The 144,179-nt window shown below is 37.3% G+C and overlaps 3 protein-coding genes and 1 pseudogene across 13 annotated transcripts in view; 2 read left to right on the forward strand and 2 right to left on the reverse strand.

Moving 5' to 3' along the window:
- The window catches only part of ZNF510 (zinc finger protein 510), a 22,528-nt gene extending 21,604 nt beyond the window's left edge, over positions 1–924 (reverse strand). Inside the window, exon 1 of the mRNA XM_067744861.1 lies at positions 676–924. The gene's annotated coding sequence lies outside the window, so the exon portion shown is untranslated. The remainder of the gene's footprint in view (positions 1–675) is intronic.
- Positions 925–31,183: 30,259 nt separating this feature from the next.
- ZNF782 (zinc finger protein 782) lies at positions 31,184–86,144 on the reverse strand. Of its 11 annotated transcripts, none has more exons than XM_067744867.1 (7): positions 86,030–86,114; positions 84,707–84,930; positions 84,334–84,425; positions 83,755–83,805; positions 77,359–77,485; positions 38,798–38,893; positions 31,184–34,752 (listed from the first exon to the last, which is right to left on the reverse strand). In XM_067744867.1, the coding sequence occupies exons 4-7, from the start codon at positions 83,767–83,769 to the stop codon at positions 32,873–32,875; spliced, it is 2,118 nt and encodes a 705-aa protein (XP_067600968.1). In that variant the 5' UTR covers positions 83,770–83,805; positions 84,334–84,425; positions 84,707–84,930; positions 86,030–86,114; the 3' UTR covers positions 31,184–32,872. The 11 variants fall into 11 exon arrangements, with proteins under 11 accessions (XP_067600968.1, XP_067600967.1, XP_067600969.1 ...); XM_067744866.1 differs by having other exon boundaries at positions 86,017–86,114; XM_067744868.1 differs by having other exon boundaries at positions 84,707–84,881; positions 86,017–86,098.
- LOC137228279 (NTF2-related export protein 2-like) lies at positions 40,992–41,443 on the forward strand (annotated as a pseudogene).
- A 50,477-nt stretch (positions 86,145–136,621) lies between the features above and the next one.
- The window catches only part of LOC137228370 (uncharacterized), a 12,502-nt gene continuing 4,944 nt past the window's right edge, over positions 136,622–144,179 (forward strand). The window contains exons 1-3 of the mRNA XM_067745482.1: positions 136,622–136,696; positions 137,657–138,085; positions 138,779–138,888. Coding sequence (XP_067601583.1) covers positions 136,622–136,696; positions 137,657–138,085; positions 138,779–138,888 — 614 coding nt within the window. The remainder of the gene's footprint in view (positions 136,697–137,656; positions 138,086–138,778; positions 138,889–144,179) is intronic.

Raw genomic sequence — 144,179 nt, forward strand, 5'->3', positions numbered from 1 at the left:
AAAGAACAAAGTGTCTGGGCTTCCCTGGTGGCGCAGTGGTTGAGAGTCCGCCTGCCGATGCAGGGGACACGGGTTCGTGCCCCGGTCCGGGATGATCCCACATGCTGCGGAGCGGCTGGGCCCGTGAGCCATGGCCGCTGAGCCTGCGTGTCCGGAGCCTGTGGTCCGCAACGGGAGAGGCCACAGCAGTGAGAGGCCCGCATACCGCCAAAAAAAAAAAAAAAAAAAGAACAAAGTGTCTCCTAACTATGATGCGAGCCAACATTATATGTTGACTTATTAACTACTACTTATTAGTGCTTATTGCCTAGCACTTGGCTGAATGCTTTACCGGTGAAGACTTATCTCTCTGAACAACGCCACGAAACAGTTATTAATAACCTTATTTTTAGGTGAGAAACCTGACTTATGCCCAAGTAACAGAGAAGGAATTGACTCGATCTGTTTGGCTCCTTAGCTCGGGAGCTCAACTCAGACCCTCCGCCCGCGCGCGCTTCGTAGCAGGTTCACGGTCAATATTATAAACGTGCATTGCCCTTCCACTGCTGGCAAGGGACTTTCCCAGGTCCGGCTGCGGTCAGCTCCCACACCCGTGCCGCACCGAGCATTTCTGCCCAGCACTCAGCCCCACCTACGGCCCCGGAGCCCGCCCCCATTCACCTTTCCCAGGTTTACCCACTGGCCGGGCACGGAGACAGGCGGTGGGAGTCCCACGTTGGGGCAGGAGGGGTTTCCGGGACTTGCCGTTCCTTGACCCGGGACACAAGCCTACCCTTCCAAGCTGGATGTCCGGACCTAAAACGTTCTCACCTCAGGCGCAAAGCCTCCGCGCCCACCAGTCGGGAGAGGGCGGAAGTAGAAGAGTTGGGTTACCTCACCAGCGCGGAGAAAAGCCCAGGACATCCGTTCCCAGAATGCTGCGCGATAACCGGAAACGTTCAAGACTACGTTTCCCATAAACGCTGCAATCACTCGCAAATTTGCGGGGTGTGTGTGTGTGTGTGTGTTGGTAGAGGGGGTGGGAGTTAGGGAGCAATAAGATATTGTTAGCAGTCTGTACTGATGAATGACGCTCAAATTCTACCAAAGCCCCAGAGGTTATGTGTTAAACTCTGATAGTACAGCAAATCCAGTGTGTGGTCCTCCATCAGTGATCCTCTTTGGAGAAAACAGGCCGTTTGGGAACAACTGTGGAAATTTTTATATGGACAGGATATTGGAAACATTAAGGGAAGTTATCATTACCTTTGTTAATTGTTATAATATTGGGATCATGTAAGTTTACCTTTTTTTTAGAAATGCATGTTAAAGTACTTAGCATTGTATTATATATTTGTAATAAAAATAACTAGAAAAGGCAAATATAGTAAAATGTTGAGAATGTCTACCTCTCGAAACAAGCAGTGGAACACTGTTCTGAGGGGTTTTGGGCAGGAGGCAGCATAGAAACAGGACATCACTGGCTAGGAGGTCGGAGATTTTCGTATAAGGCAGGTCCTATTTTCTAGGTTAAAGTTAAGCTAGTTAAAGCTGAGTTGGAGGATTGTGATTGATGTATGTTAAATTTCCTCGACTGTGATATGTGTTCCATAAGTGCAGGCCAACTTAGGTTTAGATTTGCAATGTGGGCCCCCATTTTGTGGGTCCTGATAGACAATTAACTTTATCATATATAAACAGCTTTTGTAAATAAACTGTAAAATGTAACAAATGCTGGGAAATGGAGACTATGATTAACATAAAAGAATAGGATCTGTAATCCTCAGAGTTTATTTCTGAGGAAAAAAGAAAAAGCAATAACTGAAAGTACACATAACTCAAATAAGGAAATGATTATCATGCAAATTATGCATCTCCTAGGGATGAACTTGCTTAAAATTTGTGTGCACACTCCTGAAATTAGAACCAAATTAGAAACCTCTGCTTATACTTGTATATAAATACACACACGCACACTTTTCTTGGTTGATATTTTGTAACACTGATTATTTTATATGGCAATGATAAAATGTGGTTAAGTTTTGATTAGCAAGAAGAAAGGATTAATGTTATCAGTAAGTGCAATTTTGTGAATCAAGTTATAAAACTTTAATCTGTTGACACTTCAGAAGCTTTAATAAGTAGTATTTTCCTAGATGAAAATAATAAAATTAAAGTTCCAATCAGAATTGTAAAAAAGTTTTTTATGTGTGTTTTTCTCTTTGACATTTGTATTTTTTGTTTGTTAAACCTAAAGGAAAAATTGTGACTTTCATCACAATAAAAATATTTAGTAATGATTAGAAAATAATTGAAAATGCATAACAATGTGTCCATAGTAACATGTATGCTACTGCTAAAATATTTAACAACTGATCCTTGTGCAATAAAAGTTCAGGTCCAGGAAGAAAAGAAAGTGAGAACATATTGTGTATCAGAGCTGGTTTCAATAGTGGAAAAAAGGGCTTCCCTGGTGGCGCAGTGGTTGAGAGTCCACTTGTCGATGCAGCGGACACGAGTTCGTGCCCTGGTCCAGGAAGATCCCACATGCCGTGGAGCGGCTGGGCCCGTGAGCCATAGCCGCGGAGCCTGTGCTCTGCAACGGGAGAAGCCACAGCAGTGAGAGACCCGCGTACCGCAAAAAAGAAAAAAAGTTAAAAAAAATAAAAAAACATGGACTTAAAAAAAAAAATAGTGGAAAAAGGACATTCAGTAACCTCGTTAGAACAATGAGGTAGGTGCCAGAACAAAGTAAGTCCATATCCATGGCATTCATATTACAATAAATAACTTCCATAGGGATTCAAGCTATAAGCACTTAAAAGACAATTTTAAAGTTGTTTTTTTTTTAAATCAGTTATTTATTTATTTTTATTTGGTTGTGCCAGGTATTATTTGTGGCACGCAGGATCTTTGTTGCGGCATGCAAGATCTATTTCCCTAACCAGGAATCAAACTCGGACCCCCTTCATTGGGAGCGTGGAGTCTTAACCACTGGACCACCAGGGAAGTCCCAGTTTTGAAGTTTTAAAATTTAAATTCTAAATTTCTTAAGTTCTTAAGGAATACAAACATTTTAAAAATATAAGGCCTTTCAGCTCCTTTCCCTGGAAACGCTTGCCCTTCACTCCTATCCCATGCCTAGGACACTGCGCCAGGCTTGGGAACACAGCCTTCATGTCCTGAGAGGGGCCACAGACATGCTCCGTGCTCCACCTCTTCCGAGTCCAGTGCTACCAGTGTAGATGCAGCACCACTACAGTTGCTAATAAATATTTGCAGAAGAATACTTTGAGGCTGTAAAACATTCTGTGTCTCCTTATAGTATCACCCACCCAATTTAGCATTCATCTGTGGATCTTGCCTGCATCAGTGATTACTCTGGTGTTCTAATGGTGGTTTTCAATTTCTGTCTTCCTTTGAGAAAGTATAAAGCAGCCTCTGACATTAGGGAACTGGCCTGACACTTAGAGCCTGGCTGTCCATTAAAGCTGTCTTGGTGCTCAGAGCTAAACAGAGCTGTTTTCCTGTTGGACGTAATCTCACTGAACACCAAGTGGACAAGGTCATTTTGAGACTATGATGATGGAAGACAAGCAAGACCAGTTTATAATTTTGCATAAGTAGGGACAAAAACAAGGTTGTTCTGCTACTCTCAAAATTAGAAATATCCCTCTCTCAGCTGATATGAGTGACTGCTGCCTTTTTTTTAACAACACCCAATCCAGACTAAATTCAGCTGCCTTTGAACCTCTGCAAAATGAAATAACCAAAGCTCAAATCCAATAATTCCTTCCTAATACCCTTTTACTAAAACAGTTTATGGTTCCCATATGGTGTGCACTCTGCCTCATTGCAACGACTATTAAAGTCCAAATTGTTCAACTACCAGTATGTTGCTGGTGATATTTGGCTGAAGTACATTAACGTCTTCTACTGTTATTAATTGGACTTCTGTAAGGAGGAATTGTCCTTTCTCCCAATTTATTTATTCAACCATTTGTTTTTATCTGTATAGACAGGTGAAGATTTATGTCATTGCTTGGGCTATAATCCGTTACTATATTTTTTGCTAAATATGTTCTAGCTCTTGCCATTGGGAGATCCTTCAGCTTGCTCTGTGTCCTTTTTCCTCTTTTTTTAATAGGTTTTTTAAATTATTATTTTTTAAAATTATTTTATTTATTTATTTTTGGCTGCGTTGGGTCTTCGTTGCTGCGTGCAGGCTTTCTCTACTTTCGGCGAGTGCGGGCTACTCTTCGTTGCGGTACGCAGGCTTCTCATTGCGGTGGCTTCTCTTGTTGCGGAGCATGGGCTCTAGGCGCGCAGGCTTCAGTAGTTGTGGCACGCGGGTTCTAGGCGCGTGGGCTTCAGTAGTTGTGGCGCGTGGGCTTCAGTAGTTGTGGCACATGGGCTTAGTTGCTCTGCGGCATGTGGGATCTTCCTGGATCAGGACACGAACCCGCATCCCTTGCATTGGCAGGCGGATTCTAAACAACTGCGCCACCAGGGAAGCCCTAGGCTTTGTTTTTTAGAGCAGTTTTACGTTCACAGCAAAAATGAGAGGAAAGTACAGAGAGTTCCTATATACTTCCTGCCCCTTCAGACATACAGCCTTCTGCACTATGAACATCCTGCACCAGAGCCATGCATTTATTACACTCAATGAACCTGCATTGATATATCATTATTACCCCAATCCATAGTTTGTATTAGAGTATACTCTTGGTGTTATACATTCTGTGGGTTTTAACAATGTAGCCACCATTATAGTATCATACAGAATAGTTTCACCGCCTTAAAAATCCTTTGTGCTTTGCCTGTTCATCCGTCCCTCCCCTCTAACCTCTGGTAACCATTGATGTTTTACTGTTCCCATAGTTTTGACTTTCTCATAATGTCATTATAGTTTGCATCATACAGTATGTAGCTTTTTCAGATTGACATTTTTGATTTAGTAATATGCATTTACTAATTCATGTCTTTTAATGGCTTGATAGCTCATTTATTTTTGATACTTAATAATATTCTATTGTCTAGCTGTACCCCAGTTTATTTACCAATTAACCTACTGAAGGTCATCTTGGTTATTTCCAAGCTCTGGAAATTATAAATAAAGCTGCTATAAACATCCATGTGCAAGTTTTTTTGTGGACATGTTTTCAACTCCTTTGAGTGTTTACCAAGGAGGATGATTGCCAGATCATATGTATGAGTATGTATAGTTGTGTATGAAATTGCCAACCTAACTTCCAAGTGGCTGAACCATTTTGCGTTCTTACCAGCAGTGAATGAGAATTCTCTTCAGCATTTGGTGTTGTCAGTGTCTTTGATTTTGGCCATTTTAATGGGTGTATCTCATTGTTTTTGTTTGCAATTCCCTAATGACATATGATGTTGAGCATCTTTTCATATGCTTCTCTTTGGTGAGGTGTCTATTCAGATCTGCCCATTGTTTAATTGCGTTGTTTGTCTTCTTATTGTTTAGTTTTAAGAGTTCTTTATATATTTTGGATAACAGTCCTTTATCAGATATGTCTCTTGCAAATAATTTTTCCTAGGCTGTGTCTTGTCTCCTCATCCTCTTGTCAATGCCTTTTGTAGAGCAGAAACTTTTAATTTTAATGAAGTGCAGCTTATCAATTATTTCTTGCATGGATCATGTATTTGGTTTTATATCTAAAAAGTCATTACCAAACCCAGGATCATCTAGATTTTTTCCTATGTTATCTTCTATGAGTTTCATAGTTTTGCACTTTACATTTAGGTTTATGATTCATTTAAATTTAATATTTGTAAAGGATGTAATGTCCAGATAAATTTTGTTTTGCATGTGGACATCCCATTATTTCAGCATCATTTATTGAAAAATGTGTCATTTCTCCATTGTGTTACTTTTGCTCCTTTGTCAAAGATTAGTTGACTGTAGTTGTGTTGGTCATTGCTGGGCTCTATATCCTGGTGCATTGATCTTTCAGTCTGTTCTTTCACCAATACCACATTGTCTTGATTACTATAGCTTTATAGTAAGTCTTGAAGTTGGGTAACATCAGCCCTCTGACCTGATTCTTCTCTTCCAATATTGTGTTGGCTAGTCTGGGTCTTTTGCCTCTCTGTAAACTCTAGAATCAGTTTGTTTATATCCACAAAATAACTTGTGATTTTTTAAATTGGGATTGCATTGAATCTATAGATCAAATTGGGAAGAACTGACATCTTGGCAATATCTAGTCTTCCTATCCATAAACATGGAATACCTTTCCATCTATTTAGTTATTCTTTCATTTCTTTCAGTTTTGTAGTTTTCCTTATATAGATATTGTACATATTTTGTTAGATTTGTTGCCAAAATTTCAATTAACAATCAAGTTAAGAAGAAAAAAGGGAATTTTATTTGAGCCAAACAGAATTATAACCTGGGAGACAGAATCTTGGAAAGCTCTGAGTACTTCCTGCCTGTTAGAAGTTGAAGGCACAGTCATATACATTTTTGAGACAAAGGATCATACATGACAATGACATACTGATATTTTATATATAGTTCACCAAATATACATAGTCCAGGTAAGTACATACAAAGCAAGAAGCAAGTCACCATGACCCCTTACAGAGTTGGGAACAAAGGCTATTTTTTTATTTTTTCTGGCCACGCCGTGTGGCTTGTGGGATCTCAGTTCCCCGACCAGGTATTGAACTCAGGCCATGGCAGTGAAAGCCCGGAATTCTAACCACTAGGCCAGACAATTCCCCAAAGTCTATTTTTTAAAAAATTCCATTCTTAGTGTCAGAAGAAAGAAAAAAAAAGTTGATCTTTATGGTTGAGCAAGCTCTCCCATCTTGAGGAGGTTTGGTTAATGCATAATGTAGATACACACTACACATTAGGGAGGGAGGGAGGAGGTCCAAACAGACACAGAGAATTTTGTGTTTAATTTTTTTCTTGTCTGGCCTTAAAATACAAACTTTATTTCACCATTTCCCCCCTTCTGATCATTAATCATTCAATAGAAAGCATTAGGTGGTTAAATATTTGGCCCCCCAATGCCAGGGTGGTTGCTTACCTGCCCTGAATCCATTATGTCCCCCAATGCCAGGTTTTAATAGTCTGGTTCTTTCTTTCCTTTTAGGGGGTTATGCTAATAGAATGCTTAGCAAGGACTGATAGTCAATTCTAAGTTGTCCAATAGGATTTATGTCAATTTTACCCTGTATGTGCACTGTGCATGTCCATTATCTTATCTAGAACTATAGATATGATCAATAGTTTAAAGTCATTTAGCCACCATTATTTTAGTTGGAGTTTTGAATATACATTGAGAAGCACAAGAGATTACTCTATAAATTATGCAGAACACAGTCAATATAGCCAACAGCCATAACAAAGTCTTAAGCAGAGCATTTAAGCCATAAATCCCCAGAGATGAACCATCTACCCAAGATTTCACCTAGATTAGGAAGGGGATCCTTTAATACAAGAATTTTATTTTATATGTGAGTCATTAGATGAGTTATATTAGAAGACTCATTCAGTATGAAAGCAAAACAGTCTGTCTGGATTATAGCACAAGTTTCTCTTTGCAAAGCAGTTTAAAAAACCAAGAGCCATTCAGTTTTGCAAATCACTTTCCTATCATAGAAACTTCAGAATTGAGTAAATTAATCCAAAGTAGTAAAATAACATAGAGGTATATGCTGATGGGGAAACATTTTATAGATTATAGGAACATCTGAAAAATGTCAGTGACAGGAGTTATGAGGCACCTATATTGGCCTTGTATTGACTGAGGAATTTTTTTTTTTTTTTTTTTTTTTTTGCGGTACGCAGGCCTCTCAGTGTTGTGGCTCCTCCCGTTGTGGAGCACAGGCTCTGGACGCGCAGGCTCAGTGGCCATGGCTCACGGGCCCAGCCATTCTGCAGCATGTGGGATCTTCCCGGACTGGGGCACGAACCCGCGTCCCCTGCATCGGCAGGCAGACTCTCAACCACTGCGCCACCTGGGAAGCCCTTGACTAAGGAATTTGATGGCAGATCCAACAATCAGTCAAATTGCCTCCAGTAGCTATATTTTGTGACAAATTTACTAAAGAATTTTTCTTCCATCTTAAACACTGGGGCAAAAGTATAGCTTGAAGTAAAACAATAAGTTTCAATTTTGACTAGGAGACATTTGGTAATCAGTACAATTGAACTAGTAGGATAGGTCTTAAAGTTCTGGTTCAGACTCTTGTGTGAGCTATCTGCTATTGTTGTCATCTTCTGGTCCTAGCTTGGTGATGCTTGTCTTAGTTGAAGGCAGGTGTTACAAACAGAGGCCGAAGTTCATTCAGGTGGAGGGGACTTTTTAAAATGAGAGATATGAATCCAAGAATTTATGTCGTTCAGTTTGGCTGCACATAGATTAGTTAATAATACCTGATAAGGTTCTTCCCATCACGGCTTCAAAGAATCTTTTATTTGTTGTCCTTTCCAATAAACAAAATGTTTAGTTTGCAATTTATAATCCTTAAAGTTTTCGTCTCTCGGGGACTTGCTGTAAATGGAGTTAGTTACCAAATTTTATTTTCAGTGCCTCAATAAGACCCTGACAATAATACAATATATTTCTCTTGAACACCATGAGTGAAAGTTTCCAAAAATAGTGTTTTCCCCATAAAACTATTTTCTCAGGTAAGAAAATGTGTTAAAGAATACATATGCTGGAGTAATGGCCACAGTGCTCCAAGAGACACTATCAGTTTCGTTTTGTTTTTTAAATCAGGTCTAAACCATATTTATGTGAAAGGTTAAAAATTCCCCCTTTTTGCTGCTATATTTGTTTCTCTACTTCGGTGGCAATTTCTTGAGCCTGAAGAAGGAAATCTTTTACTGGGTTAGCAGAGTTAATGGAGAGCAGTGGATGTTCTTGAGGCTGGACAGGATGAGTATTTTAAAGCTACCTGTTTGGCTGCAGCATCAGCAAGCTGATTTCCTGTAGCTTCCATAATATCAGATTTGGAATGCCCTGCTGTTTTAATATTTGCTAACTGTTTAGGCAGTTGTATAACAATTAATAACTCTGTAACCTGTTTTCCATTTTTAAAACAGGTTGTCTGGAAGAGGTTATAAACCTCATTATTTTCATAGCATTCCAAAGTTGTGTGCCACTCCAAAAGCATAGTGACCGCTAGTATAAATATTTGTTACCTGGTCTTTAGCTAGCTGACAAGCTCAGGTTAAGGCAATTAATTTGGCTTGTTGTCATGACTTTTTTTCTGGTAAATGAGAGCTTTCAATTATGTCTACTGTGGGAGTTATTGCATATCCAGCTCAGTAAACCCCTACTCATCCTTTAAGGAGGACCCATCTGTAAATTAAATTTGGTCAGCATTATCAATAGAAGCTTCTTATAAATCATTCCTAGGAGCAAGAACCAAATCAGTTAACAAAATTTGTTTTCTTCCTGTGGTACTGGAAACAAAGTTGTAGGGTAAAGTATTACATGGAACTGAGGTAGTATTAGGTGCAGAAATCAACAATACTTTGTAAGAAGTTAGTCAGCTTGCAGAGTAGTGCTGAGTGTGGGACATAAATAGTTAAAGGAGACTCTATTACTATGTCTTCAGTAGCCTTACATAAGAGAGACATTGCTGAAATAGTCCTCATACAAGGTGGAAGTCCTTTTGCTATGAGTCTAATTTAGTTTTGGAGCATAAAAGCAAGTTATTTACAAGCATTTTTGTAAAAGCATCAGAGTAAGACAATAACTGTCTATAAACATCAAAAGACTTAAAAGCATGGTTAAAGACCTGATTACAATGCAATCATCAAAGAAATTTGGCTATTGCTGTGACATACAACATTTTAAGGTAACTAGAATTATGACTGAAAATATACTAGGACATTTCAAATTTTAGGAACTTCATATAATTTCTAGAACATTTCTATTAATAATATTTACTCATGCAATATAACCTAAGAAAGTTTATCATTACTCATCTGAGCATGTTTTCCATGTAATTTAACAGACCAGGTAAGCCTAATTAGTTAAATATCTGTCTTTGAGATGTTCAGAGGCTCTCTTAAGCATCTCAAAGTTAGCTAGAGGTCAAAAGAACTTCATTTAGAATTTGATTTGAGAAAGTTTGTTAAAGATATCAAAAGGTTTTCAATATTTGGCCAAGTAGGATCATAAATCACTGTGAAACAATATTTACTCACTTAACAAAAGTGACAATAAAAGATTTCAAAGGCAAGTGCAGAAAGTTACCGGTAAAGAAACTTTACAATCTGTTATCAAAAACACATCAATATTTCAAGAAAACTTTGTACTGTGAGAGAAAAAACCCCAAATTCTAGTTTTGTATTATTTCACCTTTAATATTAAAAAGCATTCATTTAATTAAATTCAATCTAATTTTAGTCAGTCTTTTAAAAAATTAATTAATTTTTTGGCTGCATTGGGTCTTGGTTGCTGCACACGGGCTTTCTCTAGTTGCGGCGAGTGGGGGCTACTCTCTTCATTGCAGTGTGTGACTTCTCATTGTGTAGGCTTCTCGTTGTGGAGCATGGGCTTTAGGCACATGGGCTTCAGTAGTTGTAGCACGAGGGCTCAGTAGTTGTGGCTCACAAGCTCTAGAGTGCAGGCTCAGTAGCTGTGGTGCATGGACTTAATTGCTCCACGGCATGTGGGATCTTCCTGGACCATGGATCCAACCCATATCCCCTGCATTGACAGCTGGATTCTTAACCACTGCACTACCAGAGAGGCTCCTAATTTTAGGCAGTCTTGACCATGCATAAAACTCTTGACCATGCATAAAACTCTTTCTCTTTTAAAAGGATCATACACTATGATCAAGTGGGGTTTATCCCAGGAATGCAAGGATTCTTCAATATATGCAAATCAATCAATGTGATACACCATATTAACAAATTGAAGGAGAAAAACCATAGGATCATCTCAATAGATGCAGAGAAAGCTTTTGACAAAATTCAACACTCATTTATGATAAAAACCCTGCAGAAAGTAGGCATAGAGGGAACTTTCCGCAACATAATAAAGGCCATATATGAAAAACTCACAGCCAACATGGTCCTCAATGGTGAAAAACTGAAACCATTTCCACTAAGATCAGGAAAAAGACAAGGTTGTCCACTCTCACCACTATTATTCAACATAGTTTTGGAAGTTTTAGCCACAGCAATCAGAGAAGAAAAAGAAATAAAAGGAATCCAAATCAGAAAAGAAGAAGTAAAATTGTCGCTGTTTGCAGATGACATGATACTATACATAGAGGCTCCTAAAGATGCTACCAAAAATCTACTAGAGCTAATCAACGAATTTGGTAAAGTAGCAGGATACAAAATTAATGCACAGAAATCTCTTGCATTCCTATACACTAATGATGAAAAATCTGAAAGTGAAATTAAGAAAATATTCCCATTTACCATTGCAACAAAAAGAATAAAATATCTAGGAATAAACCTACCTAATGAGACAAAAGGCCTGTACGCAGAAAATTATGACACTGATGAAAGAAATTAAAGATGATACAAATAGATGGAGAGATATACCATGTTCTTGGATTGGAAGAATCAACATTGTGAAAATGACTCTACTACCGAAAACAATCTAGAGATTCAATGCAATCCCTATCCAACTACTACTGGCATTTTTCACACAGCTAGAACAAAAAATTTCACAATTTGTATGGAAACACAAAAGACCCCGAATAGCAAAAGCAATCTTGAGAACGAAAAACGGAGCTGGAGGAATCAGGCACCCTGACTTCACACTATACTACAAAGCTACAGTAATCAAGACAGTATGGTACTGGCACAAAAACAGAAAGATAGATCAATGGAACAGGATAGAAAGCCCAGAGATAAACCCACGCACATATGGTCACCTTATCTTTGATAAAGGAGGCAAGAATATACAATGGAGAAAAGACAGCCTCTTCAATAAGTGGTGCTGAGAAAACTGGACAGGTACATGTAAAAGTATGAAATTAGAACACTCCCTAACACCATACACAAAAATAAACTCAAAATGGATTAAAGACCTAAATGTAAGGCCAGGCACTATCAAACTCTTAGAGAAAAACATAGGCAGAACGCTCTATGACTTAACTCACAACAAGATCCTTTTTGACCCACCTCCTAGAGAAATGGAAATAAAAACAAAAATAAACAAGTGGGACCTAAAGAAACTTAAAATCTTTTTCACAGCAAAGGAAACCATAAACAAGATGAAAAGACAACCCTCAGAATGGGAGAAAATATTTGCAAATGAAGCAACTGACAAAGGATTCATCTCCAAAATTTACAAGCAGCTCATGCAGCTCAATAACAAAAAAACAAAGAACCCAATCCAAAAATGGGCAGAAGACCTAAATAGACATTTCTCCAAAGAAGATATACAGATTGCCAACAAACACATGAAAGAATGCTCAACATCATTAATCATTAGAGAAATGCAAATCAAAACTACAATGAGATATCATCTCACACTGGTCAGAATGGCCATCATCAAAAAATCTAGAAACAGGGGCTTCCCTGGTGGCGCAGTGGTTGAGAGTCTGCCTGCCAATGCAGGGGACACAGGTTCGTGGACCCGGCCCTGGTCCGGGAAGATCCCACGTGCCACGGAGCGGCTGGTCCCGTGAGCCATGGCTGCTGAGCCTGCGCGTCTGGAGCCTGTGCTCCACAACGGGAGAGGCCACAGCAGTGAGAGGCCCACGTACCACAAAAAAAAAAAAAAAAAAAAATCTAGAAACAATAAATGCTGGAGAGGATGTGGAGAAAAGGGAACTCTCTTGCACTCTTGGTGGGAAGGTAAATTGATACAGTCACTATGGAGAACAGTATGGAGGTTCCTTAAAAACTAAAAATAGAATTACCATAAGAACCAGCAATCCCACTACTGGGCATATACCCTGAGAAAACCATAATTCAAAAAGAGTCATGTACCAAAATGTTCATTGCAGCTCTATTTACAGTAGCCAGGACATGGAAGCAACTTAAGTGTCCATCAACAGATTAATGGATAAAGAAGATGTGGCACATATATACAATAGAATATTACTCAGCCATAAAAAGAAACAAAATTGAGTTTTTTGTAGTGAAGTGGATAGACCTAGAGTCTGTCATACAGAGTGAAGTAAGTCAGAAAGAGAAAAACAAATACTGTATGCTAACACATATATATGGAATCTAAGAAAAAAAAAAAAGGTCATGAAGTACTTAGGGGTAAGACAGGAATAAAGACACAGACCTACTAGAGAATGGACTTGAGGATATCGGGAGGGGGAAGGGTAAGCTGTGACAAAGTGAGAGAGTGCCATGGACATATATACACTTCCAAACATAAAATAGATAGCTAGTGAGAAGCAGCCGCATAGCCCAGGGAGATCAGCTCTGTGGTTTTTGACCACCTAGAGGGGTGGGATGGGGTAGGTGGGAGGGAGGGAGATGCAAGAGGGAAGAGATATGGGAACATATGTATATGTATAACTGATTCACTTTGTTATAAAGCAGAAACGAACACACCATTGTAAAGCAATTATAGTCCAATAAAGATGTTAAAAAAATTAATTTCTAGGGGCTTCCCTGGTGGCGCAGTGGTTGAGAGTCTGCCAGCCGATGCAGGGGACACAGGTTCGTGCCCCGGTCCGGGAAGATCCCACATGTCGCGGAGCGGCTGGGCCCGTGAGCCATGGCCGCTGAGCCTGCGCGTCCGGAGCCTGTTCTCCGCAGCGGGAGAGGCCACAACAGTGAGAGGCCCGCGTACCACAAAAAAAAAAAAAAAAAAAAAAAAAAAAAAAAAAAAAAAATTCTAGTAATATATGGCATTTCCATAGTACAATCTTTCAATAAAGCACAAAATATGTTAAAAGTGTCAAACATATTTAGTCTCTCTGTAATAAGAAGTCAAAAGTAGGTAAACATAGACTTCTTTAGTGATTAATGTTTCAGTATTTTATCTTATTAAAATTATCCAGACATTCAATGAATTTCCATCATTTAACTTAATTTAGCAGAACTGTAACGTTTCAAGTTACCCAAAATCTGGAGAAACTGTTTTTAGTTTCTCCATAATGAAACATAAATTATGTTTTATGTCTGCCATAAAGAAGAGTTATTTTTAAAGAGTTCACCCAAAACATTTTATCCCATTTCTCTCTATTTCATTGCTTATGAAAATATCAATGTACCAAGTTAATTTTCTTGTTGACGAATTTTATAACAGAAATAACATGAATGTATTGACTTTCAGGAAACCTAGGTATGATAAAAGTGTTATACTTAGTGTTTAGACTCTAAACACATGTATATATTAATTAAGTGAATTTAACCTTGTTTTTATTCATTAAAGATTAATCCTAGATCACTTGATACTTTAAAAATTTGGGCTAATTTAAATTACATTTAGAGGTGTTTTATTTGTAAGCACTTACTTTTAAGTCAATTAAATAAAGCTCTTTTAAAATTAATTTTGATAGTATCCAGAGGTAGAGACATATATTTATAACATACACACAGACATACATACCTCCAGATAGACACAGATCTCATAGTTTTCTTTCTTGAGTTTAAAAAAAGGCTTCAAACTCCCTGTTTTTTTTCCTTTCATGTTTTAGATTCTTCTAATTGAGCCAATGCTGTAGTCACAGATGACATGGGGTGTGTTTACATTTCAAGAACAAAATACAAGTTATAACTTCAGACTTTCTCCTAGAAATATTTTTGTTCTCTCAGAGTCAGAATTTTGAAAAGATGTTTTATCAAGCTGGCTTTCTCTACAGTTTTGGAATGTCAGAAGATCTCCATCCTGGCCATTTAAGAGTTAAGGTCAGTACTTGCAAACATTGCCTTCTTTCCAATTGTACATGAAGCCTGCTGGGGTTCCAGTGAGTAGCTGTCCATCAGGGAGCTATTTGGTCTTTGAGGTATGGTTTCCCGTTATTAATTTGGTAGCCTAATTCAGATATGATCTGAGTAACTTTCTGAGGGTAGTATGACGGATTGAATGTGTGCTGCTTCTAAGTCTGGCTCCTCAAGGAATTAATCTTGGGTTGATTTGACTTTCTTACATGTCTCAATTTCTCCCTCTGACAGTCTAAAACTGCCTTGGGTTCTCGGAGCACTAGGTGGTCAGCCTTGTTGTCCCCTGGTGAGCAGAATTTACTTAATGGTTGTAGTGGGATCCCCTGCGGGAGCACTGCATATCATGAGAATTGATCCTCAGATACTTACACTAGGTTCTAAGTTGCCTGAGAATTCTTGTGGCCAGAAGGAGCAAATGTCCCTTTTCTTTGGAGCTGAGCAGGCTCAGTCTCTCATTTCACTAGCAAACAGTTTGTTTACACTGTACATCAACTTGTTTTCCAATTTAAGCCAAAATTTTAGAAAAGCCCAACCATCTCCAAAGTTCCCCCTATGTCCCTGCCTAGGAAATGTACCAATACCCCCTTAAGGCTCCAAGTCCCAAGAAAGCTTGACTAAAATTCAGGATGCCATTTATAGCAATTATGTCTGGATACCAGAACTCACATAGCACCTGAGTAATACTGAGAAGTGGGTGGAGCTCAAAAGGCCCATGCTGATACCAACTGCCAGTTTAGGGTAGACTCCAGGTGTCCTCTGGTGGGTGTCTCTGATATCATGCCAGTTATACCAAGGAAATGTCAACAAAAGTTCAATTAAAAATCAAGTTAAGAAAAAAAAAGGGAATTGTATTTGAGCCAAACTGAGGATTATAACCTAGGAGATAGACTCTTGGAAAGCTCTGAGAACTGTTCTACCTGTTAGAAGTTGAAGGTACAGTCATATACATTTTTGAGGCAAAGGATTGTACATCAAAATGACATTCCAATATATTATATAAACTCACCATGACCCCTTACAGAGCTGGGAAAGAATGCTATTCTTTTTTACTTTTTTACATTTATTTTTAGATCAGTTTTATTTTATTTATTTATTTTTAAATTTTTATTGGAGTATAGTTGATTTACAATGTTGTGTTAGCTTCAGGTGTACAGTAAAGTGAATCACGTACACACTCTTTTTTAGTTTCTTTTCCCATATAGGTTATTACAGAGTTTTGAGTAGAGTTCCCTGTGCTATACAACAGGTCCTTATTTGTTATCTATTTTACATACAATAGTGTATATATGTCAATCCCAGTCTCCCAATTTATCTCTCCCTTCCTTCCCCCTAATAACCATAAGTTTGTTTTCCACATCTGTGACTCTGTTTTGTAAATAAGCTCATTTGTACCATTTTTTAAGATTCCATGTGTAAGAGATATCATATGATATTTGTCTTTCTCTGTCTAACTTACTTCACTCAGTATGACAATCTCTAGATGCATCCATGTTGCTGTTAATGACATTATTTCGTTATTTTATTTATTTATTTATTTTTTGCGGTACGCGGGCCTCTCACTGTTGTGGCCTCTCCCGCTGCGGAGCACAGGCTCCGGACGCGCAGGCTCAGCGGCCATGGCTCAGGGGCCTAGCCGCTCCGCGGCATGTGGGATCTTTCCAGACCAGGGCACGAACCCGTGTCCCCTGCATCGGCAGGTGGACTCTCAACCACTGCGCCAGTAGCATTGGCTGAGTAGTATTCCATTGTATATATGTACCACATCTTCTTATCCACTCCTCTGTTGATGGACATTTAGGTTGCTTCCATGTCTTGGCTATTGTAGATAGTGCTGCAGTGAACATTGAGGTGCACGTACCTTTTTGAATTACGGTTTTCTCCAGATATATGGCCAGGAGTGGGATTGCTGGATCATATGGTAGTTTTTTGGGGTTTTTTTTAAACATCTTTATTAGAGTATAACCGCTATACAATGGTGTGTTAGTTTCTGCTTTATAACAAAGTGAATCAGTTATACATATATATATGTCCCAATATCTCTTCCCTCTTGCATCTCCCTCCCTCCCACCCTCCCAATCCCACCCCTCTAGGTGGTCACAAATCAACAAGCTGATCTCCCTGCGCTATGCGGCTGCTTCCCACTAGCTATCTACTTTACGTTTGGTAGTGTATATATGTCCATGCCCCTCTCTCACTTTGATCCAGCTTACCCTTCCCCCTCTCCGTACCCTCAAGTCCACTTTCTACTAGGACTGCATCTTTATTCCCGTCTTGCCCCTAGGTTCTTCTGACCATTTTTTTTCTTTTTTAGATTCCATATATATACGTGTTAGCATACAGTATTTGTTTTTCTCTTTCTGATTTACTTCACTCTGTATGACAGTCTCTAGATCCATCCACCTCACTACAAATAACTCAGTTTCATTGCTTTTTATGGCTGAGTAATATTCCATTGTATATATGTGCCACATCTTCATTATCCATTCAGTTGTTGATGGACACTTAGGTTGCTTCCATGTCCTGGCTATTGTAAATAGACTTGCAATGAACATTTTGGTACATGACTCTTTTTGAATCATGGTTTTCTTAGGGTATATGCCCAGTAGTGGGTTTGCTGGGTCGTATGGTAGTTCTATTTGTAGTTTTTTAAGGAACCTCCATATTGTTCTCCATAGTGGCTGTATCAATTTACATTCCCAACAACAGTGCAAGAGGGTTCCCTTTTCTCCACACCCTCTCCAGAATTTATTGTTTCTAGATTTATTTTTAACATCTTTATTGGGTTATAATTGCTTTACAATGGTGTGTTAGTTGCTGCTTTATAACAAAGTGAATCAGTTATACATATACATGTTCCCATATCTCTTCCCTCTTGCATCTCCCTCCCTCCCACCCTCCCTATCCCACCACTCCAGGCGGTCACAAAGCACGAGCTGATCTCCCTGTGCTATGCGGCTGCTTCCTGCTAGCTATCTACCTTACGTTTAATAGTGTATATATGTCCATGCCTCTCTCTCGCTTTGTCACAGCTGACCCTTCCCCCTCCCCATATCCTCAAGTCCGTTCTCTAGTAGGTCTGTGTCTTTATTCCTGCCTTACACCTAGGTTCTTCATGACATTTTTTTCTTAACTTCCATATATATGTGTTAGCATATGGTATTTGTCTTTCTCTTTCTGATTTACTTCACTCTGTATGACAGACTCTAGGTCTATCCACCTCATTACAAATAGCTCAATTTTGTTTCTTTTTATGGCTGAGTAATATTCCGTTGTACATATGTGCCACATCTTCTTTATCCATTCATCCGAAGATGGGCACTTAGGTTGTTTCCATCTCCGGGCTATTGTTAATAGAGCTGAAATGAACATTTTGGTACATGACTCTTTTTGAATTATGGTTTTCTCAGGGTATATGCCCAGTAGTGGGATTGCAGGGTCATATGATATTTCTATTTGTAGTTTTTTAAGGAACCTCCATACTGTTCTCCATAGTGGCTGTACCAATTCACATTCCCACCAGCAGTGCAAGAGTGTTCCCTTTTCTCCACACCCTCTCCAGCATTTATTGTTTCTAGATTTTTTGATGATGGCCATTCTGACCAGTGTGAGATGATATCTCACTGAAATTTTGATTTGCTTTGATTAATGATCTTGAGCATTCTTTCATGTGTTTGTTGGTAATCTGTATATCTTCTTTGGAGAAATGTCTATTTAGGTCTTCTGCCCATTTTTGGATTGGCTTGATTGTTTTTTTGATATTCAGCTGCATGAGTTGCTTGTATGTTTTGGAGATTAATCCTTTGTCAGTTGCTTCATTTGCAAATATTTTCTCCCATTCTGAGGGTTGTCTTTTCATCTTGTTTATGGTTTCCTTTGCTGTGCAAAAGCTTTGAAGTTTTATTAGGTCCCACTTGTTTATTTCTGTTTTTATTTCCATTTCTCTAGGAGGTGGGTCTAAAAGCATCTTGCTGTGAGTTAAGACATAGAGTGTTCTGCCTATGTTTTCCTCTAAGAATTTGTAGTGTCTGGCCTTACATTTAGGTCTTTAATCCATTTTGAGTTTATTTTTGTGTATGGTGTTAGGGAGTGTTCTAATTTCATACTTTTACATGTACCTGTCCAGTTTTCTCAGCACCACTTGTTGAAGAGGCTGTCTTTCCTCCATTGTATATTCTTGCCTCCCTTATCAAAGATAAGGTGACCATATGTGCGTGGGTTTATCACTGGGCTTTCTATCCTGTTCCACTGATCTATATTTCTGTTTTTGTGCCAGTACCATACTGTCTTGATTACTGTAGCTTTGTAGTATAGTGTGAAGTCAGGGTGCCTGATTCCTCCAGCTCCGTTTTTCATACTCAAGATTGCTTTGGCTATTCGGGGTCTTTTGTGTTTCCATACAAATTGTGAAATTTTTTGTTCTAGTTGTGTGAAAAATGGCAGTGGTAGTTGGATAGGGATTGCATTGAACTTGTAGATTGCTTTGGGTAGTAGAGTCATTTTCACAATGTTGATTCTTCCAATCCAAGAACATGGTATACCTCTCCATCTATTTGTATCATCTTTAATTTCTTTCATCGGTGTCTTATAACTTTCTGCATACAGGTCTTTTGTCTCCTTAGGTAGGTTTATTCCTAGATACTTTATTTTTTTTGTTGTAATGGTAAATGGAAGTGTTTTCTTAATTTCACTTTCAGATTTTTCATCATTAGTGTATAGGAATGCAAGAGATTTCTGCTCATTACTTTTGTACCCTGCTACTTTACCAAATTAATTGATTAGCTATAGTAGTTTTCTGGTAGCATCTTTAGGATTCTCTAAGTGTAGTATCATGTCGTCTGCAAACAGTGACAACTTTACTTCTTCTTTTCTGATTTGGATTCCTTTTATTTCTTTTTCTTCTCTGCTGTGGCTATAATTTCCAAAGCTATGTTGAATAATAGTGGTGAGAGTGGGCAACCTTGTCTTGCTCCTGATCTTAGTGGAAATGTTTTCAGTTTTTCACCACTGAGGACTTTGTTTGCTGTGGGTTTGTCATATATGGCCTTTATTTTGTTGAGGAAATTTCCCTCTATGCCTGTTTTCTGGAGGGTTTTTATCATAAATGGGTGTTGAATTTTGTCGAAAGCTTTCTCTGCATCTATTGAGATGATCATATGGTTTTTCTCCTTCAATTTGTTAATATGGTGTATCACACTGATTGATTTGCGTATATTGAAGAATCCTTGCATTCCTGGGATAAACCCCACTTGATCATAATGTATGATCATTTTAATGTGCTGTTGGATTCCGTTTACTAGTATTTTGTTAAGGATTTTTTCATCTGTGTTCAATAGTGATATTGGCCTGCAGTTTTCTTTTTGTGACATCTTTGTCTTGTTTTGGTATCAGAGTGTTGGTGGCCTTGTAGAATGAGTTTGGGAGTGTTCCTCCCTCTGCTATATTTTGGAAGAGTTTGAGAAGGCTGTTAGCTCTTCTCTAAATGTTTGATAGAATTTGCCTGTGAAGCTATCTGGTCCTGGGTTTTTGCTTGTTGGAATATTTTTAACCACAGTTTCTACTTCAGTGCTTGTGATTGGTCTGTTCATATTTTCTTTTTCTTCCTGGTTCAGTCTCAGAAAGTTGTGCATTTCTAACAATTTGTAGGTTTCTTCCAGGTTGTCCACTTTATTGGCAGATAGTTGCTTGTAGTAATCTTCATGATTCTTTTTATTTCTGCAGTGTCATTTGTTACCTCTCCTTTTTCATTTCTAATTCTATTGATTTGAGTCTTCTCTCTTATTTTCTTGATAAGTCTGGCTAATGGTTTACCAATTTTGTTTATCTTCTCAAAGAACCAGCTTTTAGTTTTATTGACCTTTGCTATCATTTCCTTCAATTTTCAGTTATTTCTGATCTGATCTTTATGATTTCTTTCCTTCTGCTAACTTTGGGATTTTTTTGTTCTTCTTTCTCTAATTGCTTTAGGTGTAAGATTAGGTTGGTCATTTGAGATGTTTCTTGTTTCTTAAGGTAGGATTGTGTTGCTATAAACTTCCATCTTAGAACTGCTTTTGCTGCATTCTATAGGTTTTGGTTCGTTGTGTCTCCATTCTCATTTGTTTCTAGGTATTTTTTGATTTCCCCTTTGATTTCTTCAGTGATCACTTGGTTATTAAGTAGTATATTGTTTAGCCTCCATGTGTTTGCATTTTTTACAGATCTTTTCCTATAATTGATATCTAGTCTCATAGCTTTGTGGTCGGAAAAGATACTTGATACAATTTCAATTTTCTTAAATTTACTAAGGCTTGATTTGTGACCCATGGTATGATCTATCCTAAAGAATGTTCCATGAGCACTTGAGAAGAATGGGTATTCTGTTGTTTTTGGATGGAATGTATTATAAATATCAATTAAGTCCATCTTGTTTAATGTATCAGGTAAAGCTTGTGATTCCTTATTTATTTTCATTTTGAATGATCTGTCCATTGGTGAAAATGGGGTGTTAAAGTCCCCTACTATGATTGTGTTACCATTGATTTCCCCTTTCATGGCTCTTAGTATTTGCCTTATGTATTGAGGTGCTCCTATGTTGAGTGCATAAATATTTACAATTGTTATATCTTCTTCTTGGATTGATCCCTTGATCATTATGTAGTGTCCTTCTTTGTCTCCCTTAATAGTCTTTATTTTAAAGTCTCTTTTGTCTGATATGAGAATTACTACTCCAGCTTTCTTTTGATTTCCATTTGCATGGAATATCTTTTTCCATCCCCTCACTTTCAGTCTGTGCGTGTCCCTTGGCCTGAATTGGGTTTCTTGTAGACAGCATATATATGGGTCTAGTTTTTGTATCCATTCAGCCAGTCTATGTCTTTTGGTTGGAGCATTTAATCCATTTACATTTAAGGGAATTATCGATATGTATGTTCCTATTATGATTTTCTTAATTGTTTTGGGTTTATTATTGTAGGTCTTTTCCTTCTCTTGTGTTTCCTACCTAGAGAAGTTTCTTTAGCATTTGTTGTAAAGCTGGTGTTGGAGGTGCTGAATTCTCTTTGCTTTTGCTTGTCTGTAAAGGTTTTATCTTCTACATCCTATCTGAATGAGATCCTTGCTGGGTAGAGTAATCTTGGTTGTAGGTTTTTCTCCTTCATCACTTTAAATATGTTCTGCCACTCCCCTCTGGCTTGCAGAGATTCTGCTGAAAAATCAGCTGTTAACCTTAAGGAGATTCCCTTGTGTGTTGTTGTTTTTCCCTTGCTGCTTTTAATATGTTTTCTTTGTATTTAATTTTTGATAATTTGACTAATATGTTTCTTGGTGTGTTTCTCCTTGGATTTATCCTGTATGGGACTCTCTGTGCTTTGTGGACTTGACTATTTCCTTTCCAATATTAGGCAAGTTTTCAAATATAATCTCTTCAAATATTTTCTCAGTTCCTTTCTTTTCCTCTTCTTCTTCTGAGACCCCTATAATTCGAATTTTGTTGCATTTAATGTTTTCCCAGAGGTCTGTGAGACTCTCCTCAGTTCTTTTCATTCTTTTTTCTTTATTCTGCTCTGCAGTAATTATTTCCACTATTTTGTCTTGCAGGTCTCTTATCCGTTCTTCTGCCTCAGTTATTCTGCTATTGATCCCTTCTAGAGAATTTTTAATTTCATTAATGTGCTGTTCATCACTGTTTGTTTGCTTTTTAGTTCTTCTAAGTCCTTGTTAAAAGTTTCTTGCACTTTCTCCATTCTTTTTCCGAGATTTTGGATCATCTTTACTATCATTATTTTGTATCCTTTTTCAGTTAGAATGCCTATTTCATCTTCATTTGTTAGGTCTGGTGGGTTTTTGCCTTGCTCCTTCATCTGCTGTATGCTTGTCTGTCTTCCCATTTTGCTTTACTTACTGTTTTGGGGTCTCCTTTTCACAGGCTGCAGATTCATAGTTCCCATTATTTTTGGTGTCTGTTCCCAGTGGCTAAGGTTAGTTCAGTGGGTTGTGTAGGCTTCCTGGTGTAGGGGACTAGTGCCTGTGTTCTGGTGGATGAGGCTGGATCTTGTCTTTCTGGTGGGCAGTTCCACGTCTGGTGGTGTGTTTTGGGGTCCCTGTGGCCTTATTATGATTTGGGGCAGCCTCTGTGCTAATGGATGGGGTTGTGTTCCTGGCTTGATAGTTGTTTGGCATAGGGTGTCCTGCACTGTAGCTTGCTTTTCATTGAGTGGTGCTGGGTCTTGATGTTGAAATCTCTGGGAGGTGTTTGCCATTTGATATTACATGGAGCTGTTTTGTAGTTTCAAATAAGGTGAGGAAAACACAATATAAAAAGATTGATTTATTTGAATATATACACATTTACATATTATATATCCAAAGCATAAATTGTCACTAATTTTTTAAAAAATGATGACCTTGGAATAAGTTTCAAAACATTTGTCTGAAAAGAGTTTAATATATTTGATATATGAAGACCTCATACAACTTTGATTTCCTAGTTTTACTGGTAGTCTGTTGAATTTGTCCTGATGACAATCCCCTCAGTTAGAAAAATTCCTTTCTTGACATCTGTGACACTAACTTTCCTAGTTTTCCATAGATATTTCTGGGAGTTCTGACAACAAATGTCTCCTGTGTGCCTACTCTGTATCAAATACTGTTCTAGGTCCTGAGGAGATAGCAGTGAGCATAGCTAAGTCTGTTTTTGTGGACAGCACAGTTCAGCAGGAAATAGTTCTTATTGCACTTTCTTGTATACCCTTCTCTGCATCTCCCTTTATTCTTAGATTTGTGACTTTCTGACCTTGACTATTTTTCACCTACTCTCTTTGGGCAAGCGCAACCACTCTAAACGTGTTATCCAGTGTCTGTACGAAGCTCACTGCAAAATCGGTCTCCAGCCTCAACCATTCTGGAACTAAAGGCACAGCTTCAATGTTTTGTTCAGTTGATGTCCAAAGAAAGTGAAGGCCAATTAATTGGTGTCAAACGGGATAAAAGAAATGGAGTTCTACAGCTTACAGCAACTGAGAACTTTGGGGAATCACTACTTGGGATGTGGCGGTGAGATACTGGGTGATCTGAGTAGCTGTGTAATTGTGTGCAAGGGACTGACAATGATCATAGTCTCTGCTGAATATTGATCAGTGACCTGTGGGTATAGTGCTCGGACAAATGGGTATTGGAGAATGCCACAAGGTTCAGTGATATGTGAAAAATATGGTCCATTATAAAGGGATATAATGTTGTTTGATGACTCAGACACATAAAATCTGTGATGGTTAGAGATTCAAGTGAGTGGTCAGAAATTAGTATTTGAAGATCAGGGATATGGGGGTTATGGGAAGCATTATTCAGGGGCTCCCTATGTCAGTGACTGAAATAGTAGGGAAATCTGAGAATTGATCATTGTAGCCTGTGATCAAGAGTAACTAATTGGCTTTAAAATTCAGTGATAGTACAGTTAGGGGAAGGTCAGATACTGTCAGGAGACAGTCAGGAGCCATTAAGATAAATGAATAAGTGCCTGAAGAACAATGACGGAAAAACAGAATATGTTGCTTCCAGTTAGTTGGAAATATGGCCAAATAAATTATCACATTAAATGTTACTTGATTAACGTTTGGATTGTAAAGACATAAGCATCCATTTGCCCAGGTAAACCTGACCAAACTTAATGGTTGAGCATAATTCTAGTGTTGCCCACATGTCCACAGGTTGGATGGAGATCATGGCTCATCATGTTTATAAATGTCCAAAAGAAGTAGAATGCCACAAAACAGTGGGTCCATAGCACATCATCATAAAATGAATTAATAGAATAAAATGAACATAGTTAAAGAAGTTTCCATTTGTTATTTATCTAGCTTTGTTTTTCAACATTTTCTTGACAAACAATATCAAAAGATTAGTAAATAATTATACACTCTTACTTGTCTGTATCACCAACATAAATGAACAACAACAAAAGACTTTGGCAAAATAAAAAAGGCATCATTAATGTTTGTTTGTGAAAAATTTACCACTGCGAAAATGTGCTTGATTGATGTGGTGATACTTAGCTATCTCTTCCACCTGACAAGGGCAGGGGAGAGAAAGTGCATAAATAAGCTGAAAGGATAAGTCTTTCATTTCCATTTACACTGAACACACAATGGGTTATTTATTAGGTTTATATATGGGGCAAATTAACTTAATACATATTTGTAGGGTGAAGGTTCTGAATAAGGAAAGCACAGAAAGTGTCAGTATGGTATGGTTTAATACCACTGTGGTCAGAAAAGATACTTGATATGATTTCTATCTTCCTTAATTTGTTGAGACTTGTTTTGTTGCCTTAACATATGATCTATCCTGGAGAATGTTCCATGTGCACTTTAGAAGAATGTATTCTGCTGTTGTTGGATGGAATGTTCTGTTAGGTCCATTTGGTCTATAGAGTTGTTCAATGAACACTAATTCACAAGTGTTGTTGAATGATCTATCCATTGTTGCAAGTGGGGGTATTAAGGCCCCTAATATTATTGTAGTGCTGTTTATCTCTCCTTTTAGTTCTGTTAGTACAAGCTTTACATATTTAGTTGCTCCAATGTAGGGTACATAAATACTAAACAATTGTTATATCTTCTTGAATTGATTCCTTTATCATTATATAATGACCTTCTTTGTCTCTTGTGACCAGTTTCAGCTTAAAGTTTATTTTGTCTGACATAAATATAACTACCCCTGCTCTCTTTTGATTACCATTTGCTTGGAATATCTTTTTTTCTATTTCTCCATTTTCAACCTGTGTTTAAAACATTCAAGTGAGTCTAATGTAGACAGCATATTGTGGGATTTTTTGTTTTTCTTATCCATTCAACCGTTCTGTATATTCATGGAAGACTTTAACCCATTTATGTTTAAAGTAATTATTAATAGGTAAGGACTTACTATTGCCATTTTGTTAATTGTTTTCTGTTTTGTTATTAAATTTGATTGACATTACTTAATAATATTGCTCTTCACATTTCCCTACATTTTTAGTTTAAAATGCAACATGCTTATTTAATGCAGTGGTTTAATTTTGATGGCCACATGCCAATAAGAAACTTGAAGGAACCAACCAATGCTAATTAGCTGTGGTGGTTTTTGAAAAAATAAAAGGTACTAACTTTTTTTGTGATACACGGGCCTCTTACTGTTGTGGCCTCTCCCGTTGCAGAGCACAGGCTACAGACGCACGGGCCCAGCCGCTCCGCGGCATGTGGGGATCTTCCTGGACCGGGGCACGAACCCATACCACCTAGCATCAGCAGGTGGACTCTCAACCACTGCGCCATCAGGGAAGCCCAAGGTACTAGCTTTTCATGATGAATTTGTCTGACCAATGGTCAATAGGCATTCAGGGGGCCTTTGGTTTACTAGCACTAAACAGTCCTTCCACAGAAATAAAGGCCACCTGAAAGCCATGTCTGATTAGGGAAATAAAAGATGCCAGGTCTTCCATAATTAAGTTTCACAAATAGTCTTAATGAGACTCACCAGATGGAGTGAAATTAATGTTAATTGACAGCAAGACTGCCAGATAATTGGGTAGGGAGATTTAACTCTCAGAAAACTGCCCCCCAAATTAAAAATCTTTCCCATGGGCTTAAAGAATAATCCTGTAGATAAAATAAAACATAAATTATACATCAAACACCTGACCAAACCATTTAGCTTCCTAGAAACTATATACTTGGCTTTACAGTGATTGAGGATAGAGACTTTAGCTCTGAGAACTTCCAAGCCACAAACTGGAGAACATTCAGAAATAAGCAATAGAACTTAATATGGCTAAAAATGCTGTTATAGAAATAAAACAAAACACTGTCCCTTACCATTGTAAATTTAAATAATATGAAAAGGAGGTGGAGTTAGAGGGAAGATGGTGGGATTAGGAAGGACCAGGAATCTGTCTGCTACCCAGACAAAAATTATGCTGGCAGAATCTGTAGGTGTAATGTGCCAAGAAGTCCACACTTAGGGACTTCCCTGGTGGTGCAGTGGGTAAGACTCCATGCTCCCAATGCAGGGGGCCTGGGTTCAATCCCTGGTCAGGGATGCATGCATCCCTGGTCATGCATGCCACAACTAAGAAGCTGGCAAGCCACAACTAAGAAGCCTGCAAGTCATAACTAAGGAGCTCACTTGCTGCAACTAAGGAGCCCACCTGACACAACTATAAACCCAGTGCAACCAAATAAATTAAAAAAAATAGTTTTATCTGGAAAAGTCTGGTATCATATAGAGTATTACTGTCTTTAAAACAAAAAGAAGTCCACACTTAGGTATGGTTCAGAGCTAAAGTATTGCTATGTGGCAACAGCTGCCTTGCACTCTTTCAAGCACAGAGGCTACTCTTGCTCTTGACCGCACAGAAAAGGCAGATGGATGTGAAACGTTGCTTGACAGCCTCAAGTGGTGTACCAAGACCAGCAAAAACACCTGTAATGATCCCCAGGATCCTGAAAGTCCCTGGCACCACAGTGGCAAGACAGTAACCCCCATCAGCATCACTGTTACTACAATGGATTGTTGCTCTATGTGAAACCAGGCAGAATCAGAAATCTCAGGGGCTCTGATCCTCAACAGCCATTACAGATACTGCTCTGGGAAGCTGCTCAAAGCTTGCAGCCTGGCTGTGTTTCCAGTGTGGGACTAGCAGGGCTTTACAGGAGGTCCTGAAGTCTACCAGGTTTGCCTATTTGGGGATATCTATCTCTGTGCTATCTGTGCCAGGAGGGTCACCTTCCTGTCCAGGACCTGCCAGCTGCAAAGGGGCTTCCATGGGACAGACACTTGGCTTGTGGGCTCAGGATAAGACATTGCTCATCCTTTTATGGAGATCAGACATTGGATTTTGCTTTTTCCAAGGATAAGTCACCAAAACATGGATGCAAATTGAAAAATAAAGGCCTGAAACCCTCAGTTCCATTTTAAATATGTGGATATAAAGCATTAATGCAGGGAATAAAGTTTCACAATTAAAATCGATGGCAACGTAATGGTTTCTGTTGCATACTTATGTACAATGCATTGCATACTTTCACTATAATCTTCTATACCTATTTTCCTATATCTTGTGACTATTGTCTGCTTCTGCACTGTTCCAATAATTTTGATATGAAAATAAGTTATACCACCAAATAAAAGACTGCTTTTGTCTCATCACTCCATTTGATTTCATCTCACCTTCTGCTGAAGCATTTACAAGTATAGTCATGCCCACACCAATGATGACTGGAAATTTCCCTTAGGAATATGGAGGGGCCTCTGCAAATTGAGCTCAATCTTATCTCAAGGTCCTTGTCAAAATTCTCCACTGACCCAGATGGGTTCTCAAACTCTGGCCCAAGTCATGCCCCCACAAACTCTGTACACTGGCAGGAGACCGCCTACTACTTGACATGGTGTCTTTTTAATGTCCTGACGCACCTGTGGAGAAGAATGCAGAATTCCATGCCTTTTGTCCACGATTAGGGCCAAATCATCTGCTGATCTCTAAGTCGTCTTTTCTCATAGAGGTCACCAAATGAAGTGATTCCATTACACGAGAATTCAGGATGCAGTTCCTGTGTTAAAAGGCATTAATGAAATCACCTCAAGTATAGCAGGAAAACAGAACTCAGGGCAGCAGTGGCCATGAAAGGATGTATATGTGTGTCTGAGTGCGTGCATGCACGAATGTATGTGTGTTGTTAGTACTATCTTATAGTACTTCTTATAGTACTATCTTATAGTACTTATAGTACTATATTATAGTGACTTCTCTCTAGAATATTTATACATCTGGTATGTAACTCCTACCCTGGATGGAAGAATCTGTAACAGAGAACCCAAGTGACAATACTCCAGTTTAGTTCAGGCTTCCATCAGAGAGAAGCTCTGGGGGGAGGAGGGAGTCACAGGGGGTGCTTTTCCTGCCTTTGTGGAAAAGCAATTTCCAGGGGACTGGACACTCAGAAAACGCTTGGGTCTGAGGCACGTAAACAGTGCACAGGCCTGAGGCTTCCAAAATTTCAGGAATGGTGTCATCAGATAAAAAGTAATGCCTTGAGAGTGTAAGGAACTCCCACCTACCCATCACATCAAGGCTGAATCTCCTTTCAGCCTAATTTATTATTTTTCTTTATTATCAGCTATAATATTGCTTTAAGCTTTTTTAAGGAACACAGACTTTTATTTTGATTTTTAATAATAGTACTAAAATAATTGGTTATTACTTATTGCTCATTTACTCTGTGCCAGGCGTCGTTTTAAGCGTCTGACTTATTGATAGATTAACTCAGAAAATGCCTCCAAAAAGGATTGTAGGTAATTACCATCATTATGCACTCCTCACAAATGAGGAAACTAAGAGACATTAAAGGAGAACTGACTTGCCCAAGGTCGTACAGCCATACGGGAGGGACAAGGGAATAAATACACAAGTATTGATAGTAAAGCCAATGAGCTATGTGGCAAATTCAGAATCTGGGTCTCATAATATGCTGGGGATCCAAAATTCACTGCTATATATATATAATTTTTAAAATCACCTATATTGCTGTGTAATTTATATAAGTATATGCATTTCTGATACCTTTTGATGAGTTTTGAAAATTTATACACCTTTGTAAACACCACCACAATCTATATAGAACTTTCCATCATACTAAAACATTCCCTTGTTCCCCTACCCACTTAATTTTCACCCCCACCCACTAAATTAGATGATTTTCCTAGAATTTTGTATAAGTAGAATCATACAGCTCTACTTTCTTGTGCCTGGCTTCTTTTGCCCAGCCCAATTTTATTATTAATGTTGTTATATGCATTAGTAGTTCCTTTTCATTGCTGAGTGATATTCCATTGTCAGGCAACATCACTGTTTATACATTTATCTGCTGAAGGACATTTTGGTTCTTTCTAATTTGGGGCTATTATGAATAAAGATTCTATGAACGTTTTTATACAATTCTTTTTAAAAATTTTATTTTTTGATTTTGTTTTTGTATAATTATTTAAGTTTTCCTGGGGGTAAATACCTAGAATTGAAATTGTTGGTTTTAGGTAAGGTGTCATTACCTTTAAAAGGAACTATCAAATGGATTTTTAATGATATCACATTATAGTTTTAATTTGCACTTCCCTGATGACTAAAGCTTTGTATATCTTTTCTAGTACTTACTGGCTATCTATATATCTTCTATTATGAAATGCTTGTTTTAATCTTACCCTTTTTTTTTCCCATTTAAACTGAGTTGTTTGTATTATTATTGCATTATGAACATTCTTTACATATTGTGGATGCAAGTCCTTTGACAGACATATCTATTAGAGACATTTTCTCCCAATGTGTGATTTTCTTTTTTGTTTTCATAATAAAATCTTGAAAAGCAGACACTTTAAATTTTAATAAACTCCAATTTATCTTTTTTGCTTTTATGTCTCACACAATTCTTTGCATTACATATTAAAAATCTGTGTGCTTCAAATTAGTTTCCATGTTTCCCAACAGAAATTTTGTACTATTAGCTATTTTGTTTAGGTTTATAATTTATTTTGAATAAACTTTAATTATGGTATAAACATCAAGGTGCATTTAAAATATACGATTATCCAATTATTTTATCATCATTTTTGAAAAAAGTCACCTTTTTCACATCAAATTACCCTGGAACATATGTCAAAAATTAACTAACAACTTTCAGTTACATTTCAGATCATTAGAGAGCAGGAAAAAGCACTGCTCCTATTCCTAAACAAGAAGACATATGGGAAGAGTTTAAATTTAACAACTTTTCTTGAATACATCAGATATCTGAGATTGCAGGGCAAAAAACTAGCCCAAAGTCTGGAGAGCTAGGTGGCTGCAGAGAGAAACAAGAACCCAAGCAGTTGCTTAACTGAGAAAGAGAATGCCAAACACCATATAAAATGATTGTAAAAAAGCTAAACAACATGCAAGATCAGATAGGTTATTTCAGCAGAGAGATATATAAGCTATAGTAAAATTTAAATGCTGGATATAAAAAACACATACAATAAATGAAGAATGCCTTCAAAGGGATTATCAGTATACTTGATACCACTGAGGAAGGACTCAGTGACATTGAAAAGAGAGATAGAATATATACACACACTTTTATATGTATTTGTAGACTATATACACACTTTTATATATATTTGTATCTGTGTATGCTTCAATACAGTATTTGTATTAGTGACCCAGAGATGATACAAAAGTACACAGAAAACATGGTTTGACTTTGTTGAAAAAAGACAGCTTAGTAACAATGGCCTTTCCTATATGCGCATGTCAGGAGGTAGCAGGAGAAAAGGAATGAGGTATAGGATTCTGAATTTTCAGATACTTCCTGTAAAAGGTTTACTTGTTATGAATATACATATGGCAAATCATAGCTGATATCAGAATAGTTACTAAGTAAGGGGTACATAATTCTATTACAGTGCAGTTGACTTCCAATGTACATACAAAACAAACATCTAAGTGGCATGCACACTCACATAGACACACATAGAGAACTCAGAAAATATTCACATACATTCAACACTGTGCAGTTTATGCAATTTCTTTCTTATTTTTAAAAATCTTATTCTAGTGAATATCTATGAACCAATATTGTTATATTTCATTAACTGTCTTAATATTACATATGAAATAGTTTTTATATAACATAAAGGCTATTATTTACCTTTCTCAAATTGATAAATTTTCCCCTTATTACAAACTCTGAGAGATATTAAACTTTGATGACTCACTGAAAGCTTTCACACATTCACAACTTGATTATCAGATATTTAATGAGATATCATTTTTTGGGTAAAGGATTACCTATATATGTTGTAATGTTAAATATCTTCCCCTGATACTTACCTGACCAAGGAGGAAGAGTTGTGGGTAAAAACTATGGTCATTCAGGATGTTGTCAGGGGGTTTTCCTGTGTGATATTTCTGATACACTACACTGAGTTCACATGTCCACAGAAATCACATTCACAGGCTTTGTTAACTGAGGGTTGGTGAGTAAATATCAGTATTAAGTATACCCAAACTGTAGAAGCCCAGCAGAGAACAAGTTTATTTCATCACAGCAAAATGTCTGTGTACATGCAGAAGAAAATTTCATTCAACAGTCACTCTTTGGCCCTGTTTCTTTCTACTTTGTACTCTTTCATCTTCCGTGCATGAGCCCCTTTGGTTTTGCTGGTGATAATCTCCACTCCATTCTGACAAGGGACAGGAGAAAACATTAAGAATTTGAGAGGTGTATTTAGTAAGACCTGTCATTGACTTCTACATTTCACTATCCAGAGGTTAAAAATATGATCTCATTTGGATGACAGAGCAGTTGAGAAATTTAGACTAGGTGTGGCATGAGAAAAAAGGAAATGGTCATTGGTGAACAATTAAGTCATTATATGTCATATAGTTATTACCCTGTGTTAGTCAAACTGAGGTGTGACTTACAGTAGGATTCCCCACATCCATTACCCTGATTTCTTGTCTGTTCTCATATACTGTGAGGTCTCTACGTATTTTCTGCTTTACTGAGAAAGCTGGCTTTTGGCTAAAGGCTATCTCACATTTATTACATTCTCAATTTTCTGTTTGATTTCTCTGATGATGAATGAATTTTGATTTCTCTGATGATGAATGAATTTTGATTGCTGGGACAAAGTTTTGAAATTTTCATTACATTCCCAGGGTTCTCCTGCAGTGTGAGTTTTCCAAGGATTGAATGCACAGAGTATTTCTTGTATTCATTATCTTTACAGAGTTTCTTTGCTGAATTGAATTCTCTGATCTACAATGAGGACTGCACTCAAGATGAGACTGCCTGTGTAAAATATATTCCAAGAATTTCTCTCTTGTGTAAGTTCTCTGATGTTTAGTGAAAGCTGGTATCTTGCAGAGGAACTTCCAAGTGTTCATTATATTCATAGGGGTTCTCTCCTACATGTTTTATTTTGTATTGCGAGACTTGATTTCCAGCTCAGAGCTTTTCCATATTCATTACATTTGTATGTTTAGTTCTCTGTGTGGGCTTTCTGATGTTCTCTAAGGCTTGATTTCTGGCTGAAAGTTTTCCCACATTTATCACATTTATAGGGTTTCTCCCCAGTGTGAGTTCTCTGATGTACTCTGAGGTTTGATTTCTGGCTGAAAGCTTCTCCACAGTGATTACAATTATAGGGTTTCTCTCCTGTGTGAGTTCTCTGATGTTTTCTTAGGACTGACTTCTCACTGAAAGCTTTGGCACATTCACTACATTCATAGGGTTTCTCCCCTGTGTGAGTTCTCTGATGTCCTCTGAGATTTGATTTCTGCCTGAAAGTTTTCCCACACTCATCACATTTATAGGGTTTCTCCCCAGTGTGAGTTCTGTGATGTACTCTGAGGTTTGATTTCTGGCTAAAAGCTTCCCCACAGTGATTACATGTATAGGGTTTCTCCCCTGTGTGAATTCTATGATGTCCTCTGAGTTGTGATTTCTGACCGAATGCTTTCCCACATTGATTACATTTATAGGGCTTCTCCCCTGTATGAGTTCTATGATGTTTTCTTAGACCTGACTTCAGTTTGAAAGCTTTCCCACATTCATCACATTTATATGGTCTTTCTCCTGTGTGAGTTCTCCGATGATTCCTTAGGCCTGACATATGGCTGAAAGATTTTCCACATTCATTACATTCAAAGGGTTTCTCCCCCGTGTGAGTTCTCTGATGTACTATGAGGATTGATTTATAGTTGAAAGATTTCCCACATTCATTACATTCAAAAGGTTTCTCTCCTGTGTGAATTCTCTGATGTATTCTTAGGCCTGACTTTGCACTGAAAGCTTTCTCACATCCATCACATTTATAGGGTTTCTCTCCTGTGTGAGTTCTCTGATGTTTTCTTAGGCGTGACTTCTCACTGAAAGCTTTCCCACATTCATGACATTCATAGGGTTTCTCCTCTGTGTGACTTTTCTGAGGCTGAATCAGGCATGAAGTCATAGTGCAGGATTTTCCACATTCATTACACTCATAGGGTTTCACTGTTATTTGAGTTCTCTTATGTACATTGAAAGTTGACTGGTAAGCCAATGATTCTGTACATGTGCCATAGTCAGAGGACTGGTCTATTGTGTGAATTCTCTGATGCACTTGGAGGGTTGAATTATGGCTGAAATTCTTTCCATATTCAAAGGGTTTCACCCCTATATGAATTTTTTGCTGTTCTCTAATGTGTAATTTTTGGCTGAAAGATTTCCCTTCTGTGTCAGTTGTTTGAGTGATCCTATTGAAATTATTTCTGTTTTTATCGATAGTATATTCATATTTATTAAACTCATAGTGACTCTTCTCCTCTGGATGATTGCTCTGAGAGATTATCAAGGTTGATTTATCATATTGGTTTTCCCCAAATTTACTGAATTTATAAGATTTCACTTTTGGGTGGGTATCCTTAGATGTAACAAGGGCAGTCTTTTCAAGAAAATCCTTTCCACATTCATTATATTCAAAAGTTTGCTGTAAAGTCTGAATTGTCTGATGCTGAATAACTTTGTCTTTATGTCCAAAGGCTTTCACACTTTTACTATAAACAAAAGATTTCTCTCCAGTATTAGTTCTGCGATCCTTAATACTGAGGAGCCAATTCTCACATACATTAAGCTCATAAGCCTTCTTTCTTGAATACTGACAGTGTGGGGTCAATGAGCTAAGAAGCAAGTAAGTAGACCCTGTAGTGTCAAATTTACAAGGCATTGTTTTTGCAGGGAAAATGTTTATGTCCAGAGTACACAGTTTTCTTGAAATTTCTTGCTCTGTAGTCAATGATTTGTTGACAAATAAAACTTGCCTCAAATGTTTGCCTTGGTTTTCTAGGCTCTCCTGTAAGAGTTCATCAGGTTGGGATTCTTCTAAAAGTGAGAAAATTAAAAATATTTAATGATATTTAACACACTTATTATGGAGTGAAATTTATATACATATCCCCCATTATGTATTTGACTCCTTGGTGTCTGGCTCAGTTTCCCAAAAATAAAGTAATTTCAAGTGTATATTCTCTCTTATTTTGTTGTTAAAAAAACTTTTTCTAGTGGAAAGACAGAGAGGGATCTAGAAATGAAATTACATCTATATTTGGTATCTTAAAGTATAATTTTCAAAACCAGGTAGAGAAGAGGATATAAAGGAAAGGAACAATTAAAAAAGAAGAATATATTTGAGAGAGTTGAATCCTGGGAACAGATGAAACAAAGACTGAAATGAATTCAACAAGGATTTTGCACTAATTAGATAACAAAAAGTATCAATGGAGAATTGCCTTCAGTGGCTTTATTGAGATAGAGTTTGCATTAGGGAAGAACACCAGAGACTACATTCACAAACACAGATTACATTGATAACCATTAGTCTATATGATTCCAATTGAAGCTCCATTTTTCCATTCTACACATCAACACTAAAATAAATTTCTCATGGGGAATTCCCTGGCAGTCCAGTGGTTAGGACTCAGCGATTTCACTGCCATGGGCCCAGGTTCAATCCCTGGTCGGGGAACTAAGATCCTGCAAGCCACGTGGTGTGGCCAAAGAAAAATTATCATGGCACCAAATTTCTCATGTTGAAAGAAATAATCAGAAACAGAAACATAAATGTATTGGTGGAAGTGAAAAAACTGATGAGAGTTAAAGTAATTTTTCCACCTATATTGGAGTCACCTCTCTTTCCTGGTTCTGGTGCCTTGGTATTATATTAGGGTTGTTCAATAGTGAGTCCCTCTTAATCATCAAATCTTTTAACTTTCCTCTTTTCAATTTGTTTACTCATTTCCCCCAAACCAGTCATGCCCTGTCCAATCCTTAATTCTATTTTCCATCTATTTTTCCACATATCTAGTTTTTATTCACTGTAAGAATCTTAAGGATCATATGTTTCAAACTGGCCCTAGAAACCCTACAAGTATCCTTTATATTTATTTACCATAAATTTCCTGTGCATATTTGATTGCTATTGTCCTCCTGATACCCATGCTCCATGCAAAAATGTCTGTGACTCACAATTTTTAAAGTAAATAACCATCACTGAAATCAGGAGGCATCATAAAACTGATGGCAAATCCATAGTTAAATGAGCAGCATTTTCTCTCTTGGTTGTACCTAAAATAATGGCTCACCATTTAATCAATAGCATCTTACATAATATAAAATGTTTATGCAGCTTTGCTCACCTTTCCAAAATAAAACCCTCACTGTGATATACTTTGCATCTCTCTGTAATATAAATTTAGTGGTCCATAAAAAGCTCCATGCATAGGAATTACCTAGAGAGTTCTTTTACTAATATAAGGGTTCAGATCCAGCAACACCTACATTAGATGATTCAAAAGTCCCAGAAATTTGACTTGGGCATTTACATTTGTGGATTGTGTTTTCTGAGTGAATCAGTATGAAATGCCTCTCTCCACCTGACTTTGGAATCAGCCTACAATGTTATTAAAAAATATTTATCATGTGACAAATACCCAGAAAGGAAGAGTGAAACAGAGACCATTCTTTTTGGGACATTATAATCCAGGTGAGGAAAGTAGCTCATTCAGTAACTATATGCTACCTGACACAGAATCTCATTTTCTTTTGACACATCCATCAAATGGTCTGAGTTTACAAAAGTAAGAGAAAAAGTATAGGCTAAAGTATTCCAAGATTATATTATAGAAGTAGGAATCTGAGCCCAAACTTAAAATGAGTCATAGTGCTTTCTTCTCTTTTTCTAGCTGAGGTTAGCTATTTTATTTGCTTTTGTTCCAAGAACCACCTTTTGTCTTTATAACGTTTTATAACTATAATGTTTTATCTTTATTACATTTCTTGCTTTGCTTAGTTTTCTTTTAAAACTTTATTGCTTTAAAAAATAAGTATATGAGGCTAAAATTGTTTCCTCTAAGCACCATTTCATCTATAGTGCAAAGAGTCTAATAAACATGTTTTTCATTAAAAAATAATTTCTGGATATTGTACAGTTTTAACTTACTCTTATAAAATAGGTTTTTAAAGATATATATTCATTATTAATTTTAAGATAGAGGGATTTAAAATTTTCTCATATTGTTTGCAATTTATAGTGTTATTTGACAATAATATCTTTACTTTGTAGAATTTGCCTAAAATATTTTTACATTTTGTCAATGTTCCAAGGTCATTTAAAAGGAGGTTTATTCTTTGTTTTCAGAATAGTTATGTAGTGTGTTTGCATAGCTTTGTTTTCAGAACATAATAGATTCATTTTATAAAATATGCTATTTATAATGTCTAGACCAGAGGTTGGTAAACTTTTTCTGTAAGAGGCCAGAGAGTAAATGTTTTAGGCTTTGCTGGTTATTCACTCTCTATTGCAACAATTCAACTCTGCCTTGTAGTTTGAATATGTAAACAAATGGATATTGCTGTGTTCCAATAAATGTTTCTTTACCAAAACAAGCAGTAGGCAGGATTTGACCTGTGGGCCATAGTTTGCCAAGCACTATTCTAGAGTCCACAGGCTACGGAATGAAATCAGAGAGGCATATTAAGGTTGACTATATCTAATGTGTTCCTATTTCTCCTTATAACTCTTGCAGTTTTTTGTTTTATGAATCCTGATGAATAACTTATTTGGTGTACTAATATTTTAAGCTTTTATGTATCCTTTAAAAATTATCTTCTTTAGCATTATCAAAATGTCCTTTTTCTCACCTGTTTTTGACCTGAATTGAATTTTGAGATAAATAAACACTGAGTTGTTTTTATGTTTATAGTCTTAACAACTCATGACTGTATTTTCAAACTTTCTAAATTATTTTCTAGGTGTATCTCTGATACAGTATGATAGCATTTTCTCTTAATAGGTGTATTAAGATCCATTTACATTGGTAGTTCATATGTCAGATATGTTTGTCTTACTCTATGTGTGTTTGCATAGCTTTTGTGCAGAAAATGTTTAACACAGCAGGCCTGAGACTGCTACCCTTAGAAAGGCCTGTTTACAAGATTAGCCCTTAGCTGGCATCTGGGAACTTAGATTTTGAGATGGTTCCCAAGATTCCCAGAACTGCTAAGAGGGACTCAATGAGCCTAAACTGTTTGTACAAACAATATATTTATGCTGAACACCTAGTTTCCATCTGAAAGCCTACAATTTTGATACATGCTAGACAGAGGGTGCTTACATGAGCAGCCCCCAGTGAAAACTCTGGGCACCTCATCTCAAATGAACTTTCCAGGTACATATTTCACATGTGTTGTCACACCTGGTTTTCTCTCAATTTTGCCCCATGCACCTTTTCTCTTTGTTGATTTTGATTTGTATGATTTCACTGTATAAATATTAGTTATGAGTATGCCTATATGCTGAGTCCTCCAAGGTGAGTTAATGAACCTGATGATGATCCTGGGGACCCTTGATATACAGCTTTATAAGAAACTTTTCTAGTAACAGATCTGTTTTCTTTGCTCTGTCAAATGTAAACAATAAGGAAGGTTGCAGTTTGCTCTAGTTTTTATGCTTTCTAATTATACTATGCAATCATCTATTTACTTTGATTGTATATAGTAATTTATTATTATATAATGATAAAATTTGATTATTTCTCTCTTCTGATCTGTTTACTCCCAATTTTAGCTGTTTTATTAAATTTTCTTTGTTTTTATCTTTTTACTGTTAAATATACAACCATTACTTTTCAGCTTCAAAGGGTACACTTAGCTCCCATTTTTTAAAGATGAGAATATCAACATACTTACATTACATTCCTTTCCTTAGTTGTCCCCCTTCTACTTTTTAATAGATCTATTATTTCTAATGTTTCAAAGGTGAAGGCCTCTAATGGGAGAGTGCTGAAAAACATTTCAAACTGCTCACTTCTAGGTGATCACTTTGGATCTAATTTTCTTGGATGCCTTCTGCCAGTATTCAATAACTCACCTGGGGAACTTCTGTTTACAAATTCTTTCTCTAATAACCATGGATCTTCTCCTTGTTCCAACATTAAAATCAGTTCTGGTTTTGTAAAGCAGTACCCTGTAAAAGGGAAATACTTTAGCACTTGAGTTAGCTGCATAGGTTTTACTGTTTCTGAATGTGAAGAAAGGTATAGCTTCAGAAGTGGTACATTGAGGGTGCTTGCTAGAATTTTTTGGGGGGGGGCAGAAATGACAGCAAAAAACATTTTCTTACACTCATAACGGATCCCTCTTCTTAAACCCTTAAGTCACAAGCCTAAATAACATTAAGTTCTAAAATAGTCAATGTCTGTGCTTCAAATGAGATTTCGTAAGGACCAATTTCATACCTGACCATAATAGAGTAAAAGGAACTGATTTACCCTTCATATCAGACACCTAAAAAAAACCATACAAACTATATGAGATGGGTTTTAGACTTTGGAAAACAGGCAGTACAGACAGGGATACTTGAGAATAGAGAAACAAATGAGGTGAGCCCTGTGCTTATCACAGTTTATTGCTTGGAGAGTTTTCAACCCATAATGCAAAAAGAGATCACCAAAACAGAGCCTAGCTGATTCAGTAAGTTAAGGTAACAGAAGTGGATTTTAAGGAAGTCATGAAAACTAGGATTTGTAAAATAAAATACAAGAAAAGAAAGATACAGTGTATTTCTCTATCTGATATGCAGAAGGATCTCCTGAGTACTTGGAAGTGTAAGGAAAACACTTGAGGTTGGGGGGAAGACCAGTGAAAAAAGAGTAGCCTGAAGTATTACCAAAGCACACAGAAAGGTAGGAACTTCTGTTTCTGTTAGCCAGCGTAGAAAAACTTCCTAATCCATGGCCAATTGGGTAGAATAACCAGTAGGGTATTTATTGACTTGGTAGAGGAGCCAAATTAGTCCAAGTGTAAAGTGAGCTCTGAATCCAATATAACAAAGCTTAAAGCAAACCTTGAAAGGATCAAATTAATTCCAAGTAATTTAACTACATTCCAGAAAAGGCCCCAAAAGATTTAAAGTAATACAACAAAACTAGCACCTAACAATATAAAATCCACAACATTTAGCCTTCAATAAAAAATTACTAGGTATGAATGAAAGGGATACATGACTGTACTCAAGGAGAAAAATCAATCAGTAAGCCACAGAGTAAGAAATGACACATATAAAATTAATAATCAAGGCCAATAAAACAGTAAATACATTCCATGATGAGAATAGAAAGGGAATTTATTAAAAAAAGAAGTTCCTAACTGAAATTCTAAATATGAAAAATATCTGAAATGAGAAAACAAACCAAACAACAAACAAAAAAACACTGGATAGGATTAATAATAGTATATATACCACATAAGGAAGGCTAAATGACCTAAGGTAGATAGATAACTTTAAAGTATAGAAATAAAAACTATGAAAGAAGAAACCCACAGTGAATAAAGACTGGAAAATAATAAACAGAGTTATTCCTGTGACCGGTGGGATAAAGTTATGTAACATGTGTAATTAGCATTTCAGAAGGAAAAATGGAGGATGGAAAAATAAGGGGCAAAGGTTCAATTTTTGAAGAAGTGTATAAACCGATGGATCCAAGAAGCTAACTGAATGCCAAGGAGAATAAACACGAAGAAAACCACACCAAGATACATTAAAATTAAATTGCTAAAACCAGTGATAAAGAGAAAATGTTCAATAGATAGTGAAAGACATAATATGTACAGAGAAAAAAAAAGAATGAATGTCTACTTCTTGTCAAAAATTATACAAGCCAGGAGACTATGAAGTGACAATTTTAAAGTACTGAAAGCAAAAAAGTCAACCTAGAATTTTATGCTTGGCAAATATGTCATTTTCAAACAAACAAAAATTGAAAGTATTATCACCAACTGACATGTGTTACAGGAAAGTTAATTCTCTAAAAGAAATTCTTCAGACAGAAGAAAAATGCTATCGGGTGGAAATTTGGATTAATACATAGAAAAAAGAGCATTATCTGGAAACAAGAGGATAAAAATAAACTTTTCTCATTTTCAGAACTCTCTTAAAAAATAATAAATTGTGTTTTAAAACAATAATGTACTGTAGGAAATGGGAACTAACGAGAGTTGGGAATGTTATGGATTTTAAAACTTATGTAGATCAGGCATGCAGAGCTCCTGAGGAATTTGTCAATATTTACTATGAGACAATGGACAAAAGAAGATGGGCACTAACCAGGCTCTATCTGGACAAGGCCACTTTAATATGTGATGGAAATCTTACAGGACTGGAAGCCCTAATTTTTTTGAGATACTGCCTTCTAGTGAGTTCCAGGTCAATATGTTAGATTGCCAGCCAGTTCATGAGCAAGCTACTCAGGCCCAGACTACAGTTCTTGTTGTGACCAGTGGAACTGTGAAGTTTGATGGAAACAAACACTACTTCAACCAGAACTTCCTGCTGACTGCTTAGTCTTCTAACAATACCGTGTGGAAGACTGCAAGTGACAGCTTCCATTTTCAAGATTGGGCTAGTAGTCCAAGGGGGCAAAAGTCCATTCACTTTTGGTCCATTAGTTCCAGCAACAGAAATTTATGTGAATTAATTAATTTCATTGTAGAAGCACTAAAAACTAGTATGTGCTGAAACTAAATTTATTTAATATTTTTTTTTATTCCTAGCAGCACCTTTTCTAGCAGCTGCCAGTTTGAATTGTTGCCCTTAAGAGTTTTAATGCTAGTTTTCTACATGCCTTTTATAAGTTTCACTAATGACATTCTTACAGTAATACTAAAGCTATGATCTCTGTACTAACATACTCACTGTGAGCCCGGCATATCGCAAAAATGAAATCCTTTTATTGTACTGTCTATGGGATATCAGCACAACGTAACCTCTCTGGGAGGATGTGGAGGTTGTTTTTTTTTTTTTATTTAGTTGATTTTGTAGTACAACATGTACCTATTTTTGGTAAACAGTGGTAATGCAGTTTTAATATAAGGCTTTTTCAATCAGTTCAATGAACACATTACTAATTTAGGTTTACATAACTACTCTGACATACTAGAATCTCACATAGAGATGTTCAATAGTCTTTTTATGTTAAGAAATGCGGGTTCTTTAAATGTCGGCTTGTTTTCCTATGAAGTGAATTGATCTACTAGAGAGGTGTAAAATGTTCTGGATTGATACCTGAGTGCTGAATACACTCAGTGGCTTAAAAGCAAACTTCTTAAAAACATTTTTCTTGGCAGCTCCAGGTCTGTAACTTTAGGTAGTGAATGGTAGGTAGTAGGACTAATAGCTCTAATGGGAGAATGTGGAGTGAGAACTGTAGAGATCAGAGGTTGGCCAAAAGTAAGGCAGGGTATCAAATGGTATACTTTTGGTACTTGTTTTCTACCTCCTAAAAATGTAGCCTAATTTTAGGATTTAAGCCATTAAGGTAATAAGTATCCTTACCAAATGGTCACGAATGTCACTTTTGTTCTAAGAATTATTTTTAAAGGTTTTTCCAATTCACCTCATGCTTATCACCAATAAATGTCTCAATTTATTCAAGAACTTATGGGGGTAAAATGTCAGCAATAAGCTTGATCCTGCAGCAGGGTCTGACAGAAAAGTTGGAAACAAAGCCATCGCTCTCTCTTTGGGGCCCTTCTAAGTCTTCCACGTGAACTTCAGGCCAAAAGTCTCATATGTACTACCCACCCCCAAAGTGAGTGATTTGTTCCCTGTGTTTACACTGTCAATTGCACAATCTTTTTACTAAAGTTAAAATCATCTAATCTCATCATTTCTTCTTCCATATGGCATTGAGCAAATAAATCTGTTATAAGACATGTTTCTGTTATGTGGCTAACACTTTGTCTTTTTAGAGAAAATAAAGAACAGCAGATCTTCATAAGCCCACATACTTCAAAAGAACCAACTGATTGATTTTACATCTCAAAATCTAAAGAAAAATAAATCTAGCTTTGTTTTTGGTTAAACTTTAAGTGTCTTTCCATTTTTGAATTTACTGTTTTCATGTTTTTACACTAGATGTGCCAGCTTTGTTTCTACAATGCAGCTCAAAGTTAATGTTTCTTGCCACTTAATTTGAAAATCAGTGATTAATTTACTCTTGTCCCAAACTACACATTACATTTCTGATATATTAACAAAATAGAATTAAGTAGGAGAAGGGGATGGAACTGATTTTAGACCACACCTTCTTGTAGTACTGACTAAAACTTACACGTTATATTCTACACAAAGTGAGTTTATTCTAATTTTAGATTGGCTTTTTAAAACCACAGCTTTAGCAGCAACAATCAGATTGCCCAAACACTGCCCTTTCCCTTAAGGAGAACAGTCTCAGGTAAAAGCTGGATATAACTAGCAATAACGGAATTGAGTGGTTGTATACTGTTCATGAATTGAATGTTTTACGACTTGTATATGAATTGCTTTTTCCAAATTTGGAAAAATTTCAGCCATGTTTTTGAAAATTTTTTTAGCCTTTCCTTTTCTGACTCCAAAGACACGAATGTTAAGAGATTTTGTTGTAGACCCATAGTTCCCTGATGTTCTGTTCATCTGTATTCTATTTTGTTTTTCCTCTGTAATGATTGAGCCATTTCTATTGTCCACTTATAAAGTTCAGTGATGTTTTCCCCCTCTTTCCTCTCCATTCTGCTGTGCACATGCACTGAGGTGTTTTTTTTTTTTTTAAATAAATGTTTTATTTTAGAATAGCTTTAAATTCACAGAAAAGTTGCAAAGAGAGAAAGGAGAATTCCTGTATAACCTGCACCCAATTTACCCTACTGTTAACATCTTACATTACTAGCAGATTTGTCATACCTATTAATATAATATTGATACATTATTAAATAGAATCTATACTTTATTCAGATTTCCTTGTTTTTTTTTAACCTAATCATTTTTTTTCCTGTTCCACAATTCCATCCAGGATACCACATTACATTTAGTTATCATGCCTCTTTAGCCTCCTCTAGACAGTAAGTGATTATCTTTTTTGGTAATCTTGACAGTTTAGAAGACACTGTAAAAAGGTCCTTCAGTTTGAGTTTGTCTGATCTTTTTCTCACAGTTAAAAATGGGGTTGTATTTTTGGGAGAAAGAACACAGTGGTAAAATGACTGTCATTCTTACCCCACCTTATCAAGGGTACATGCTATCAATATGACTTATCATTGATGAGAACCTGGTTGAGGTAGTGTGTGCCAGGATTCTCCAATGTAAAGTTACTCCCCACCCCCACCCCTACCCCCATGCATACTGTACTCTTTATTTTTTTTAATTTTTAAGTTTTTAATTTTTGGCCGTGCGGCATGCAGGATCTTAGTTCCCTGACCAGGGACTGAACTCATGCCCCCTGCAGTGGAAGTGCGGAGTCTTAACCACTGGATCACCAGGTAAGTCCCCATATTGTACTCTTTAGAAGGAAGTCATTAGGCACAGCCCACTAAATGGGTGGGGAATTCTGCTCCACCTCCTTGAAGGTGGAGCAATTACATAAATTATTAGTAATTCTGTGACAGAGATGTTTCTGTTCTCTCCCATTTATTTACTTAATCACATATCAGTATGGACTCATAAGTAATTTATACTTTGTGTTATAAACCAACACTATTATTTTACTGCTCAAATTGTTGCAGCTTTGGCTATTGGGAGCTCTTTCAGTTTGGCTCCTATGTTCTTTGACATACACCCATCATTCTGTTTTTGAGTATTTCCTTAAGTTCCTACATACTCATCTTCTATGTTCCATGCCCCCAGAACCAGCCACTTCTCCATAGTTGCTTCCTTTTATTGGAGAATTGTACTAGAAATTACTTATAGATCTATTTCATTTTCTATTTCTTTATAATTTTGTTTTGGAAAACAATGGGTTTCTAGGAATCTGACCATTTCATCTATGTTGTCCAATCTGCTGGCATATAATTACTCATAGTATTTCCATAATTATTTTATTTCTGTGGAATTGGTAATACTGCCTCACTTTCATTTCTGATTTTAGTTAACTTGAGCCTTCTTTTTTTCTTATTCAATCTAGCTAAGGTTTGTGCATTTCATTACCTTGTCAAAGAACCAACTTTTGGTTTCATTGATTTTCTCTACTGTTTTTCTAATATTTATTTTATTTATCTCTTTTCTAATCTATATTATCTTCTTCCTTCTGCTGGTTTTAGGTTTAGTTTGCTCTTCTGTCTCTCAGTTCCTTAAGCTGTAAAGTTAGGTTATAGATTTGGGATCTTTTTTTCTTGTTCTGTATATGTGTTTACAGCTACAAATTCCCACCTTAAGTGTTACTTTCACCATATCCCATGAGTTTTGGTATACTGTGTTAACATTTTTACTCTCTCAAGGTATTTTCTAATTTCCCATATGATTTCTTCTTTGACTCATTGGTTTTTAAGAGTATTTTATTTTCTATATATTTATGACATTTCATTTTCTGTTAATGATTTCTTGGTTTCATTAATTTTGATTGGAACAGATACTACATATGATTTCAGTCTTTTAAAATGTGTTAAAACTTGTTTTGTGATCTATTCTAGAGAATGATTCATGTGCACATAAGAAAAAAATGTGTAGTCTACTGAACTTGGGTGGAGTCTTCTATATATCTGTTAGGTTCAGTTGGTCTATGATGTTGTTCAAGTCCTTTACTTAATTTTCATCTGGTTGTTTATTCCATTATTGAAAGTGGAATATTGAAGTGTTTACTACTGTAGAATTGTATGCTTTTCTCCTCGATTCTGTCAATGTTTGCTTCATATATTTTGAGACTCTGATGTTTGGTACATATATGATTATACATTCTTTTTGGTGGATTGACCCTTTTATCAATATATAATGTCCTTTTCTGTCTCTTGTAACCATTTCTGACTTAAAGTCTACTTTGTCTGATAATAGTATAGCCTCCCTTACTGTCTTTTGGTTACTATTTGCATAGAATAACTTTTCCCATCTTTCATTTTCAATCCAAATGTGTTTTTAGATCTAAATTAAGTCTAAGACAGAATAGAGTTGGATCAACTTTTTTAAAATTCATTCTGGCAATCTCTGTCTTTTGATAGAATTAATCCATTTACATTTAAAGTACTTACTGACAAGTAATGACTTACTTCATCTACTTGGCTACTGGTTTCTGTTATGTATTATAGTTTTTTTGGCCTCATTTCCTCCATTACTGGCACCATCTGTGTTTAGTTGATTTTTTTGTCCTGATATATTTTGATTTCCATCTCATTTCTGTTTATGTATATTCTGTAGATTTTTTTATCATGGTGTTTATATACATAGCTATAACAATTTAATTTAAATTGATGTCAATTTAATTTCAATCATAAAAAAACTCTAGAGCTCTATCCTCTACCTTCATGTTACTGATCTCACAAATTAAACCTGTATACATTGTGAGCCCAATAACATAGATTTATAATTATTTTAATGTATTTGTTAAATTTTGAAGAAAAAAAAGTGTTGCTATATACCAAAGTTAAAATAATACTGGCTTATATATTAGTCCATGCCTTTGCCTTTACTGGAGATGCTAGATGCTAGTCACCATCTAGTATCCTTTCATTTCAACCTGAAGAACTCCCTTTAACATTTCTTATAGGGCAGCTCCGGTGGTAATGAACTATCTCTGACTTTGTTTATCTTAGAATTTCTTAATTTTCCCCTCAATTTTAAAGGACCATCTAATGGATATAGAATTCTCATTTGACATTTCATTTCTTTCAGCACTTTACATATATTATCCCACTGCCTCTGGTCTCCAAAGTTTCTGGGGAGAAATAGGGTGATAATTGTATTCAGGGTCCCTTGTAAGTGATGAGTCACTTCTCTCATTGCTTTCAAGATTTTCTGTATGTACTGTGACAGAGTATGTGCCTCAGTTTTGGTCTTTTGGGGCTTACACTTGCAGTTCATTGAGCTTGTTAGATTTGTAGATTCATGTATTTCATCAAGTTTGGAGTTTTTAGCCATAAGTTTTTCAAATAACTTTCTGTTCCTTTTTCTCTCTTCTCTTTTGGGACTCATATTATGTATTCATTGTCCCTCATGAAGGTATCCCACAAGTCTTTTGGTCTGTTCACTTTTCCTCATTCTTTTTCCTTAGTGATTCTCAGATTAGGTAATTTTGACTATCCTATCTTCTAGTTCTTTTTTCTGTCTTTTTGTCTCTTGTTGAAGTCCTATAGTGAATTTTTCATTTCAGATATTATACTTCTCAACTGCAGAATTTCTGTTTGGTTCCTTTTAATTTTTCCATCTTTTTGTTGTTATTCTAGTTTTATATTGTTTTCCTGATGTCCTTTAGTTCTTTTCCATGTTTTCTCTTAGCTCTTTGGTCATATATATATATATTTTTTGCGGTACGCGGGCCTCTCACTGTTGTGGCCTCTCCTTTCGTGGAGCACAGGCTCCGGATGTGCAGGTCCAGCAGCCACGGCCCATGGGCCCAGCTGCTCTGTGGCACGTGGGATCCTCCTGGACCGGGGCACGAACCCCCGCCCCCTGCATTGGCAGGCGGACTCTCAACCACTGCGCCACCAGGGAAGCCCTCTTTGGTCATATTTAAGACAGTTATCTTAAACTGTTTGTCCAGCAAGTTTAATGTCTGGGTCCCTCAAGGGTGGTTTTGCCTGTCAAAGAATTTTGTTCCTTTCAGTGAGCCATGTTTTACTGTTTCTTTGTATACCTTGTGATATTCTGTTGAAAATTGGGCATTAGACTATTATAATGTGGCAAATCTGGAAATCAGATTCTCCTCTTCCCCAGGGTTTGCTGATTTTATTTTTTTAACTGTTGGACGCTGTAGTAGTTCATCTGTCTTGAGACTTTTCCAAACTATTTTTTTGTAAAGTCAATTGCTTGTAGTGTGTGATCACTGAACTCTCCATTCCTTTAGTTCATGCTAAGTTCATGAGAAATATTAGTCTATAGTTTTCTTTTAGTTTTCTCATTGCATATTAGAATTCTACGCTCATAAAATGGTGGGGAATTCTTTCCTGCTCTTTACCTTCCTTGAAGAGTTTGTATAGAATTGGTGTTATTTCTTAAAAGTTTGGTAGAATGCACTGGTGAAATCATCTAGGTCTGGTGTTTTCTTTTTTAGATGGTTTTAAACTCTAAATTAAATTTCTTTTATAGATATAGAACTACTCAGGTTAGTTATTTTGTCACAAGTACATCTGGAAGTTTGTGTTTCAAGGAATTGGTCTATTTTGTCCAAATAATCAACTTTATGGGCACAGAACTGTTTGTAGTATTATACTTTTAGTGACTAAGGGATCAGCAGTGCTGACTGCTCTTTCATAACTGGTATTGGTAACTTGTGTCTTTTCTCTGTTAACCTAGGTAGAGATTAATCAATTTATTGACCTTTTCAAAGAACTCATCTTGTTTTAATTTTCTCCATTCTTTTCCTATTTTCAATTTCACTGATTTATGCTCTAATTGTTATTGTTTCCTTTTTCTGCTTGCTTTAAGTTTAATTTCCTTTTTCTAGTTTCCTAAGGTGGATACTTTGGTTACTGATTTTAGATATTCTTTCCTATTATGTGCACTTAGCGCTATAAACTAACTTCTGAGTATTGCTTTAGTTGCAACTCATTTCATTTTAAATGAAAAATTATTTTTCATTTAAAAAAATTCTCAAAATTTCTCTTGTGATTTCTTATTTGATCCATGCATCATTTAGAAACGTGTTGGCTAATTTCCAAATATTTTGAAGTACTCCAGCTATCTTTCTGTATGTGATTTGTTATCTACTTCTGGTGTAGTCTGAGAACATATTTTTAATTTCTATACTTTTAAATTTGTTAAAGTGTGCTTTTTGGTCTAGAATCATTTTATTTTGGTTAACATTTCATGTATACTTGTGAATTAAGTGTATTCGCTTGTAGTTGGAATAGTCTATGTGTGTGTGTGTATATTCACACAAATATATGTGTGTCTGTGTGTGTGTGTGTGTGTGTGTGTGTGTGTATCAGTAGATCCAAATTGGTTGATAGTGCTGTTCAGGTCATCTATATCCTTACTAATTTTATGCCTTCTTGATCTATCAATACTGACAGAGCAGAGTTTAAGGCTCCAACTCTAATAGTGGATTTGCCTATTTATCTTTCCAGTTCTATCAGTTTTTTCCCCCTGTATTTTGAATTTGTTGTCAGGTACAAAATGTTTAGGACTGTTATGTCTTCTTTAGAGAATTGACCTCAGTATGCAATGTTTCTCTGTCTTTGGTAATCTTCCATGTTTTGAAGTATACTTTGTCTGAAATTAGTATACTTACTTCAATTTTCTTTTGTTTGGTGTTAGCATGGCATATTTTTCTATTTCTCTTTACTTTTAAGCTGAGTCTTTGTGTTTAGATTACCCTCTTGTAGCCATTCATTTTATATGAATCCATTTTATTTCTTCTCTTAGTGTATCATTTACACTTCTTTTAAAATCTTTTTAGTGGTTGCCTAGTGTTTACAGTATACATTTTAAAGTAATCTACATCCACCTTACAATAACACTATAACAATGCCACTTCACAAGTAGTGCATGCACCTTATAACAGTGTATTCCCTATGGTCTTTGCCATCCCTTGTGCTACTGCTGTCATTAACTTATCCATATGCTATAATCACCTAATACCTTGTTACTGTTGTTTTCAATTGCATCCTGAACATTCTAAGCATTGTTATGTGACTGGATCTTCTTTATCTTCTGTTATAGCAGGTTTCCTCTGACACTGTGGCAGCTGGAAAGGGAAATACTGTTTCTCACTGCCATGTGAGGTTTGAAGTCTAGGTTCTCCACTTGGCCTCTCGACACCATGGGGTAGGGACTGGACCCACTTTTTGCTGCTAGTCAGTGCTGAAAGTCTTGGTTCCCCATCAGGCCTTCTCTGCCATCACCCTATTAGAAAGGTGGAGTGGTACCTTGTTACAGCAGAATGAGGGATGTCAGTCTTTACTAACGGAGGTGGGCTTCACTTTTTTCCATGGTGTTTTAGCTGAGGTAGGGCAGTTTTCTAAAATTTTCTGTCTTTCTATGCTGCTCCTTTTCTTTTCCCTGTCTAGAAGAAACAGCCTTTACTTGGGCTTTTTTTGCCTGTGCCCATTGGTGTTTCTGGGTTGCTTGTTTTATACAGCACCCAAGCTCAAATATGTTAGACAAAAATAAAACTGTGGAAACTGTTTTTTCTTGGGTTCTGAGATCACTAGCCAGTCTGTTTCCTTCTCTCCACTCTCCAAAGTCTTATGTTTGTTTTATATATAATGTCTAGGGTTTTAGTTGTATTTAAGGGGAGACACAGGGTATGTCTAATCAATCATATCTGAAACTATCAGTCTCCAGAATTTTCATACTTAAAAACTGCTTTTAAATTTTTGTGTAACTTTTAAATATGTAAAATATTTATGTAGTTCAAAAATCCACACTGTATAAAAAGATATATTCAAAGGCTCATATCCATTCCTGTCCCCTCCATTCATTCCCTTCCTTCCCATTTTTATTACTTTCTGATTTTCTTCCAGTATTTCATTTTTGCAAATATAAGCAATTACATATATTCCTGTCTTTCTTACTCAAAAGATAACTTTTAATACACACTGTTCTGCTTCTCTCTTTTTGACTTAATATATACTGAATATTACTCCTTACCTGTTTAAAAACTCTTCCTATACTATGGTTGCTTAACATTCATTTGTGGGTAGATGTAACCCAAGTTTAAGTCAACTAGTCAATGATGAACATTTGTGTTGTTGATGTTTTATCAACTATGCTATGATGAATGACCTTGTGTATGTATCATATTATACCTGTGCAGGTATAGCTTTAAGATAGATTCCTGGGGATGAGATTGCTGGGTAAAATCTAATACATCTGGAATTTTTTTTAGTGCCAAAAATGTACACTTATTAAAGGCAGATCTGATTGTGTTACTATTTTATTTAAAACCTTTAATGGCTACCCATTGCTTAAAAACTTCAGAATATGGCCTCAATATATTCTCTTGGTCCTCTTCCACATCTTATACATCTATCTTTTTTTTAAAAAATAAATTTATTTATTTACTTTTGGCTGTGTTGGGTCTTTGTTGCTGCTTGCGGGCTTTCTCTAGTTGTGGTGAGTGGGGGCTACTCTTCGTTGTGGTGTGCAGGCTTCTCATTTCAGTGGCTTCTCTTGTTGCAGAGCACAGGCTCTAGGCATGCGGGCGTCAGTAGTTGTGGATCACGAGCTCTAGAGGGCAGTCTCAGTAGTTGTGGTGCACGGGCTTAGTTGCTCCGTGGCATGTGGGATCTTGCCGGACCAGGGCTCGAACCTGTGTCCCCTGCATTGGCAGGCGGATTCTTAACCACTGCGCCACCAGGGAAGCCCCCATATGTCCTCTTGCTTTCTTCATTCCAGCCTCACTAATCTATTTTTAGGACCCTGTGCTCACTATCTTCTCTTCTACCAAGAATCTTGATGCCTGTTCTCTGCTTGGAATACTTACATTTTTTATTTCACTTCTTCCTACACTTTCCTTAGAGCTTTCCTCAAGCATCACTTTATCATAACATTTCTTTTTGAGTTTGAAAAACTTTATAAAATAGTAAATAGTCCAGTGAACACCTCTCCTGATATATCCTTCATCCAGTATCAACAAATATCACACCTTTTTATTTATTTTTAGTTTTTTAGTTTTAGGCTGTGCTGTGCAGCATGCAGGATCTTAGTTCCCCAACCAGATATCTAACCCATGCCCCCTGCATTGGGGTCATGGAGTCTTAACCACTGGACTGCCAGGGAAGTCTCATATCACACCTTTTTTATGGAAAGATTTCATTGCACTCCCTAAAGTCAAGTACCGCTATTAGAGAAGCTGCATTGCATATTTTTGCTTCCAGTTGCCTATCAAATTTACAAAGTTACATTTGGTTATATAATTTAAGTTTCCCTCTCAAAATGCTGAGCTCCCTGAAAGCACAGATGGACTGCATTTTGTTCACAATCACTTTTCTAGTGCTGAAGGAGAAATCTATAGCACTAAATGATTACATTAGAAAACAGGAAACGTCCAAAACAGTCTCACATTAGGAAACTACAAAAGAGCACAACAAACCAACTCAAGCAGAAGGAAAAAAATAAAATGAAGAAATCAGTGAAGTTAAAAACAGAAAAATGACAGAGAAAAATCAATGATAGAAGAAGCTGGTTGAAAAGAGCGATAAAACTGACAAATTTTATTTGAGAGAGAACAAATTATCAATACGATGAATAAAACAGGAATATAAATACAGATCTTACAGACATTAAAATGAAAACAAGAGAGTAGTATGAGCAACTCTGCACTTATAAATCTGACAAGTTAAATAAAATGGGCTAATTGCTAGAAAGAAAAGCAAAAATACCATAGTTCGTCCAATAGAGACAACTTAAAGAGTCTTATAACTATTAAGGAAACTGAATTTGTAAGTTAAAGCATCCAGAAAGGATATCTCCAGTCCCAGGTGCTTTTGCTAGAGAATTCTACCAAACATTCAAAGAAGAATAAACAAAACTACACAATCTCTTCCAGAAAATACAACAGGAGGAAACATTTTCCAACTAATTTAATGAGGCCAGCATTATCCTTATATAAATCCTAGACAAACACAGTACAGAACTGTAGACCAATGTTTCTCATGAATAAAAATGAAAAACTACTTTAAAAATATTAGCAAATATAATTGAGCAATAAATAAAAAGAATTATATGACATGACCAAGTAAGGTTTATTCCAAGTATGCAAGGCTGGTTTACTATTTGAAAATCAGCCAGTGTAGTCTACCATGTTAATGGCGTAAATGAGAAAAATCACATAATCACAGCAGTAGATACAACAAAAGTATCTGACAAAATTCAATACCCATTCATGAAAAATACTCTCTGAAAACTAGGAATAGAGGGAAACTTCCTCAAGTTGATAAAGAATATCTGTAGAAAATCTGCTAACATCACTTGGTGAAAGAGAGAATGCTTTTCCTCTGAGGTTGGAAACAAGGCAAATGTGTCTGCTCTCATCACTCCTAAGAAAGCTCATCAAGGTCTCAGCATAAAAGAACAACATATAAAAATGTTTCTATAAACTAGCAAATGATAAGGAGACAGAAATTTAAAATACAGTAACATTTACAATTACTCAAAATAAAATATTGGGGTATAAATCTAACAAAACATGTATAGGACTTTTATGCTGAACACTAAAAAACACAGATGAAAAAAATCAAAGATATAAATAAATATATTAGGAACTTTGAATGGCAACACAGCAAAGATGGTAGCTTACAAAATTGATAATTTATACATTTTTAATATAATTCCTATCAAAAACCAAGCAAGCATTTAAAAAACATAATGACATTATTCCAAAATTTATATGTGAAGGCAAAGTAACTAGAATAGCCAAAACAATATTGAAAAATAAGTATAACATGGGAAGCAGTACTCTACCTGATTTAGAGAACCCAGAAAGAGATCCACCCAAGGACACCAAAATGATTTTTTGACAAAGTTGAAAAAGAAACTCAATGAAAGAAAGATAATGGTACATGAACAAATGGATAGGTTAATAAATGATCTCAACTTAGGGACTTCCCTGGTGGTCCAGTGGCTAAGACTCCACGCTCCCAATGCAGGGGGCCTGGGTTCGATCCCTGCTCAGGGAACTAGATCCCACATGCTGCAACTAAGAGTTTGCATGCCGCAACTAAGAGTTTGCAAGCTGCAACTAAAGATCCCATATGCTGCAACAAAGATCCCACACACGGCAACGAAGATACCCAGTGCAGCCAAATAAATAAATAAGTAAATAAATACTTTAAAAAATGACCTCCACTTAAACTTCACTCCCTATAAAAAATTAACTCAAAATGTACCACAGATTTAAATATAATGTAAAATGATGTAATTTTTAAAATTTGGAGAAAACCACTGGACCAAGGACTTGGTGAAGTGTTCTTAGGTACACACGCATATACAAAATCCAGATAAATTGGACTTTGTCAAAATTAAAAATTTAGGCTCTGCAGAAGACCTTATGAAGAGGATGAAAAACCAAGTTACCCCTTTGCAGCCTTTACCACCAAGTACCCCAAGAGATCTCACTGTTGCAACAGACACTTGCAAGTTTCTTCACTGAGGACAACTACGGTCTTTGCTTATGGTTATCTTAGCTGATGGGGGTGCCTGGAGCCCATGCTGCTACAATGCTCTAGAGCAGGAGATTCTATTGTGCTCCCTTTGGGGCTGGAGCCACTACAATCCCCCACCCCTCCCTGGCAACACCATGCACATGCTTGAGCTCTGGACTCTAGTGTTGCCACTGTGCATGCCTGTACTCTGACACCAAAAGGGATCTCCTTTGCTGAGACATCCCTCTGCAAGAAAAAAGGAGAGCAAGAGGAATCAAGCAACCTTTGCCAGCAAGAACCCTAGCAGTCCTTGCCCTTGCTGCAGATAACTGCAGCATTTACTGTCAAGGACCCCCATAGTCTTTGCGAATGCTGACCTCAGTTGATAGAGCTGCCTGAAGTCCACAACTGGCACCCAACCCAGCTGCCCCCTTCATATCATCCACAGGGGAAGGTCTTTCCCTACTGAATCTAGTCTGTGAAGTCTGGAAGAGGTAACTATTCCTTCACCAGCAAAAACATCAATGCAAAGTTACAAGGAACGTGAGAAATAAAGGAAACATGACACCACCAAAGGAAAACAATGTATTTTCAGTAGCAAACTCCAAAGATATGGAAATCTACAAAATGTCTGACAAAGAATTAAAAATGTTTTAAAGAAGATCAGCAAGATAGAAGAGAACACAGATAGACAACTCAATGAAATCAGGAAAATATTACATGAAATGAGAAGTTAAACAAAGATATAGAAATCATAAAAAAATAAAAAAGTTTATTTAAAGAAATTATGGCTATTTCTAGAAACATACAACCTACCAAGACTGAATCAGGAAGAAATAAAATCTGAACAGAACAATAATGAGCAAAGAGATTGAATCAGTAATCAAAAACCTCCCAACACAGACAATCCCAGGACCAGGTGGCTTCACTTGACAAATTCTACCAAATATTAAAGCAGAATTAATACCAATTCTTCTCAAACGTTTCCAAAAAATTGGGGAAAAGGGAATACTTTCAAACTCATTCTATGAGGCCAGCATTACCCTGATACCAAAGCCAGAGATGGACACCAGAAGAAAACTATACACCAGTATCCCTGACAAATAATAGATGCAAAAATTCTCAAGAAAATATTAGTAAGCCAAATTCAAGAACACATAAGAAAGGTTATACAACCATTATCAAGTGGGATTTATACCTGAGATACAAGGATGGTTCAACATATGCAAATTAATAAATGTAATATATCACATTAATAAAATGAAAGATAAAAATCACAGGATCATCTCAATAGATGCTGAAAAAGAATCTGACAAAATACCACATCTTGTCATAATAACAACCCTTGGCAGATTGGGTATAGAAGGAACATACCTCAGCATAACAAAGGCCATATACAACAAACGGAAAAGCTTTTTGTCTAATATCAGGAGCAATATAAGGATGCCCACTCTTACCACTATTATTCAATATAGTATTGGAAGTTCTAGCTACAGCAATTAGGCAAGACAAAGAAATAAAAGGCATCCAAATCGGGAAGGAAGAAGCAAAACTTTCGCTATTTGCAGATGATATAATTCTACATTTAGAAAATCTCGAAGACTCAACCAAACTCCTGTTGGAACTAATCAACAATTTCAGTAAAGTTTCAGGGTACAAAATCAACATACATAAATCAGTTGTATTTCTCTACACTAAGAATGAATGAAACATCTGAAAAAATAAATAAAACTATTCTATTCACCATAGCACCAAAAACAATAAAACACGTAGGAATAAATTTAACCAAAGGAAGTAAAAAATCTCTACAATGAAAACTATGAGATTTTGTTGACAGAAATCGAAGACACAAACAAATGGATCTGAGTTCATGGATCATAAGAGAACAGGCTTGTGGTTGCCAAGGGGGAGGAGAGGACAGGGAGGGACAGATTGGGAGTTTGGGATTAGTAGATGCAAACTATTATATACAGAATGGATAAACAACAAGGTCCTACTGTATAGCACAGGGAATCAATATCCCTATGATAAATTATAATGGAAAAGAATATGAAAAAGAATGTATATATATGTATAACTGAACCACTTTGCCATACAGCAGAAATTAACACAACATTGTAAATCACCTATACTTCAATAAAATAAATTAAAAAAAAGAATATTGTTAAAATGTCCATACCACCCAAAGCCATAAACAGATTCAATGCAATCCCCATCATAATGCCAAAGGCATTCTTCCCAGATATAGAAAAAAGTCCTAAAATCTGTATTGACTGGCAAATGGCCCTGAATAGCCATAGCAACCTTGAGGAAAAAGAACAAAGCTGGAGGTATCACACTTCCTGATTTCAAACTATACTAAAAAGCTATGGTAGTAAAGACAGTATGGTACTGGCACAAAAACTGACAGACCAATGGAACAGAATAGAGATCCCAGAATTAAACCCCTGCTTATATGGTCAACTAATATTTGACAAGGTAGCCAAGAGCACCCAATGAGAAAAAGATAGTCTCTTCAATAAATGGTGCTAGGAAAACTGGAGAAACACATGCAAAGCAATAAAACTGAAGCCCTGACTTACACCGCTCACAAAAATTAACTTGAAATGGATCAAACATTTAAACATGAGACCTGATACTACAATACTCCTAAAAGAAAACACAAGGAAGGGCTTCCCTGGTGGTGCAGTGGTTAAGAATCTGCCTGCCAATGCAGGGGACATGGGTTCGAGCCCTGGTCTGGGAAGATCCCACATGTCGTGGAGCAACTAAGCCCATGTGCCACAACTCCTGAGCCTGTGCTTTAGAGCCCACACCCCACAACTACTGAACCCTGTGCACCACAACTACTGAAGCCCGTGCGCCTAGAGCCCATGCTCTGCAACAAGAGAAGCCACTGCAATGAGAAGCCTGAGCACTGCAACAAAGAGTAGCCCCTGCTTGCTGCAACTAGAGAAAGCCTGCATACGGCAACAAAGATGCAATGCAGCCAAAAATAAACAAAATAAATAAATTTTTAAAAAGAAAAAGAAAACACAAGGAAGAAGATCCTTGACATTGGTCCTGGCAATACTTTTTTTAATAGGACACCAAAACCACAAACAACAAAATGTAAAAATCAACAAATGGGACTACATTAAACTTAAAAGCTTTTGAAAAGCAAAAGAAACAATTAACAAAATGAAAAGACAACGTACAGAATGGAAGAAAAATTTTGTAAAACATATCTGATAATATCCAAAATATATGAAGAACTCATACAACTCAATAACAAAAGAACAACCCAATTAAAAAATGGGCAGAACACCTGAATAGATATTTTTCTAAATAAGACATATAGATGGCCAACAGATGCATGAAAAGATGCTCTATGTCATAAATCACGAAGGAAACGCAAATCAAAACCACAATGAGGTATCACATCACACCTGTTAGAATAGCTATTATCAAAAGACAAGAAATAACAATGGCTGGTGAGAATGTGGAGAAAAAGGATCACTTGGTGCACTGTTGGTGGGAATATAAATTGGTACAGCCATTGTGGAAAAGGGTATGGAAGCTCCTCAAAAAATTAAAAAATAGAACTACCATATGATACAGCAATTCCACTTCTGGGCATTTATCTCAAGGAAACAAAAACACTAACTCAACAAGATATGTGCACCCCCATGTTCATTGCTGCATTATTTACAGTAATTATTTACAGATACATTTTTAAATTTATTTTTTTATTTATTTATTATTTTATTTTATTTATTTATTATTTATTTATTTATTACATTATTTACAGATATGGAAGCAACCTAAATGCCCACTGATAGATGAATGGATAAAGAAAATGTGGTACACATATACAACAGAATATTCAGCCATGAGAAAGGAGGACATCCTGCCATTTGATTTATGACAACATGGATGGAACTTTAGCACATTATGCATTATGCTAAGTAAGATAAGTCAAACAGAGAAAGGCAAATACTGTATGATGTTACCTATATGTGGAATTTTTAAATGCCAAACTTATAAAAACAGAGAATAATATCATAGTTTCCAGGGGATGGCGGGGTAGGGGGCAGGACAGATGTTGTTTAAGGGTACAAACTTGCAACGAGTAATAAATAAGCCCTAGAGATATAATGCACAGCACAGTAAAAAGAGGAAACAATGTTGTATTATAATCAACAAATTTGCTAAGAGACTATAACTTAATTACTCCAACTACAAAAAAGGATAATTATATAGTGTGATAGAGGTGCTAATTATCGTTACAATGGCAAACATATTACCATATATAAATGTATCATAAATGTATCAAATTAACAAGTTGAATACCTTAAATTTATACAATGTTATATGTCAAATATATTTCAATAAAAAAGTAAAAAGAATAAAAAAGGAATTATGGCTAAAAAGTTCTCAAATCTTGGGAGGGAAATGGACATCCAGATTCATGAAACTCAAGGGCCCCAAATAAGATTAACATAAAGTACATTGAGACTCATCATCAAATTGTCAAAAGTCATGGGCAAGGAGAATTTTGAAAGCAGCAAAAGTCACTCATCACATAGAAGGGAACTCCCATAAGACTGTTAGTAGACTTCTCAGCACAAACCTTGCAGGCTGGGACAGAGTGGGGTGTTACATTCAAAACACTAAAAGAAAAAACCTGCTAAACTAGAATGCTACACTTGGCAAAAGTATCCTTTACAAATGAAGAAAAATAAAGTCTCCTCCAGACAAAGAAAAACCAATGGAGTTTGTAACCATTAGACCAGCCTTATAAGAAATGCTTAATTAAGGGAGTTCTTCAAAATGAAATGAAAATACATTAAAGAGCAACATGAAATAGTCTCACTGATGAAGGCAAATAAATACAGAATAATGTAACACTGTAATAGTTAAATTACTTTTAATGATAATATAAAAATTAAAAGATAAAAATTAGATAAAGATTATATAATAGGTCTGTAATATGAAAAAGAAGCAAACTCTGACTACAAGAACATAAAGTATGGAGTTTTTGTGTGCAGCTGACATTATCAACTTAAAATAGATGGTTATAACTACAAAATATTTTTGCAAAAGTCAAGCTAACTAAAAACAAAGAAAAAAACTACAATAGATACACAAAAGATACTGCGAAAAAGAATCAAAGCAAATCAACAAAAATTATTAAATAATAAAGGAAGACAGCAAGACAGGAAGAGAGCGGCAAAACAATTACAAGAGACACAGAAAACAACAATATGGCAACAGTAAGTCCTCACTTATCAATAATGACTATAAATATAAATATATTAAATGCTCAAATCAAAGGCAAAGATTACCTGAATGGATAAAAAACAAGTTTCAGAGATGTGCTATCTACAAGAGACTCATTTTAAATTTAAAGACAAATATAGGCTGAAAGTGAAGGGATGGAAAAGGCTATTCCACAGAAATGGTAACCAAAAGAAAGGAGAGAACAAGTCCCTCCCATCAGGAAACTTGCACAAGCCTCTTAGATAACCTCATCCACCAGAGGCCAGACAGCAGAAGCAAGAGGAACTACAATCCTGCAGCCTGTGGAACAAAAACCACATTCACAGAAAGACAGACAAGATGAAAAGGCAGAGGGCTATGTACCAGATGAAGGAACAAGATAAAAACCCAGAAAAACAACTAAATGAAGTGGAGATAGGCAACCTTCCAGAAAAAGGATTCAGAATAATGATAGTGAAGATGATCCAGGACCTCGGAAAAAGAATGGAGGCAAAGATCGAGAAGATGCAAGAAATGTTTAACAAAGACCTAGAAGAATTAAAGAACAAACAAACAGAGATGAGCAATACAATAACTGAAATGAAAACTACACTAGAAGGAATCAATAGCAGAATAACTGAGGCAGAAGAACGGATAAGTGACCTGGAAGACAGAATGGTGGAATTCACTGCTGAGGAACAGAATAAAGAAAAAAAAAAATGAAAAGAAATGAAGACAGCCTAAGAGACCTCTGGGACAACATTAAATGCAACAACATTTGCGTTATAGGGGTCCCAGAAGGAGAAGAGAGAGAGAAGGGACCCAAGAAAATATTTGAAGAGATTATAGTCAAAAAACTTCCCTAACATGCGAAAGGAAATAGCCACCCAAGTCCAGGAAGGGCAGAGAGTCCCATACAGGATAAACCCAAGGCGAAGCACATCGAGACACACAGTAATCAAACTGGCAAAAATTAAAGACAAAGAAAAATTACTGAAAGCAGCAAGGGAAAAATGACAAATGACATACAAGGGAACTCCCATAAGGTTAACAGCTGATTTCTCAGCAGAAACTCTACAAGCCAGAAGGGAGTGGCATGATATACTTAAAGTGATGAAAGGGAAGAACCTACAACCAAGATTACTCTGCCTGGCAAGGATCTCTTTCAGATTTGATGGAGAAATAAAAAGCTTTACAGAGAAGCAAAAGCTAAGAGAATTCAGCACCACCAAACCAGCTCTACAACAAATGCTAAAGCAACTTCTCTAAGTGGGAAAGACAAGAGAAGAAAAGGACCTACAAAAACAAACCCAAAACAATTAAGAAAATGGTTATAGGAGCATACATATCAATAATTACCTTAAACGTGAATGGATTTAACGCTCCAACCAAAAGACACAGGCTTGCTGAATGGATACAAAAACAAGACCGGGCTTCCCTGGTGGCGCAGTGGTTGAGTCCTCCTGCCGATGCAGGGGACACGGGTCCATGCCCCGGTCTGGGAGGATCCCACATGCCACGGAGCAGCTAGGCCCATGAGCCATGGCTGCTGAGCCTGCGCGTCCAGAGCCTGTGCTCCGCGACAGGAGAGGCCACAACAGTGAGAGGCCCGCATATCACAAAAACAAAAAAAAAACAAGACCCATTTATATGCTGTCTACAAGAGACCCATTTCAGACCTAGGGACACATACAGACTGAAAGTGAGGGGATGCAAAAAGATATTCCATGCAAATGGAAATCAAAAGAAAGCTGGAGTGAAAATACTCATAACAGATAAAATAGACTTTAAAATAAAGAATGTGACAAGAGACAAGGAAGGACACTACATAATGATCAAGGGATCGATCCAAGAAGAAGATATAACAATTATAAATATATATGCACCCAACATGGGAGCACCTCAATACATAAGGCAACTGCTAACAGCTATAAAAGAGGAAATCAACAGTAGCACAATAATAGTGGGGGACTTTAACACCTCACTTACACCAATGGACAGATCATCCAAACAGAAAAATAACAAGGAAACACAAGCTTTAAATGACACAATAGACCAGACAGATTTAATTGATATTTATAGGACATTCCATCCAAAAACAGCAGATTACACTTTCTTCTCAAGTGCGCATGGAACATTCTCCAGGATAGATCACATCTTGGGTCACAAATCAAGCCACGGTAAATTTAAGAAAATTGAAATCACATCAAGCCTCTTTTCTGACCACAACGCTATGAGATTAGAAATGAATTACAGGGAAAAAAACGTAAAAAACACAAACACATGGAGGCTAAACAATATGTTACTAAATAACCAAGAGATAACTGAAGAAATAAAAGAGAAATCGAAAAATACCTAGAGACAAATGACAATGAAAACACGACGATCCAAACCTATGGGATGCAGCAAAAGTTCTAAGGGGGAAGTTTATAGCTATACAAGCCTACCTCAAGAAACAAGAAAAATCTCAAATAAACAATCTAACCTTACACCTAAAGGAACTAGAGAGAGAAGAACAAACAAAACCCAAAGTAAGCAGAAGGAAAGAAATCATAAAGATTAGAGCAGAAATAAATGAAATAGAAACAAAGAAAACAATAGCAAAAATCAATAAAGCTAAAAGCTGGTTCTTCGAGAAGATAAACAAAATTGATAAACCATTAGCCAGACTCATCAAGAAGAAGAGGGAGAGGACTCAAATCAATAAAATTAGAAATGAAAAAGGAGAAGTTACAACAGACACCACAGAAATACGAAGCATCCTAAGAGACTGCTACAAGCAACTCTCTGCCAATAAAATGGACAACCTGGAAGAAATGGACAAATTCTTAGAAAGGTATAACCTTCCAAGACTGAACCAGGAAGAAGTAGAAAATATGAACAGACCAATCACAAGTAATGAAATTGAAACTGTGATGAAAAATCTTCCAACAAACAAAAGTCCAGGACCAGATGGCTTCACAGGTGAATTCTATCAAACATTTAGAGAAGAGCTAACACCTATCCTTCTCAAACTTTTCCCAAAAATTGCAGAGGAAGGAACAATCCCAAACTCATTCTATGAGGGTACCATCACCCTGATACCAAAACCAGACAAAGATACTACAAAAGAAGAAAATTACAGACCAATATCACTGATGAATATAGATGCAAAAATCCTCAACAAAATACTAGCAAACAGAATCCAACAACACATTAAAAAGAAAGAAAGAAAGAAGTGGCTATACGTACAGCAGACAAAACAGACTGTCTCTAGAGACAAAGGAAATCATCATGTAATGATAAAAAGGTAAATTCCACAGAAGGTATAATAATTATAAACATATGCACACCCAGTCTAGAGTGTGCATGTGTGTGTGTGTATGTATGTGTGTGTGTGTGTGTGTGTGTGTATATGTGTATATATATATATATATATAGAACATCACCCAACAGAAAAATACACATTCTTTCAAGCACACGTGGGTCATTCTGCAAGATAGATGTTAGGTTGCAAAACAAGTCTTAACAAATTTAAGAAGACTGAAATCATTCTAAGTATCTTTTCTGAACTAGAAATCAGTGACAGCAAGAAAATAAGAAAATTTACAAATATGTGGAAACTAAATAACATACTCTTGCACAAATATTGGGTCAAAAAGAAAATGAAAAGGGATTTTTAAAAGTATCTTAAGAAAAACAAAAACATACTAAAACGTGTGAGATGCAGCAAAAGCAGTATAAGAAGAAAGTTTATAGTGATAAACATCTACATTAAAAAAGAAGCATATCAAAGAAACACTTAACTTTAAATCTCAAAGAAGTAGAAAAAAGAACTAAGCCCAAAGTTAGTGGGAAGAAGAAAATAATAAAGATTAGATTAGAAATAGAGAACAGAACAATATAAACTAAGAGTTGTTTTCCTGAAAAGCTAAACAAAGTCAACAAACCCTTAGGCTAGACTAAGGGTAAAAAAGAGAAATTCAAATAAACAAAATAAAAAATGAAAAGATGAGATATTATAACAGATGCCTCAGAAATAAAAAGGATCATATAGGACTATTATGAACAACTATGCCAACAGATTTTTTTGAACATCTTTATTGTAGTATAATTGCTTTACAATGGTGTGTTAGTTTCTGCTTTATAACAAAGTAAATCATTTATACATATACATATATCTCCATATCTCTACCTTCTTGCGTTTCCCTCCCTCCCACCCTCCCTATTCCACCCTCCCTATCCCACCTCTCTACGTGGTTCCCACCCCTCTACGTGGTCACAAAGCACCAAGCTGATCTCCCTGTGCTATGCGGCTGCTTCCCACTAGCTATCTATTTTACACTTGGTAGTGTATATATGTTCATGCCACTCTCTCACTTTGTCCCAGCTTACCCTTACCCCTCCCCGTATCCTCAAGTCCATTCTCTAGGATGTCTGCATCTTTATTCCCGTCTTGCCCCTAGGCCAACAAATTAGATAACTGAGGTGAAATGGATAAATGCCTAAAAACATACAACCTGTCAAAACTGAATCATGAAGAAACAGAAAGCCTGAACAGACCTATAAAAAAATAAGAAGACTTAATTAGTAATCAAAACACTCCTGGGAAAGAAAAGTCCAGGGCCAGATGGCTTCATGGTAGAATTCTACCAAACACTCAAGGAATTAATACCAATCCTTCTTAAACTCTTTTAAAAAATGGAATAGGGCAAGGACCTACTGTATAACACAGGGAACTCTACTCAATATTCTGTAATAACCTATCTGGGTAAAGAATCTGAAAAAGAATGAATATATATATATCTATAACTGAATCACTTTGCTGTAAACCTGAAACTAACACAACATTGTAAATCAACTATAGTCCAATAAATTTTTTTAAAAAAAGGAACAGGGAACATTTCCAAACTCATTTTATGAGGTCAGCATCACCCTGATTCTAAAACCAGAGAAAGACATGGCAAGAAAACTATACACCAATATCCCTAATGAATAGAGATTCAAAAATGCTCAACAAAAGACTAGTAAACTAAATTTAACAGCACATGTAAAAGAACTTAAATCATGAACAAGTGGGATTTATCCTTGGGACAACACAAGGATGGTTAACTATATGCAAATCAATCCATGTGTTTCATCACATTAAATAAATGAAAGAAAAAAGATCTCAAAAGATGTAGAAAAAGCATTTGGCAAAGTTCAACACCCATTCACAATTAAAATTCTCAACAAAATAGGTATAGAAGACAATTTCCTCAACCTAGTAAAGGCTACATATGAAAAGCCCACAGCCAGTGGGGGAAAACTAAAAGTTTTCCTCTAAGATCCAGTACAAGGCAAGAATGCCCACTCTCACTTATATTCAACATAGCATTAGAACTCCTACCCAGGGTAATTAGACAAGAAAAATAAATAAAAGACATCTAAATAAAAAAATAAGAGGTAAAACTATCTCTGTTTACAGATGACAAAATTCTATATGTAGAAAACCCAAAAGACTCAACTGAAGAAAACGTTAGCACTAATAAATAAATTTTGGAAAGTTAGAGGATACAAAAATCAACCTACAAAAATCAGTTGTGTTTCTATACTAACAATGAATTATCCAAAAAGGAAATTAAAAAATACTTGGGAATTAACTTAACCAAAGAGGTCAGAGACTTGTACACTGAATATTATAAAATGTTGAAGAAGGAAATTAAAGAAGATAAATGGAAAGACACCCCATGTTTACAAATTGAAGAAATAAATACTGTTAAAATGTCCATATGATGCAAAATAATCTATAGATTCAATGCAATCCCTATCAAAATTTCAGTGGCAGTCTTTATAGAAATAGAGAAAACTATTCTAAAATTCATATGGAACACAAAAGACCCTGGATAGCCAAAGCATTCTGTTTTTTCTTTTTAATTTTTTTTGAATTTTATTTTATTTTTTTATACAGCAGGTTCTTATTAGTCATCAGTTTTATCCACATCAGTGTACACATGTCAATCCCAATTGCCCAATTCATCACAACACCACCCCAACCCCCCGCCACTTTCCTCCCTTGGTGTCCATACATTTGTTCTACATCTACGTCTGTGTCTCAATTTCTGCCCTGCAAACCAGTTCATCTGTACCATTTTTCTAGGTTCCACATATATGCGTTAATATACGATATTTGTTTTACTCTTTCTGACTTACTTCACTCTGTATGACAGTATCTAGATCCATCCATGTCTATATGTACCATCATGTATATATGTACCACATCTTCTTTAACCATTTGTCTGTCGATGGGCATTTAGGTTGCTTCCATGACCTGGCTATTGTAAATAGAGCTGCAATGAACATTGGGGTGCACGTGTCTTTTTGAATTATGGTTTTCTCTGAGTATATGCTCAGTAGTGGGATTGCTGGATCATATGGTAATTCTATTTTTAGTTTTTTAAGAAACCTCCATACTGTTCTCCATAGTGGCTGTATCAATTTACATTCCCATCAACAGTGCAAGAGGGTTCCCTTTTCTCCACACCCTCTCCAGCATTTGCTGTTTGTAGATTTTCTGATGATACCCATTCTAACTGGTGTGAGGTGATACCTCACTGTAGTTTTGATTTGCATTTCTCTAATAATTAGTGATGTTGAGCAGCTTTTCATGTGCTTCTTGGCCATCTGTATGTCTTCTTTGGAGAAATGCCTATTTAGGTCTTCTGCCCATTTTTGGGTTGGGTTGTTTGTTTTTTTAATATTGAGCTGCATGAGCTGTTTATATATTTTGGAGATTAATCCTTTGTTCGTTGATTCGTTTGCAAATATTTTCTCCCATTCTGAGGGTTGTCTTTTGGTCTTGTTTATGGTTTCCTTTGCTGTGCAAAAGCTTTGAAGTTTCATTAGGTCCCATTTGTTTATTTTTGTTTTTATTTCCATTACTCTAGGAGGTGGATCAAAAAAGATCTTGCTGTGATTTATGTCAAAGAGTGTTCTTCCTATGTTTTCCTCTAAGACTTTTATAGTGTCCCGTCTTACATTTAGGTCTCTAATCCATTTTGAGTTTATTTTTGTGTATGGTGTTAGGGAGTGTTCTAATTTCATTCTTTTACATGTAGCTGTTCAGTTTTCCCAGCACCACTTATTGAAGAGACTGTCTTTTCTCCATTGTATATCCTTGCCTCCTTTGTCATAAATTAGTTGACCATAGGTGCATGGGTTTATCTCTGGGCTTTCTATCTTGTTCCATTGATCTATGTTTCTGTTTTTGTGCCAGTACCATGTTGTTTTGATTACTGTAGCTATGTATTATAGTCTGAAGTCAGGGAGTCTGATTCCTCCAGCTCTGTTTTTTTCCCTCAAGACTGCTTAGCCAAAGCAATCTTAAGAAAGAAGAACAATCCTGGAGGCACCACACTTCCTTACTTCAGTATATATACTATAAGGCTACAGTAATGACAACAGTATGGCACTGGCATAAAGACAGACTTACAGACCAATGGAACAGTACAGAGAGCCCAGAAACATATCCAAACATCTACAGTCAACTGGTCTTCAACAAGAGTGCTAGGAACACAAAATGGGGGAATAGTCTCTTCAATAAATCGTGCTGGGAAAACCGGACACCCACATGTAGAAGTCTAATCTGGACTCTTGTCTAACACTGTACATAAAAATCAACTCAAAATGGATTAAAGACATAAATGGAAGACCTAAAATCATAAAACTCCTAGAAGAAAACATAGGTAAAAAGCTCCTTGACGTCAGTCTTGGCAATGGTTTATATGACAACAAAAGCACAGACAACAAAGGCAAAAATAGACAAGTGAGACTGCATCAAACAGAAAAGCTTCTGGACAGAGAAGGAAATAATCAGCAGAATGAAAAAGGAAACTCAAAGAACGGGTGAAAATATTTGCAAATCATAATAATAATTGTAAGGAGTAAATATTCAAAATATATAAAGAAGTCATACAACTCAATAGCAAAAAAGCAAATAAAAATGGGCAAAGGACCTGAGTTGACATTTCTCAAAAGAAGCCATACAAATGGCTAACAGGAATATGAAAGTGTGTTCAATGTCACTAATCATCAGGAAAATGCAAATCAAAACCACAATGAGGTATCATCTCACAGCTGTTAGAGAATGGTGATTATCAAAAAGACAAAAGGTAAGTGTTGCTGTGGATGTGGAGAAAACAGAACCCTTGTACACTGTTTGTGGGAATGTAAATTCGTACAGCCATTATGCAAAACAATAGAGTTTCTTCAAAAAACTAAACACAGAACTACCTTATGAGCCAGCAATTCCACTTCTGGGTATATATCCAAAGTCAGTGAAATCAGGATCTTGAAGAGATATCTGCACTCCGTTTTTACTGCAGCATTATTCAAAATACCCAAGATTTGGAAACAATCTAAAAATGTCTATTGGCAGATGAATGATTAAAGAAGATGTGGTATATCAACACACAATAGAATATTATTCAGCCACATAAGGAAGGAAATCCTGACATTTGCCCCAACATGAATAAAACTAGAGGACGCTATGCTAAGTGAAATAAGCCAGAAACAGAAAGACAAATACTGCATGATCTCAGTGGAATTCAAAACAGTCAAACTCATAGAAACAGAGAGTAGAATGTTGGTTTAAACGGGTTGGCGAGCTAGGGAACGGGAAGATGTTGGTCGAGGGGTACAAAGGTCAATTAACCAGAGATGAATAAGCTATGGAGATCTTATATACAAATGTGACTGTAGTTAACAATACTATACTGTATACTTGAAATTTGCCGAGAGAGTTGATCCTAAGTGTACTCACAAGCCCCACCCCCCACCTCCGAAAAAAGGGAGCTATGTCAAATGATGGGTATGTTAATTAGTTTGACTGTGGCCATTATTTCACAATGTATACATATATAAAAAAAAGGTCTTACACCTTAGATATATACAATCTTTATTTGTCATTATACCTCAATAAAGGTAGAAAAAAATATGCAAAAGCCATGAACATTTACTATTTAAGAATATACAGATGGCATATGAACACATGAAAAAATATTTAACATCACTAGCCATTAAGGAAATGCAAGTTAAGACCAAGATGAGATATTACTACACACCTATTACAACCACTAATACAAAAAATAGTAACAAGTACAAGGAAGGATAGAAAGTATCAATAACTGGATTTCTCACAAACTGTAGGTGGAAATGCAAAATGGTTCAGCCATTCTGGGCAGTTTCTGTTTTTTTTAAATTAAGGTATAGTTGATTTACAGATTATGTAAGTTTCAGGTGTACAACACAGTGATTCACAATCTTTAAAGGTTACACTCCATTTATAGTTATTATAAAATATTGGCTATATTCCCTGTGTTGTACAATATATCCTTGTAGCTTATTTTATACATAGTAGTTTGTACCTCTTAATCCCCTACCCCTATCTTACCCCTCTCGCCACTGGTAACCACTAGTTCGTTCCCTCTGTGAGTCTGTTTCTTTTTTGTTATCTTCACTAGTTTGTCTTAATTTTTAGATTCTACATATAAGTGATATCATACAGTATTTGTCTTTCTCTGTCTGACTTATTTCACTAAGCATAATACTCTCCAAGTCCATCTATGTTGTTGCAAATAGAAAAATTTCACTCTTTTTTTTATGGCTGAGTAAATATTCCATTGTGTATCTATACCACATCTTTATCCATTCATTTGTTGATGGACACTTAGGTAGCTTCCATATCTTGGCTGTTGTAAATAATGCTGCTGTGAACATTGGGGTGCATGTATCTTTTTGAATTAAAGTGTTTTAATTTCCTTTGGATATATACCCAGGAGTGGAACTGCTGGATCATATAGTTCTATCTTTAGCTTTTAGAGGAGCCTCCATACTGTTTTCTAGTATGCAGCTGCACCAATTTATATTCCCACCAATAGCATACAAAGGTCCCCTTTTCTCCACATGCTTGCCAACATTTGTTGTTCGTGGTCTTTTTGATAACAGAGTTTGACAGTCTCTTAAAGAACAAAACACATACTTACCATACAGCTCCAATCACACTCCTGGGCATTTATCCCAGAGAAATAATAATTTATTTTACACAAAAATCTGAACATGAATGTTCATAGCATCTTTATTTATAATAGCCAAAAATTAACAACCAAAATGTCCTTTAATAGGTGAATGACTAAACAAATTATAATACATTCATTTATAGACTGGAATACCATTGTAGTAAAACAAGAAATAAACTACACACTACAACTTGGGCAGATCTCAATTTCAATATATCAAATACTGTATGATTCCATTTATATAATATTCTGGAAATTACAAAATTATAGAGATGAAGAACAGATTAATATTTGGCAGAGATTAGGCATAGTGTGGGAGAGGGGATGGGTATGAAACTAAAGAGGTAGCATGAGAGAAATCCTTGTGGTGATGGAATAGTTAGTTCTGTATCTGGATTGTGGTAGTGGTTACATGAATCTCCACATATGATAAAATGGCACAGCACACCAAAATCACAACTAACTGCTGAATAACCACTGATAAAAAAGACTGGAATCTACAAGAAAAAGATATTCTACATCCAAAGACAAAGAAGAAACCTTGAGACGGTAGCAGGGGCACACTCACAATATAATAGAATCCCATGCCACCCAGGTGGGTGACCCACAAACGAGAATAATTATATAGCAGAAGTTCTCCCACAGGAGTGAGAGCTCTGAGCCCCATTCCAGGCTCCCCAGCCTAGGGGTCCGGCATCGGGAGGAGGAGCCCACAGAGCATTTGGCTATGAAGGCCAGTGGGGCTTGACTGCAAGAGCACAATAGGATTGGGGGAAACAGAGACTCCACTCTTGGAGGGCACACACAAGGTCCTGTGCACACCAGGTCCCAAGGCAAAAGTAGTGACTCCATAGGAGCCTGGGCCAGACATATCTGCTGGTCTTGGAGGGTCTCTTAGGGAGGCTGTGGCTCTCTCTGGGGTCATAAAAGCTGGTTGCAGACATAGCGGACACGTACATGAACTCTGGCTGGAGGCAGACATTTTGGGTCCTTAGCATCAAGACCTGGCTCTTCCCAACAGCCTGTAAGCTCCAGTGCTGGGATGCCTCAGGCCAAACAACCAACAAGGGGGGAATAAGCCCCATCCATCAGCAGATAGGCTGCCTAAAGACTTCTTGAGCCCACAGTCACCTCTAGACACAGCCCTTGACATGGTCCTGCCCACCAGAGGGCCAAGACCCAGCTCCACTCACCAGTGGGCAGGCACCAGATGCTCCTGCCAGGAAGCCCACACAAGGTTCTAGACAAACCTCATCTTCCAGGGAGCAGATACCAGAAGCAAGGAAATTATGATCGTGCAGCCTACAGAACTGAGTCCACAAACACAGGTCAGAACCTACCCTGGGATGAGCTGGTCCCAGCCTTTGGGTGATGGGAGGGGAGTGTACTGCTGGGACACATAGGACATCCCCTACAGAGGCCCACTTATCCAAGGTCGAAAACGTAACTAAGCTACTACATTCATAAAAATACAAGTATTAATTTAAACAAAATGAGATGGCAAAGGAATATATCCCAGATGAAGGAACAAGATAAAATCCCAGAAGAACAACTAAGTGAAGTGGAGATAGCCAATTTACCTGCGTAAGAGTTCAGAATACTGATCATAAAGATGATCCCAGAAGGTAGGAAAAGAATGGACAGAGTGAGAAGTTATAAGAAATTTTTAGCAAACAGAAAATATAAAGAACCACCAAAGAGAGTAGAAGGACATAATAACTGAAATAAAAAATACACAATTAGGAATTAATAGAATAAATGAGGTAGAAGAATGAAACAGTGAGCTAGAAGACAGAGTGGTGGAAATCACTGCTGCAGAACATAAAAAGGAAAAAAGGATGAAAAACAATGAGTTTAAGAGATCTCTGGGACAACGTCAAACACACCGGCATTCACATTATAGGGGTCCAAGATGGAGAAGAGGGAAAGGAAGGGACTAAGAAAATACTTGAAGAGATAATAGGTGAAAACTTCCCTAACATGGGAAAGGAAACAATCACCCGTATCCAAGAAGCACAGAGTCCCATACAAGATAAACCCGAGGAAAATGCCAAAACACACAGTAATCAAACTGACAGAAATTAAAGACAAAAAGAAAATATTAAAAACAACAAGGGAAAAGCAACAAATAACATACAAGGGAATCCCCATAAGACTAGCAGCTGATTTTTCAGCAGAAACTCTGCAGGCCAGAAGGGACTAGAATGATGTATTTAAAGTGCTGAAAGGGAAAAATCCATAACCAAGAATACTCTACCCAGCAAGTATCTCATTCAGATTTGATGGAGAAATCAAAAGCTTTACAGACAAGTGAAAGCTAAGAGAATTCAGCACCACCAAACCAGCTTTATAACAAATGCTAAGGAACTTCTCTAGGCAGAAAAGGCAACAACTAGAAACAAGAAAATTACAAAATGGGAAAGCAAACATAAGGGTAGGAAATCATCCACGGCACAATTATGATATCAAAACCAGAAATCGTGAGAGAGAGTAGAAGTGCAGGATATTTGAAATGCACTTGAAATTAAGAGATTAGCAACTTAAAACAATCATGTATATAAATATATAGACTGCGGTATAAAAACATCATGGTAATTGTAAATGAAAAATCTATAATAGATATACACACGAAAAAGAAAGAGGAATCCAAGCCATGAGAGAGAAAAGAAAAGACGAAAGGAAGAAGAAAGACTTAAAAAAACAAATCCAAAATAATTATCAAAATGGCAATAAGAATGTACATATCGATAATTACCTTAAATGTAAACAGATTAAGTGCTCTGACCAAAAGACACAGGCTGGCTTAATAGATACAAAAACAAGACCCATACGTATATTGTCTAAAAGAGACCAACTTCAGACCTTGAAACACACAGACTGAAAGTGAAGGGATGGAAACAGGTATTCCATGCAAATGGAAATCAAAAGAAAACTGGAATAGCAATACTCATATCTGACAAAATAGACATTAAAATAGACATTAAAATAAAGACTGTTGGGGCTTCCCCGGTGGCGCAGTGGTTGAGAGTCCGCCTGCTGATGCAGGGGACACGGGTTCGTGCCCTGGTCCGGGAAGATCCCACATGCCACGGAGCGGCTGGGCCCATGAGCCATGGCCGCTAAGCCTGCGCGTCCGGAGCCTGTGTTCCGCAATGGGAGAGGCCACAACAGTGAGAGGCCCACGTACCGCAAAAAAATAAAAAATAAATTAAATTAAATAAAGACTGTTACAGGAGACAAAGAAGGACACCACATAATGATCAAGGGATCAATCCAAGAAGATATAACAAGTGTAAATATACATGCACCCAACACAGAAGCACCTCAATATACAATGCAAACATTAACAACCATAAAAGGAGAAATCGACAGTAACACAATAATAGTGGGGGACTTTAACACCCCACTTACATCAATGGACAGATCATCCAGACAAAAAAATCAATAAGCAAACACAGGCCTTAAATGACACATTAGACCTGATGGACTTAATTGATGTTTTTAGAGTATTCCATAAGAAAGTAGCAAAATACATATTCTTTTTAAGTGCACATGGAACATTCTCCAGGATAGATCACATGCTGGGCCACAAAGCAAGCCTCAGTAAAGTTAAGAGAACTGAAAACACATCAAGCATTTTTTCTGACCACAATGCTATGAGATTTGAAACCAACCACAAGAAAAAAAACTGCAAAAAACACAAAAACATGGAGGTTAAACAATATGCTACTAAACAACCAATGGATCACCAAAGAAATCAAAGAGGAAATCGAAAAATACCCAGAGACAAATGAAAATGAAAACATGACAATCCAAAACCCATGGCATGCAGCAAAAGCAGTTCCAAGAGGAAGTTTATAGCGATAAAAGCTTACCTCAGGAAAGAAGAAAAATCTCAAATAAACAGCCTAACCTTATATCTAAAACAACTGGAAAAAGAAGAACAAACAAAATCCAAAGTTACTAGAAGGAAAGAAATCATAAAGATCAGAGCAGAAATAAATGAAAGAGAGACTAAGAAAACAATGGAAAAGATGAATGAAACTAAAAGCTGGTTCTTTGGAAAGATAAACAAAATTGAAAAACCTTCACCCAGACTTATCAAGAAAAAAAGAGGAGGGCCAAAATCAATAAAATTAGAAATGAAAAAGAATTTACAACTGACACCACAGAAATACAAAGGACCATAAGAGTCTACTACAGGCCAACAACATGGACAATAAAATATACCAGTAAAATGGACAACCTAGAAGAAATGGATAAATTCTTTAAAAAGTACAATCTCCCAAGACTGAACCAGGGGGAAATAGAAAATATGAACAGACCAAAATATGAACAAACAACTACTGAAATTGAATCTGTGATTTAAAAACTCCCAATAAAAGTCCAGGACCAGATGGCTTCACAGGTGAATTCTATCAAACATTTAGAGAAGAGTTAACACCTACCTTTCTGAAACTATTCCAAAGAATTGCAGAGGGAGGAACATTTCCGAACTTATTCTATGAGGCCACCACCACCCTGATACCAAACACCAGACAAAGACACCACAAGAAAAGAAAATTACAAGCCAATATCACTGATCAACATAGATGCAAAAATTCTCAACATAGCCTAGCAAACCAAATCCAACAATACATTAAAAGAATCATACATAATGATCAAGTAGCCTTTATCCCAGGAATGCAAGGACTTTCAATATCCACAAATCAATCGGTGTGATACACCACATCAACAAACTGAAGAATAAAACCATATGATCATCACGATAGATGCATAAAGAGCTTTTGATAAAATTCAACATCCATTTATGATAAAAACTCTCCAGAAAGTAGGCATAGAGGGAACCTACCTCAACATAATAAAGGCCATATATGACAAGCCCAGAGCTAATGTCATACTCAATGGTGAAAATCTGAAAGCATTTCCTCTAAGATCAGCAACAAGACAAGGATGTCCACTCTCACCACTTTTATTCAACATAGTTTTGGAAGTCCTAGCCACAGCAATCAGGGAAGAAAATGAAATAAAAGGAATCCAAATTGGAAAAGAAGAACTAAGACTGTCACTGTTTCCAGATGACATAATACTATCCATAGAAAATCCTAAAGATGCTACCAGAAAATTACTAGAGCTCATCAATGAATTCAGTATAGTTGCAGGATACAAAATTAATACACAGAAACCCATTGCCTTTCCATACACTAACAAGGAAAGATCAGAAGAAATTAAGGAAACTATTCCGTTTATCATCGCATCAAAATGAATAAAGTACCTAGGAATAAACCTACCTCAGGAGGCCAAAGACATGTACTCTGATAACTCTAAGATGCTGAGGAAAGAAACTGAAGATGACATAAACAGATGGAAAGATATACCATGTTCTTGGATTGGAAGAATTAATATTTTCAAAATGATGATACTACCCAATGCATTTTTCACAGAACTAGAACAAAAAAACATTTTAATTTGTATGGAAACACAAAAGACCCCGAATCTTGAGAAGCAATCTTGAGAAAGCAATCTTGAGAAAGCAAAACAGAGCTGAGGAAATCAGGCTCCCTTACTTCAGACTATACTACAAAGCTACAGTCATCAAAACAGTATGGTACTGGCCCAAAACAGACATACAGATTAATGGAACAGGATAGAAAGCCCAGAAATAAACCCACACACTTACGGTCAACTAATCTATGACAAAGGAGGCAAGAATATACAATGGAGACAGTCCCTTTAACAAGTGGTGCTGGGAAAACTGTACAGCTACATGTAAAATAATAAAATTAGAACGTTCTCTAACACCATATACAAAAACAAAATGAATTAAAGATCTAAATATAAGACCAGATACTATAAAAAACCTAGAGGAAAACACAGGCAGAACACTCTTTGACATAAATCACAGCAATATTTTTCTGGATCTGTCTCCTACAGTAATTGAAATAAAAACAAAAATAAACACGTGGGACCTAACTAAACTTAAGAGCTTTTGCACAGCATAGGAAACCATAAACAAAATGAAAAGACAACCTACAGACTGCGAGAAAATATTTGCAAATGATGCTACTGACAAGGGATTAATTTCCAAAATATACAAACAGCTCATACAATTCAATAACAAAAAAACCCAAACAACCTAATCCAAAAATGGGCAGAAGACCTAAATAGACATTTCTCCAAAGAAGATATACAGACTGCCAACAAACACAGGAAAGAATGCTCAACATCATTAATCATTAGAGAAATGCACATCAAAACTACAATGAGATATCATCTCATACCAGTCAGAATGGCCATCATCAAAAAATCTAGAAACAATAAATGCTGGAGATGATGTGGAGAAAAGGGAACACTCTTGCACTGCTGGTGGGAATGTGAATTGGTTCAGCCACTATGGAGAACAGTATGGAGGTTCTTTAAAAACTACAAATAGAACTACCATATGACCCAGCAATCCCACTACTGGGCATATACCCTGAGAAAACCAAAATTCAAAAAGAGTCATGTACCAAAATGTTCATCGCAGCTCTATTTTACAATAGCCCGGAGATGGAAACAACCTAAGTGCCCATAATTGGATGAATGGATAAAGAAGATATGGCACATATATACAATGGAATATCACTCAGCCATAAAAAGAAACGAAATCGAGCTATTTGTAATGAGGTGGATAGACCTAGAGTCTGTCATACAGAGTGAAGTAAGTCAGAAAGAGAAAGACAAATACTGTAAGCTAACACATATATATGGAATTTAAGAAAAAAAACTGTCATGAAGAACCTAGGGGTAAGACAGGAATAAAGACACAGACCTACTGGAGAACGGATATGGGGAGGGGGAAGGGTGAGCTGTGACAGGGCGAGAGAGAGGCATGGACATATATACACTAACAAACATAAGGTAGATAGCTAGTGGGAAGCAGCCGCATGGCACAGGGAGATCAGCTCGGTGCTTTGTGACAGCCTGGAGGGGTGGGATAGGGAGGGAGGGAGACGCAAGAGGGAAGAGATATGGGAACATATGTATATGTATAACTGATTCACTTTGTTATAAAGCAGAAACTAACACACCATTGTAAAGCAATTATACCCCAATAAAGATGTTAAAAAAAAAAAAAAGGCAAGCCAGAGCTAGAGAATACAACATTTGCAAAACATGTATCTGATAAAGATCTAAACTCCTTCAACTCAACAATAAGACGCAAACCAAAAAACTATACAAAAAAATGGGCAAAAGATTTCATGAGATACTTCATTAAAGGAGATTATGAATGGTTAAAAAGCACATGAAAAGAAGTTCAACATTGTTAATTACCAGAGAAATGCAAATTAAAATCCAATAAGATGCAACTAGAAATGTTGGTAATCAAAGAGCAATGATAACTCTCAGACATTGCTTATAGCCATGAAAAACAGTAGACCCAACTTGGGAACATTTGGCACTTTCTAAATAAGTTACATATAAACTTACCAGAAGACCCAGTAAGCCCACTCCTAGGTATTTACGCAAGAAATGAAAAGATATTGACACAAAGACTTATATGTGAATGTTCATAGAAGCTTTTTCATAACAGCCCCAAACTGGGAAAACACCCATGTGTCTATGAACTGAAAGGATAACAAACTGCGGTATATGCACACAAAGGAATTCTACTAAGGATAAAAAGAATAAACCTGTGATACACACACACACACACACACACACACACACACACACACACACACACGAGTCTCAAAAGCATCATGCTAAATGAAAGAAGCCAGACAAAACACAGTATATACTTTACGAATTCATTTATGTAAAATTCGAAAAAAGGAAAAGCTATTGAAATAGAAAACAGATCAGTGATTGCTTGGGGTCTGAGAAGTAGGAATGAAAGGAGGGGACTCACTGCAAAGGGGTACAAGGAATTTTGGGGGGGATGATGAAAATATTCCAAATCATGATTTTGATGATGGTAATCTACTGTATAATCTTTTAAAACCTATTGACTTGTACATTGAAAAGTGCTAAATTTTCCATTTAATATTCGTCAACAAAAGTGATTAACATTTAAAAAGAGAAAAAACTGAATTTGCATTCCTGAGGAAGTCACATGGTAAGGTCTGCTCACCCACTGAGACGAGGTGGCTGTAGTTCTCCAACATCACATCTCTGTACAGGGTCCTCTGAGCAGAGTCCATCTGCCACCACTCCTCCTGGGTGAACTCCACAGTCACGTCCTTGAATGACACTGATGCCTGTTAACAACATATTTCTAATCAATCTGAGGGTTCAGAATTGGGACATGGAAAATATTTTTGAAAACTAACTCCTACTATGTTTACTGTTTATTTAATTTTTATTTTTTAGTGGACTATAGTTGACTTACAATGCTGTATTAGTTTCAGGTGTGCAGCAAAGTGATTCAGTTATGCATATAAATATATCTATTCTTTTTCAAATTCCTATCCCATTTATGTTATCACGGAATATTGAGCAGAGTTCCCTGTGCTACACAGTAGGTTCCTGTTGGTTATCTATTTTAAATATACTAGTGTGTATATGTCAATCCCAAACTCCCAATTTATCCCTCCCTCCCCACCTTTCCATCCATGTTGCTGCAAATGGCATTATTTTATTCTTTTTAATGGCTGAGTAGTATTCCATTGTGTGTGTGTGTGTGTGTGTGTATATATATATATATCTACCACATCTTCTTTATCAGTTCATTTGTTGATGGACATTTAGGTTGCTTCCTTGCCTTGGCTATTGTAAACAGTGCTGCAATGAACACTGGGGTGCATGTATACTTTCGAACCATGGTTTTCTCCAGATACATTTTTACTGTTTAGAGTTTAAAACAAAATGCTATAAAAGATGACTAACTCTGCCTTTGCTCTATAGCAGGGTATCTTCAATTTGGCACTACTGACACTCTGGACCAGATAATGCTATTTTTGTGGAAGACTGTCCTGTGTATTTTAGGATATTTACCAGTATCCCTGTTTTCTACTGATTAGATATCAATAGCATTCCCAATCATGACAATCAAAAATATCTCCAAATACTTCCAAATGTCTCCTGGGAAGCAAAATCACCCCTAGTTAGGAACCATCGTTCTATACGAATAGTGGACAATATATTCAGCGACCGAACAAAATACCCAGTTTAAGAAATGACCTATACTAAGGCAAAGCAACAGCGATAAAGAATGGGAAATTAATACACAGAGATGCTGCACAAGCAAGTGGGTAGATGCTGATGCCATACCCAGAGACTGGAAGAATAAGTAAGAATCAGAGGCTGGGTCACAGGGAGCAGATGTTGTTCAACTGCACTCAAAACACCCATGGAACATATGGAATTATTTATTTCATCGTTGGCTGCAAGATTCTGGAACGGAGAAGGGAAATCTAAAATGAAAATAAGGATCTAGGAGACAGTCATTAAGATGGTAACTTAAGTCATCAGGGAAAAAGGGCTGGTTCAGAAAGGACATAGAAACTTTAGGAAAGAAAAGGAGCAAGTACAAAATTCAAGGGAATAGCAAAATTTAAAAGGCAGGTAGAAAGATAGGCCAGGAAGGCTGAGAAAGAATTTCTAAGTGATAGAAAGAGAAAACAGAAAGATTAGAGTACCAGAAATTAAGAGACGAGAGAATTACAAGCAAAAATTATTTCTCTAGTTCAAGGGAATAAACTGAACACACACATTTACATCCCCTGCCTCCAAAAACACATTCAGGTAAAATAAAAAGCTTTTATAGCTATAAAAGTATGACAAAAGAGGAATTCAGAGAAACGTCCCAGCACAAGGCCTGAATTTTGAACAAATTCTGGAAGATAGAGGGTAAGGTAGTATTGATAAAAAAAATAGAACAATATTGCCCACAATCTAATATAAATGTAGAAGTGGGAAAAAGGAACAGGGCACTGGTGAAAGCCCAGAAAGATGTCCAAGCTTAAACTGAAAAAACTGTGTAGTAGGAGAAATGATAAACAGAGTCAATTTCCTATTTGAATACAGGTGACATCATTTAAATGAGTGAGAAATGGCTAGATACAAATGTCATCGGAATAACTAGATGGCCATCTGGGAAAAGACTGATCTACATCTCACACCACAGAGCAGGATAAAATTAAAATGTATTCGAGATCTAACTGTAAAAAATAAAATCATACTCTAAAAGACTACACAGAGCAATTCTTTTATAAGGTCAGAGTGGGAAATGCCCAACTATGACTAAAAATCCAGGAAGCATAAAAGAAAAAACCGCTAAACTTGACAACATAAAAATCAAATGCCTTCGAAAGACCCTGAATAGCCAAAGCAATTTTGAGAAAGAAGAACTGAGCTGCAGGTATCATGCTCTCTGACTTCAAGCTATACTACAAAACTACAGTCGTCAAAACACTATGATACTGCCACAAAAACAGACATACAGATCAATGGAACAGGATAGAAAGCCCAGAAATAAACCCACACACCTATGGTCAACTAATCTATGACAAAGGAGCCAAGAATATACAAGGGAGAAAAGACAGTCTCTTTAACAAGTGGTGCTGGGAAAATTCGACAGCTACATGTAAAATAATGAAATTAGAACATTCTCTAACACCATACACAAAAATAAAATGATTTAAGATCTAAATGTAAGACCAAATACTATAAAACTCCTAGAGGAAAACACAGGCAGAACACTCTTTGACATAAATCACAGCAATATTTTTCTGGATCTGTCTCCTACAGTAATGGAAATAAAAACAAAAATAAACACGTGGGACCTAACTAAACTTAAGAGCTTTTGCACAGCATAGGAAACCATGAACAAAATGAAAAGACAACCTACAGACTGGGAGAAAATATTTGCAAATGATGCTACTGACAAGGGATTAATTTCCAAAATATACAAACAGCTCAAACCAAACAACCTAATCCAAAAATGGGCAGAAGACCTAAACAGACATTTCTCCAAAGAAGACATACAGATGGCTAACAGGCATATGAAAAGGTGCTCAATATCACTAATTATTAGAGAAATGCAAATCAAAACTACAATGAGGTATCACCTCACACCAGTCAGAATAGCTATCATCAAAATATCTACAAATCACAAATGCTGGAGAGGGTGTGGAGAAAAGGGAACCCTTCTACACTGTTGGTGGGAATGTAAATTGGTGCAGCCACTCTGGAGAACAGTACGGAGGTTCCTTAAAAAACTAAAAATAGAGCTACCATATGATCTTGCAATCCCAATCTTGGGCATATATCTGGAGAAAACCATACTTCGAAAAGATACATGCACCCCAATGTTCATTGCAGCATTTTACAATAGCCAAGACATGGAAGCAACCTAAATTTCCATCAACCAATGAATGGACAAAGATGTGGTGTGTATATATTTACATATATCTATATATATGCAATGGAATATTACTCAGCCACAAAAAAGAATGAAATCATGCCATTTGCAGTGACATGGATGGACCTAGAGATTATCATAAGAAGAAGAAAGACAAATATTATATGATATCACTTATATGTGTAATCTAAAAAGATGATACAAATGAACTTACTTACAGAAGAGATATAAACTCAAAGACGTAGAAAACAACTTATGGTTATCAAACGGCAAAGGGGGGGGAGGGATAAATTAGGAATTTGGGATTAACATATACATACCACAATATATAAAACAGATAACCAACAAGGACCTACTGTATAGCACAGGGAGCTATACTCAATATCTTGTAATAACCTATAATGGAAAAGAATCTGATAAAGAATATATATACCGTATATATATGTATATGTATATATATGTATATACATTTGTATAACTGAATCACTTTGCTGTATACCTGAAACTAACACAACATTGTAAATCAACTGTATTTCAATACATTTTTTTAAATGCCAAAAAAGTTCACCACAGTTAAAAGCAAAAAACAAATGCCTTTATGGCAAAAATTAAAAAAAACATGAGCAAGGCAAAAATATGAAAAACTAGGAAAATTGTGCAACTTATATCACTGAAAAATGGCTATAAAGATATATTGGATATATTAATTAAAATCAGCACATCAACAGGAAAACAGTAAGAAATAAACAGTTCAATAAAAAAGAAATATAGATGAATTACAAACAAAAAGATGTTCCACCTCACTCATGAGAAGAGGAAAGCTTGTAAAACTAAACTTGAGTTATCATTTTTAATCACATTAGTAAAAATTCAAAAAGTTTGATGGCACACTCTATTTGTAAGGTTGTGGAGAAGAAACACACACTCCTAGACTGTTGGCTCTACCTTAAATTACCTTCAGAATCTGACCACTTGAAAGCAACTAACACCCTTAAATGATCATCATTTATTGCTAGGATTATAGAAATAGCCTCCTATATTGTTCCTGCTTTCACTACTACCCCACTAGAGTTTATCTTCAAAATGTAGACTTATTCTTTTAAACTGTAAGTGAAAACTATCCTTTTGACTCAAAAGAATAAAAATGAAAACCCTCAAAACCCCACATTGCGAGAGATAATGTGTTAATGTACTGGAAGACATTTTGATCAAGATGTTAATTCTCCCCAAATTGATCGATATTACAGATTCTATAGAGTCAGTGCAGTCAAAATCAAAATCTCAGCAGGCTTTCCTGAGAGAGACAAGCCAATTTTCAAAACTTTCTATACAGAAGCAAAGTACCTAGAATCTCCAAAACACTCCTAAAAAAGAACCAAGTTGGAAGACACATATTATCTGATTTCAAGAGTTACTATAAAGACACTCATCAAGGCAACGTGGTATTAGCAAAAGGATTAAGGTCATCAGACGTTAACAGAGTCCACACAGATATAGAGAATAGACTTGTGGTTGCCAAGGGGGAGGAGGGGTGGGGGGCGGAAGGATTGGGAGTTTGAGATTAGCAGATGCAAGCTTTATATATAGGATGGATAAATAACAAGGTCCTACTGTATAGCACAGGGTACTATATTCAATATCCTGTGATAAACCATAATGAAAATACAAAAAAGAATGTATATATATGTTTAACTGTGTCACTTTGCTGTACAGCAGAAATTAACACAACATTGTAAATCAACTATACTTCAATAAAATTTTTTAAAAAATAAAAAAAAGAAGTGAACAGAATCCAGAAACAGACCCAAACATAGGTTGCTAGTTGATTTCCCTCAGAGATGCCAATGCAATTCAATGGAGAAAGGATTCTCTTGTCAACAAATGGTGCTGACAGGTGGGTATGCAAAGGTAGAAAGCACAAACATGGCAAGTGCACGTTCCTCTACTCCCAGTTCCTCTATTCTATTCTGCCAGCACAGAATACTAAGACCCTCAGACACAGAAATTCTTAGTTTTAGATTGGGCCAACGAGAACATACTTTGTCCTTTTCTGATTGGCAAGCTTTACACTGAAATAAAATTTTAAAGTTGATCGAAAAAGGAAATTATTGATATAACAAAGATTTTGAAATCCTAAGAGAATACTATCAACAAGCTCATGAAAATACATTTAAAAACATAAATAGGGACTTCACTGGTGGTCTAGTGGGTAAGACTCTGAGCTCCCAATGCAGGGGTCCCAGGTTCGATCCCTGGTTGGGGAACTAGATCCGATCCTGTATGCATGCTGCAACTAAGACCCTGCGTGCCACAACTAAGAGTCCGCATACCACAACTAAAGATCCTGCATGCCACAACAAAGATCCAGTGTGTCACAACTAAGACCCTTCGCAGCCAAAATTTACAAATAAATAAATAAAAATGAACAATTTTCTATGAAAACGTAATGAGGAAAGTTACACTAAAAAAAACCATACAAATCCATCATAGACTTATGACCAATAAATTAATCAAAATCTTCATGCAAAAAGTCTTCATAAGGCCCTAATTTATAGGTGAGTTTAACAAAATCTACGTGTAACACAATTTTCTCATCTAAATTATTATTAAAGAAAAGGAGCAGGAAAATGTCCCATTTCCTTTTATGAGACTATGACCATGATACCATAATTGGACACAGAAACAAGAAAGCATAGTCTAATCCAAGTTGTGGATACAAAAATAAAAATCCTAAATACAGTATTAGCAAAAAGTCCTAGGAAGATATGTAAGAAGCAACTTACCACACTTATTAGCAATTAGGGTCTACACAGGGATTTAAGTTAACATTAGAAAATCCATTATACTGTTTACAGTATTTATAGATTAAAGGAAATAAGCTATAGCTTTGCTCCAATAGATACACAAAATGTAATCAATGTAATTTAATGCACATTCATGACTAATGTGAAATCTTAACAAACAGATACATGGAGGCAACCTTCTTACCCTGACAAAGGTAACCTACCAAAAGCTGACAGCAAACATCACAATTAATAGTAAAATAGTGTATATTATCCCTCAAGATTGACTTGATCTATTTTTATTTTTCCATTTAATGCATGGATGCTTCTTAACCTTATAAATCCACAAAAATGCAAAATGGGGAAAGAATAAAGAGCTCACCTGAGGTATGTTCATTTTCTGCTCTTGGGAGAGTAGAGAACTGTGGTTCAGCTGAGGGGACAGAAAGATGGGTGTCATGAGACATAACCTGTCTTATAGCTCCAAGATTCACCCCCAAAATCTCAGCACCCCAGTTGGGGATCATCTTCCTTATAGGCATAGGGCCCTCTCGGCCTTGAAAAGGCACTAGAGTGATCACATACAGGTGGTACCACCTGTCTTTGTGTGACTCTGAGATGACCATGAGGATTAAATCTGCAGTTTTTAACTGAGTGAATGTAAACTTTTCTCAATCACTTTAAAAATAATGCATGTGTCCCAACACAAGTAAATAAAAACAACAGAAGATTAGCTGAATTAAATACACCAAAGGATAAGACACTATACTTTCATTAAAATTAACGTAGCAGAACAATACTCAGTATGCACCATTTATCTATTTTTCTTATTAATATTATTTACCCGCTGGTATAAACAATCTACAGAAAGCCTAATAAAAGAGATGGGATGCCTTAAGGCAGGAAATTTTAATTGTTTCAGCCGTGATATATTTGTCAAAAGGCCCTTTTGGTGACCTACCTGTGAGAGGGCGAAGTGCACTGTTTTCCTGATTCTGTAACAAACAAACTGGGTTTCCCTGGGCAAGTCACTGAACTTTTCAGGCCCGATGTCTTTAAAGATTTCAAGAGAGTTAGAAATAGATGACCTTGGAAAACCCTTCACATATCATCATTCTGGGATCCTGTGAGGTCAGCATATCACTAGTGTCACATGTGGTGACAGACACACGTGACAGCAACACAGCATCTTTGGGGGGGGGCATTTAAGGGGAGTGGAGACAGCATTTCCTTCCCTCTGCCTGGTTATCCCTTACCCCCAGACCTCACCCTCACAAGCTCTCCAGCAAAATGGCCTTTCCTGAATAGCCTGCCCCTGGACCAGTTCAGCTCACCTTGCTCTTCTCAAGGCTGGCCCAAACCCCCCACTGTCACATAGTCTGGTGGCTTCTGGAGATGGGGTCATCATCAAGACTGGCTCATTCTGAGCAGGGAGATTAAGAACAGCTTCTGATCTTGCAAATCTAGGATCGGCTCCTTTCTGGGCTCTTCTGTCTCTGCTCTGAGGCTCTGGAACGAGGTCTAAGGTCATAGGGGTGCTCTCTTCCAGGTAAGACTCCTGTTAACAGAGACTCCCTGTTAACAGAGACTCCCTGCTTCCTACTTCACAAGGGTCACTTTGTTTCAAGGTAACTGGGACGTGGATCCAAGAAACAATTCATTTTAGGAGCAAAAACCTAATTCTTGGAATTCATTATAATACCAGACTTAAAAGACAGACAGCCTGACAATGCAGAAGGGGCCAGGGACCTCTATCTGCCCCAAGTGACCTGAAGAGACACTAGAAATCCCAGAACACATTTTGACACATGGTAGGATTCCATCTACATTCACTTTCCCTTATACTTCTGGGAACCAGCGACAGGCCTCTTTGCTAAGTGCTGTGAAGGCTACAATGTCGGTATTAGGTAGGTGTGATATTTAGACAAAGACAGGCTGTAAGTAAAGCACACCTGCCCTTGAATCTAAACTCCCTCACTACTAGCTTGTGACCTGACCACACCGTTCCACCAACCTGAGCCTCGGTTTTTGTTAAAGTGGTAGTGAGATAACATAAAGCCGTCCAATGAAAAGAATAAAGTGTCTTCCAACTATAACAGCACTTGTCACTTACTCAGTGCTCAGTATCTGGCACTAGTCTAAATGCTTTAGAAGTGATGACTTAGATCTAAGTTTCAAAACAACGCCATGAAACAGTCATCATTAGTATCATTTTCATATGAAATACCTCTTACCCAGGTTCCTTCTGTAACCCTGCTTACAGGTGACAGACCTGTAATTTACCGGGCCCTTCTGCTCCAGAGCTGGGGCTCTCATCGCAGACCCCTGGCCACCGTCAGCACTATAAATTCACTTTGCCCCCTGCCGCCGACATGGGCTTTTTTTCCCCTGTCGGGCTGCAGGCGGGGCCGAGCACACAGTCCCCACACACCCAGGCCTACACTGAGCACCTGCTCTTAACCGGACCAGCCCGACCTGTACCCCGGGAGCCCGAGGGCCGGGGTCACCCCCTACCGGCCTCCCCCAGGCTGAGGGCCCGCCCGGGCGCATACACCGGCGTTGGCGGGAGGGAGTCCCAAAGATTTTCCGCTTCCATCCCTAGGCACAAATGCACCCCTCTCAGCTGGTCCCCCCGCACTCTCACCCCAGGTGCGCACCCTTCACTTTCCGTGCCGACTCCCAGCTTCCCAAACCTCTTCCCTGGAGTCCAGAGAAGACGAAAGAGGAGGCGGGGATACAGCCGCACACGCGCAGAAGCAGCCCAGAATCCCCTTCCCAGAGTGCCGCGCGGTAAAACAGAAGCATTCAAGACTACATTTCCCATGGACCTCCGCGTCCACTGCTGCAGTCACTGTTTAGGCGTTTACGTATTTTAGAAAGCTGAAGGGCGATGTCTTACAAATATCCTGCCCAGCCTCTCAAAGATCCTGAAGAGAACGGGTTAAATATCAACTTAAATGCCAGATGCAAAGGGTGGTCCTCTATTGGCTCCCAATTGAACTAGCAGTTTTTTCATAAGTCATTTGGAGACAGTTGGGGAAACTTGAATATGGATTGGATATTTGAAAACGTTAAAATTACCATTACGTAGGTAAAGTGTGAAAAAATTTTGAGTTACGTAAGAAAATTGGTTTGTAAAAAAAAAAAAGGCAGGATGACTGAGGTATTTAGGATTGAAATTAAATAGCTGTAAAGTTATAATTTTGTAATTTTTCAACTTGGGACCTCTACACTGTTTCTATACAGCCAACAGACCCATTAACCCCTAAGCCCCGTGCTGGCACCCCTGGAGTCCGGTGTGGAGATTCTACTGGAGGTCAAGGCAGTGCTGCAGGTATAGATGTATTGATATATAAGGAAGCTGTTAGTTTTTATGACTCAACATTGTTTTCAGATGAATTCTATTATTTCAACAAATTTTGTTAATTAAATTACATTGATCTTGGATTACTGTGCACATAACAAGTTTGCTTGCTTTTTGCTGACATACGTAATTCTTTGTCATTCTTTAATGAATTACAAATAACAGCACAAAAATGCTGGTCAAACTGTATTAAATCAATATTACATTAAATCAATCATAATAGACTTTAACATAAATTTCACTAACGGAAAGAAAGTGGTCACTACATATGTTCATGGAACAAATATTTATTGAAAACTTGCTGTGTGATAGACATCATTCTAGATGCTGGGATAACAACATCAGATAAAAGATATTAAATTCTCTATCCCCATGGAGTTTATGATCAGGGTTGTTGTCAGGGTCACCTCAAAAAACACGTGTCAGTTGTCAAGAAACAAAAGGACACCTGAGTTTAATAAACGGGGGCTCCAAAAACATGGGTAGGGTTGGTGAAGCATCCTGTAACTGATGATGGTAGGGACCCATTATCACCATCAGGCTTATAGTGAGGGTAAGTAATATTACCAGAGCCTGGCAGAAAAGGCTACACTTATGAGAGCTGTGGCCTTAGGAAGAGAAACATTGTAATGGCCATTACATGGCTCTGCACAGCCAGCCAAAATTATAAATACACAAACCTCACTTGTTTTCTTCCCTCTAATGTCCTATCCTCTCTTAAGCATTTGTAAACCCTATTCAGTACCTATTCCTAGAACTTCATCCACATCTGTCTCCTCCAGACCTCTTATTCCAGTCTTATTCTTGTCTAGCCCCCTTCTACCCGTCAACTCATTGAGCTTTGGACATGAATCAGTATAAATCTAACCTCAGGACACATCTCTTCTTCACAAAGTGAACTACTAAATGTACCTCCTTAAAATTTGCCCCTGGGAAGATTTCTTATCACTACACATTTGAGAACCACTCCTAAGTGAGACTGTAATTGCAGTAGCCATAACTTCCAATGATGCTACCATACATTGTAGATCCAGTTTGAAGGAGATTCAACTGGTAGATGGCACAGGTCTCCCTTAGGGACTTTTGGGGAATGATTAATTGTATATACTTGTGTTATATACTTGTGTATATACTTGTGTTAAGTTACGAGAAATTTTGTCAAAAGGACCCAGTCTCTCCTTTACTTGAAGCCTCCTGTCTATAAAGTAGGATATATCAAGGACTGAGAAAGAGGATCTGAATCCCTGTTATGATGACTTGTGTGTTCTGCCCACGAGACACAGAATTTCATATAGGTATATATGTCAAAAAGTATCTTTGTAGGGTGCCCATCTATTCTATTTCACAGACTTCATTATTGAAGAGCCACCACCACAGATGTCTTCAGGTTACCACAAAAGATGGCTGCACGTCAAAAAAAACTTAGGGAGTTTTAAAAAATATTTATCAGGATCTCGTTAGAGAAATACATATTTCATTGGTATGAAATGCAGCATGGGCTGCTCCTGAGTCCATCGTGGGTATACGCATATTGATAAATTTGCCCCTATCTAAACATAATTCATCCCTCCTGGTTTAATACCCTAAGGATCCACCCAAATATATGCGACCAAGTTTCTGCTTGTACTACTGAGCAAGATCATTTTTTAAAATTGAAGTATAGTTGATTTAAAATATTATATTAGTTTCAGGTATACAACATAGTGATTCGATATTTTTATAGATTATACTCCATTTAAAGTTATAAAATATTGGCTATATTCCCTGTGCTATACATTACAACCTTGTATCTTATTTATTTTATACCTAGTAGTTTGTACGTCTTAATCCCCTTCTCCTACATTGCCCCTCTGCTACACCTCTCCCATTAGTAACCACTAGTTAGTTCTCTGTATCTGTGAGTCTGTTTCTGTTTTGTTATATTCATTCATTTACTTTTCTAGATTCCATGTATAAGTGAAAACACACAGTATTTGTTTTTCTCTGTATGACTTATTTCACTAAGCATAATACCCTCCAGGTCCATTCATGTTGTTGCAAATGGCAAAATCTCATTATTTTTTATGGCTGAGTAGTATTCCATTGTATATATACCACATCTTCTTTATCCATTTATCTGTTGGTGGACACTTAGGTTGCTTCCATATCTTGGCTATTGTAAATAACCCTGCTATGAACATGGGGGTGCACATATCTTTTCAAATTAGTGTTTTCATTTTTTTTCAGACACATATCCAGGAGCAGAATTGTTGGATCATATAGTAGCTCTGTTTTTATTTTTTTGAGGAACAGCCATACTGTTTTCCATAGTTACTGTACCAATTTACATTCTCATCAACAGTGTATGAGGGTTCCCTTATCTCCATATCCTTGCCAACATTTATTATATGTTATCTTTTTGATGATAGTTATTTGGACAGGTGTGAGGTACTATGGTGATTGATTTGCATTTATTAGTGATGCTGAGCATCTTTTCATGTGCCTGTTGGCCATCTGTGTCTTCTTTGGAAAAATGTCTATTCAGGTCTTCTGCCCATTTTAAAATAGGGCTTTTCTTTTTATGTTGAGTTGTATGAACTCTATATTAATCCTTTATTAGAAATATAATTTGCAAATACCGTCTCTCATTCAGTAGGTTGCCTTTTTGTTTTGTTGATGGTTTCTTTGTTCAAAAGCCTTTAAGTTTGATTAGGTCCCATTTTTGCTTTTGTTTCCTTTGCTTTAGGAGACAGATCAAAAAAATATATATATTGCTAAGACTTATCTTAAAGAGTGTACTGCTGTTGTTTTCTTCTAGGAATATTATGATTTCCAGTCCTATGTTTAGGTCTTTAATCAATTTTGGGTTTATTTTTGTATATGGTGTGAGAAAATGTTCTAATTTCAATATTTACATGCAGCTGTCCAGTTCTCCCAGCACCACTTATTGAAGACACTGTCTTTTCCCCATTGTATATTTTTGCCTCCTTTGTCATAGAATAATTGACCATAAGTGCATGGGTTTATTTCTGAACACTCCATTTTGTTGCATTGATCTATGTGTCTGTTTTGTGCCAGTACCATACTGTTTTGATTACTGTAGCTTGGTAGTAAAGTCTGAAGTCAGGGAGCACTATTTTAGGATTATTTGTTCTACTTCTATGAAAAATTTCATGGATATTTTATCTGTAGATTGTTTTAGGTAGTATGGACATTTTAACAATATTAATTCTTCTAATCCACAAATATTGGATTTCTTTCCATTTATTCGCTTCCTATTCAGTTTCCTTCATTAATGTCTTATAGTTTCCAGAGTTATGTCTTTGACCTCCCTGGTTAAGTTTATGCCTAAGATATATTATTCATTTTGATGAAATTGTTAATAGGAATGCTTTTTTGCTTTCTCTTCCTGATAGTTCATTATTAGTGTACAGAAAGCAACAGATTTCTGTACATTGATCTTGTATCCTGCAACTTTTCTAAATTTATTTATTAGTTCTAGTAGTTTTTTTGATAGAAACTTCAGGGCTTTCTAAATATAGTATCATGTCATCTGCAAATAGTGATAGTTTTCTTCCCTTCTAATTTGAATACCTTTTATTACCTTTTCTTGCCTGATTGCTGTGGCTAGGACTTCCAACACTATGTTAAATAGAAGTGTCGCGTGGGCATTCCTTCTTATTCCTGATTTTAGAAGAAAAGTTTTCAGTTTTTCACCACTGAGTATTATGCTAGCTGTGAGCTTGTCATATATGGCCTTTATTATGTTGAGATATGTTCCCTCTATACCAATTTGTTTAGAGTTTATCATGAATGAGTGCTGAATTTCATCAAATGCTTTTTCTCCATCTATTGAGATGATCATGTGATTTATAGCCTTTTTTTTTTTAATATAGTGTATCACATTGGTTGATTTGCACATATTGAACCATCTTTGTATCCCTGGAATAACTTCCTCTTGATCATGGTGTATGATCCTTTTAATGTATTGTCGAATTTGGTTTGCTAATATTTCATTTTGCATCTATGTTCATCAATGATATTGACCTGTAATTTTCTTTTTTGTCTGGTTTTGGTGTCAGAGTAATTGTGGCCTCATAGTACGAGTTTCGGAATGTTCCTTCCTCTTCAACTTTTTTTTTTTTTTTGTGGTATGCGGGCCTCTCACTGTTGTGGCCTCTCCTGTTGTGGAGCACAGGCTCCGGACGCACAGGCTCAATGGCCATGGCTCATGGGTCTAGCCGCTCCTCGGCATGTGGGATCTTCCTGGACTGGGGCATGAACCTATGTCCCCTGCATCGGCAGGTGGACTCTCAACCACTGCGCCACCAGGGAAGCCCCCTCTTCAACTTTTTGGAATAGTTTGAGAAGGATAGGTATTCACTCTCATTTTTATGTTTGGTAGAAGTCCCCTGTGAAGCTGTTCTGTCCTGGGATTTTGTTTTTTGGGGGAGTTTTTCGATTACTGATTTAATTTCAATACTAGTAATCAGTCCGATCAGATTATCTATTTCTTCCTGATTCAGTCTTGGAAGATTGTATGTTTCTACGAATTTATCCATTTCTTCCAGGTTGTCCAATTTATTGGCATATAACTGTTTGTAGTATTCTTAGGATTTTTTTTTGTATTTTTGTGATATTGGTTTCATTTCTTATTTTGTTTATTTGGGTCCTCTCTCTTATTTTCTTAATGAGATTGGATAAAGGCTTATCTATTTTTTTAGCTTTTTAAAAAACCAAAAAGCAACACTTGATTTCATTGATCTTTTCTGTTGTTGTTGTTATTTTTTTGTCTCTGTTTTATTTATTTCTGCTATGATCATTATTATTTCCTTCCTTCTCCTGACTTTGGGCTTTTTTCTTCTTTTTCTAATTCGTTTAGATGGTAGCTTAGGTTGTTTATTTGATATTTTTCTTATTTCTTGAGGTAGGCCTGTATTGCTATAAACTTCCCTCTTAGAACTGCTTCTGGAAAGTTGCATTTAATTTTCATTTGTCTCAAGATATTTTCTGATTTGCTCTTTGTTTGTTGACCCATTGGTTTTTTAATAGCATGTTGTCTAATCTCCATGTGTTTGTGTTTTTTCCACTTTTCTTCCTGTACCTGATTTCTAGTTTCATACCGTTGTAGTCAGAAATGATGTTTGGTAAAATTTCTATCTTCTTTAATTTGTTGAGACTTGTTTTGTGTCCTATCATGGGATCTATCCTGGAGAATGTTCCACATGCATTTGAAAATATTGTGTATTATGTTTTTATTGGGGATTGAATGTCCTGTAGATACCTATTAATTCCAACTGGTCTAATATGTCATTTAAGGCCACTGTTTCTGTATTGAATTTTTGTCTGGATGATCTGTTCAGTGATGTAAGTTGGTGTTAAATTCCCCTACTATTATCGTATTATTATAAATTTCTCCCTTTTATGTCTGTTAATATTTGCTTTATATATTTAGGTGTTCCTATATTAGGTGCACATATGTTTACAAATATTGTAACTTCTTCTTGTATTGATCCCTGTATCATTAAATAATGCCTTTCTGGGCTTCCTTGGTGGTGCAGTGGTTGGGAATCTGCCTGCCAATGCAGGGGACATGGGTTTGATCCCTGGCCCAGGAAGATCCCACATGCCGTGGAGCAACTAAGCCTGGGTGCCACAACTACTGAGCCTGCGGTCTAGAGCCCGTGTGTCACAACAACTGAAGCCCACATGCCTAGAGCCCATGCTCTGCAACAAGAGAAGCCACAACAATGAGAAGCCCGTGCACCACTCGCTGCAACTAGAGAAAGCCCGCGTACAGCAAAGAAGACCCAACACAGCCAAAAATAAAAACAAATAAATAAATAAATTTATTAAAAAAATAATGCCCTTCTTTGTCTTTTGTAATAGACTTTTTTTAAAGTCTACTTTATCTTATACGTGTATTGCTACTCCTGCTTTCTTGTCATTTCTATTTGCATGAGATAGCTTTTCCCATCCTCTCACTTCCAATCTTTGTTTGTCTTTAGCTCTGAAGTGAGTCTCTTATAGGCAGCATGTAGATGGATTTTGTTTTTTTCATCCAATCAGCTACCCTATGTATTTTGCTTGCAGCATTTAGTATTGAGAAAGATCTTGAGTTCCTTTTGTGTGTTTTTTCTTTTCTGGATTAGACCTTGCAATTTTCCCTCCAAGCATAGTTGGTTTTCAAATTCCCACTATGCACCTGGAGTCAGTAAGGGAGGTTGTACAGGCAGACCCTGAGGAGAGTGTGCACTCCCCTAGAAGAGGGATGAGTTATATTAGGATCACTCCTTAGTATTAGGTGAGAAAGAAATGAGAGTGCCACTGTTAGAAGTCAGTTAATCACTTCTTTTTCATATCTGCTCACAAGCAGTAACTTTTAGTCAACCTTAGAGGCCTTAAAATTTCAGAGAGCATTTCAGGTACAACAAGCCTGAACTGCCTCACAAGCTTCAAGTGTCTAATTTGCCAGGTAAGGTGTACAGAGCAGAGAATATCTGCTCTGACCAACTAGTAGCAGATGCTTGGCCATATCCTTCTCCTCTGATAATAACATTAGGCTTCCTGGATGCTTGGTAAATCTACCTAAGTGAATATCTTCACCTTGATCTTGACCTCACATTGAGTCCATCCTAGTAGGGTTTGGGGGAGAAGGTGTATTTATTTGGCATCCATTCTTCTATACGTAGAATTTTATAAAAGATTCAGAAGTATAATGTCCCTCTTGAAGATATTCTTGTATTCAAGCCTTATCAGAATGAATACTTAAAATAATTTCCATCTATTGAGAGCCAAATATATTGGATCACTTTTGAAACTGTTCAGTCACTTCCATCTAGGAATTGTCCCCCTCCATTTTGGTCACTATAGGTTAGCTTTGTATTTTCTAGTATTTCATGCAGAAGGAATCATATGGTGCATACTCTTCTGTATGTTTTTTTTTCCACTCAGGATAATGATTTTGAGATTTATCTAATAGTTGTGTACCAGCAATGTAGAAACTGTCTCACATGGGGAAAAACAACTGCTTATTAGATCAAGGTGTACTCATCATGCTCAATGTATTCAGGCTATGTCTGAATCCAAAGACATGTACTCATTCCAATTTCAAGGTCCCTAGACTTTTGCACTAAATGTATCAAGTTTCATCTAATATACTTCCTCAAATTGTGAATCCAATTGTTATTGTTATTTTTTGAAGAATAATGGCCCAAACTTCCTAACTTTGATGAAAAATGTTAATTTACTCATCCAAGAAGCTTAATGAATCCTAAGTAGAATAAATACACAGAGTTGTGTACCCAGACACACTGTAGTCAAAATGTTGAAAGCCACACACAAAGAGAAAAATCTTAAAAGTAGAAAGAGAAAAACAACTTAATACGTACTGGAGAGCATCACTATAAATAAAAGCCTACCTTATCACCAGAGAAAATGGACTCAAGAAGGCAGTGGAATAACATATTCAAAATACTGAAAGAAAAACTGCTAATGAAGAATTTTTTATCCAGCAAAACTATCCACCAGTTATAAAGGTGAAATAAGGACATTTCTGAATTTTAAAAGGCTGGGAGAATTCCTTGCTATCAGAACTGATTTATGAGAAATACTAAAGTAAATTCTTTGGGCTAGAAGAAAATGACATTAGACACTAGCACAAATCAACTGGAAGAAATGAAAAGTACCAGGAGTAATAAATATCTAGATTAAGAATAAAAGAATTTATAAATATATTTTCTCATTTCTTCTATTAAATTCTTTAAAATGCATAAGATTGTATAAATAAATAATTATAATACTGTATTGTTGGTTTGTAAGGCATATAGATGTAATATATATTAAAACAATTACTCAAGAAGGGAAAAGAATAGAGTTATATTGTAGAAAACATTCTATATTTCATGGGAATTCAGTTAATATTAATTTCAAATAGATTGCAATAAGTTAAGATGTATATTGGAATACGAAGTTCAGACACTAGGAAAATAATTCAAAAATGTAGTAAAAATCAATAAAAGAATTAAAATAATGTACTAAAATATTTTACACAAGTCATCAAAGGGAGAACAGAAGAACAAAGAAGACTGAAAACAGAAAACAAATAGCAAAATGGCAAATGTAACTCTGACCCTATCAATAACTGCACTAAATGTAAATAGTCTAAACAACTTAATTAGAAAACAGAGATTGACAAAATGGATAATATAGCAAGATCCAACTATAAACAAGCTACAAAAGACATATCTTAGATTTAAAGACACATATTCATTGAAAGTAGAAGGATGGAAAAGATATGTTATGCAAGTAGTAACCTGCTGAAGTGGTTGTATTAATACTAGACAAGGTAGATTTTAAAACAAGAAATATTACTAGAGATAAAGAGGGACAAATCCAAATGATAAAATGTCAATAATATTATAAATGTATACAAATATAATAACAGAACTTCAAAATACATGAAGCAATATCTGATAGAAATGAAAGGAGAAATAGACAATACAACAATAATAGTTGAGAATTTCAATTTCCTAATGTCCAAAAATAATAGAAAAAAATGAAACAAAATCAGCAAGGTTATAGAAGAAAGATCTGAAAAACACTATCAACCAAAGTAATTTAAGTGACATATATAAAATGCTCCGTTCAATAAATACAGAATACACATTCTTTTCAACAGCACATGGAACATTCTCTAGGATAGACCGTGTATTCAGCCATAAACAAATATCAATAAATTAAACAGGAATGAAACAATATAAATATGTTCTCCAACCACAGTGGAATGTGAAATATCAAGAACAGGGTATATCTGGGATATCCACAAATATTTGGAAATTAAATGACACATGTCTGAATAACACATAAGTCAAAAAATAAATTGGAAGGAAAATTAGAAAGTATTTTGAAGTAAATGAAAATTTTAAATAGTATATCAAAATGTATAGGATGTGCCTAAAGCAGTGCTTAGAAAGAAATTTATACTGTTAAACACCTGTAGTGGAAGAGAAGTCTCATATCAATAACATAGGTTTCAACCTCAAGACACTAAAAAAGAAGAAACCATGCAAAAGAAAGGAAATAATAAAGGTTAGAACACATGTCAACAAAATACAAAACACAAAAATTAATAAAACCAGAATTTTGTCAATCTGGCTCTTTAAAAGATAAACAAAATTGACAATCCTTTAGCTAGCATTCCAAGCAAGAATTTACCAAAACAAGAAATTTAGATACAGAAATTAAAGGAGTATGAGAGAATATTATGAACAACTTTATGCCACGAATTAGACGTTTTATAAGATACAAATTCTTAGATCCAAATTTCCAAACTGACTCAAAAAGAAATAGAAAATCTCAATAGATCTATAACAAATAATAAAATTAAATTAGTAATTAAAATCCTTTCAGGAAATAAAAGCCCAGATTCAGATGACTCAACTGGTGAATTCCACTGAATATTAAAGGAAGAAATAATCTCAATCCCTCACCATCTATTCCAGAAAATGTAGAAAAGAGAGCATGTCTCACATCATTCTATTAGGCCAGTTTCATCTTGATATCAAAGGCAAATGAAGACATCCCGTGCAAAGAAAAGACTGATATCCCTCATGAATATAGATGAAAAAATCCTTAACAATATATTATTAAGCCAGAGTAATGTAACCAAGATGGTGGAGTAGGAGAATTCAGCCTCCATCCCCCAACAAAGATCAACAATTAGACATCTCTCCATGAACAAAAAGAGTGCTGGAGTCCACTTAAGAAACTTCAGCAACACAGTGGAACAAAGCAATTGAAAATAACTGCACAAAAAGGGAAAGAAGAACAGCTTCGTTTTGCCTACATCACCCTGTCTTCCAAGCTGGCACTGCTCAGTGCCAAGAGAAAATTCCCCAGCTAGAAACCATTCTCCTTGAAGGGAAAGGGAGAGTGGAGTGAATGACCAGCTTCCCAGCCTTTCAGGACACACAAAAAGCACTTGATTCAGTTTTACCTTCCCAGAGACTGGCAAAGCTGAGATGTACAGAGATGGCTAGGAGCAAGGAAGAAAAGTAGGGTTTACTAATATCAACATATATTGAAAGCAACCTCAGTTCTTTGACCTCAGCAGCTTCCATCACAGAAGAAACAGCCACTTCAAACCCCCCAAATTTCACTGATTTTTGCCTCATGGGTATTCACTTTAGTAGATGCCAGCCACCTGAGTCCCTCCCTGCTCCCCATCCCCATTTCCACTGGAACTTGGGACCCATGCTGGCAACCAGTCCAGGCCTCTGCAGCTGCGTGAGTATGAAACGTCAAGTATAGACCCTGGTGGCTGACCTCTATCACTTCAATCTTTGTACTTGCACACCACTGGTCTCCATTGCTGTGTGTGTACCCATAGGAAGATCTTACAGCCAAGGAAGTACGCTCCAATAGCCAAGGGCCCCACAGCTACTCGTGGGCCTTGACCCAGCCCTGTCTCCTGTCACTGGCCTACACCACTGGGCTCCTCTGCAGCTAGCCACTTCAGCTGTGCATCTGCATGACCCCAGTCTGACCCCTGACCCTGGCCTCCACTGTCATGTGTATGCCTGTGAGGAGACTGTGCAGCCACAGGATTGCATGCCAGAGCCCCTGTAGCTTCTTGTGGGCCTGCATCTGTCCCTCTCTTCTATAATTGACCTGCACCACACGGCTCACCTGCAATTAACCCCTTGGGCTGTATATTTGTATGCCCTTGGCCTGACTCTCAACACCGGGCTCCACTGCCATGCACCTGTAGTGAGAACCAGCAGCCATGGTGGTGCATGCCAACAGCCACGGCCCCCAGAGCTTCCAGGGTGCCTGCAGTTGGGCTCGACCCTTACCCTGGCCCCTACTACTATAAGTGTGTTTGTAACTGGCTCTGACACTATGCAGGCACCCACAGCTACCCCTGCAGCTGAGCGTGTATACACCACTGGCTCTGGCTACCACCATTGCCTGCCCTGGTCCCTAGATGCTGGAACTAGAGGTGCCTCTGAGGACCCTAATAGCCTTTGAACCCTCTGTGGACTGCCTGCAGTGCTCACCAAGGATCACACAGTTGTTGATCATGCCAAGGACTCAGTGGCCTGAAAAGTAGGTCAGCACGCCCTGCCTAAACTGGAACCACCACATGCCCTTGCACTTGGCACTCTGCATCACTAGATCCAGGGTCACTACAAGCTCCAGCATATCCCCACCCCTAGGTAAAGGTCTTTTTCAGTCCATAAAGTCAGGAAGAAGTGACTGTTTATTCAAATGCACAGATACCTACACAAGGCTAGAGGGATCATGAAGAATGAGGGAAACACAACTCCACCAAAAGAACACAGTAAACTTCCATTAACTGACCCCAAAGAAATGGAGATACAGGAATTGCTTGACAAAGGATTCAAAATAATTCTTTTAAAGATACTCAGAGCTACAAGAGAACATAGATAGGAGATTTTTAAAAATCATGGAAACATTACTAGAACAAAAAGATGTTCAACAAAGAGAGAGAAACATATAAAAGAACAAAACAGAAATTTTGGAACTGAGGAATACAATGTCTGAACTGAAGAATTCAATAGAAAGCTTCAACAGCAGACTGGAGTAAGTAGAAGAAGAAATTAGTCAGCTTGAAGACAGATCAATTGAAATTATCCAATCAGAGGAGCAAAACAAAAAAAGAATAAAAAGGAATGAAGAAAGCCTACAAGATTTATGAGACACAGAGAAGCAATCTACACATCATTGGAGTCCCAGAAAGAAAAGAGAGGGAGAAAAGTGTAAAAACCTTTTCTAAAGAAAAATGGCTATAAAATAAAATAAAATAAACAAGCAAAAGGAATAATGGCTGAGAACTTCCCAAACCTTGGGGAGAGAGTTGGACATCCTAGTTCATGGAGTTAATAAGTCATCTCAAATTTTCTATCAAAAATGAACTTCTCTAAAATGTATTATAATTAAACTGTCTAGAATCAAAGACAAGGAGAGAATTTTGAAAGCAGCAAAGAAAAAAAAAATCTCTGTCATACAAGATAACCCCCATAAGGCTATCAGCAAATTTCTCAGCAGATACCTGGTAGGCAAGGAGAGAGTGAGATGATATACTCAAAGAGCTGAAAGAAAAAAAAAAAAAACCGCCAACCAAGAATACTTTACCCAGAAAAGTTGTCCTTCAGGAATAAAGAAATAAAGAGAAACTGAGGGAGTTCATCACAACTAGAACTGCCTTACAAGAAACGGTGAAAGCAGTTCTCCAAGCTGAAACAAAAGGTTAACTACTAACATAAAAACATATGAAAAATACATAATACACTGGTAAATGTGAGTATACAGTCATATTCAGAATACTCTAATACTGTAATATGGCAGTGTTAGCTACTTAACACTAATATAAAGAGTAAAGGAATAAAAGTATTAAAAATAGCTAAAGCTACAAAAATTTGTTAATGTATACACAATATAAAAAGATATAAATTGTGACATTAAAAACATAAAATGTAAAAGGGGAGGGGAATAAAAGGGTAGACTTTTTGTATGTGATCAAAATTAAGTTAACAGCTAAAAATAAGCTGTTTATCTAGAAGATGTTTCAAGTAAGCAACAGAACATCCACAAAACCAAAATCTATAGTAGGTACACACAAGATAAAGAGAAAGGAATCAAGTGTACCTCTATGAAATATCAATTCACAAATGAAGAGAACAAGAGAGGAAGAAAGGGACTTTAAAACAGCCAGAAAACAATAAACAGATGGCAAGAATAAGTCCTTACCTATAAATAATTACTTTAAATGTAAATGGGTTAAATTCTAAATATAAAGGCATAGAGTAGATGAAAGAAAAAAAATTAGATCCAATTATATACTTCCTACAAGGGACTCACTTTGACTTCATGACACACACAGGCTCAAGTGAAGACATAGGAAAAGATTCCATGCAAATGCAAACTAAAAAGAGCTGTACTTTTGTCAGACAAAATAGACTTTTGTCAAAAACTGTCACAAGATATAAAGAAGGTCATTATATAATTTTAAAGAGGTCAATTCATCAAGAGGATATAATAATTATAAATATGATGCATGCATAATTGGAGCACCTATTTTAAGCAAATACCAACAGATATAAAGGGAGTAATAGATAGCAATACAATAATAGTAGGAGACTTCATTACCCCACTTTCCATAATGGATAGATCACACAGAAAGAAAATAAATAAGCACACATTTGACTTGGACTACATCTTAGACCAAATGAACCTAACAGACATATAGAGAACATTCCATCTAACAGCAATGGAATAAATACATATCCTTTTCAAGCACACATAAAACATTCTCCAAAAGAGATTATATATTAGGTCACAAAACAAATCTCAGCAAATTTATAAAGATTGAAATCATACCAAGTATTTTTTTCTGACCACAATGGTATGAAACTAGAAATCAATAACATGAAGAAAACTGGAAATTTCAAAAATATATGGAAATCAAATGACACACTCTTGAAAAACCAGTGGGTCAAAGATGAAATCAAGGCAAATCAAAAAACATCTTGAGACAAATGAAAATGGAAACAGATATATCAAAACTTATGGGATGCAGCAAAAGCAGCATCAAGAGGAAAGTTTATAGTGATAAATGACTACACTAAAAAACAAAAAGTCTCAAATAAGTCACCTAACTTTACACCTCAAGGAACTATAAAAATACTAACTATATCCCAAATTAGCAGATGGAAGAAGATAACAAAGATCAGAGCAGATATAAATAAAATAGAGAATAAAAAAATCAATAGAAAAGATCAATAAAACTGAGTTCGGTTTTTTAAAAGATGAATAGTATTGCCAACAAATTGGACAACCTACAAGAAATGAAAAAATTCCTCAAAACATAAAACCTACCATATCCACATCACAAAGAAATAGAAAATCTGAACAGACCAGTAATGAGTAAGGAGATTGATTCAGTAACCTAAAACCACCAAACAAAGAAAAGCCCAGGACCACATGGCTTCCCCATTGAATTCTACCAAACATTTAAATAATTAATGCCAATACTTCTCAAACTCTTCCAGAAAAATTGAAAAAGAGGGAACAGTCCCAAACTTGTTTTATGAGGCCAGTGTTACCCTGATACCAAAGCCACATAAGGATAATGCAAGAAAAGAAAACTGTAGGCCAATATTCCTGATGAATATTGATGCAAAAATTCTCAACAAAATACTGGCAGACTGAATTCAACAGCACATTAAAAGGATCCTACACCATGATCAAGTGTCATTTACTTCTGGAAAGCAAAGATGGTTCAATATATGCAAATTGATAAATTAATAGAATAAAAGACAAAAATCATATAGTGATCTCAATAAATGCAGAAAACACATTTGACAAAATTCAATATCCTTTCATGATAAAAACTTTCAACAAATTGGGTAAAGAAGAATCAAACCTCAACATAATAAAGGCCAAGCCCACAGCTAACATTATGCTCAATAGTAAAAGGTTGAAAGCTTTCACTCTAATATCAGTAACAAAACAAGGGTGCCCACTATCACCACTCCTATTCAACATAGTAATAGAAGTCCTAACAAGAGCAATTAAGCAAGACAAAGAAATAAAAGTCATCCAAATCAGAAACGTAGAAGTAAAATCGGCTCTGTTTGCTGATGACATGGTCTTGTATATAGAAAATCCTAAAAACTCCAGCAAAAAATTGTTAGAACTAATAAACAAATTCAATAAAGTTACAGTATACAAATCAGCATACAAAATGAGTTACATTTCTATATGTTAATAATGAACTATCTGAAAAAGAAATTTTAAAAATTCTGTTTACAATAGTATCAAAAATAACAAAACACTTAGGAATCAATTAATCCAAGGAAATAAATGATCTAGTATGAAAACTATAAGAAATTGATGAAAAATTGAAGACACAAATAAATGTAGTGACATCCTGTGTTCATGGATCAGCAGAGTTAATGTTGTTAAAATTGTCCATATAACCCAAAGCCACCTATAGATGGCCTTACCAAATTCCAGTGGTATTTTCCACAGAAATAGAAAAAACAATCCTACAATTTGTATAGAACCACAAAATTCCTCAAGTAGCCGAGAAATCTTGAGAAAGAACAAAGCTGGAAGTATCACATTCCCTGATTTCAAACTCTATGACAAAGCTATAGTCATTGGTACAGTATGGTACTGACATAAAAGCAGACACAGATCAATGGAGAACTGAGAACCCAGAAATAAACCCACGTGTATGTGGTTAACTAATCTTTGACAAGGGATCCATGAATAAGTGGGGGAAAGGATAGTCTCTTTGATAAATGGTGCTGGGAAAACTGGATATTCACATGCAAGTGAGTGAAACTGGGTCCCTCTTTTATACCACTCACAAATATTAACACAAAATGGATTAAGCATTTAAATGTAAGACCTAGAACCATGAAAATCCTACAGGAAAACATTGGGGAAAGCACCTTGTCGTCAGTGTTGGTTGTGATTTTTTGTGTATGACACCAAAAGCATAAGCGACAAAAGCAAAAATCAAGTGGGACTACCTCAAACTAGAAAACTTCCGCTCAAAGAAAGAAACTACCAACAGAGTAAAAAGGCAACGTATGGAGTGGGGAAAAATAGTTGCAAACCATATATCTGATAAGAGGTTACTGTTCAAAATATATAAGGAACTCATACAACCCAATAGCAAAAAAACAATCTGATTGAAAAATGGGCAAAGGACCGGAACAGATATTTTTCCAAAGAAGACATACAACTAGCCAACAAGTACATGAAAAGGTGCTCAATATCATTTATTATCAGGGAAATGAAAATCAAAACTACAGTTAAATATCACCTCACACCTGTTAGACCAGCCATTATCAAAAAGGAATAGATAACAAATGCTGGCAAGGATGTGGAGAAAAGGGAACGCTGGTGCACTGTTGGGAATATAAATTGGTGCAGCCACTATGGAAAACAGTATGGAAATTCCTCAAAAAATTAAAAATAGAAATAACATATAATCCAATAACCCTATTACTGTGTATATATCCAAAGGAGACGAAATCACTATCTCAAAGAGATATCTTCCCTCCCATGCTCATTGAAGCATCATTCAAAAAAGTCAACACATGGAAACAACCTAAGTGTCTATCAACAGATGAATGGATTAAAGTGAGAGAGTGGCATGGACATATATACACTACCAAATGTAAAATAGATAGCTAGTGGGAAGCAGCCGCATAGCACAGGGAGATCAGCTCGGTGCTTTGTGACCACCTAGAGGGGTCGGGTAGGGAGAGTGGGAGGGAGACACAAAAGGGAGATATGGGGATATATGTATATGTATAGCTGATTCACTTTGTTATAAAGCAGAAACTAACACACCATTGTAAAGCAATTACACTCCAATAAAGATGTTAAAAAATTGTATAAAATTCTATACAAATTCTGTATAAAATAGAATATTATTCAGTCATAAAAAGAAGGAAATCCTGCCATTTGTGACAACGTGGGTTGTCCTTGAGGGCATTATGCCAAGTATAATGTCATACATGAAAGATAAATGCTGTATGATCCACTTATATGTGGAAGTTAAAAACACTGAACTCACAGAAACAGAAAGTAGAATGATATTTGCCAGGTACAGAGAGTTGGGGGAAATGGGAAGGTGCTGGTCAAAGGGTACAAACTTTCAGTTATGAGATGAATAAGTTCCAGAGATCTAACGTGCACATGGTGACTATAGTTAACAATACTGTATCGTGTATTTGAAAGCTGCTATGAGAGAAGAGCATTAATGTTCTCACCACCACCACTACAACAACAATAACAACAACAACAACATGGTAATCATTTGAGGTGAAATGTATCAACTCACCTTATTATGGTAAACATTTGTAATACATACATTTATCAAGTCACCACACTGTATACGCTAAACTTACACATTGTCGTATGTCAATTAGATCTCACTAAGCTGAAAAAATTAAATCTTCCAATTTTTGTTAAATACCTTGAATGTAAAATTTGAAAATAAATAGAAAATGTGTAGTGTTCACAACTTTTCTGTAGTTTGAAATTAATCAAAATAAAACATTAACCCCAAAAAGTAAATAAATAAATAATATTAGCAAACCAATTCCAGCAACCTATGGAAATTATTATATAATATAAACAAATGAGAATTAGCCCCCAAATGCAACTTTTGTTAATCATCGGAAAATCAACTTGTATAACATTTTATATTCATAGAAGAAAGTATAAATATCATAACATCATCTCAGTAGATGCAGGGAAAAGCATTTGATAAAATGCAACACCAAATCATGATAAAATCTCTTAAAAAACTAAAGGACATCTATAGAAAATCCACAGCTAACATCATACTTAATGATAAAAGACTTAATGCTTTCCCCTAAGAGAGGAGGCAAGGCAAGAATGTTTGCTCTCACCACTTCTATTCAACTTTGTATTGAAGTTTCTAGGCAGTACATAAGTCAGTAAAAAGAAACTGAAGGCATCCTTATTGGTAAGGAAGCAGTGCAACTATCTGTATTCACAGATGGACATAATCTTATATGTAGTAAATCTCAAGGAACACACACACACACACACACATACACACACACACACACACACACTAGACCTAATAAACAAGTTTACAGAGGTCACAGGATGTAGGATCAATATCCAAAATCAACTACATTTCAACACACTGGCAAAGAAAAATCAGAAAATGGACTAAGAAAATAATTCCATTAATAACAGTATCTAAAAAATATTTAGGAATAAATTTAACCAATAGTGTAAGACTTGTACACTTAAAAATACAAAAAACTGCTAAGAGAAGTTAAAGCAAAACTAAATAAATATAGAGACATTTCATGTGCATGAATTGGAATCTCAATATTGTCAAGACAGAAATTTTGCCAAGTTGATCTATAAATGCAAAGCAATCTCTATCAAAATAACAGTAGGATTTTTTTTTTGGTAAAAATTGACAAGCTAATCTTAAACTATAGATGAAACACAAAGAACTTAGAATAGACAGGATAATTTTATAAAAGAACAAAGTTGAGTAACTTACCTCTCCAATTTCCAAACTTACTATGAAGCCATAGTCATCACTATCATGCTGTATTGGCACAAGGATAGGCATGTAGATCAATGGAATACAAATAAACTTTTCATTTATGGTCAAATAATTATTGACTAAGGTGCCAAGACCGTTCAATGGGGTAAATATAGTATTTTCAGAAATTGGTGCAGGGACAATGGACTATCCACATGCAACCTTCTTGCATCTCCCCTGCACCCCAAAAAACCCCAAACCAACCAAATAAAAACCCTTATATCATAACCAAAAAGCAATACAAAATGGATCATAGACCTAAATATAGAAGCTAAACCTACAAGCTTTTTTAGAAGAAAACATAGGAGAAAATTTTCATGACCTTGGGCTAGGCAAAGAATTCATTGATATCATACCAAATACATAATTTATAAAACAAAAATTGATAAATTGAACTTTATCAAACTTAAAAGTGTGTGCCCTTCAAAAACATCAGTAAGAAAACAATTAACAAGCCACAGACAAGGAGAAAATATTTGCAAATCCCATATCTGATGAAGAATTTGAATCCAGGATATAAAAAGAACTCCCACAATGCAATAAGAAGGAAAGCAACTCAAATTCTAAAGGACAAAAGGACTTTCAGCTCTGGCCAAGATGGAGTAGCCCCATTCCTCCCAGTCATCCCTCTTAGAACTACGTGCCCTGGACATAATACAACAAATAAATAAAAGAAGATTCTGAATGGTAGAAAGGAGGAGGACAGGCTAGGGACTTGAGACGTGATGCAGTGGTGAGTATCCTGGGTTTTCTTTTTGCCTCTCATATATACTAGATGGGGAGCCGAAGAAGTCTGCAATAGAAGCCTTTTTCCAAAAAAGTCTGCAATAGAAGCCTTTTTCAAAAAAAGCCTTCTTCCTCTAGCTAAAGACCTGTGAAAAGGGTGATCTAACAGAACAGAATACTTACCCTACTCCAATCAAATATGAACAGAAAAACTCCCCCATGTGGTGTCAGTGAGGCCAAATGGGAGTTGCACTTCCACCCCCGCCCAGCAGCAACTAGGGTTATCTACTTTCTTGCAGCTGGTGTGAATGAGGCCAAGCAGGGAGCTTAAGTTCCAACCCTCCCCCCTACCCCACATAGCAGCAAGGTAAAACTAGGTTGTCCTTGTTGGCCCTCAAATATCTCTATTGAAGTATGGTCACTGGGGCCAGTGGGGAGCTAAACATCCTCTCCCATGTAGGTGGCAAGGAGGAGGTATGAATTAGCCCTCTGCTTTCCGACCTCCCTTGAGACCAGCTGGGTCCAGCAGGAAGTTGAACCTCTATTCCACTCCACAGCAGCAAAGTGCAATGAGGCAGTATGAGGAGGTGCTAGTTGGCACTCCACTTCCCTTCCCCCAGTGAGGGCTTAATGGGTTCAGAAGGGCTCAAAGGGGAATTGCCACTCACATCTGGTAGCAACAAGGCAAAACACCAATTTCCCAAATTTGGCAAAGAGCATAAACCTAAAAGATTACCGAAGCTAGTGATCCTCAAACAGGATCAAAGGGAAAAAAATTATGGCAAAGCACAGCATAACCAAAGTTCTGAGAACTAAAGAACTTATGTCTGGACTTCCCTGGTGGCAAGTGGTTAAGAATCCGCCTGCCAATGCAAGGGACACAGGTTCGAGCCCTGGTCTGGGAAGGCCCCACATGCCGCGGAGCAACTAAGCCCGTGCACCACAACTACTGAGCCTGCGCTATAGAGCCTGTGAGACACAACTACTGAGCCCACGCGCCACAACTACTGAAGCCCGCACTCCTAGAGCCATGCTCTGCAACAAGAGAAGCCACTGCAATGAGAAGCCTGTGCACAGTAATGAAGAGTTGTCCCTGCTCACCACAACTAGAGAAAGCTTGTGCACAGCAATGCAGACCAAAGGCAGCCAAAAATAAATAAAATAAATAAATTTAAAAAAATGATAACTATTTTCATACAGACACACACACACATGCACACACATACATTTTACACACATATCTCTGCATCAAAATACTGCACAAATCCCCAGCGTCCCTCAGTGGGTGAATGGTTAAACAAACTGGCACATTCATACAATGGAAATACTACTAGCCCACAAAAATAACAAACTATTGATACACTTGTATCTTAAGTGCATTATGCTGAGAAACAAAGCAAGCCAATCTCAAAGAGTTACTGTATGACTACTTTACAGTATTCTCCAAATGACAAAATTACACAGATAAAGAAGAGATAGATAGTTGCAAGGGGGTTACCAGTGGCCAGCAAAGGAGAGACTATAGTAGGAAGAAAGAGTTCTTTAGTGATAACAGCTCTGCATCTTGATGTGGTGGTGGTCATATCAATCATATGAATTTGTACTTGTGATAAAAACATCACAGGACTATACACAAAACATTTAAAAATTAGTGTATGAAAAAAATTGTGAGGTCTGTAGTCTAGTTGTGTTGGCCAATGTCAGTTTCAAGGTTTGATAATATAATGTTACATAAGATGTTACCATTGAGGGAAGCTGGGTGATGGGTTCACAAGGCCTTCTGTACAATTTTTATAACTTCTTATGAGTCTGTAATTACAGGAAGTTCTTGCTTTGCAAAGAAGTGCAGAATCATAAAAATTATTGTGCAAGTTGAATCTGTGCAAAGCAATCTTAATAATCAAAGGGAAAAATTACAATTGTTCTGTGATCTTTAAAATTTCTTGACAAAACACTGAAACTCTTCCTATCAGTTATACATGCATAGGGAAATGTGAAAACAGTAAAATCAATATTTATGTAGCTCATGGTAATTTAAAACATTAGAAACATGGAGACTTAAAGTGTTCCATTAACTTGTAAAAATCTTATCAAGAGTAGTTCCAACAGTGCTTGCTTTCCTTTTGTTATATAACTTAGGACTCGAAGTGAATACCTTTTCTATCCTTGGCAAATTGTCATATGGATCAACTTCCAACATATTGCCCTTTGCACTTTCAATGTCCTGAAATATCTCCCAGATTACCTTTAACAAGAAGTTTTTGCTGACATTACTACCTCTAGGATATCTTCACATCCTTTTTGTCGAAGTCATTTCCCTCTTTTATGTTGATAAGTTCTCCTTCACTAAGTTCCTCCAGCTGCATGTCTAGAACAATGGCAGTGCCAGTATTCCCACTGGCAGCTAGTTCTTCTATAATTTCACTTACACTGGATTCAGATTTCAGTTCCAGCATACTTACTTTTCATTTCTGTTGCTACACTTTCATATTTGTTGGTCATTTCTCTATTTTTATAAACCATCCTGTGGGATTATCACTGGGAAAGTAGGTAACACAACCATACACTTCACTGTCTGTGAGTGAATGATAAATCTGTTGTGACAAATCACTGTCAGACTTTGAAAAAAGTGGCAATAGGTCACAGATCAAGATATCTATCTGTTACTTATGTGGTGATTTGTGGACTGATGATCCAGCAGCTAAGTTGGTACCTCATGCAACCATTCCCACTCGAAATACCATGATAGGTGAAATTCAGACTGTGTTGTTGGGGGACTGGTATTATTTACCTAAATCTTGGTGAAGAAACACATGCATATTGGAATCATGTAAAATGAGGACTGCTTGTATTTCAAAATTAAACAGAAAAAAAACATTAAAAAATAAAAGTTAAATATAGACTTTTCCAAACAGAGAAACCCCAATTGCTAACAGATCTGCTCTACAAGAAATAATAAAGGAAGCTCTTTAGGCAAAAGGAAAGGAATAATAGAAATCTGAATACATACAAAGAAATGAAGAGTAATGTAATAGTCAATAGCTTCAATTTATCATATTTGCTACCCATTCTTAAGTCATAGCTTTGACTGGTCTTTGCTTTCAAATCTTCCATGACTCCATTCTTTACAACTCTGGATCCAGAATCAAGCAAACCACCTATATAAAGAGATCTTTAAACAATCAGAGAAATTTGAGTATGGATTGGCTATAGATGACATTAAGAAATTATGATTAACTTCATTAAGTGTGAAAATGACATGGTTATTATGTAAAAAATTCCTTTTTTAAGTTTACAGCAGTGTTTATGGGTGAAATAACATAATGACTGGTATTTGCTTTAAAATATTACCATAAAAATAAAAATGAATAGTTGAAGATATAAATGAAATAGCATTGAAAAAATTGATTATTATTGAAACTAGGTTATGGGTATATCAAAGTTCTTTATACTATTCTTTCTACATTTGTGGGTTTTGAAATTTTTCATAATAGATTATTTATTAAACAATAGTCAAACTGACTAGGTTCATATCTAGACTCCATCATTCATACACTGTGTGACTTTAAGGGTTAATCTTTTTTTTTTTTTTTTTTTTGCTGTACGTGGGCCTCTCACGTTGTGGCCTCTCCCGTTGCGGAGCACAGGCTCCGGACGTGCAGGCTCAGCGGCCATGGCTCACGGGCCCAGCCACTCCGCAGCATGTGGGATCTTCTCGGACCAGGGCACGAACCCGCGTCCCCTGCATCGGCAGGCGGCCTCTTAACCACTGCGCCACCAGGGAAGCCCCCAAAGGTTAATCTTAATCATTTGAGTTTAATTGTTTTTTATCTTGAAAGGGGGATTATAATTATACCTATGAGAATTGATATACTGGTATAGATAAAGTGCTTAAAACTGTCCCTGGCTCTGAACAAGATGTTAGCTAATATATCATCATCATTAACAATAACAACAAAATAACAGCACTATATATACCATTGTAATTCATTAGAACATGTCCTTATTTCATGTGTTTTCTATTATTTTTGTCAAAATTAGTGTTATAGTAAAAAATATTTAAAGTAATTATTTGTGCTCATGATCACTTCTTAGAATGTTTTTTCTAGAAATCAACTTTTGGGATCAATGAGTATAAAGCACTTTAAGAATATTACAGTGGGAGGCTAGAAGACTTTTAACAACTCCAGGTTTGGCAGAAAAGGCTGCACAAACTTTACTTAATATTTCTAAGTTTCAGTTAGAAACTCCATCTGTAAATGTTGTATTGGGAAAAAATAATCTCCCAGGCCCCATTTGGAGCCAATAGAGCTTAATGGTTAAGAGACTGATCCCACAAGACACTGTATAGATGGTAGCATTTTGTCTTTAAGGTTACTCCAGATAATTCAGAAAAAGAACTTGAGAGTTATTGAAATGGCTGTAATTGTTGTGAACCTGTCAGGCGGGTACTCCCTTTGAGACTGCAACTGAGGTGATAATCACAGCTGTCTTGGAGATGTTTTTTTCCAGAGTTCCTTCCCCATAACTGGCAGACACCCCTATCACTCCCCTCCAGCCTCCTGCTCTCAAATGCTCCCGTGTTTGTGACTGATAGCAGAAGAATGACATTTGGTAAGTGCCTCATATTTTCACATCTCTGTGAATGAGGAGAGTGAAACAAGTGCCCTTGACAACTTAGGTGGAGCTCTTACAACTAGATGGATGTTGGGGAAAGGATTAGGATTAGTTAGTGCACTAAATTGTGTTGATATCCCTCAGGCTAAAGCATTCAGGTTTGGGTGTCCATGGCTGTCATTACTGGACTCTGGCTGCATTTGTGATGCTCATTTTACTTCTCTTTTCTACAAAGATATAAATCACAAATGTGTTCACATGCCACCCTTGGAGATTCTCTCTGTCCAGTATATAGCAAAAATACAGCATGGAGATTCTTATTTCCATGATAAGAGGTAAAATGTTGCCTAAAGTTACAGGTTTCACCCAATTTCATTTTCATTTTTTTTTTACCAAGAGTATAATACACTTTTATTTAAACCTTATGATATTCTCTTAAAGAATATATATATATCCCATCAACCTTAAGGCAATAAAATAATAGGTACAGATTTAAGGTAACAATTTGAGGCAGTGAAGGCAGGGGATTGGAATGAAGAAGTCATCACAAGTATTTTAAGTTATTATCAAGGTTGTATTTTTTGTGTGTTGGGTGGCAGGTGGAAGAAATAAGAGGGGTAAGGAAAGGATGGGCAAAGAATGGGAGAGAGAAGGAAGGGGGATGGAAAAAAGGAAGGGAGGGAGGGAAGGAGAGAGGAAGGGAAAAAAAGAGGAAGTAATTCATGAGCCAATAATGAGAGTATGTCATAAATCAACAGTTATTAACTCAGGTCCATGAAATAAGTTCAGATTAAAAGAGAGGATCTACATGGATTAAAACCATTAAGTGATGGACATTCTGATACAAAGAAGGTCCTGATTTTGTGTAACTCTCTAGGAAATCGAAATTTGAGAAGCATAGCTCTGTAATTCTAACACTATGTGTTATAGTGAAAAAAAGTCCAAATAAAGAGCAATTTTGGATAAAATGTTGTAACCTCTAGCTTGTGTGTGTGTGTGCATAGATTCAATTCTTATGTCCTTTTTTTCTGTATATTACTTTTACTGTATATTATCATATTGATACACACATTTGTAGAATCAATGGATGGTATACTTACTATTTTAGTCTGACTTGAAAAATTAGTTAAAATTCTCCAAATTCAATTCATTGCAACTATGTGTGTGTTTCATATTTTTAAACTTTCTCATCTTACACTTTGTTTATGCATATAGAAATGATTTAATTCATGTCATAATTTATCTGTGATAAGTTTTCCAATTAAACACAGAACTGCTTTAAAGTTTTGTTATTAGGTGTCTCTGTTGCACATTTTGACTGAACATATTTTAAACATAAAGCAGGTACTTAATTTTTGTTTGTATTTTATGATACCTCAATTTGAAAATATACATGCACCCCAATGTTCATAGCAGCATTATTTACAATAGCCAAGATATGGAAGCAAATACTAAAAGTATATTTTTTATGTTAATGCCATCATGGAATTCTTGAGGAGATATTAAAATAAATTTCTCTTTGGATGTATGTTGTCAATGTTGGGAATCACAATTAATGCCAGTATAAATAGTTTAACTAGCCCCATGCAGGGCTCCGTGTTCTATTTTGGGAGATCTGATCGACAAGTTGGTAATTGCATTGGACATGGGCTTTCAATCAACTGGCCTGCAAGTGGTGCTTCAATGATTCACTGAGACCATGATAACTAATCACCGACTTTCCTATAAAATAATACTCTGACAGCCCCAGGAGACACCTAAGTACACATCCACTCCTTCCAGGGAACGGTTAGTTACTTTGAGAGCGTAAACCCGTGATTGTATCTTCCTGAATGTTACAAGTGTGCCCTGTCAAAGGCCTCCCCCAAGGTAACTTTTCTTTCCCCCCAGGAGGAGTCAGATTAATTACTTCTCATCACCTCCCTGTTGGGTCCCATCCTTACCATGTAGGGAGAATCCATCAGTGGAATCCTAGTCACACATTTTAAGCCAGACTCAATTTGCCCAGAATCGTTTTTAGCATTCACCTTATTACAAATTCTCCAGAACAAATTAAAAATATTACTTAAGCCTACTCTTAGCATGGAGATGATAGAGAAAAATATTTAAAAAACATTTTTAATGATAACTGCTCCAGATTCCACGCTGTCATGGACCAGGATGATCTGGGGATAAGAGCTCTTGACCAGCTAAATCTGGAAGATGAATAAGAAGCAGGATAACGAAAGACATCAAAATTACAGTATTTCCCAGTAAAAGGTACTATCAATTGAGGCAGAGGGAAACCGGGATGCAAATCTCACCACGAAACACATACTTCTGAAGAAATCCTTAAGATGGAGAAAGCTGTTTGCAAATGTATACCAAAGACAGGATATGGGTTGAATCCGTTCCTCTTTGGTGAGCATTAATCTAATCTGCAGGTTTATGCATCATGCATCTCCTTGAAGGGAGGTCTTTTGATTTTGTGGATGCAGCCTCTCCCTGCAGGCTTTGATGTCGTCTGTGTATATCAGGTTCATTGAAGGATGATCCTCCCTGTTAAAGCATTTACTGTTTGTCAGGGTTTGTGGTGAGCACTTTGTATTTACCAACCATTGGGAAAGTTTGAAATTATTTATGGCATCTTGCAAGTTTAACTTCCACAGAACCCAATGAGGTGGGGATATATTACACTCACTCTATAGGTGAGGGAGATAAGTGCAGTTACTTTTTAAATTTAAATTTTATATTGGAGTATAGTTGATTTACAACGTTGTGTTAGTTTCAGGTGTACAGCAAAGTGATTCAGTTATATATCTACATATAGCCATTTTTTTCAATTTTTTTCCCATAAAGGATATTACCAAATATTGAGTAGAGATCCCTGTTCCATACAGCGGGTCCTTGTTGATTATCTATTTTATAGTAGTAGTGCGTATATGGTAGTATGTATATGTGAATCCCAAACTCCTAATTTACCCCTCCACCTCCACCTTTCCCATTTGGTAACCATAAGTTTTTTATTGAAGTCTGTGAGTCTGTTTCTATTTTGTAAATAAGTTCATTTGTATCATCTTTTTAGATTCCACCAATAAGTGATATCATATAATATTTGTCTGACTTACTTCACTTAGTATGATAATCCCTAGGTCCATCCATGTTGCTGCAAATGGCATGATTTCATTTTATTTTATGGCTGAGTAATATTCCATTGTATATATGTACCACATCTTCCTTATCCAATCCTCTGTCAATGGACATTTAGGTTGCTTCCATGTCTTGGCTACTGTAAACAGTGCTGCAATAAACATTGGGGTGCATGTATCTTTTTGAATTATGTTTTTTTTCTGGATATATGACCAGGAGTGGGATTGCTGGATCATATAGCAGTTCTATTTCTAGTTTTCAAAGGAAATTCTATACTGTTCTCCATAGTGGTTGTACAAATTTACATTCCCACCAAAAGTGTAGGAGAGTTCCCTTTTCTCCACACCCTCACCAGCATTTGTTGTTTATAGATTTTTGGTGGTCATTTTGACTGGTATGAAGTGGTACCTCACTGTAGTTTAGATTTGCATTTCTCTAATAATTAGCATAGTTGAGCATATTTTCATGTGCTTTTTGGCCATCTGTATGTCTTCTTTGGAGAAATGTCTATTTAGATCTTCTGCCCATTTTTTGATTGGATTGTTTGTTTATTTGATATTGAGATGCATGAGCTGTTTGTATATTTTGGAGATAAATCCATGTCAGCTGTTTCATTTGCACATAATTTCTCCCATTCTGTGGGTGGTCTTTTCATTTTGTGTATGGTTTCCTTTGCTGTGCAAAAGCTTATAAGTTTGGTTAGGTTCCATTTGTTTATTGTTGTTTTTATTTCCATTACTCAAGGAGACATATCCAAAAATATATTGCTGCAATTTATATCAAAGTGGATTCTGCCTATGTCTTCCTCTAACAGTTTTATACTATTTGGTCTTACATGTAGATCTTTAATTCATTTTGAGTTTATTTTTGTCATGGTGTTCATTCTTTTACATGTAGCTGTCCAGGTTTCCCAGCACCACTTATTGAAGAGATTGTCTTTTCTCCATTGTATATTCTTACCCTCTTTGTCATAGATTAATTGACCATAGGTGCATGGGTTTATATCTGGGCTTTCTATCCTGTTCAATTAATCTATATGTCTGTTTTTGTGCCAGTACCATATTGTCTTGAGGACTGTAGCTTGTGGTATAGTCTGAAGCCAGGGAGACTGATTCCTCCAGCTCTGTTTTTCTTTCTTAGGATTGCTTTGGTTATTCAGTGTCTTTTGTGTTTTTATATAATTTTTTATTTGTTTGTTTTAAAATTATTTTTATTTTTTTAACATTTTTATTGGAGTATAACTGCTTTACAATGGTGTGTTACTTTCTGCTTTACAACAAAATAAATCAGTTATATATATACATATGTTCCCATATCTCTTCCCGCTTGTGTCTCCCTCCCTCCCACCCTCCCTATCCCACCCCTCCAGGCAGTCACAAAGCACCGAGCTGATCTCCCTGTGCTATGCGGCTGCTTCCCACTAGCTATCTACCTTACGTTTGGTAGTGTATATATGTCCATGGCTCTCTCTCACTTTGTCACAGCTTACCCTTCCCCATCCCCATATCCTCAAGTCCATTCTCTAGTAGGTCCGTGTCTTTATTCCTGCTTTACCCCTAGGTTCTTCATGACATTTTTTTTTCTTAAATTCCATATATATGTGTTAGCATATGGTATTTGTCTCTTTCTGACTTACTTCACTCTGTATGACAGACTCTAGGTCCATCCACCTCACTACAAATAACTCAATTTCATTTCTTTCTATGGCTGAGTAATATTCCATTGTATATATGTGCCACATCTTCTTTATCCATTCATCTGATGATGGACACTTAGGTTGTTTCCATCTCCGGGCTATTGTAAATAGAGCTGCAATGAACATTTGGTACATGACTCTTTTTGAATTATGGTTTTCTCAGGGTATATGCCCAGTAGTGGCATTGCTGGGTCATATAGTAGTTCTATTTGTAGTTTTTTAAGGAAGCTCCATACTGTTCTCCACAGTGGCTATATCAATTTACATTCCCACCAACAGTGCAAGAGGGTTCCCTTTTCTCCACACCCTCTCCAGCATTGTTTCTAGATTTTTTGATGATGGCCATTCTGACTGGTGTGAGATGATATCTCATTGTAGTTTTGATTTGCATTTCTCTAATGATTAGTGATGTTGAGGATTCTTTCATGTGTTTGTTGGCAAACTGTGTATCTTCTTTGGAGAAATGTCTGTTTAGGTCTTCTGCCCAGTTGTGGATTGGGTTGTTTGTTTTTTTGTTATTGAGCTGCATGAGCTGCTTATAAATTTTGGTGATTAATCCTTTGTCAGTTGTTTCATTTGCAAATATTTTCTCCCATTCTGAGGGTTGTCTTTTGGTCTTGTTTATGGTTTCCTTTGCTGTGCAAAAGCTTTGAAGTTTCATTAGGTCCCATTTGTTTATTTTTGTTTTATTTCCATTTCTCTAGGAGGTGGGTCAAAATGGATCTTGCTGTGATTTATGTCATAGGGTGTTCTGCCTATGTTTTCCTCTAAGAGTTTGATAGTTTCTGGCCTTACATTTAGGTCTTTAATCCATTTTGAGCTTATTTTCGTGTATGGTGTTAGGGAGTTTGATTGGAGAACTTAGGCCATTTACATTTAAAGTAATTATTGATATGTATATTCTTATTGCCATTTTGTGAATTGTTTTTGTAGTTTTTTTTTCATTCCTTTCTTCTTTTGTTCTCTCCTCTTGTGATTTAGTGACTCTCTTTAATGTTATGTTTGGATTGCTTTTTCTATTTATTTTTTGCGGTATGCGGGCCTCTCACTGTTGTGGCCTCTCCTGTTGTGGAGCACAGGCTCCGGACACGCAGGCTCAGTGGCCATGGCTCATGGGCCCAGCCGCTCCGCGGCATGTGGGATCTTCCCGGACCGGGGCACGAACCCACGTCCCCTGCATCAGCAGGCGGACTCTCAACCACTGCGCCACCAGGGAAGCCTGCTCTTTCTTTTGTTGTGTGTGTATCTATTATAGATTTTTGGTTTGTGGTTATCAAGAGGTTTTTATATAGCAACGTATATACACATGATTGTTTTTAGTTGCTGATTTCTTAACTTCAGATGCAATTTTACAACCCTGCATTTTACTCTCCTCCCCTCATGATTAGTTTTTGATATCATATTTCATATCTAATTGGTGTGTGTGTTCCTTAACTGCTATTTATGGATATAGATGATTTTACTACTTTTGTCTTTTAACCTTCCTATTAGCTTTGTGTGTGGACGATTTCCTACCTTTACTGTATGTTTGCCTTTAATGATGAGCTTTTTCATTTCATAATTTTCATGTTTCTGATTGTGGCTTTTTCTTTTTTGCTAACAGAATTTCATTTCACATTTCTTGTAAAGCCGGTTTGCTGGTGTTGAACTCTTTTAGCTTTTGCTTATCTATAAAGCTTTTGATCTCTCCATAAAATCTGAATGAGAACCTTGCTGGGTAGAGTATTCTTGCTTGTAGGTTTTTCCCTTTCATCACTTTAAAAATATCATGCCACTCCCTTCTGGCCCGCAGAGTTTCTGCTGAGAAGTCAGCTGATAGCCTTATGGGAGTTCCCTTTTATATTATCTGTTGCTTTTCCCTTGTTGCTTTTAACATTCTCTATCTTTAACTTTTGCCATTTTAATTACAATGTGTCATGGTGTGTTCCTCTCTGGGTTAATACTGTATGGGACTGCTTCCTGACCTTGGATGTCTGTTTTTTTCCACAGGTTCGGGAAGTTTTCAGCTATTTTGTCTTCAAATATGTTCTCAGCCCCTTTCTCTCTTGCTTATCTTTCTGGGACCCTTATAATGGAAATATTAGTGCCTTTGATGTTTCCCAGAGGTCTCTTAAACCGTCCTCATTTCTTTTTATTTTTTTCCCCTCTGTTCAGCATCAGTGATTTCCACTTCTTTATCTATCAGATCACTGATCCACTCCTCTGTATCATTTAGTGTACTGATGATTCCTTCTAGTGTATTTTGCTTTTCAGTTATTTTATTCTTCATCTCTGTTTCGTTGTTCTTTATATTTTCTAATTTTTTGTTAAAATTTTCTAACTTCATTTTCTCTCAAGTTTTTTGATCATCTTTACAATCACTACCCTGAATTCTTTCTTGGGTAGATTGCCTATCTTCATTTCACTTATTTCTTCTAGGGTTTTATCTTATTCCTTTGTCTAGAATATATTCCTATGTTGACTCATTTTGCCTAAGTTACTGTTTATATTTTAATCTATCTGGTAGATTGGTTATGTTTTCTGACATTGGAGAAGTGGTCTTTTGTAGGGATGTCTTATGGGTCCCAACAGCATACTCCTCTATTGTCACCCAAGCTATATCCTCTAGCGGTTCCCCTTATGAGGGCTGCGTGGGTCCTTCTATCATGGTGGGCTATCTGGGTGGTCTGCTAGGCTTGGTTTGCACCCGGTCAGGTTGGTTGCCAGGCCCTGCCTTGTGAAAAGCCTCCCAGCTGCAGTTTGCAGGACTGGGTCATGAGGTGGCTGACTGCAGAACCCCAGGGGACCTCAGGGCTAGTGTGGCTCACTGGTGGGTGGTGTCAGGGTCCAGAAGGCTCTGGGGCTGTTGCCCACCCACTGCTTGGTGAAGCCAGGTCCTGGGGTTAGTGCCAGCCTACTGGTGGGCAAAGCCAGGTCCTGGAGTCTGGTTGCAGTGCCCAGGAGTCCCAGAGCTGATGCCAGATCACTGGTGGTGGAGGGGGCAGTGGTTCCTGACACAGTTGGGTAAGAGTTCTGGGTGTCCCAAAGCTTGTGTTGGCTTGCTAGTTGGCAGGACAGGGCCCAGCTGGGTCAGGGCAGGGTCTGGCCTGCTGACGGGCAGGCTGGGTTCACAGGCTGCAGGATTCTGGTTTTCTTGCATCTGGTATCTGCCCTGTGGTAGACGAGGCTGGTCCAGAGGCTAAAGCAGGCCCCGGAAGGCAGAGCTGGGGCCCAGGGGATTTTAGGGCTGGTACCTGCTCACTGGTCGGTGGCGTTGGGTTCTGGGCCATCTGGTCGGCAGGGTCATGTCCAGAGGGGGCCATGGCTTCAGTGGTTCTTAAGGCAGCCTGTCTGCTAATGTGTGAGTCCACGTCCTTGCCCAGTCAAGTTGCCTCAAACCATTGAGGTTTCCCAGCAATGGCATCTACAGGCTGTTGGGCCAGGGTAGGGCTGGGTTCTAGGGCTAATAAGCTAGAGGGAGGATTCCACAATGGTGCTTGCCAGCTTATGTGCTTATTTTCTATTTGTTCATCTTTGGAAAATAACTATTCAAGTCCTTTTTTCATATTATAATCAGGTTACGTTGTTGTTGTTGAGCTTTAGAAGTTCTGTATATAATCTGGATATTAATCCCTTATTAGATACGTGATTTGCAAATATTTTCTCCATTCTGTGAGTTGCCTTTTCACTCTGTCAATAGTGTCCTATTATGCACAAAAGTTTTAAATTTTGATTAAGTCCAATTTACCTAATATTTTTCCTTTTACCATCTGTGTTTTTGCTGTCATATCCAGTTGCCAAACCCAATGTCATGAAGATTTTTCCCTGTGTTGTCTTCCAAGAGTTTTATGGTTTTAGATCTTACATGTAGGTCTTCAATCTATTTTGAGTTTATTTTTGTGTGTGGCATAAGGGTCCAGCTTCATTCTTTTGCATGTAGATATACAGTTTCCCAGTACCATTTGTTGACTTGCCTTCCCGCCACTGAATGATTTTTGCTCCCTTGTCAAAAACAGATTGGCCACATAAATGAGGACTTATTTCTAGGCTCTCAATCCTGTTCTCTATGTGTCCTTATGTCAGTATCACAGTGCTTAGATTACTATTATCTTTGTAGTAAGTTTTGAAATCAGGTGTGAGTCCTCCAATTTTCTTTTTTAAGATTGTTTTGGCTATTTGGAGTCCTATGAGATTCCAAACTAACTTTAGGATTAGTCTTTCCATTTCTGCAAAAAATGTTGCTGGGATTTTGATAGAGTTTGTATTGAACCTGTATTTCACTTTGAGTAGTACTGTCATCTTAATAATATTGGGTCTTCCAGTCCATTAACATAAGATATCTTTCCATTTATTTTTGTCTTCTTTAATTCCTTTCAGCAATGCTTTGTAGTTTTCAGTGCACAAATCTTTCCCTTCTTGGTTAAATTTATTCCTAAGTGTTTTATCTACGTATTTTCTGATGCTATGTAGATGGAATTGTTTTCTTAATTTCCTTTTGGATCATTCATTTTTCTAGTGTACAGAAAAGCAACTGATTTTTGTGTCTTAATTTGGATCCTGCAACTGTCTTGGTTTATTAGCAACTTCCCTGAATTAGCTGTGTGTGCATGTGTGTGTGTCTGTGTGCACGTGCAGACATGCACATGTCAGTAATCTCTGGGGTTTTCTACCAGAAGTTAGGGTCAATGTTTGCTTCATATATTCTTCATATATTGATATTTTGGGGTCTGATGTTCAGTTATTTGTTTACAAAATTGTTATACCTTTTTGGTGAATTGACCCTTTGATAAATAATATAATGTCCTTCTTGCCTTCTCTTGGTAAGACTAGATACATTCCTTCTTGTGGAATAAACTTTATCACACAAAGGACCTGATACAGGGTAAACCACACTTTTCCTTGTTATAAGGAGAATTTCACAAGATGGATACATTTCTATGTAATCTCTCCTTCTTCTGCTAAAGAGGATACAACAATATAATGGCAAACAATCCATCACCTCAATTGGATCTGTCCTATCCATATCTATAAACTCATTAATGTGTCTTTTAATTATTCCCAGACAATGACTTAGTTGTTTCCTACAAGCAAATGCCTCCCAGAAACCCAGCATGTTTGTTCCAAATATTCACAATACAAGCAAATGCTACTTAATTTTACTTTGTGTCATATTCTACTTTTTTTACTTTAAAAAATAATTTTATTTAAGTATAGTTAATTTACAATGTTAATTTCTGATGTACAGCAAAGTGATTCAGTTATACATATATATAATCTTTTTCATTTTCTTCTCCATTATGCTTTTAACCTTTATTTTTTAATATCTTTATTGGATTATAATTGCTTTACAATGTTGAATTAGTTTCTGCTGTACAACAAAGTGAATCAGCTATATGTATACCTATAACCCCTCCCTCATGAGCCTCCCTCCCACCCTCCCCATCCCACCCCTCTAGGTCATCACAGAGTACCAAGCTGATCTCCCTGTGCTATACCGCAGCTTCCCACAAGCTATCTATTTTACACATGGTAGTGTACATATGTTAATACTACTCTCTCAATTCGTCCCACCCCTCTTCCCCTCATGTCCACAATTCTGTTCTCAACGTCTGTGTCTCTGTTCCTACCCTGCTCTAGGTTCATCAGTACTGTTTTTCTAGATTCCATATATATGTGTTAACATACAGTATTTGTTTTACTCTTTCTGACTTACTTCACTCTGTATGACAGATTCTAGCTCCACCCACATCACTACAGATGACTCAATTTCATTCCTTTTTATGGCTGAGTAATATTCCATTGCATATATGTACCACATCTTGTTTATCCATTCATCTGTGGATGGTCATTTTGGTTGCTTCCATGTCCTGGCTATTGTAAACAGTGCTGTGATGAACAATGGGGTGCATGTATCTTTTTGAATTATGGTTTTCTCAGGGTATATACCCAGTAGTGGGATTGCTGGGTCATATGGTAGTTCTATTTTTAGTTTTTAAAGTAACCTCCACACTGCTCTCCATACTGGCTATATCAATTTACATTCCCACCAACAGTGCAAGAGGGTTCCCTTTTTTACACACGCTTTCCAGCATTCATTGCTGGTAGATTTTTTGATGATAGCCATTCTGACCAGTGTAAGGTGATACTTCATTGTGGTTGTGATTTGCATTTCTCTAATGATTAGTGATGTTGAGCATTTTTCATGTGTTTGTTGGCCATCTGCATGTCTTCTTTGGAGAAATGTCTATTTAGGTCTTAAGTGGGTCTCTTGTAGACAGCATATATATGGGTTTTGTTTTTGTATCCATTCAGCCAGTCTGTGTCTTTTGGTTGGAGTATTTAATTCATTTACATTTAAGGTGATTATTGATATGCATGTTCCTATTACCATTTTCGTAATTGTTTTGCGTTTGTTTTTGTAGGTCTTTTCCTTCTCTTGTGTTTCCTGCCTAGAGAAGCTCCTTTAGCATTTGTTGTAAAGCTGGTTTTGTGGTGCTGAATTCTATTAACTTTTGCTTGTCTGTAAAGCTTTTGATTTCTCTGTCAAATCTGAATGCGATCCTTGCTGGGTAATGTAATCTTGGTTGTAGGTTTTGCCCTTTCATCACTTTAAATACATCCTGCCACTACCTTCTGGCCTACAGAGTTTCAGCTGAAAGATCAGCTGTTAACCTTACGGGGATTCCTTTGTATTTTATTTATTGCTTTTCCTTTGTTGCTTTTAATATTTTTCTTTGTGTTTAATTTTGGTTAGTTTGATTAATATGTGTCTTGGCGTTAATATGTTAATAGGTGTCTCAATGTCTTGAGTTTATCTTGTATGGGATTCTCTGTGTTTCCTGGACTTAATTGACGATTTCCTTTCCCATGTTAGGGAAGTTTTCAACTACAATCTCTTCAAATATTTTCTCAGACCCTCTCTTTTCCTCTTATTCTTCTGGGACCCTTGTAATTTGAATGTTGGTGCACTTAATGTTGTCCCAGAGCTCTCTGAGAATGTCCTCATTTCTTTTCATTCTTTTTTCTTTATTTTGCTCTGCTGCAGTTATTTCCACCACTCTATTTTCCAGCTCACTTATCCGTTCTTCTGCCTCAGTTATTCTGCTATTGATTCCTTTTAGTGTATTTTCCATTTCAGTTATTGTGTTGTTCATCACTGATTGTCTGTTCTTTAGTTCTTCTAGATCCCTGTTAAACATTTCTTGTATCTTCTCTATCTGTGCCTCCATTCTATTTCTGAGATTTTGGATCACCTTTACTACCATTACTCTGAATTCTTTCTCAGGTAGTTTGCCTCTTTCCTCTTCATTTATTTGGTCTTACCGGTTTTTATCTTGCTCCTTTGTCTGCAAGATATTTCTCTGTCTTCTCACTTTTTCTTATTTACTGTGTTTGTGGTCTCCTTTCCCCAAGCTGCAGGGTTGTAGTTCCGCTTGCTTCTGTTCACTGCCCCTGGTAATGAGGTTGGTCCAGTAGCTTGTGTAGCCTTCCTGATGAGAGGGACTGGTGCCTGTGTTCTGACGGGTGGAGCTGAGTCTTTTCCCTCTGATGGGCAGGACCTTGTCAGTGGTGTTTTGGGTTGCCTGTGGCCTTAGTATGACTTTAGGTAGCCTGTCTGCTGTTAGGTGGGTTTGTGTTCCTGTTTTATTTGTTGTTTGTTGTGAGATGTCCAGTGCTGGGAGCTGCAGGCAGTTTGGTGGATCCAGGCCTTGTATTCAGATAGAGGTCTCCTCGAGAGCTCTTGCTGGTTAATATTTCCTTGGGCCAGGAATTCTCTGGTGGTCCAGCATCCTGGACTCAGTGCTCCCTTCCCAGAGGCTCAGGCCTGACTTCCAGTTGGAGAACCAAGACCCCTCAAGTCACTCATTATGGCAATAAAGGGGATTAAGAAAAAAAAAAAAAAGACAAACAAAACCCCAGACAAATAGTAAAAGAAAAATCAAACAAACAGAAACTGAAACAAGGAAACATGCACAAACACAAAAGAAACAAAAACAGAACAAAATAAAACAAAAGGCAAGAGGACAACCAGACAAACAAAAGAATCCAAAAACGAAATCAAACAATTAAAAACAAAACTAAGACAGAAAGCCAAAAAACAAAACCAGAGCAGAGTGCCAGCTGAAGAATAAAGCAAAGAAACAAAACTTAACCAACAAAAATGACTTTTTAAAAAGAGGGGGCTTCCCTGGTGGCGCAGTGGTTGAGAGTCTGCCTGACAATGCAGGGGACATGGGTTCATGCCCCGGTCCGGGAAGATCCCACATGCCGTGGAGTGGCTGGGCCCGTGAGCCATGGCTGCTGAGCCTGCACATCTGGAGCCTGTGCTCCACAACAGGAGAGGACACAACAGTGAGAGGCCCACATACCACCAAAAAAAAAAAAAAGAGGAAAAAACACAGACCAACAGCAAAGCAAAGTAGAAATAGAAATATAAAAAATATATTGAAGAAAAAGGAGAAAAAAAAAAAAACAAAACGGGAAAAGAACACAGAACCAAAAAGCAAAGTAAAAGAAAATCCCAAAAGAGTAAATTAAAAAAAACAACAAACAATAAGAGAAAGAACAACGGAACAAATCAAAACATAATAAAAGTAATAGTAATAATAATATTTTCCTGGGGTCTCAGCTGTCAGTGTCCTTGCCCCCGCTGTGCACCACAGCCCACCTCCACCTCCCCAAGGGGCCCTCCATTGCCTCTGGGCTGGTCTCTGGACCTGGCATGGGCCCTATGGGGACCACTCAGACTCTGATCTGGTCGAACTCCCATGTCTGCTTGCTCCCAAAGTCCACAGCTGCCAGAGCTTGACCATTTCTTTTCTGGGAGTTCTCATTGTCTACTCAAATATTCCATAGATGCAGGTCTACCTAGCTGATCGTGGGGATTTAATCTTCAGCTTGTGCAGCTGATGGGAAGATTTTCAATCCTCTTCCTTGGTCACCCTGCCCCTGGGGTTCAGCTTTGGTTTTATTCCCACCTCTGCATGTGGGCCACGAAGGGTCTGCTCCTAGGGCTGCCCTGGAGCACTGGTGTCTGCCCTGGTGAGGACCGGGCATGGAGGTGGTATGGCTGCTTGGATTGTGCGAGACCCAGCAGTGCCAAATGTGCAGGGAAGCTGGCGGCCATGGGTGTAAGCAATATGGCCCTAGTGAAGGCCTTTTTTTTTTACACCTGGTGGCAGATGTGTGAGGAGCAGCCCTAGGAGGGCTTTTTCTATTGTCCATCAGCAGATCCCGGCATATGGGGAGAGAGAAGATACAATCATGGCTCCACCCCCTGCGTGTGACTCAGCAGTAGCGCCCTGCTTCCACGGCAGTCTGGTCTTCCTCCATAGGCATTTCCTGTTGCAGATTTTCTCCCTCCTGTCCCCTCAGTTCGTCTCCCTGTAGCAAACAGCAGTCCTCGCCCCAGGCCTGCTCTCCAATCCCTACGCTCCATCTCCCAGCCACCTTGCACACCAGTGAACACACACCCCAGTCTGTGGCACAGTAGGGCTGTGGCCCAGGCCATCTGTGTAGTTCTCACTCTGTCCTGTCTGTGACAGACTGGCCACTTCATCCTCCTCCAACGGCCTTAAATGCTTCCCTTCTGTCCCAACCGATTTCTCCATTGGAGGGGGGCTTCCCCAGATGCAGGAATTTCTCCTCTGCTTCAACTCCCCCACTCTGGGGTGCCTGTCCCGTCCTGATCCTCTTTTCCTTCTCCCTTCTTTCTTTCGTCCTACCCAGGTATGCAGGGAACTTTATAATCCTTTTCAGTGTCCCAGGTCTTCTGCTGGTGTTCTGTGAGAATTGTTGCATCTGTGGATGTATTCCTGATGCATCTGTGGAGAGAGATGAACTCCATGTCCTCCTACTCCTCCACCATCTTGGATCCCCCAATCTCTACTTTGTTTTAATGCAACAAGAGATTTTATAATCTGAGAATGGATTATGTCTTGGGGAAAATTTGGCCAATACTGTGTATATAACATGCTTTTAATATCTGTTACTGGTGATGGTAGAGATGATGATGGTGTGTGTGTTTGGGAGGAGGTGGAATGGTGAACACACTAACTAGTAAAACTTTTAAGGAAAAATAATGATGACATATTGTTTTTGTATCCCAAAATATCATTGTTAGCAATATCTGTGAGGTTTAAAATTTACTCTGAAATATCTGGAAATTTTCATGGAAATTCTAGAAAGCTGAGTTGTTTGGATTCAATTATTACTTTAATAAGGGAAAATAATTTATGCTGTGCAATTGAAAGAAAATTATCAACTAAAAAAAAATAATATAATGCCCTTCTTTGTCTCTTGTAACAGTTTCTGACCTAAAGTCTATTTTGTCTGATGTTAGTATAGCCACCCCAATTCTCTTTTGGCTACTATTTTCAGGGAATATCTTTTTCCATCCCTTCCCTCTCAACAAATTTGTGTCTTTAGATCTAAATAAGTCTTTTATAAACAGCATACAGTTGGATCATTTAAAAATTCATTTTGCTAATCTCTACCCTTTGATTAAAGAGTTTAATCCATTTTTGAAAGTAATTACTGATAAGCAAGGACTTACCTCTGCTATTTTGCTATCTGCTTTCTGTATGTTTTACAGCTTTTTTGTTCCTCATTTCTTCCATTACTTCCTTCATTTGTGTTTTTGTCGTGACCCATTTTGATTCCCTTTTCATTTTATTTTGTATATACTTATTTTATAGGTATTTTTATTATGGTTACCATGAGTATATTACATATAATATCCTAAAGTTCTAACAATTTAATTTGAATTGATACCAATTTAACTTTAATCACATACAAAAATGCTACTCCCAAACAGCTCCAACTCTCTCCTTTATGTTACTGGTATCACAAATTACATCTTTATAGATTGTATGTACAATAACAAAGACTTATAATTTTCTTTTATCCATTCATCTTTCAGAACCTGTTGAAAAAGAAAAGGTTAGAAACCAAAGTTACAGTACTGGCTCGTATATTTGCCCACATACTTACTTTTTTTGTGTGTGTGTGTGTGCGGTACATGGGCCTCTCACTGCTGTGGCCTCTCCCGTTGTGGAGCACAGGCTCCAGATGCACAGGCTCAGCGGCCATGGCTCACAGACCCAGCCGGTCTGCAGCATGTGGGATCTTCCCGGACCGGGGCACGAACCCGCGTCCCCTGCATCGGCAGGCAGACTCTCAACCACTGCGCCACCAGGGAAGCCCACACATACTTACTTTTAATGGAGTTCTTATTTCTTCATATGGATTCCAGTTACTATCTGTCGTTTTTTCATTTCAGTCTGAAGGAGTTCCTTTATCACTTCTTGTAGGGCATGTGTGGTGGTAATGAACTCCCTCAGTTTTTATCTGGGAATATCTTAACTTCTCCCTCTTTATTAAATGAACATTTTGCTGGGTATAGAATTCTAGGTTGACCATTTTTTTCTTTTAGCACTTTAAATATATAATTCCAGTGCCTTCTTGCCTCCAAGATTTCTGATTAGAAATCATCTGATAATTTCATTGAGAATCACTTATATGTAGTAAGTTCCTGACATTAAGCCTTTTTTATTATAATGTTATTGCCTAACATTAAGATTTGATTGCCAAGGCATCAATTTCAAACAAGCATATTGTCAGCTATATGACCCAGGTATTATCTAAAAAACTAGATGAGGAATCAGACCTCATTCATCCATGAAGTTCCCCTTTTAGAAACCCCTGAGTAACCTAGATAACTGACCACTTGAGTGACCTTGTTTTTCCCTTCCTGTGCCCAAATTCCCAGTCTTAAGTTTCAAATTTGCCAATAAACAGTGAATCTTGAAACCCCAGGCAACCCACACTTGACCCCAATAAATTCAGAACCCCAGGTCCATTCTCTCAATCTGTGACCATGTTGTGTGGCTCTCAGGTGTGTTGTGTACCCTCCAGGACGTGTGAGTAATAAAGCTTGTTTTTTCAAATTTCTCTGATAGTTGTTGCTGAGGTGCATCTTGCAATCATAATAACAATCACAAGGGTTAGTCCCGCTGCAACACTGCATTTGGTCAGGGAAATATCTGTGGGAGCTTGACACAAGTAGTATGGGCCCAGGTGAGTGCCTCAGGCATTCTGAACCAATAACATCACTACTGATAGGCTGAGAGTGACATGAAATGAACTGCTTCTCTCCAGCTGATTTGAAGATTCTCTTTGTCTTTTGCTAGTTTCATTATAATGTGTCTCAGGGTGAGTTTCTTTGAGTTTACCCAACATGGAGTTTGTTCACCTTCTTGAATTTGTAGATTCATGTATTTCAATAAATTTTGGAAAATTTAAGCTGTTATTTCTTAAAATAATATTTCGGTACATTTCTCTCTCTTTTTCTGGGACTACCATATTGTTCCCTTGATGGTGTTCCACAAGTCCCTTAGACTCTATTCACTTTTCTTCATTTTTCTCTTATCTACTCCTCAGAGTTGATGATTTCAATTATCCTATCTTCAGAATAATGGATTCTTTCTTCTGCCTGCTCAAATTTGCTGTTGAGTATCTCTAGTGAATTTTTCATTTCAGTTATAGTACTTTACATCTCCATAATTTGTTTGGTTTCTTTTGTTATTATTAATTCACATTTGTTCTTACATAATTTTCCTGATTTCCTCAAGTTGTTTGTCCATGCTTTCCTTTAGATCTTTGAGCAAATTTAAGACAGTTGTTTCAAATTCTTTGTTCCTGGGCTTCCTTGAGGATCGTTTCTAGCAATTTATTTAGTTTCTTTGAAGGGGTCATGCTTCCTTGTTTCTCTGTTATCACTGTAATTTTTTTATTGTTGAAAACTGTTCATTTGACTATTATAATATAAACTCTTTCATCAGGGTTTGCTGTTTATTTTTTATTGTTGAAGACTGTAGTACTCCATTTGTTTTGCGACTTTTCCACCTATTTTTGCAGAAACTATTCTTTGCTGTGTTTCATCACTGAAATCTGTTCCCTTAGCTCACGTTTAGCTAATGTTTTAACACAGATTTCTTGAATGCCAAGAGCTCTCATAGGCTTTGCAAATTGGCTTTGTGCTGGAGCAGTCATTCAACACTTAGTCAAGCTTGCTCTGAGCCTAGAGATCTACTCAAGTGAAAGCTTAAAGTCTTCTTAGAGCTTTCTGAGCATGCATCTTGCCTGGGTATGCAGGTGGCTTTCTAAAGTCCCTTGTATACATGGGCTGCTTTTGAATGTATTAATTTCTCATGTAGTCTCACTCTAGCTTCTCCTCCAGACCTTAAATGGCATATTATATGTTTCCACCTGTAATCTCTTGCTCCAGGCATCTGTGAATCTTGTGACTATTAATAGCAGTGCCTACCACTTTTCTGCCTGAGTTTCAAGTTATATGAAATATACAAGTATCTTGTATTCCCCCAGGTTAAAACAGATGTACACAATAACTTGTAAATAAGGTCTGCTCTGCTCCCTGGCTCAAGGGAAGGAACTGGGAACCAGACTGCCACCGTTTCAACACCAAAACTACCATCATGCCCTGGAGGGGTTAGGGAAGGAATGAGTAAAAATGCTACAAAACTTTTCTATTAATTTTAAGACGGCTTTTTCTTAATCAGATATTGGCTTGGTTGCTATAAAACTTTGTTTTCCACAGCTATGATAAAGTTGGTTCAGAAGGCTTCCTGCATGTTTTTTTTTTTTTTCAATATTTCTGTGGGGAAATGAGCTTGGGGCTTCCTGCTCCACAATTTTCCTCATTTAGCTGAACAAACAGATTTTTAAAGGTTTTTTTAATTACTGAATTTTAGTTTTGTTCATATTATTTGCAATTTCTAGTTTTACTGAATTGTGAAATTTCTACTCCAAGGAATTTATTGAAGTTTTTTGTTGCTGTAATGTACTTTTATATTTTCGACACATACCATCAGCACTGGTTTATTCTTTATTTCCAGAGGACACAGTTTGAAAGATATATCTAGATATGTATTATATTCACTTTATAAAATATGCTATGTATGCATTCTAGGCCAGAATTTCTTATATTTGTCACTATTAACATTTTGGACAAGATAATTCTTGGTTGTGCCTGTGTGTGGTGGGGGTGGTGATGGTTGTCCTGTGCATTACAGGATGTTTAGCAGCATCCCCAGCCTCTCCATGAGATAAAAGTAGTATCTTCCCCTTAGTTGTGACAACTAAAAATGTCTCTAGACATTGCTAAATGTCCTATGGTGGGTAAAATCATCCTCTGTTGAATACCATTGTTCTAGAGTATGGATTGGCAAACGCTTTTTGGTAAAAGGCAAGATAATAAATATTTTAGGCTTTGCAAGCCATATGGTCCTTGTCACTAGTCAACTACACCTCTGTAGTATGAAGACAGTGCTGACAATATGTAAAAGAACTAGAGTGGCTGAGTTCCAAAAAATTTAATTTAGAAAAAGAAGTGTCAGGTTGCATTTGGCTCAAGGACTATAGTTTGCCAACCCTTGTTCTAGAACTTCATTTGTTCTCCACTGTATCTGGTATAAAACCAGAAAGGTATATTAAGATCTACTATATCTAATATGTTTATCTTTTATGTTATACCTCTTACAATTGTCGTTTTATGGATCCTGATAACTTATTTCATGCACAGATAATCAAAACATTTTTTGTCCTTTTAAAATGGTCTTTAAAAAACATCACTCAAGTGCCCTTTTTCTGATTTCATATTATTTTGCCTAAGTGCGAACTTTAGCAGCCAGGTAAATGAACCTTGATTTATTTGTACATTTATTGGCTTATTAAATTTACTGTTTTATATTTCAAACTTTCTACATTATTTTTTAGGTATAACTGTTTGGTAAAATCTGATAGCACTTATTTAATAGGTAACTTAACTCCTTTAAGTAAGTTCAGTGGCAGATATATTTGTTTTAGTTCATGTTCAGTTATGTTATAAAAAAGTCTTTTTAGGGCTTCCCTGGTGGTGCAGTGGTTGGGAGTCTGCCTGCCGATTCAAGGGACATGGGTTCGTGCCCCGGTCCGGGAAGATCCCACATGCCGCAGAGTGGCTGAGCCCATGAGCCATGGCCGCTGAGCCTGAGCATCCAGAGCCTGTGCTCTGCAACAGGAGAGGCCACAACAGTGAGAGGCCCGCGTACCGCAAAAAAAAAAAAGTCTTTTTAGTTAATAGTTCTGTTTTCATGGCTCTGTTAATTTTTCTTCTAAAAATTAGGAAGATTGTGTTTTTGCTCTAGTAGGTACTTTTATAATTATAAACTTGTGTAGTTTTTAATCTTCTACTTACTTAGTAACTAGTAATTCCATATTATAGAACCAATGATGAAATCAGTGTTTCTTCTCTGTCCTTAACCATCCTTTGATGCCCAATTTTAGTGCCTTTTCTATTATTTCTTAGTGTTTATCATTTTACAATTAAATAAAAATCCTATAACTTGGTTTGTCAGTTGTAAATGATACACTTGGACTCCCAGCCTTTAAAGATCTGAAAATTAGTATGCTAGTACTGCATTCGTTATACCTTCATTTTCCACATTGTACTGGATCTATTCTTTGTAAACTACCAAAGACACAGGTCTCTAAAAATTACCACCTAGGGAATTCCCTGGTGGTCCAGGGTTAGGACTCCACGCTTTCACTGCCAAGGGTGCAGGTTTGATCCCTGGTTGGGGAACTAAGATCTCGCAAGCCATGCGGCATGGCCAATAAATAAATAAAATTAAAATTAAAATTCCTACCTATAACTGATCACTTTGGATTTACTTTTCCCTGGATACCTTCTTCTAGTACTCAGTAACTCACCTGAGTAGCTCCTATTTAGACATTCTTCCTCTAATAACCATGGATCTTCTCCTTCCTCCAAATTGAAGGTCACATCTGGTTTTCTAAAGCAATACTCTATAAGTGGAAAAGAATTTATAATTTGGATCAGCTACATGGGCTTCAATACTTCTGGATATAAAGGAAGGTACAGCTTCAGGAACTATACAATGAAGGTGCTCATTTGACCTTTTTGAGGAGGTGACAGAAGGAATGAATCTTCTTGAATCCCTGAAACTTAGGACTAAATAATTAAATTCTAAAAATAGTCCATGTGTGGGGTTTTATACAAGGGACTTCATGGGGACTATCACTTTACCTCCTCATGTCAAACAAGTAGAAAATCATACAAAATGGAACAATAGGCAGTGCAGGACAGGAATTCTTAAGAAAAAGGAAACAAATTAGGTGAGTCCCATTATTGCCACAGTATAGAAAATTTCTATGCCACAACACAGTAAGGGAAGCCAAAGAGAGCCTGACACTCTCAGTAAGTTGAGGAGACAGAGTTAGTAATTTAGGAATGCCAAGGCAGCTAGAATCTTCAAGACAAAATACTGGAGGGGAAAGAGCTGTAGTAAGGAAGAGCTGTAGAAATCTGCAGAAAGATCTCCTTGAGTCTTTGGCTGAGTAGAGACTTGTGCATGCATGTACGGAAACTACCTGAGACTGGGGAAAGAATCACTGGCAAGGAGTAGGATGATAAATCACCAAAGCACAGACAGAGATGGGAAGCTTGTTATCCTACCAGCCAGAGTAGAAAGATCTCTTAATTCATGGATGACTCAGTAGAATAACCTGAAAGATCTGCCTTAGTACAGGAGCAAAGCCAGCCCTAGACTGCTCTGAATCCAAGAGAACAAAACTTTAGATCTTGAAAGGATAAAACTAATTCCAAATAACTTTATTCCAGAGAAAGCCCCCAGATATTTTAAAATACCAAAAAATACAGCACCCGACAAATTAAAATCCATAACTAGCAACCAATAAAAAATTATGAAGTATGAAAAGAAGGCACATATGACCCTTAACCAGGAGAAGAGTCAGTCAAAAGAAACAACAGGATATGACACATATGATAAAAGTAGCAGTTAAGAACAAGAGAATAAACAGGATTGCATTCTTGAGGCATTCACATGGTAAAGTCTGCTCACCCACTGAGAGGAGATGGCTGTAGTTCTCCAGTATCACATCTCTGTACAGGATACTCTGAGCAGGGCCCAGGTGTTTCCACTCCTGGGTTAAATCCACAGTCACATCCTTGAATGACACTCATGCCTGTAATAGCACATTTCTGATTAATCTGAAGGGTTTAGAAACAGGTAACATAGAAAATACCTTTGAAAACTCTTGTGATGTTTACTGTTGAGAGTTTAAAGCAAAATATTGTAAAATAATAAATAAAATTATAAATTATTACAGCCCTCATTTTGTCTTATACTTTGGGGGCATCACACAATTAGTACAAATATTATTTTCATGCCCTAATTCATTTGTATATATTTCTAAAATATGTACTTATAATTTCAGTTAATATACTACCAAGAAAGCTTAGTGCCTTTTTTAAAAAACATTTTATTTATTTATTTTATTTTATTTTTTGGCTGCGCCGTGAGTTAGTTGCAGCACGCGGGATCTTCCTTGAGGCATGTAGGATCTTTCATCATGGCTTGCAGGCTTCTCTCTAGTTGTGGCGTGTGGGCTTCTCTCTAGTTGCGGCCTGTGGGTTTTCTCTCTCTAGTTGTGGTGTGCAAGCTCCAGGACACGTGGGCTCTGTAGTTTGCGGCATGTGGGCCCTCTAGTTGAGGTGCGTGAGCTCAGTAGTTGTGATGCGCAGGCTTAGTTGCCCCGTGGCATGTGGGATCTTAGTTCCTCAACCAGGGATTGAATCCATGTCCCTTGCATTGGAAGACGGATTCTTTACCACTGGACCACCAGGGAAGTCCCAAAGCTTAGTGTCTTTTTAAAGATAAAGTCATTATAAATAGGGTTCCTATAATCATTTCTTATACACCAATGGTTTATACACCTGAGCACTCTCTAGGTTACACAAATCCTCAGCCAGAGTCCTCTGCTGGGGTAATGGGGGAATCAATGAATAGAAGCGTGTAAGCCCTGGAGGGAATACTCAGAACCAGACCTGTATTTCAGGAGCTCATATTTATACTCAACAGATTTCCAGCAGAGGTACCACGGCAATCCAATGAACAAAGTTCATACTTCTCAACAAATGGTGCTATAGTTTTCAAACATATATAAGGGGAATAAAAAGGTAAAATGCTTTTGGCCATATTAGGCAAATATTTCTTAGATAGGACAAAAAAGCATATATCATTGTTATTTACTGAATTGTGTCCCCCAAAATTCACATGTTGAAGCCCTAACCCCCAATGTGACTGTACTTGGAAATAGGGTCTTTAAGGAGGTAATTAAGGTTAAATGAAGTTAAAATAGGTGGGGCCCTAATCTGATAGGACCAATGTCCTTATAAGAAGAGGAAGAGACACCAGAAATCTCTCTCTTTCTGTGTGTGTACAGAGGAAAGGCCATGTGAGAACACAGTAATAAGGTGGCCCTCTGTGAGCCTGGAAGAGTTGGTTCACCAGAAACCAACACTGATGACATATTGATCTTGGACTTCCAACCTCCAGAGTTATAAGATATTTCTGCTGTTTAAGCCACCCAGTGTGTGATATTCTGTTATAGCAGCCAGCATAGACTAATACATTCATAAAAGAAACTGAAAGAGTTATGAAAAATTGATAAATTTAAAACCTCTGCTCTTTGAAAAATACTGTTAAGAATATGAAAAAACCTAAAACTGAGAGAGAATATCTACAAATCATGTATCTGTGGAAATATTTTTATAGAACATGTGTAAGTCTCCAATCAAATAGGCACCTTCACCAAAGAGTAATGGATAACGAACAAAAACATGCTTATTATTAGACATTAGAAAAATTCAAATTAAAACTAAAATGAAATACCATTACAAACCTAAAATAATGGCTCAAATAAAAAACCTGATATTGTTAAATGCTGGTGAACATACAGAGTAACCAGGACCCTGACACATTGCTGATGGGAATGCAAAGTAGGACAGCCACTTTGGAAAACAATTTGACATTTTCTTACAACATTAGACATATAATTATTATGAGACCCAGCAAATCCACTCACTCCTTCACATTAACCCAAGAGACTGAAGACATATGTTCACACAAAGAAACCTGTATATGAATATTTATGGCTGGAAATAACCCAAATATGCATCAACTGGTGAATGGATAAATAAACTGTGGAATAGCCACTCAACAGATCACTACTCATCAACAGAAAGGAACAAACTACTGAAACACGGACCGGAGACAGAGTGAATGGCACTGTGTGACTCCTGGATCTGTCACAATAATTGGCCCTGGACAATTCACTGACACTCTCAGGTCTAATGTCTTGAAAGTTTTAAATGAGTCAGAGGTAGATGACCATAGAAACCTTTCAGGAACCATCACTGTGGGACTCTGTGAAGTCAGGATAGTGCCACATGTGTGACAGCAGCATCTGTAAACGGGCAATTTAGGGAGAGTGGAGACAGCGTTTCCGCCCTCTGCCTGGTTATCCTTTACTCCCAGGCCTCAACCTCACTAGCTCTCCAACAAAGTGGCCTTCCCTGAGCAGCCTGCCCCTGGGCCACCCAAGCTCACCTTGCTCTTTTCAAGACTGGCCCAAACTCCCAACTGTCACGCCATGTGGTGGCTTCTGAATGTGGTGGCATTACCAAGTCTGGCTCATTCCTGGCAGAAGGATCAAGAACTACTTCCTGATCTTGTGCAGACCTGCTCCTGGGCTCTTCTGCCTCCACTCTGTAGCGCTGGAGAGAGGTCTAAGGTCAGGGGGTGCTCTCTTCCAGGTAAGACTCCTTTACCAGAGTCCCCCTGCTTTGTACTTCACAAGAGCTGCTGTGCTCTAAAATGAATTTCCCAGGAGCTGGAATCTAGTCCTAGACCACAATTTTAAGGCCAGAAAGCTGACCTTCTTGGAATTCATTATAATCTTAGACTGAAAACACAGCCTGAAGTGCGTGAAGGGATAGGAGGCTCTGTCTGACTCAAAGGATCTGAGGAGACAACAGAAATCCCAGAATACATTTGACATATGGTAGGATTCCATCTACATTCACTTACTATTATATCCCTGGAGATTTGGGGACAAGTTACTCTGTTAGGTGCTGTGAAGGCTGCAATGCTGATTTCTGGCAGATGTGATATTTAGACAAAGCCTGAGATTGGAAGTAAAGCACACCTGCCCTTGAATCCAGACTCCCTCATTGCTAGCTTGTGACCTGAGCCATCAGTCCACTAACCTGAGCTTCGGTTATTTTTAATGAAGATGGTTACACAGACCTCACAGAATGGTTGAGGTTTATACATACTCCAACCAATAAAAAGAACGAAGTGTCTTCTACATATAATAGCAGTTGTCAAGTACCCAGGGCTTAGTACCCTGCACTAGCCTACCTGATTTACAGGTGATGACTTATCTGAGTTTTAAAACAATGCCACGAAGCAGTCATTATTAATGTCCTTACTGACAGATGAGAAACTTGCTTCTTATCCAGGTTCCTTCTGTCGCCCCTGCTTAAAGGTGACAGAGCTGGAATTTACCTGGGTCTTTCTGGCTCCAGAGCTCGGGCTCCACCACAGACCCACAGCCTGCGCTTTCTGGCACCATCCGCATTATGAACAAACAAGCACCACGCTCCCTACCACGGCCGCCGCGGGGGCTTTTCTCCGGTCCGGCTGCAGGTGGGGCCAGACAAACGATCCAGAAGTTCCCGTGAGGCGCGGAGTCTCCATCCCCCCAAATCCACTCTACAGGAGGACAATCAAGGACCCAGCACCAACTATCAACCAGGGATGAAAGTGTGCAAACAGGAACGCGCAGCTGGGCCTGCACACGCGCAAATGTAGCCTAGACACTACCCAGAGGGCTGCACGGCGACCCAACCAGATTCAAGACTACATTTCCCATAAATCTCTGTGACTTGCCGTTTCTTTGCAGCGTTTCTTCTTTATTATTAGACTGTTGCAAAGTGTGCTATATGTTCCCTTCTGCCCAGGCTCTCTCAGAGACCCCAGGCGTTATGGGTTAATTTGAACTTTACTGCCAAGTACTACATCGCATGGTCTTGCATCCCACTCCGAAGGGGAAAACAACAGTTGCCAAAGACGCTGGGAACAATTTGGGAAATTTGAATGTGGAGTGGTGATTAGGAATTGAGCATAATAATGTCAGCGAATATTAGTTACTCAGTTGTTACATGGAATTATATTGATTGACTGGAAAATGTATTGATTTTGTAAAGGCATGCATAAGGACACGGTTTGCACTGAAGTCATCTTGTTAATTCATTTTATAAAATTTGAGCAAAAACTAATTAAAGCAAATACCGCAAAAGGTTAGGTTTCTTAAGTTGATGGAGGGCATGGCTATTTATGGATACTCATTTTACCATTTTCTATCTTTTTGTTGTCTAGGAAAAATTAATAGCTGATCTAAAGGAGAAAGAATTTTATTCAAGCCAACCTGTGGATTACAGACCTGGAAACAGTCTTTCAGAAAACTGAGGACTATTCCACCTGTTAGAAGTCAAAGTCATAGTCATATACATTTTCGAGACAAAGGATGGTACGTCAAAATGACACACTGATATTTTACATAAAGTTCCCTAAAGATACATAGTCCAGACCTGCACATACAAGGGGAGAAGTAGGTCACTATGACCCCTTACAGGATTAGGAAAGGAAAAATTAATCTTCTAAGAAGTTATGTTACTGGTATCAGAAGGAGAAAAAGAAAACACTGATCTTTACGGTGGAGCAGGCATTCCTGCCTTTGAGGAGGTCTGGTTAATGTATAATGCAGATGCACACAGCACTTTAGGGCTGGCCTAATAGGGGCAAGGAATATGTTATGCTTAAAATTTCTCGTCCTGCCTTAAGACATAGCTTTTATTCCATCACTGTTTTTCAAATTTTTGTAATACAAAGAAAAGGATAGGCATTCTCTTTCCATCAATGCCCTGTTAAAACCCTAAGTTGCCAAAAGTAGTCAAGATACAAATAACTTTGGGGAATAAGGCAAATAAGACACTTGAACATTAAGCACAACGGTACCATAAAAGAAAGTATCTGTGACGAACAGAATTTATCTCAGGAAAGGGAAAAGAGCAAATTTCAAAAATGCATAATGCACGAAAATACACACAATTCAAAATAAGAAAATGATTATCAAGAAAAACACTCAGGAAAAAAAAAAAAAAGAAAAGAAAAGCACTCAGGGGGCCTTCCTGGTGGCGCAGTGGTTGAGAGTCCGCCTGCCGATGCAGGGGACACGGGTTTGTGCCCCGGTCCGGGAAGATCCCGTGTGCCGCAGAGTGGCTGGGCCCGTGAGCCATGGCCGCTGAGCCTGCGAGTCCGGAGCTTGTGCTCCGCAACGGGAGAGGCCACAACAGTGAGAGGCCCGCGTACCGCAAAAAAAAAAAAAAAAAGAAAAAAAAAAGAAAAAAAGAAAAGCACTCATTTCTCAGAGGTGACCCTACTGCAGCCTTAGTGAGCATCCTGTTGGTTTTTTCTTTTAACCAAATTAGGCACATATGAGCATAATATTATAGGAACATCTTTTAACTAAATTACATATATTGAGCATGTATCTGGTCAATATTATTTCACATCAATCATTTTTTCTATGACAGTGATTGTTAAAGTTTGGTCCTATTCATACAGTGAAAAAAGGATTACAGCCATCAAGAAGTTAGTGCAATTTAAGTGAACACAGGCATAAAGGTTCAGCAGCTTTCCTAGGAAGCTTTCGTTCCCGCCCACGCCTGGGAACCCGCTTCACCGGGCCGTTCAGCCTCCTCAGAGTGCGTGCTGTTGGTGTGGACTGGGCTCGGGGCCACCGGAGGGGGCGGCGGGCACAGTTCAGCGGGCGCTAAAGAGCTCTCCTCGCTGCTCCCCAGGCCCCGCCGCCACCGACGCGGCTCCCTTGGCTTGTCCTCTGGCCTAGCTCCACCTCGCTTGTGGAATTCTCCGCAGTTCTGCGTCTGGGCGCGTCCTCCTGCCTTGCTTGGCTGGATCTGCAGGCGTCTTCCGGCGCAGCTTTGCCAGAGCGGCTATGGCGGCGCGGGTCTGGGCGCGTCCTCAGCTGCTCAGGACGGGTCTGCTGGCGTGCTCCGATGCCTGAGGCTTGGGGGACAGACGCAGCCGGGATCCAGGCATGTCTCCCGTGAGGTAAACTCCTGCCACCGCACCCACACCCTCCAGGCCCTCGGCCAGCGTGAAAGGAGTCTGGGTTTACCTCAGCTGGGAAAGGAGTCTTGTACGTTGGTCTGTTCCCAATGGTCATGAGTATGACCTCAGGTGGCCTCGGCCTGCAGCGGCTTTAAGCAGGATTTCGGTTTCGGCCAGAGACTGAGGTCGGGCAGTGGCAGTGAGAGCACTGAATCCTAGTCACCTGACCACCAGGGACGAGTGGCCAGTGACAAGGCCCTGGCCTGTCAGCTGTGCAGAAATGAATTTCCACATAGAGACGGAAAGTAGTGAAACAAGGAAAGTGTTTATTAGGAGGAAAAAGAGTACATATGTGTGGAGAGACACACGGGCGACCTCAGATAGAGTTACGCCCTCCCGGTAGTTTGAATCACTTTTATGGGGCATTTCTTCCGGGTTTCCTTTGGCCAATCATCTTGCTTTGCCTGGTTCTGAGTCTGTATATGGTATATCTCAGGGTCCTCCCATGTGCGCATCTCTTAGCCAAGATGGGTTCTAGCGAAAAAGCCTATGGGTATGTTGGCATCACTTACTGTGGGTGGTGCCCCCTCCCTTTTTGACCTCCAAGGAGCCTTTCTGCGCATGTGTAGTCAGGGAGGTCTCCTTGACTTCGAGAATGAGGAATATGTGGTCTTTTATCTCTTATCTGTGCAGATCCCAGCCTCCATCCATCATCCCAGCTTCCTCCATCATCCTCCATTGTGGAGTTTCTGTCCACAGGGGAGAAACTGTTCAGCCTGGGGCCCATCTGTCTCCTGCTTCAGGTATGTCCCCTTAATTAGACTGAATTTTCCATCTTTGCAAAAATGAACCCTACTCTGTCATGTGGACTCTTTGGGAAGGACAAAAAAACCATATTATCCATAAAAAATGCAATTGGTTTATTAATAATCAAATACACTTTTTTGTTAAGTGCAGCTTTCTAGATAAATATCCTTGAACTCATACTGTGAAAGCTAAGTGTGACAGTATAGTAGACAGTCAACCCAACTACATTAATTAGTGTTGTAATAAGCTTTGCAACTTGATATTCTATCACCCTTACATTATGTGCTGAGCAAGGCTATTAAATAAGCCTTGTTATTTTTTAAACACTTGAGTTGTTCCTGTTTATTTTTTAATGTAAGTATATTTAAATGTTTCTTTTTAAATTATAAATACATGCTGGATAATGGAATTTACCTCTACTCTCCATACCATCTTCCATATAAAACCAGTATTAACTGATGCTGAATTCTAGACTTTATGTTACAGCTAACTACATTTTTCAAAAAGCATGGTTACTACTTATTTACAACTTGTTTTTGTCCAAGTTGTCTCCTGATCCAGTTGTCTGGTCAGGCTAAATCATTCTTTTGCTTAGCTGCATTGTAGGGGTATATCATGTTTATTTAATCAATCTTTTTGTTATTGATGTTCAGTTTGTTTCCAATTTTCACTTTTATAAATAATATATAGCAAACATCATTGCCCATACATCTTTTGCATATATGTGTGATTATTCCTTTGGCAAAAAAGCCAAAATGATAGACTTGCTCAGTTAAAATGTGTGCAAGTGGGAATTCCCTGGTGGACCAGTGGTTAGGACTCTGTGCTTTCACTGCCAAGGGCCGGTTTCCACCCCTGGTCCAGGAACCAACATCCTGAAAGCCACGTGGCCAAAAAAAAAAAGAAAAAAAAAAAAAAGAAAAGAAAAAAAAGTGTACATGTTAAACATTTTATAGATGCTAACAAATAGTCCTGAGAAAGGCTGTATCAATTTATGTTGTTTCCTCACATCCATTCCAACACCAGATAGCATGCATTTTTGATAAGTAATTATTAGTGATGCTTAAGGAATTGCTATTCATGTTCTAATGGAGAGAAAGTGGACCATACATATATTCGTTCAACAAACAGTTATTGAAAGCCTGCTGTGTGACACATCATTCTAGATGTTGGGATTTTAACAAACAATATAAGCGATAAAAGTCCCTACTCTTGTAGAGTTTGTGATCAGGGTTGCTGTGGTCAGTTGTTAAGAAACAATGGGACACTTAAGGAGATCTAATGAAATAAGGACAGGGTTGGTGAGACACACCCTGTGACTAGTGACTGTAGGGAGACATTATCACCAAAAGGCATGCAGGGAGTATAACTACAACTTGGCAGGAAAGACTGCCCCAAGAGGAGCTATGGTCTTAAGAGGAACATTAAAATGGCTTAGTATAGAAGGCCAAAGGAATAAATACCCAAACTTCACTTGTTTTTCACCCTCTCATGTCCTGTCCGGTAGTGACTATTTACATCCTCCCACTCTGTTTGGTTCCTAGAAGTGCATCCACAGAGTCTCCTCCAGGTCTCCTTGTTAATTTTCCAGTTATATTCTTTACCAGCCCCGGATTACCAGTGAGTTCATTGAGCCATTCATATTGAATTATTATGATTCTAAACACATCTCCTTCCACACAAAGTGGACAATCAGATATACCTCCCCAAACTCTGCCCACTAAGGGGGATTTCTCTTCACTACAGCCTTTCAGGGCCAGCATTCTGCCACCTTCCCTTGCAGACACATCTGTCACCCAAGGAGAGTACTCTTTCCTCCTCTGTTAAACATTTATAGTGGACCCCCCATGGGACTCTAAGGAGCATTGAAGGTCATGTGGTGAGTCAATAGGAGTAAGTGTTGCAGGAAAGGGGGACCCCTTCCAGGGCCCGAGAGTGGGCTCTTGTCTAACGCTCAGAAATGAATTGTCCGAGGAAACACGTGTACTGACAAAGCAGAAGACTTTATTGGGAAGGGGTGCCCGGGCAGAGAGCAGCAGGGTAAGGGAACCCAGAAGAACTGCTCTGCCACGTGGCTCACAGTCTCGGGTTTTATGGTAATGTGATTAGTTTCCGGGTTGTCTCTGGCCAATCATCTTTCTTGGCCCATATTCGGTCTGAGTCAATGGTCCTTCCTGGTGGCCCGTGCATCTCTCAGCCAAGATGGATTCCAGTGAGAAGGATTCTGGGAGGTTGGTAGGACATGGACTGGTGTCTCCCGCCTCTTTTAGGCCCCTCCTGAATTCTCCCAGTTAGTTTTTGTGACAGCACTGTGTTCCTTATTGGGATCTCTTATTGTGAGATACCTCATGCAAGTGGTTATCATTATACCTGGCCATATGTGCAGGCGGTTTTGGTCAACAGTTCCCTAATGTAAGTACCATATGACTGTGAACCACTTGATTATACAGTTTGCTTATACCTTCTGGTCCTGTTTTGGTCTGGTCTTATATTTACCATCCCATTTAACAAAGGAATAGCTTTACACATATCCAATATTTTGGTTCAGTGAAGTAGATTATACAAGTTGATGATAGATATTTTGGTTCACATAGTCTCTTGGTATCCCATGTTCAGTCTCCATCAGGACCCAATGGCAAATCAGAAGCTGCTTTTCAAATGGAGGATGATTATCATGAGGTAAAGGCATAACTTACTGCAAAACCCCAGGAACCTGAGCTGTATTGAGGCTTCTAATCTATGAACATGGCATGTGTCTCCATTTTTCTTCTTTGATTTTTTAGCCAACATTTTGTATTTTTTGTGTACAGATCCTGCACATGTTTTGTCAAATTCTTTTTAATTTTTTGGAACAATTGTAAATAATAATATGTTTTTTATTTCAGTTTCCAATATTCATTGCTAATGTATAGAAATATAACTGATATTTGTGTGTTGATCTTGTATTCCATGATCTTGCTAAACTCTATAGTTTTAGGAATGTTTCGGTAAATTCCTTGGATTTTCTATGTAGACGATCATGCAATCAGCAAGCAAGGGTAGGTTTAGTTTTTCCTTTCCAATTTGTATGACTTGCCTTGCTTCTTCTTTTCTCAAATTATTGAAATAGCCAGGGTTTCCAGTACAATGTAAGTTGTTTTGGGGAAAGTGAGCACCCTTGCTGTGGTAATAATTTTAAGGGAAAAGCATTAGGACTTAAATCATTAAGTGTGATGTTAGCTTCAGTAATTTTGTAGTTCTTTATCAGATTGAGGAAATTCCCTTTTATTTCTAGTTTGCTGAGAGTTGTTGTTGAATAAATGTTGCCTTTGGTCCAGTGCTTTTTCTGTACCAACTGATCGGATCATGTGGTTTTTCTTCTTTACCCTGTCAAAATTGCAGATTACACTGGTTAATTTTCATATATTGAACCAGCCTTGCATTTGTGGACTAAACTGTACCTGGTTATATTGTATCTTTCTTTTTATATACTTATGGATATGATTGACTTATATTTTGTTGAGAACTTGTATGTCTTGTTCATAAGGGAAATTGATATAGTTTTCTTTTTTCGTACTGTCTTTGACTTTGATATTGGCCTTATAAAATGAGGTGGGAAGTGTTCCCTCCACTTTTGTTTTCTGGAAGAGTTTGTGTAGAATTGGTGTTATATCACTCCCAGCTTCATTGAGGTATAATTGACAAATAAAAATCATTTATATTCAAGGTGTATAACTTGGTACTTTGATATACATATATATTGTGATCACCACAAAGAAGCTAATTTACATATCCACTACCTCACATAGTTACCATTTTCTTTTTCTTCTTCTTTTTTTACAGTGATAACACTTACAATTTATCTCATAGCAAATTTCAAATATTGTTAATTTTAGTCACATTGCCCACCATACATTAGATTTCCAGAACTTATCTTGCATACCTGAAACTTTGTACCCTGTCACCAGCATCTCCCCATTTCCTCCTCCTCCCAGCCCTGGGCAATCACAATTCTACTGTCTGCTTCTATGAGTTTGACTAGATTCCACACATTATTTCATCTTTAAATGTTTGGTAGACTCACCAGTGAAGAAAACTGATCTGGAAATTTCCTTTTTTGCAGGTATGTGTGTGTGTTTGTGTGTGTGTGTGTTTTTCTGCACGTTCAATCTATTTAATATAAGACTACTTAAATGATTGATTTCATCTTGGGTGAGTTTTGTAGTTTTCAAGGAATTGGACCATTTTGTCTAATTTGTTGAATTTCTATGTATAGACTTGTTCATGTTATTCTCTTATTATCCTTTTTAATATCTGTGGGTTCTGTAGGAATTCTTTCATCCCTGATGTTGGTAATTTGTATCTTCCTTTTGTCATTGTCAGTCTTGCTAGAAGTTTATCAATTTCACTTATATTTTCAAAAAACCCAAAGTTTTGCCTTTGATTTTCTCTTTTGTTTTCATGTTTTAATTGTACTAATTCTTGTTCTTATCTTTATCATTCCCTTTCTTCTAGCTTTCTGTTTATTTTCCCTTCTTTTTCTATTTTCTTGTGGTAGAAACTTAAATTGTTGGTTTGAGATTTTTTTTCTAATATAAAACTTTAGTGCTCTAAATTTCCTTTTAAACACTGCTTTACCTACATCCAATAGATGTTATGCTATATTTTTACTTTCACTTATGTATTTTTTTCATGAAGCTTCCTTTTGACCACTGGAATGTTGAGAATAGTGTTGTTTAATTTCCAAGGTCAGGAGATTTTCCTATTACTTTTCTGTTATTGCTTTCAAGTTTGATTCCCCCATGGTCAGAGAATATATTTTGTATGACTTTAATTCTTTTAATGTTTTTCATATTTGTTTTATTTCCCAGGACATAGCCTATCTTTGTGTTCCAGGTGCACTTGAAATGATGTATTCTGCTGTTATTCAATAAATTTCAATTAGATCCTGTTTTGGGGTTTTTTTTTGCCATGCTACATGGCTTGTGGGATCTTAGTTCCCCGACCAGGGATTGAACCTGGGCCCATGGCAGTGAAAGCACCGAGTGCTAACCACCGGACCACCAGGGAATTCCCTAGATCCTGTCGATCGATGGTGTTCTTCAATTCTTTTATATCTTTGCTGACTTTCTGTTCATTGCTTCTATCATCACTGAGGTGTTAAAATCCCAACCTATAATTATAGTCTATCATCTATTTCTCCTTTCAGTTCTGTCAGATTTTGCTTCATGTACTGTATTTTGAATCTCTGTTGTTCGATGCATATATAATTAGAATTGTTATCTCTTCTTCATGAAGTAACTCTTTT

This window comes from Pseudorca crassidens, chromosome 7, assembly GCF_039906515.1.
Source record: "Pseudorca crassidens isolate mPseCra1 chromosome 7, mPseCra1.hap1, whole genome shotgun sequence".
Lineage (NCBI taxonomy): Eukaryota > Metazoa > Chordata > Mammalia > Artiodactyla > Delphinidae > Pseudorca > Pseudorca crassidens.

Bases quoted from the DNA above. Each gene is read 5' to 3' on its own strand.
- ZNF782 (XM_067744862.1), bottom strand. The intron at 38,894-77,358 runs GTGAGCAGACCT...TCCCTTTTACAG, and splicing joins CAGCCACCTCGTCTCAGTGG to GGTACTGCTTTACAAAACCA. The intron at 34,753-38,797 runs GTGAGTTATTGA...TCTCACTTTTAG, and splicing joins TGTAAACAGAAGTTCCCCAG to AAGAATCCCAACCTGATGAA.